This window comes from Sceloporus occidentalis, unplaced genomic scaffold (assembly GCF_023333645.1).
Source record: "Sceloporus occidentalis isolate IW3139 unplaced genomic scaffold, rSceOcc1.0.p SCAF_1, whole genome shotgun sequence".
NCBI classification, from domain to species: Eukaryota; Metazoa; Chordata; class Lepidosauria; order Squamata; family Phrynosomatidae; genus Sceloporus; species Sceloporus occidentalis.
Window position 1 is genome coordinate 91,805,611 of NW_028316981.1, and position 144,179 is coordinate 91,949,789.

The window sequence follows — 144,179 nt, forward strand, 5'->3', positions numbered from 1 at the left end:
GCCGGGGCTCTCCAAGGGGCAGCCCGGGCCACTCGCTGCCCCTCCGCCCGCCGGCTGCCCTTGGGGCTCCCCCCGCTCCCTCGCCCTCCACTTCAGCCCAGGAGGACGTGGGGCTTGCTCTCCTTTCTTGGCCAGCCCCACTCCTCTCTCTTTCTCGCTGCCACGTCCTGCTCTTCCTCCTCCTCCTCCTCCTCCTTTTCCCGCCACGTGGGGATGCTGCTCCTGCCAGGGAAACCCTTGGGCGAGTCACACTCTCTCAGCCTCCCCAACGGAGGGCCAGGGCGGATGATTTCTCCCGTCTGGCTGCAGCCTTGGAGGTCTCCTCACAGCCCCGAAAGAGGAGGCAGCAGCTGCTGGAGGAGGAGGAGGAGGAGGAGGAGGAGGGAGGCCAGCGAGCTTCCTGCATTCTGGGACTCGGAGGAGAGCAGGGCTCGGTGCTTCCCGACTTTGATGGCAGCCCTGAGGCAAACCGACCCTGGGGTCCTCTTGGGACGTTCCTTCCGAGGAGGCTGGCCAGGGCCCCCCTCCGAGGCTGAGAGAGTGTGGCTTGGCCCCAGGGGCTTTCCGTGGCCCAGATGGGCACCGGACCCTGCTCCCCCAGAGGCCAAGGATGCACAAGCCACCAGTGGCTCCCTCCTCCAGCTGCTGCATACACTTTGGGGTGTGTGTGTGTGTGTGAGGAGAACCAGGGCTGCATCTACACTGGAGAAATAACCCGCTTTGGCCCCGCTTTAATTCTGTCTGGCTCAAGGCCATGGAATTCTGGGAGTCGGAGCTCTGGGCCCACAACAAACTCCAGCTCCCAGAATTCCATAGCCTTGAGCCAGACAAAGGGTTAAAGTGGAACCAAACCGGGTTTTTTTCTTGAAGAATAAGGAAAAGAGGAGGAGGAAGAGGCGCTTCAGAGAGAGTTCCCGAGGTACAAGGGCTGAGGCGGGAACCTCCTCACCTGAACTCTCTCTCCTCCTCCTCAGCCTCCAAGGCGCAAAGAAAGAAGACCTTTCGGCCTCTTTTATGGGGAAGCCAAGGAGGGGAAGGAAAGGGCTTGGCAGGGAGTTTGAGGGCACTCTTTTCCACTGGAGCTGCCAGCCCACCAAGTGGCCCCTTGGTTTTGGGGAAAGGAGGACTGCTTCAAGCAAATGGGAGATGAGGGGGAAACCTCCCATCGTCCCCAGCTTCCCCACTTTTAGCAGCCCTAGTGACTTTCAACTTGGTCTGTATTCAGAAACTGGCTGCCTTGAGTATCTATATTGGGAGAAAAGCAGGATGTAAGTAAATAATAATAATAATAATAATAATAATAATAATAGTACCAGGGTGATGCGAAGTTGAAGGCTTTCATGGCCAGCATCCACAGTTTTTTGTGGGTTTTCTGGGCCATGTGGCCATGTTCTAGAAGAGTTTATTCCTGACGTTTTGCCAGGAGTAAACTCTTCTAGAACATGGCCACATGGCCCAGAAAACCCACAAAAACCTGTTCAGGGTGATGCTCCACCATGAAACTCATGTGGTGACCTTGGGCAAGTCACACTCTCTCAGCCTCAGGAGATGGCAGTGGCAAACCTCCGCTGAACAAGCCTTGCCAAGAAAACCCCACAAAGTTTCTCACACGAAGGAGATCGGGAGTTTATCCCATGAATATCCCAGGAAAATCGTGTAATTAGGTGAAACCGTTTCACACAACGTCACACAAAACCCACCATTAAAGTGGTCACAAAGAAGCATTAACCCACATCTTTTTACTTTTGGAATTTCAGTGGCAATGCATGTCTGATATCGCTTTATTTGCGCAATTGCATGTGATTATCATTCACGCATTTACCTGCCATTTTCGCTTTATTGTTGGGATGCTTTAAATGCACTTTATTCTCTCTTTAATGCCAAAATTAGTCCCAGTGTGATAAGTTCCCATGATAGGTTGGCCTTAGGGTTGTCATAAATCTGAAATAAATAAATAAGTAAATTGAGGGCACCCAATAGCAACAACAACAACAACAACAACAGCACTCTTGAAGCATAGTTTTTTGTGGGTTTTTCGGGCGATGAGGCCCTGTTCTAGAAGAATTTTTTCCTGATATTTCGCCAGCATCTTGTGGCTGGCATCTTCAGATCCTCTCTTCAGATGCTCTTGAAGCAGTTCTGCCTTTCTATCACATCTCTCTTCTTGGACATGGGGTGGGGGGCTGGTTCATTGAACCACTGGAAAGGTAAGGGGCCATGTCCCCTGTGTCCCATTTGGCAACATTCCTGGTGCTCATTCTCAACCCCTTGTAGCTGAATAAACTTTTTGGTGTGTGAGAGGTACTGAGGAAAGAAAAGTGGAAGCCAGCATCAGACAAGTGCAGGACGCAAGGCAGGAAGACTCAATGTGACTTTGAAATATTAGCCATGGCTTACTTCTGTGTACTTTCTGTCTTTTTCTAGACCATGTTTTAGGAGATCTAGAAGAATACAGGCTTGTGGTCCCAACTAGCACTGACTCAAAGGGCAGGTTTCTCTCCAATGTGGTGTCAGGTGCTCCAAAGCAACGCTTCCGAAGAGATGTCACTGGGGATCTTCTCCACCAGGCTGCTGGAAGTGAGCAAATTTTCTACAATGTCACAGTATTCGGACGAGAATTTCACTTTCGGCTGAAGCCCAACCACAGGCTGGTAGCTCCTGGAGCCACAGTGGAGTGGCAGGAGGAGGATTCGAACCTGACTTCTGTGGAACCGCTCCGTGGGGATTGCCTCTATGTTGGGGATATCACCGACTTGCCTAACGCCTCTGTTGCCATAAGTAACTGTGATGGGCTGGTAAGACCCTTTTGTTGTTAAGTGGCTGAGAGAATTAATGCCTTTCTCTTCACCCCCCGCCCCCTATCATCGACTCTGGATGTTCAGCTTCAAATACCCCCACCCCAATGTAAAATCAAATAAAGGAAATGCTCCCTTACATGCAATAAGGTGGCAAGGAAGCAGTAAGCTCCTTTTATAGGTAGCAGAGCAGCCAAAATCACTCTGAACTGACACACAACTGCTGTGACAAATCATTAATTATCAAGGTGAACAGCCCTCTTGAAGCTTTTCAGCACATGTAAAACAGTGACCTAATGTTGGCATCGGTACATTTTCCATCTTTGTAATATTTTCTGTCATCCTCAGCCTTAGCAGAGGCTATGAAAGGGTGTGTGTGTGTGTGTGTATTTATTTCTAAAGAGATCATAATACTGAATGCCAAGCTGCATTGTAGATGGACAGTTTTTTGTCTTCAGACATGAAATTTGTTCAGAAGTCCAATCTTTACACTTTTAAAGGGGTCTCCCTTTTTATGTTACATTTTTTCTCACCTGCTTACCAGGCTTTCCCAACCTGGGACCCTCCAGATGCATTGGATTACAACTTCTTATTGCAGCCCCTGGAGAGCCCTGTTGACTGTGGTTTATGGGGATTGTAGTCTAACACATTGGGAGGATGCCAGATTGAGGAATAATTCTGGTCATGTGAATTTCACTGTGTATGTATCTTATGTGGCAACCCTCAATATGTTTGAGGAGCTGTTATACACACACACACACACACACACACACACACACACAGCTGGGAGCTAGTTCCTATTTTCTATTCCAGAACACAAGTGGAGAGGTCAAACTGTGTCTTACACTATATGTTTTAGACTAATTGCTATGCAGAGCAAACTTTGCTTCAGTTTACTTTGTGGAATGAACTTCTGATTACATTCAATATCATCCTGTTTATATGGTTTGAGAGAGAAAGGGGGTTGTTAACATACAGCTGGTACTACTTATATGATAAATGGATTTAAGATCAGATTGTGACCTTCCTGTGCTGTCTGACTTCTTTCCAGAATCTGATTAAAAAGAAAGAGGTGTGGAGGTGGTGATACAGTTGCCAACTTTTTTTTGGCAGGGTTCCTGTGCCCTTTAATAGCAGTCTGGTCCACAGGCATTTAGCAGGTGAAACATCTGATACCATTTCATCTCTTGCGATATTTCTTCACCTTGCACAGCTATTAAAAGCATAGAAACCTGCCAAAAAGTGTTGGTAATTGTAGACAGAGGTCTTCCAATTTGATTTGTGGTGTCCAGGAAAACAGAGTTGTTGAGACATAAACTTATGCTGCCATCCCTTTGCTGTTCTCCATAGTGGACTTAAAAATCAGCTTTATTCTGCAGTGTATGAATGCCTAGTGTTTTGAAAAGCAAAGGCCCTGGCATGGAGAACAACAGAGAAAGGTACAGGTAGGTCCCCTTTTACTCCAACCTGGCACCCTCTACATGAGTTGGACAATGTCTTCCATAATTCTCAACCAATGCCCTTTGGGGCTGGATGGGATGGGAGTTATAGTCCGATCTGAGAGGCACCAGGAAGAGGAAGGGTGTTTTAGGGCAGAGGTTCTCAGCCTTTCAGCCTTGAGATGTTTTGGACTTCAGTTCCCCAGAACCCCAGCCAGCATGAACAGTGGTTAGGGATTCTGGGAAATCAAGTGCAAAACACATGCAGAACCATCGGAGAAGCTATGTTCTAGTGCACAGATGGCCAACTTTTCTATTATATGGGGAGGTCAAAGTGTTTTCAAGATAATGATCTCAGGCAATGCTTCTCAAACTGTCTGATGTGTTAGGATGGCACTGCCCCCCCCCCATGTGCCAGGAACTGGTGCCATGTTTGCACCAGATTATTACTGTATTTGATTAATTTCATAGAAACTTGAAGTGGATTGTCAGCAGATGGGCTGCAGGCCAACCACAATCGGTGGATCACAACTTTGAATGGCACTGGTTTAGGGGCTGGAGATGTATTTTTCCACAAGTGATTGGACTCAGTATTTATTTATTTATTTATTTATTTATTTTATAATCTGCTTCATTCCAGTTTTACAGTTCTATGATTCTGTGTGGAAATGTAAAGGTACTCAGTTGTGTTGCCCACCTGTGCAGGGATACTGTTATATTGACCTGGAACAGACGGGCATTTGCGGCGCCCTTATGATGTGTGAGGGTTGCCTGGTGGGTGGAGCGCCCACACTCCTGGAAACCCTTGCACGTGAAGAGGGCACCACAGCTGCGGCGCACCCACCAGACAGGTCGCATAATGGTGATGTCGCAGCTGCGCCGCTTCCAGACAGGGCAGCGCAGCCACAACATCACTGCGCCGGCTCTGGCGCTTTGCAGTGTCGCAGTGGCACCACAAAAAGGAGTTGCTTCCGGGCATTCCTTTTTTGCTCTGCAGCAGCACCACGCAATTTGGTTGCTGCGGCGCTCCTGTGGAGCAAAGAGAGGCGCTGGGGAGGTGCCTCTTTCTGGCAGTCTGTACCCTGCCATTGTGACATATACATTCACTCTCTCTCTCTCTCTCTCTCTCTCTCTGTGTGTGTGTGTGTGTGTGTGTGAGAGAGAGAGAGAGAGAGAGATTAAACCACTGAAGATTGGTGTTACATACAATATGAATGCACCCTTCTTTTTCTTGTGATTAAGACAAACTTTATTGTAGGCAAAGTTTATGGGCAAACCTTTTCCTCCTTTAAATTTTCACAAACCCACAAGAATTAAAATGGCCTCTTGTACCATATTTGTCCCATCCCAACCACCAGTAGGTCCTCCCAGTTTCAGGGTATCATCTTCATCCAGAGGTGTCCCTCCATGTGTTGGTGGATTACAACTCTGGGAACCCTAGCCAGCATGGGCAATATTCAGATACAGGGAGCTGTAGTCAGGTAAGATCTAAAAGGCTTTATGATTTCTATGTCTGTCCCAAATGATGGATTTAGGTCAATGATGGGTCATTCAAAGTGATCCAGATGTTATTGGATGATAACTTTCCTCATATATGGACTCATTGGCTGAGGCTAATGGAAGATGGAGTTCAGCATCTTCTGGAGTACCACAAGTTCCTCTGACCTCCTTTAGACTAATACAAGAATGGAGCAGATAATTGCAAGAAAACTGTCAGTAATTGTATATTTTGGCAACTGTTGACAAATGTAAACTTATGCTGCCTTGTTATTATTGCTGTGGTCTACTAAGGAAATTTCATGAAATATTATTCCTTTCTGGATGGTACTGGGCTTTTCTCTGTCTGGAAACAATTTCTAGGACTGGACTATTTTGTATTGCAAATGGTCCATTTGGTATATGCATAGCAAAGCCTTCAAATTCTCAGTTAGCTCAAACCCTTCCCTCTCTTTTCATGCAGTTCAGTCCCAATATTTTAAAAAATGATTTGGGGACATTTTGCAGTAGGATGAAAGCAGGAGAAAGTGTGTCTCTGCTAAAGTTCCTGTAGTGTTGAAAGAGCACCAGAGTTTTAAGAATAATCCCTTGGAAATATGTTCCATTGACTTTTCTCTGAGTAAACATGGTTAGCATTGGGCTGATAGTTAATTGGCTGCCTACCTGCTGAGCTTGCGCTTAGTATGAGAGAGTGACAGTCTGGGTGAGTGATTGGCACGCTCCTTTCCAAGATGTTTGCAGTCACTGTGGGGACTCACCAAAACCAATGCCATGAGCAGCAGGATTGAGAGGGGAAGAAGATGGTGGCTAATTAAGTGAGCAGTCCTAAGGGTAAGGACTGGCATATGGAGTCTCAGAAGCTCTGTTCCATTTAAAGCAAAGCTTGGGCAACTTATGGGCAGGGAACAACAGCTCCCAAAATCTTTGAGATAGTGTGGTAGAAGTGACTGGGGGATTCTGGGAGTTGTGGGCAAAAAAGACGTTGCCAGGCTCTGATCCAAAGCCCTACTGGCAGATGCTGTTCAGGTAGAAGCAAACCTCCTCTGAACAAATCTTGTTAAGAAAACCACATGATAGGTCCTCCTTAGCATCACAGACATGACTTGAAGGCAAACAACACACACACAAACCACTAAGGTTACCCAGCCTCCCCCTTGCCTTTCCCCTACTTTTACTAATACCCTTCTCTCATGTTGCAAGCAGTGAGAGGGAAAGAAACTTTATGTACTCTTAGGTGCATCTAGATTTCACATGATGTTGGGAGTGTGGTTGAGATGGAGAGATCTTTGGATCTTGTGGCCCCATTCCCCTTCTCTTCTTACCCACTGTTACATTCCTTTCACATCTCTTTTTGATGCTTTACAAGGGTGGAAGGTCTGACCTCTGATGGAAGCTGGTGGCTGGAGGGGAAGATCAGGTCTTGGAGTGGGAGAGCAGGTGGTAATAACTACCTTGCTGAGGTTTGAGCATTGTCAGTTTGAAGGAGGATCTCCTGTTGATTCTGTGTCCCCTGTCAAAGATGTATTTCTAGGATCATAAGACTTAACCTAAATGTGGCTGAATTTTCACATTTCCTTCACTGTAAATTTCAATTGAAGGTCCTCAGATATGTATTGTTCCTGCTTTCCACCTTAAAGAGAGTGCCGTGGCATTTTAAAGCCTAACAAATGTATTATGGCATGAAGTTTTGTCGACTATAGCTCACCTCATAAGAGGCATGAGTTATCTAGATTTTTTGCTGTATATAGTACACATAGTATACATAGTTGGGTGTGTGTGTGTTTGTTGCTAATGAGATCAGAGGGCAATTAAATGCAGAAGGCTCTTAAGTGAGAATTACATTATTAATACTGGCCATTCATTATCAGCATCCTGGCACTAGTTAAACCTATTAACAGATGTAGGCTGGTATTCTGTTCCTTCTTACCAGAGGGAACGGGAGGAATAGGAAGACGATTGAATATCTGGCTGCTCTGGATTCTTGGGGGAAACAAAATGTGGGTGCATTCAGTTTGAGAGCATACCCCCATTTCTTCTCTCAAGTGAGACCAGATGCTTCTTTGTAATTTGAACCCCCCCCCCCCGAGCTTTCCTGAGGTTTGATAGCTGCCAGGTGGTGGGAGGACACAGAACTGTATGTGCCAGGTAAGGCACACATATAGAATCTTGGTAGTGATGCCATAAGAAACTATTATCCAGATTCAGACATCTAGTGATAGACCTGAACTTCTTAATGCTATTGCATTTCAGTGGTCTCTCTTTCTTTCTCTGATCTCCCTCTCATGTTTCTTTGATCCTTTAAGGTCAGTTAAAAAGAACCTTGCAAAGTTTCCTTAACTTTCTGAAAATTGCATTTTGTGATATCAGATTTGTATCCATTTATTCCAGAGGTGAGTGTCATGCAGGCCTTCAGATGCCAGCAGAGCTATTGATGAGGAATGTTTAGAGATGAGTCTGGAGAGCTGCATGACTCCCACCACTGATATATATATTTTTTGCATAGAGACTGGCTTATTTGTCTCAGATGGAATGCAGAAGGACATTGTTATTGTGTATGGAAGCTCATGCTATGATAAATCTGTTAGTCTTTAAGGTACCATAGGACTCTGTCATTTTTTCTTTTATTTGTTTATTGATTTTTAATACTAACAATCAAATATACAATCAAAATGAAAATACTATACACTCAGAAAATACATATAGACAAACAAAGAAACAGAGAAGGAAAAGAAGGAAAAGAGTAGAGAGAAAAAACCCACAAATAACTTAAACACAGTTGGGCTCTAACCCCCCCCCCCCCCCCCGGTCTTAACTGTAATGAAAAAAATATATATATAAAAGAGCAAACTATTCTACCATTACAGACCCAGCTAAAATGTCACACTAGAATAACCATAACCACAAATTATTACATCATAGATTTCTTATTGCTCAAAAAGTCCACAAACAATTTTCGATATTTTAGTAAAAAAAAGGGAATTGATTTTTTCTTTAGAAGCCACATCAGTTTGGCTATTTGGGCTAACTCAGCAAACATAACAATCCATTTTTCTGTTGCTGGCACTTCAACCTGTTTCCAGGCTTGTGCAAACAATAACATTGCTGCTGTTATCATGTACCAAAGAAGTAGTCCATGCTTATTATCTAGTTCTTTACCCATAATGCCCAACAGATACATCTCTGGTAATATTACGAAATCTATCTTTAACATTTTTTGCATTAATATATAAATCTTAGACCAATGAATTTTCATCTTCTTACAAGTCCACCACATATGAAAGAAAGAGCCTTCCTTATCTTTATATTCCCAATACTGGTTTGAAACATTCTTAGATATTTTCAACAACTTATTTAGGGTCTGATATAATCTATACATCATCTTATATAGGTTTTCTTTTAAATTACTACTCAAAGTAAATTTTATATCTTTGGACCAGATTTCCCCCATTTGAATATTATGCCCAAACGTTTTGGCCCACCTGATCATGTATTCTTTTGCAGGTTCATCTTCTAATTTTAAAAGTCATTTATACATTTTTAAATTACATGTTCATTGCCTTTAAAAAGGTAAGGGTTTCCCCTTTAACAAGTTTGTCTAGTCATAACCAACTATAGGGGGCGGTATTCATCTCCATTACTTAGCTGAGGGAGCCAGCATTGTCAACGATGACTCAGTGGTCAGCATGACTGCACAGAATGCTATTACCTTCACACCAAAGTGGTACCTATTTATCTGCTTGCACTTTTACATGCTTTCAAACTGCTAAGTTGGCAGCAGCTGGGAGTAGTGATGGGAACTCACTCTGTCACATGGCACTTGGGTCTTGAACTGTTGCTCTTGCGATCTTCAGAGTCAGCATTTTAACTCCTGAGCCACCTTGTCTTTACACAGCTCTAAATAAAATTCATTTTCTCCAATCTTTTTTGCTGTATTTCTCTCATCTTGATTAAACCTATCCTTAAGTTTCATATAAGTAAATCAATTAAGATCTTTGCCTTCCACAAAAAGCATCTCTTTTGACTAGACTCCTTATTATTTTTGCTGCAACAAAGTAACACTATACTCTACATTTCTGACAACACTCAATTTTGCTACTTTTGTTTAATAATAACACCCAATCTGAGAATCCTAAAACATTTTCCATTTTGTAACATTTTTTTCATTAATAAAGGGATTATCCTGTCAAAGTCTTAATTATTTTGTTCAAATAGACCAATTTGGGTGTAAATATTAGGCTAATTAAGATTAGCTCTTTTCATTGCAGAATCATGAAATAGTCCTTCACAGTCAATTTCTCTTGCATGTTTACATTCAATAGACAGGATTGTTATGTGGCTTAAATGCTGTTGTCTCAGTGCAGCATGGCTGCAGTTCTCAATAACTGATAGTTTCTTTAGCTTCTGCTACAGTTACTGTGAATGTTCCAATGTTTTCTTAGGACTATGCACACATCACTGAAAACTAGTTGCTGTTGCCTCTTGTAAATCTTACTTAATAATCTAATTGGGTTTACTTTATATTTCATTTTCAAAGTAGACTTGGAAGATTGTTTTTCAGGTACAACATTTCAATGGAAAATTCTTAGAAAGGTTTGTGGGTTCTTTGTGAAGCCGAGATTTAGAAACCTTTTTCCTGTTCTCTGCTCTCTTATGTCATATTCATTATATCAGTTAATTAGGGATGAATGGAATGACTAAATGTTTCTGGTTGCTTTAAATCTATGCTCTAATGTGCCGACAATGGCCAGCATCCTCTTGGTAGCATGTGCAGGTGGACATTCCCCTTTGGAAGTGATTAGGCATTTTTGTCCAATGTGAAACAGCTGTATTCACTTCAAGGCATATGAAACACAGGGAATTGTAACTCTTGATATAATAGGTAAAGGTAAAATACTGGACACCAATTCTGATGATCAGAAGATTGGCAGTTCAAGGCCCAAGTGCTGCATGAAGTGTTTAAAGCTGGTCACTTTCATACCATATGTGTTTGCCGAATAATAGATTCACCCACAGGACGGAAAAGGACCCAAATGTTATGGAGCTTGACTCTTCAAGATTCTTCATGCTAATGTGCATTGTACCTTAAATTAACAAGACCATATGTTAACTTCTCTCCTCTGTTGCAACAAAGTTTTCTCTTATTATATGCTATCAAGTTGACTTTGACTTATGGTGACCCTATGAATGAGAGATCTCCAAAAGACCCTGTTATTAACTGCCCTGATAAGGTCTTGCAAATTCAGGTCTGTGCCTTCCTTGAATGAATTAATAGACCTGTGTTGTGGTATCCCTTCCATATTACTGAGTATTATCATTATTTCCAGTAAGTCATGTCATGTCATATATCCAAAATACAACAGCCTCGCTTTGGTCACTTTGGCTTCTAGAGAGAGTTTAGGCTTGGTTTGCTCTCTGACTCATTTCTTTGTCTTGTTATTTGGCAGCATAGTACTAGGCTCCTAATGCATTTAAAAAATTTCTCTTCCACTCAGGAACATTCTTTCAAATTCTGGAAATGTTTCTTTTTGTACCACAGCTCCCACATCTGAGAGCTATAGTCCCAAACTCTGCATTCCTTTCTCTAGATTACAAATGCAGTTGTATTCACTAGTTGTCTACTATTCAGTGGCCAATTACAAAAATAATTGGCACGTCTTTTGTAAATGGATATAGCACAAAACCTTTTGTGTGCCTGGAGCTGATTTTGATGGTTTGAAGCAAAAAGATTGAATATGACATAGCAGATCATCAACCAGTGGCAGCTGATGGCTATTTTAGTGACAGGGATCAGTACTTTGGATAGCTCCCTTAAAGTTTAGAATAAAACCTGGATTCATTGCACTACTGCCATGGAAGACATCAGCTTCTACTCTCAGTAACCATTAACCATTTCCACTAAGACAGAACAACTTCTATTAAAAGTGACAAGAGGAAGAAGTCTATGTATACTCAACATTAAAATGGGAAAAATAATTCTGAGGTAAGAGAATCCAGATCTGAAAAGATAGATTTATGATCTCTGATGGACATCATGCATGTTTACACATTTGGTTATGGCCTTACTAGTCAGATGTTTAGGAACCACAAGGAACATTCAGATCTGTCTATTGGTAATTTTGTACAGGTCCCACTCTGGTTTCTTCTTTTGCCCACAAATTTTGTATTAAAAATCATTCATAGCATTTCTTTTTCAACAAAAGAAAAAAAAAGGAAGAAAAGACTCAGAGGGTTCTGACCAGCACTTAAAATCACACAACTTATGTAGCATCACAAAATGGACACTGACCTGGTCAAAGCACCCCATGACAGAGCTGTCTAAGGTTCCCTGTCTTGGAATAATTGTTCATCTTGGATATATATATATATGCATGCTTTGTGTACATAGGCCCTAGGGTAGTGGTCTCCAAACATTTTTGGGTTACCATTCCTTTCTCTTGGGTGATAACTCTAGAATCCCCCCAATGCCTATTTCTTGATATTAGGTCTACTGTTTGTGAAACAGCCAGCTGGCCAGTGGCATCTGCCTAAACTGCACTCACTTTTCCATTGCATCTTCCTCCTCCTCAGCCTCTCATATGTGAAAGCAGCTGGTCTGCTCCTCCCTCTCACTCATGTCTGCCTTACAGCAAAAGTAAGTGTAACTGGTTGGTTGCTGCTCCCAGGGTGAACAGGTGCAAAGAGAGCAGTGTCTGAGCAACTAGTGGGGTAGGAGCTGGGCAGTTTGGGAGGAGCAACAAAGCAGCTGGCTGAGCATGGACTGAAAAGCCTTTCAAGTATGCTAGGCTTATGGTAAAAGCCAGTGCAGGTGAGAGGCTTCTCAGTCTGTGGTTGACCAGCTACTCAATTGCTGATCCCAAGCTGACCAGGTGAAAAGGAAGAAGCTTCTCCTTGGTGAGGAAGCACTCCCAATCCTTCTTCACCTGGGTGGAGAGGGGCACACTTCCCACTCTTTTGAAAAATTGACCCCTGATACTCCCCACCATCCTTCCTTAGAGATGTGCCTTCCCCACATAACTTCAGGTTGTCCTCCCCTCCCCCCCCCCCCCCCATACAAACATAGTTTCTTCTGCTACCTCTTTTCTTGGCTGGTCCAACAAAAGACAGGAAGAGCAGCAATAGAGCTCCAACCTGCCAGCCAAGTCCCAGCAAAACTCACAAAGCTTAAGCGCCCTTTTTCCTGCTTTGTCTCCTCCACTGCCACATTTTCTAACTTCTCTTCCCCACCACACTCACAAAGGCCGCGGGTTCCCCTTGTCTATTTGCACACCAACACTTTGACTGAAGGCCCCACCTCCCCTTTCTCTCACTGCCCCCTGGATCTTTCCCCAGGGAGGTGGGTTTGCCACTTTGGGAATCTCTGCCCAAGGGGAAGAATGAACAACATGTGGCTCTCCAAATATTGTTGGACTACAATTTCTGTCAGTTCTAACAAGAAAGGCCAATGGAACTTGCAGTCTGATATCATCTCGAAGTTCCCATGTTGTCCATGCCTGCCCTGGGTGTCATGGTGGCATGACCTGAGTGTTTGTGATTTCTGCTGAATTGATCTAAGTGGAGAACAGAGCTTGGAGAATTTTTTTGTTTTGGACCACAGGTCTTAGAATCACCAAACAGTACTGGAGAAATTGGCTAGGGGATTTTGAGGTTTTAATTCAAAAGGTAACATTTCCAAGCTCTGTTGGGTATGTGGTGGCAAGTGTATTTATTGAACTTTCTCTTTTCCTGCAGAATAGCTTCCACTCTACAATACTTCTCCTTGGTTTCTTGTCTCCCACTAAGCCTTACTTCTGATCTTGGAGTCAGATTGGGAAGAAAGGAAACATGGTGTGTATGAACTGAGGGAAGTTTAGAGGGAAAGGCATGGATGGTGGCTCACACTGACCATTACCTGCAAGAAATCCCACTAGCCATGGACTCTGCATCCCTTTTGTGATGAATGTAGTTTTGAAACAGTTATGCTGCCATCATTTCTACTGAGAATGTAGAGGTGCAAAAAACAAAGTTTATAATTTAGTCTTTGCTTCATGAGTATGTACCCACCTGCTTCCATTAGTGAGAAGTGAAGAACAATACTTTGAAAAACAAATAATTAATGTGATTGTTGGATTAAACATTGAAATGAAATGGAGTTATGCAAAGCTGGCCTGACTCTTTTCTCACTTAAGTCAGTCATTTTTTTCCTATGGTTTTTGGGATTCATTCTTTCTTTCTGGCAGTTCTGAGAGAGACAAGAGTAAAGGATGATTAACATTGTGGGCCGGAAAGCCACTTGCTTGAAGAGATTCCATTGGAATTAAAGGAGCTTCTTGGAGAGGGTTTATGACTTCAAGCCAGGCAATTCTATAGGTTAAATTAATTTAACATGCTTTGTAATTAGTATGTTTCATCATGGTAATCGTTTTTATTCCAGTGATGTTGGTATTCTGAAGGTTTGTGTTCTTCATTCTTTAATGAGGATCTGCTTTTCAAACTGGTGTCAACTAGGTATTTCTAAACACCAAACCTTGGCTATACTTTTCTGTTAGGGCAATCCTGAACATGTTTATTTGGAAGCAAGTTCTGTTGAACACAAAGGACTTGTTTTCTAGGGAAGTCTTTCCCAGCCTAGGTCCACCCAAATACACTGGACTGCAGTTCACCCTTGCCCCCCAGCCATTGCATGCCACTCTAGTCTAGTCCATTTGGATGGCACCAGGTTGGGAAGCTGTCCTAAATATACTTAGGAGTGTGCTATACATACTGTTTGGGATATGCTGAAGCATAATTGATTCTCTCAGCATTTGTCTTGTGTGATTGTTATTCATGAATGCATTTGAATCAAGATGGATTTTGTAGTTTTATAATTTTGTAGTTTTGCCATCAGATATGAAATTGTCTTTGGGTGTTCAGAATGCCCATGGCCTATCAAACTGTCCAGGTATGATGCCAATAGCTGAATCCTGAAAATGGCTAATAGGCAAACTGTGGACCTGAACAGACAGGCCAAAATAAAGCTGCTTTGGGTCACTTTGGAGGTATGCTATTTATATGATGCATGCGTCCTAAGAGGCTGGAAGCTGTACCAAAGCCACACTCCAGTCCTAAGGGCTGGAGCACAGTTTGGCGCAGCTTCTGGCCTCTTAGGATACGTGTGTCATTTTAACAGCATACCTCCAAAGTGACCTGAAGCAGCTTTATCTTGGTCTGTCTGTTCAGGACCTGTGGCATGGCTAAACTAGAAAAAGGAAGAGAGGAAGAAGGGAGAGAGGAATGGCAATACTGTAGTTTCTTGAAAGTTTTAATGACAAATGTAAAATAGATAAGCAAAGAAAACTGCATTGTACCCTTTCTGGCATCACATATCATGTGGAGCATTGGTGAATTTTTTGACTTTTTGGAGACCATCAGGACTGATACCTTATCTGCTCCTCCTGTTATCCATTGTGGGTCTCCTGACAGTGGAGGTAACTGAATAAATCCTCTTGCTCATTGGAGGGAGATAAAACTGGTAGCATTTTTAGGGAGCCTGAGTAGCAGTGGACAAGGGGGCTTCTGAGAACAGTGTCCACAGCTCATACCCACACCCCAAAATCTGGAAGCAGGCCTGCAACCTCTGGTTATTTGTGGGAAATCATGTTTACTATGACTAGTACTGAAACTAGATGTTATGAAGAGTGCCTGGCTATCAACAAAAGCTTGGGGGACAGGAGAGGTGGGCTGCTGGATGCTGTTTGCTTGCTTGCTCTTTTTAAAACATGCATTTATGCATAACATCTGTTTTGGACCTGATAGTCTCTCTGTGGCATAATGCTGATATTTTATCCAGCTCATACTTTACATGGTAACTATGTTTGCCTTTGCTAGATGGCATTTGTCAGTTTCCCTCTGCAGTGTGAAGAGCTGACATGTGCTGGAGATGGCTAACCAATCAGGATTCCCCAGCATGGCTCACCAAATGTTACAGGACATAGCCTTTTCTTTTATAATTTACAGTTTTCAGAAGGGGAAAAACTGATGTAACATTGATGCAGCTGTGGAAAACATGATTGTTGCACAAAAAGATTGCAAGTGAGAGACTATCAAGTTCCACTTAAAAAAAACACCTCCAAAATAATCCCTAAAAGATATTTGAGGAAAGCCATTTTTCTGGCTACTTTCCCAGATGCTAATTTGCCTGGAAATGCCTGGTACAGCAGTAGTGCAATTTTAAACTTCTCTAATAGCAGTGATGACTGCAGTACAAGGCACATCTTGGTGAGTTAATGACAATCACTGCTTCTAGCCACTCATTAATCTCTAGAAAGGAACTTGGGGCTTTGACTGCTATTGCTTTAGGCTTCTGTGTTCAGTGACCTAACAAAGCCCTTTTGGAATGTGGCAAGTTTACATACATTTATGAAGACAATAATACAGATGAATGGTTGAAAGGAAAGGATAGCAGTGGGGGTGGAGGGGATTTATTAGGAATATCAAGTGTGCTAGACTACAAGTTCCATCATTCCTCGCTATTGGATATGTTGGCTATGGCTGGTGGGAATTTTCAAACCAATCACATCTTGAAGGCCATACATTTCCCAACTCTGGTTTGAGGTATCCATTCATCCACCCACCCATCCGAGGCTGCCTTATATTATCAGGTGAGAATATTTAAGTATCTAACCTAGTTTTGTCAACTCTGACAGCAACAGTAATCCATGGTCTCAGGCCACATTACTTTCATCTTGAACCTTTAAAAAGAAAAACTCTGGGGATTGAATGCCAGGGATTAAAACTGGGACATGCAAAGCATGTATTCTACCAAAGATGTTAACATTTGTCATTGCATGATGCTTTCCTGTTTTTTTGTGCTTTTAAACTTTTCTATTTTTTCTTTGGGGCTGGAAATAATATCCTTTGCCAATGGATGTGAGGCTGCTTGGATGAGGATTTCCATATATTCAGACAATCCAGATGCTATCTATTCCAGGAACAGTTGAGTGCTTTCCCTTTCCCCCCTAAAAGCTGCCTCCAGTCTTGCCTGCATGATCCTGGCAGTCCAGTGATGTTCCAGTAGTCATTTAGCTGTGCAGCTGACCATATGGAATGAGCAGAGAATGGTATTTGAGTTTGTAATTCATCCAAAGGCCTACAGACTGCCACTTGCTGAATAGCATGCAACCTGCATGGATTGAAAACTCTGTTAGCTTTATAAGATAAATGACAAAAATGAAAGTAAAAATACAAATAAAAAATAAAAATATGGTAGGATACATTTACTTTGCTGTTCAAGTCTTGCTTTTGACTTTATCAGTTTCATAATTTAGGTGTCCAGATCAAATGTGATGTATTTTATGGAATACATAATGGAAAAGTTAAAAATATATTTACCTAGTTCATATAAGGTAAAGACTGAATCAGGAAAGTAAAGCTAATGAACATTGGATGTGACCACAAGACAGATGTTGCCCATCTGCACTGCATTCCCTTTCAACTTGATGCTTATCTGGGTGCATATCCAAATGTGCATCACCATCTGTATTCTAATACAACCAATCATGGATAATTTATATGACACTAGGGCTGGATTATGGGAGCAAGCATGGTATAGTGACTTTGAATATTGGACTAAGATTTTGGGAGACTACAGTTCAGATCCCTGCTCAGCCATGAAAACCCACAGGGAGACTACAGTTCAAATCACTGCTCAGCCATGGAAACCCACTTGATAACCTTGCACATATCTCACACTCTCAACCTCAGAGGAAGGTAGAGACACCCCCATGGAGCATATATTGCCAAGAAAATCCTATGATAGGTGTGCCTTAAAATTTATAGACATTGGAAATGGGTTCAAGGCATACACCAATGACAAATGGCTGTATTGGAATGTTGCATGGCTAAAGTGAGTCTTTTCATGTAAACATGTTTATGTTCAAAATGCATCCATATACACACATCTGTAAACATTAGTGTTGTTGTTTTATGTCTTCATGTGAATAGAATCTCAGAGTCTTAGTAGTCAGCATTGCGATGCAATGTGATGCAGTAACTAAAAAGCCAATATGTTCCTAGGCTACATTAATAGGAGTATAGTGTCTAGGATCAAGGGAAGTAATAGTGCTGCTCTATTCTGTTTTGGTCAGGCATCACCTGGAATACTGTGTCCAGTTCTGGGCAGCACACTTCAAGAGGGATATTGCCACGCTGGAGCATGTTCAGAGGAAGGCAACCAAAAGGGCGAAAAGTCTGGAAACCATGTTCTATGAGGAGTGGCTTTGGGAAATGGGTATGCTTAGCCTGGAGAAGAGAAGGTTGAGAGGTGACATGATAGTGATCCCTTCAAACTCTATGATTCAAGTGATTCTAGTCATTTCTGACTTATGATGACCCTGTTGTGACGTGTTCTTGGCAAGATTTGTTCAGAGGAGGGTTGCAATTCTTTCTTCTAAGGTTGAAAAAGCATGACTTCCCCAAGATCAACCAGTGGGTTTCCATGACTGAGCACAGATTCAGATTCAAACTTGAGGTCAAGTGGTCGGCAAGCCCTAATATGGTAAATGGGGTGCATGCGCCGAAGGGGCACGTCCCATTCAAATGAATGGAGCTTGATCATAAGCGTAATTTGCCTTACATGAGGGAGGGGTCCCGGAACAGATCCCCCACATAAAGTGAGGGTGGACTGTATATGTATCTACATATATACTTTATATATTAAATCAATAAAAACAAACCCCTGTTTGAAGCGGTTGAGCTGGGCATGGGTTGAAGCTCCCAGAATCCAGCTACTCTGTGAGTAGCTTACAAATATGTGTTAGCTAGAGCGTCTAGGCCTTTTTGCTCTTTTAGCTGGTTTGCTTGAAATGACTGTCTTGTAACTATGCATTCTGTACTTGCAAGGCAGAAAAGCCTTGTATGAAATGATAACCCTTTGCTCTATACTGTCTACTTAGACTAAATACTTTCTTTAAAAGTATTTGCTGTATCTGTACTCTTATCCACATGTCTTGACTCGGCTTGGTTATTACTCGTTTAAGTTTGCAAGCGTAAGAACTACAACTCTCCTAGCAAGTCCTAGTGTGTGTTAAGGAGGTTCTTAATTCACTAAGTGATGGCAGTGTGGTTTAGATGGTATCAGGAGGTATTCTTTAGCTCAGCAGGAGTGGAGGAAGGGTGACCTAGAAGACCAGGGAAATCAGGGATCTGCTGTGGCAGAGGACCAAACCAGGATTGCTGGTTTGGCTGCTTGGACCCAGAGATCATCACAGAACCTTATTTTAATTGCATCTCTTAAAGTTTTTAAAAGGTCAGACAAATGTTTCTATATGTGCTTTCTTCTGCTGAGACAGAGAACAATTTTGATTAGTTTGTTAGTATCTTCTGCAGCTTTTTCAGTCTCACTGCCTTGTGTCGAGCTGAGCAAAATTGTGGTCTGGGTAGTAGAAAATTTCCATAGGCAACTCACGTTCTGATCATTGTAGTTCAATAAAGGTGTACTACAGATTGTTCTATTAGTTTTGTCCTCATCTGTGCATTTTCAGCATCTTCATAGTCAGTGCACACATTTGAGGGGCTTATTATTGCAACCAGACTGTTAATTTTTGCATCAAATTGAAACTTGCCTTGTTCAGCATTATATTATTGTGGCATTTATTCATTGTAAAATGAGGGAGGAGAGAGGGAAGGAATTTTCTTGCACTTCTTGATTGCTGTGAAGAAAGACCACAGCCTCTTTTGATCTTTTGGCAAATTAAGCTAGACAACGGGGAATGTGTAAACCCTGTTTGCAAAACTGCATTACCTAAACTGCCATTTGTCATTCTGAGTGGAGTCCTTTCTGCAATTTTGTATTCACCAGGGGCCAGAATGCCCCTTATGTACCACTAATAAAGGCAGAAATAGACCACTGAAAAAGTAGATGAAGTAAGGTGTTTATTTATATAAAGGACACAATTACAACTACCGTACTAGAAATGCTGTATTTCCCACCAGTCACCACAGGGGGAAATTTGGCCATCTTTTTTGAACTGTCTTTCAAAGAGTAGATGAGGACAGTTTGAACACCATAAGATGAAACTGAAAAGTGCTAGAGAAGGGATTGTGAAGTTGTAAAAGAAGGGACATGGTTACCCTGCTTTAGAAGCTATCCTCTACCTTTCAGAAAGCTATCCCTGCTTTCCTTTAAGGAAGGGATAGACAATGGCCAGAGCTTCAAGGCCCATTTTTCAGCCCATAGAACCCATTGCTTTGTTTCATTATAAATTTTGTTGTTCTGTACTGCTGAAGGGAGAAGAGCAAAGGTGTTCTGTACTGCTGAAGGGAGAAGGAAGGCCTTGCTGGTCATGTAGGCATCTGGGAATAAAAACAGCCATTTCTTTTGCATATTTTGTTTAAAATCAGAGAAGTATTGAAGGACCTGAGAGAAGCCTATGAACTCATGGATTTCTATCCTTTATTTAGGATGAAGAAAAAGTAATAGAAATGGTAGCAGCAATAGTTGTGGCAGCAGCAATAGTAATAACAACAATAATTTGGCCTTATATTTGTGGAGAAAAATCCTGAGAAGGAACAATATTATGTGCCATTTTGTAATAATAATAATAATAATAATAAACTTTTATTTTTATCCCACTTTTCTGTAACTAGACAATCAAATTGGCTCACAACATATTAAAATATCCATATTTACAACATTATATCCCAAATTCCCCCCTTAAAACAGGATTAAACATGTTACAATTAAAATATCTATTAAAAACACAATTAAAAAACATAATAAAAATATAACAAGGACAGAGCGGTGGGCTAATACATAATGGGGGGGGGGGCAATCATTCTGTGGCTGGGCACTTTTATTCAGGAAAGGCCTGCTGGAAGAGATCTGTCTTGACAGCTTTTTTTAAAGCTGTCTAAGCTGGCAATTTGACAGATCTCGTCCGGCAGGCCGTTCCATAGTTTGGGAGCAATTTCAGAGAAGGTCCTCTGGGAGGTAGCAGTTAGTCTGGTTTTTAAAGGCTGCAATAGATTCCTTCCAGAGGACCTGAGTGTGCGGGGCGGATTATGTGGGAGTAGGCGATCCCTCAAATAGGTTGGACCCAAGCCATGTAGGGCTTTAAAGGTTATAACCAACACTTTGTACTGTGCCCGGAAACTAATAGGCAGCCAGTGAAGAGATTTTAGGACAGGTGTTATTCGGTCACTCCTAGTTTTTCCGGCAACCAGTCTGGCTGCCATATTTTGCACTAGTTGAAGTTTCCGGACTAGGCACAAGGGTAGCCCCATGTAGAGCACATTACAGAAATCAAGTTGTGAGGTTACCAGTGAATGTACAACAGTTTCTAGGTCCTTTACTTCCAGGAAAGGGCGCAGCTGGCATATCAGCCAGAGCTGATAGCAGGCGCTCCTGATTGTCGCATTCACCTGGTTCGTCATGTGAAGCGACGGATCTAGGAGCACCCCCAGACTGCGAACACAGTCCTTTGTGGAGAGCGTGAACCCATCTAGGACTGGAGGTTGCAACCCCATACCTGGTTTGGGGGCCCTTACTGTAAGTACCTCCGTTTTGTCTGGATTCAGCTTGAGTTTGTTTTTCCTCACCCAGCCCATTACTGCTTCAAGACACATTTTATATTGGGTACATGCTTGTGTGTGTGCTATGATCTGTCTGTTTCTTGGAAACTGTATCCATGTTAGATAGAAGGGGTTCTGCCAAGCCCACAGATGTATTATCACCTGGGTCAATGTTGCAGAGTTTGTGCAAGTAGTCCATAGTGGGGGTTGGGGGCAGGTTTAGAATATCTGTTACATATGCAGTGTTAACTTTGCCTTGCACATGGTACAATGTTAGAGGAATATTTTTATTTTTAAAAATGCATGAATTAGTTGACATTTCAAATAATAACTGACAAAACCACAGACGTTCTGATTGAATACATCATGTCACATATGTAGCTCCTAGCCTTGGTTTTCCAGATCTTCTTGGATTTATTTCAAGCTGCATCTACACTGTAGAAATAATGTAGTTTGAACCACTTTAACAGCTGTAGTGCCATCCTGTGGAATCCTGGAATTTGTCATTTTACAAGATCTTTAGCCTTTTTTTGCCTAAGAGTGCTGGTGCCTTACAGGACTACAGATCCCAGGATTCTGTAGGATGGAGCCATGGCAGTTACAGTGGTCTAAGACAATGTTATTTCTGATGCACCTTCAGAGGCTCCAGTCAGCACAGCCAGTAGCCAGTGGTCAGGAACTCTGGGTGCTATAGTCCAATAGTCTACAGGGAGCTACTTAGGGCCAGGCTACACATATGTATTGTGTGAATTGTACGAATCTTTTGCATGTTTGCACCAGTGCTTAATTGTCTTCACTTTCCTGTGCAAATTTACATCTAGTCACTCTTACTCTGCCACAAAAGCTCAGTCATGCAAATCCACCTGTTTGATAATGCTCATCCTCACAGATATTCACTGATACCCTGGTAAAAACTGCAAATCCCCTTTCAGCTGAGTTTATGGAGTTTTTCATACAAACACCCAGTCTGAATTCCTCAAATCATATTTGATCAGATCACAGTTTATTCTAATAGAATGGGGAGTATTTAAATTGTGCAGCTAAGCCCTCAGAAGCATTAAAGTGAGATATCAATAGCAATTACTACAGAGCTAGGCTATGTTCTTCTTTGTAGCAGTGGGTGGTCAGGCATGAGGTGATGGAGGGGGAGCAAAGTTAAAAGGCAGGCACAATAGGTTTGAAGGAAGCCAGGTTTGTCTTATAAAAATGAGCAGCAAGTAAAATAGGATGGCAGGATTGTTTAGACATCTGGTACATCTGCCCATGGGACTCCCACTTTATGAACAATGGTGTCACTGGACCAGGGGTGAGGATGGAGATCCATGGTGGAATAAAGACTGGACGCTGGAGTGAAGCTCAACTTTCTTTATTCCACTCTCCAAACCCTTCCTTATCCCAAACTCCAACTGTGTCAAGGGCGAGAGAGGGACTGATTACTTCACAACCTCTCTCTCTCAACTTCCACATGAATTCAGGTTCTGGGGTTGGCACCTTCTTCATCGGACCCCGTCTCACTAACTACTCTAGCACTGGGTCCCCAGTTGGCAAGCCAACACCTTCCCTGTATATCCCAAAACAGTCGTGGGCTGGGGCCCAATACGGGTCTAGCTTGGAAGGGCCCTCCGCTCTCCTTTAGTCCCAAGAGGCGTACTTGCCCAGCAAAGAAGCCTTCCACAGGGCAGTCCCGCTCGCTTCCCCATCTGCTTCATTCACCTCTTCCCCACAGGTGTTGGTGTCCTATCTCTGCCAACCATGCCTCTCGCACCCGGGTCACAATCTCTTGTTCATAACCTGTCTCCAGTCCACCTCCCGGCGTCTTCCTTTGCTCCTCCTCCCCTGGCCCCACCTTTTCTACCATGCAGACCCGATTCCTCCCCAGGTCCCGCCCCGGCCACAGCTGCCTCCCCTAAAACCACTGCCTGCCCTTCCCCTGCCATTCCTCCAGGGTCCTCTTGTCCGCCGTCTTCAGGTGTGGGACCCCAACCCGACTCCTCTGTGTCTTCCACCCTTTGACAAATGGTTATAAAGTCAACTGCTTGAAAATGTCCTGGACTTATTTATGGAATCAGGGTGGGATACAGACTGCCCCTTTGTGCCACATATTGGGGCCAGGGCAGCCACAGCGGCAGGCCAAAGGCCCCAATATGCCGTTTTTCGGGACCAGGGAGAAGCGGCAAAATGCCACTTCTCCCTGGTCCCAAAAAGGGGTGTCCTTGGGGCTTCATGCCCCAGGACATCCCAGGGAGCTGCAGGTAGGAGAGCAAGGGGTTGCTCGGCCCCTTTCCCCCGGTGCCACTCCCACAGCAATCTAGTTGCCGCAGGAACGAGGCGCCTTCTGGGAAGGAGCTCCATTTCGGAGCTCCTCCCTGAGGTGTGGTTAGGCCGCCACAAATGGCCTGACGCGGCGCAAAGATGTCCCACTGTTTGGACGCGATGTGGCCGTCATGTAAAAATGGCGGCACCCATGTGTACAGGGCGCTGCCATTTTTACATATGAAATACATGCTAGGGTTGCAGGCCGTCTATAAGAGACGCCCCGAGGCAACCTTAGCACATATCCCATCTGTGCAGGGCCCAAGATTCAGACTGGCTGGCCTCAACATTTTGATCCACCAGATATACTGAACTTGCTGCCTGCCCAGCATCTTGATTTACATAAGCCTAGGCTGAAAAACAGTGCAGCTATTCAGTTCAGAGTTTTGCTGGCATACATTATCCATTGGAGGGGAAAAAGTACTGTTATTGCTGTCAGATTGTAACTTTTCTTTTCGTGTGCTCTGAATGCATCATATTCCCACAAGCTTATCATCTGAGAAAGGGATGGAATAATTTCCTACATCAAACAGGTGGACACCATCTGGACAGAATGTTCTAAAGCAATCACAGTTGATATCTTAGTGTTATACTGTAAGTCTCCAGATAAAACAGAGGTATTTGCTTCTTCTGTGATTCTCTGTTGTGCTCGATTGCTATGGTACCACAAACCTGTTTGATCCCCAAGGTACATGGGGATACTTTTCTTTCCAACATTTTAAAAAGCTACTGTTTATCTTAAGAGAGGAGTGAGGAAGATGAAGCCTTTAAGATGTTATTGGACTCTAACCCCCATAATCCACACCCAGTATTGCAAATGTGCGAGAATGTTGACATTTGCAGGATGCAGGTTTCCACCCCTGCTTTAAAGCCTCTCTATACTTTCATGCATCGTGTAAAATATGCACAAACCCTCTCTATACTTTAATTCCCTCAAAGTGCCCAGTTTAGTAACGCATTTGACCAAGGTCATAATTACTTCAATGAACAAAATATCTTGTTTGTGAACAGTTGGCGCCAGTCCTCAAATTGCTACCATTCCAAAGTTACTGCAGCATTTATTCTATGTACTGTTTTTTACCCTATGTATGATGCAATGACTTTTCTGTGGTGCTGTAGTTTCCTTAGCTGTTCTCTGCTTTTGAATTCTCCTGATTTATTTCCTGTGTTAAATTCTATTGTCTCTTCACCGTCCCTGAGCAATAACAGGATTATTTTATTTTATCTGTATGCTGCCTTTCTCTCAGAGTGGGACCCAAGGTGACTCCCAAAGGAAGCCAATTAAAAAACAATTAAAAATGTAAAACAATATCCCAGTCAGGAGTTCCTCTGCTTACCCATTACAAGCCTGCTTAAACAAAAAGGCCCTAGCCTGCTGGTGAAATGAAAGCAGTGGGGGGGGGGGGACAGCCTAGCTTCCTACGGAAGGGAGTTCCAAAGAGCAGACTAAGCTGAGCAGGCTCTCTCATATGTCTGCCACCTGTAATGGTGGCATGACTGAGAGAAAGCCTTCCCCTGTAGATGTAAGGACTCTTGCAGCTTCATATGGGGAGATACAGTTTTCCAGATAGTCTGGACCTAATTTATATAGGGCCTTATGGGTCATGACCAGCACTATGAATTGTGCCTGAAATTGAACTGGTAGCTAGTGAAGCTGTTTCAGCAGGAGAGTTATATGCTTCTTATAACTAGCCCCAGTCAGTATTCTGACTCCAGCATTTTGGACTTGCTGAAATTTCTGAATAGTTCCAAAGTCAGCCCCATGTAGATTGTTACAGCAGTCCAAATGGGATGTAATAAGGCATGTGTCACCATAGCCAGATCTGGTGTATCAAGGAATGGGTGCATCTGGCACACTAGTTTTAGTTGTGCAAATGCACTCCTGGCCACTGCGGAGACCTGGGCATTCAGTCTCAGAGCTTCGTCCAGGAGATCACCCAAGCTGCAAGCCTGAGATTTCAGGGGGAGTATAACCCCATCCAGCACAGGCAGATGATCTTAGGGTCAAGACAGATGGGCGGAAAAATACCGCCCCTTTTTGCTATGTAGCATTGCCACAGCAACCAAACGGTGAGGCACTGCTGCTCAGCAAAAAAGGAGTCACCTAGAATGGCTCTTTTTTTGCGACGTCATAAGAGCTGCGTCGCAGCCCTTACAATGCCGCTTCCTGGAAGAGATGTGTGGGTGCTCAGATGCCCACAGATCATCAACATGCCCCCTGTGTGGGTGGTGCCACTCAATAGTGGCTCAGCCCGCATGTAGTAGGGCTCGGGACTGTGTGGTTGGTGCACACTCCTGAGCCCTACTATCACTGCCAGGACACCGCTTCCTGGTGGTCTGTATCGACCCTTAGTCTCATGATCTGCCATTCAAATTACCAGTATCACCCATGTCTTGTCTGGATTAAGGAGTTTATCGCATGGAGAAAAAGACCCAAAATAGATTTGGGATTGCAAATTCAAAAGCTTTTAAATGGTACAAAAATGGCCAAAATAAACCCCCTGCCAGTCATGTGTGAAGTAATGAGTAAATGTTACTTGTCATAACAAAAAATATTTAATCCTTAATATCAGAATATGAAAAAGTAACATTCTTAGCTCTTGTTGTTAATTCACAATCAGTAATGTAATTACTTTTAATGTATCCCTTACAAATGCTGATTTTAGCAGCCAGATTAAGGTTGTGATACAGTGCACTATGTTTAGGGAATAATTTAGTGAGACTTACTTTTGAGTAAAAATGAACATGATTTGATTGCACGTCTTTCCATGTTATATGTTTGTCAGATCACTCCACTTTGGCATGGAAAAAGAGCAAAAGGCCATGCCTTAAACTATTCTTCCTTGCTGTGAATTCCATCCATCATTACTGCATTTACAACTAGCCCAGTGCTGCAAGTCTGCCAGATGATGCTGCAGTCTTCCATCTATCTGTTTTGACATCCTACTTTCCCTATGTGGTTTAAGTTTATGCATTTTAATGATGGAGAAAACCTGAGATTCTTTAGGAAGCAATTACATGGCAAAAACTGAACAACTTCTTAAAGTGCAAAGTTAACAGAAGAAGAAATCACAAGTGAAATTCATGACATCTAGGCCTAGTCATCCAGTTCAACACCTTTAACTCCATATTGTGAAGGCATGTAGTGGTCTGTAAAAAAAACAGCTTGGAAATAACTCTTTACACACAGAAGTATATCGCACAAGCTGGTACACTGCAATTACAGCAAGATAATACCATTTTGGCAGGTACTTATCACTGCTGGCCCTCATCCCCTTCCCCTCCACCACTCCCTTCTCTTTTTGTGCCATGTCTTTTTAGATTGTAAGCCTGAGGGCAGGGAACTGCCTAATTAAAAGATTGTATATACAGCACTGTGTAAATTTACAGCGCTTTATAAATAAAGGTTAATAATAATAATAATAATAATCATGTAGTGTCTTTCCTGTTGCTGATTTGCATTTAAATCATTGGTGGAGCTCATCTTGTCATTGATGGGGAAAATCTATGAATGGCTTCCACTATTGCTACATTTTCCATCTCAGCCTTTGGTGTTATAGGCATAATTCTCCTGTTCCCCTCGCTCTCCCCTTGAGACAAGTAGCTGGTGTGATAAAGCCCGAAGAAAAAACCCTGGGAAAGGGGGAGAGAGGCTTATGAAGGTTAGCTCTGATTTCACTCCTCCCATCCAAGGACGCACCTTTAATCCAACACACCCTCCCTTTAGGCGTGTTGCTTCACACCCCTTCACTTCCCACATCATCAGCAGAATTGTCCCCTCTGACAGGGTGAGCGGTATTTTGTAAACACATGAACAATTTTGAATTTTGGAATAATTCAGAATTCCAGATAAGGGATAATCAACCTGTAATAACTTTGAACCATGAAAACAGTTTTTAAAAAAGCAACTGTAATCAATGGCGTCGCTGCTCCTGGTGTCACCCTGTGTATGTGGAGGTAGGGCTTCCTGGAGTGGCACGCAAGGCAGCAGCACCAAGGTGCAGGGAGTGGAACACACGAAGTCTTCCTCAGTGCCCCCACATTGGACAATCAGTCAACGGCACCAGCTTGAGTGCACCACATCATTCTCCTAATGAGAAGAATGAGGCAGTGACACTGAGGTGGGGGTAGGGTTGATCAGGTATCACTCCACCTCTGGGGTGTCACCCAGTGTGGACCACCTGCCCTGCACCCCCAAATTGATACCACTGACTGTAATTGTTACAGACTACTGGGGGCTGTGACTGTGACTAGTTACTCTACAAATAACTTTCCAAGCTCTGGATAACACAAAGAGTACCTGTCCCATAGATCTAAAATCTAGCAGGGCCAATCCCTCTTAGAAAGCAAAACGCCCTCTGCAATTTTTATTCAATTCTTACAAACAGAAAAGTATTTATGGCCTTTTATTTGATTTCTCATGCAGTTAGACAAAGACATGAAGATTTGGTAGATATAGATTTACTCTCAAGTTGAACCAGGAGGATTTTAAACTGGGCATCTTAGGGCCATTTTCAGAAGGTTGAATCTGAAGGTCAGCAAACACCCCTACTCTCCTGGGTCACAGACAGATGTCTTTCACAGTCATAATCCCTGAGCTGAAGTGGTTGGGGACAGAACCCATCCCCTCTTTTTTGGCAAGAAAAGTTTATGTTCTGCTATCTACTCTGGCCCAAGTATTGTAGAGAAATAGCTAATATCTCAGAGAGAAGGTTGTCTACCATGACTGAACTTCTCATGCAGTATCCAAAATGGATTCCTTAAAAAACACACCCTGAGAGGTTTTGTATTGGAATGAGAAACACAGCCTAGAAAAGTTACTTTTGGGAACTATAATTTCCCTAGCCCCCAGCCAATGTGGCCAGTGGTTGTATTGGCTTTTGGATTCTGGGAACCATGGTCTTAAAATTAATGTTTCTAACCTCTGGTCTCTGGTATTGTTTTTATTCAGAGTCCTATCACTTCCCTGCAAAGCATGTTTTATCTTTGTCCCCACAGCTGCCACTAGGATGCCACATTTTGCAAGTTAGGGAATCCATTCCTGGAAAAGAATGATTACAACTTTGTTTCTATAAGATATATCCCTGCCATGCAACCAGTGGCATAAAAACAAACAAACAAAATAACCCTGCTTCTACCGAAGCACTGACAGTTTGAGACAATTCAGTATAATAAGAATACATTCAAAAATTCTTTTCCTCCTCTCAGAAGGAGGCCATGGATTATTCACAACTGTGCTTGTTTCTTTAAAAGATACATGCCGAAGCTTTAGCAGCTTTTGTCCACTGAGAGCAGCTGTTTATGGCTGCTTTTAATGGTTTTCTTCTTGGTGTTTCCTTGATGTTCTGTTGCAAAACCATATGGAAATACTTCCTACAGTATAAGGATTGTTGAAGCATTATCTGGTTTAGGCTGCCACCTATACATACATACATACATACATACATACATATATACATACAGGCTGAGTAATTACATAGTATTACATTGCAAACTGTTCATAATGTCTGTTCTATCCAGTTCCTTAAGAAGGTAAATAATGTATTAGTACCTCTATAAAAATATTATAGGGCAACACAAAAGTTAGAAATATATGTATATTTACCCTTTTCTACATGTTGCTTTCATTGTATCAGTGAGCAGGTAAATATCATTTACCATAACAATCATATCTGAAATAAGCATCATTCTATTTATATTATAAGGCTGTATAAAAAGATAAACCCATTGAATATCTGGCTGTAAAAAGGCTGTTAAACACATACTACACATGCTTGACTAAGAAGTAGCAAATCTAGGGATGGATCAATCTGCCAGTTTAAATTTCATTCAGTTTCTAATTTTTCCAACCACATACTAATTTGCTCCTATTTTGTATCCGTTTGCAAATATTTTCCAAAAAGGCTGAATTAAAATTCATAGCAATTTTTGTGCTCTTTTCTTCCAATAGACACATTTTTATATGTAATTTGACTTAATCGATTGAATGATTCCATTTTTTTTTTAAAAAAATCTCATTTTCATGAATGTCTGCATTTTCTATGCACACTTTCCCCCTATATACTACACATTTTGTACATGTTTTTGTACTGCGAGAACTGTGTGGCAAAATTCAGAACTGTAAAAAGATCAAACATAACTGCATTTGGTCCTCATATTAATCTTGAAAGTGTGAATTAGACAAACATGCATTATTATGCATTATTATTATTATTATTATTATTATTATTCTCCTTTAATGGAGAAGGAATTTTTCTTCTCCTCTCTAGACCTGGGTACACAACTTATAATTGATCAATATCTGTTTTTATGAAGTTGGAGTGGAGCCCATAAATATGTGTGGGAGATGACATGATTTGTATTGCTTTTAAAAATCCAGCAAAAGCCCTTAGAACAGCTCACAATAAAATGAAAAATTAAAGAAGTTAAAGGGAAGAATACCCCCCCCCCAAAAAAAAAAAATTAACACAAAGAGGAATAAAAACACGTAGCTGGAGCAAGATCACACCAGAGGCAGCTGACATTATAAACAAGATAGGAAAATAAAAGTCTTTTATTGGTGCTGAAATGTCACCAGAGGAGTTACTAGGTGGGCTTATTAAAGGATTCCAGAGTAAGGGTGCTACAGTGGAAAAGGTCCTTTCAGCGATGTCCTCTTGCCTTAGCAGGTGTTTGTGAGGAGGTGTACTCAGTGAAGGACCTCTGTTGAGAATTCTATGAGCAATTGGATGGCAGATCAAGGGTGAAGGATAGTCTGTGCTACATGTGGGTTATAGTCATTTTGAAGATACAGGTTCACAAATTTTATTCTGGGACTCAACCTTGAACCTGGATTCCCAGGTTTCTGGAAAGTTCTGAAATATGTCTCAGGGAGCATCTACACTATAGAAATAATGCAGTTTGACACCACTTTAAGCGCTGTAGCTCTATCCTATGGTACCCTTGGATCTGTAGCTTTACAAAGTCTTTAGCTAGCAGTTGTGACCAGCTATTTTCAGAATCCCACAACTAGATGGTCACTAAATGTATTGGTGGGGGATTCTTAGAACTGTAGTCCAAAAATTGTGTTACCAAGCTCTTGTTATCTCTGTCAAAGATGGTTTGTTGGCTTAACTGGTATCAGTTGATATGTGCGTAGAACCCCCTGGGTCTTTGGTGAAATTATGAAGGATAATAGGTCTGCTGTTTGCTATGATGGGTATGTGGCACGAATGGTGGAACCTTTGGGAACTTCTCTAAATGTTTTGGGTTTCAACTCTCAGATGTCTCAGCTACCAGGGCCAATAGAAAGGCACCTAATTCAACATCTGGAGGGCACCTTGTAGATAGATTCCTCAGGTTTGGAGCCATTATGCCACTAAATCCCAGGTGCTGGGGTCAAGTAGGACAAATGCTTGTAGAAGGTGGTTGTCTTTGTGCTTTGCTTTTGTGCTTCCTAGAGGCCTCTGTTTTGGCCTCTAGGAAGACAAAATGCTGGATGGGATGTATCTTCCCTCAGATCCAGCAGGGCTGTTGTTGCATTTTTTATAGAAGTGGTATTAAATAGTTCTGGAAATATTTTAAAAAGAGAGCCAGCTGTTCTGCTGGTATATAAATAGGTGTGTGTAAGTTACCTTCCATGAGATTTCCTCCACTTGGATGAGCAGGGAGTGTTGGCTGGAATGGGAAGGGGGGGGGGCAAGCACATATGGGCAGCCAGACAGAAAGCTATAATTGAATCCAGCTTTCTGGATCATTTACTGTACAGTTTTAGCTGTGCAGTGTTTAGATTTGGATTGTGCATATTTTAGGTACGTTAAAATTTTGCATATTTTAGGTATGTCAAAAATGAAAGAAGTTAAAAATAATAGAACATAATAGACCTCCTCCCCAAAAACGTCAAGACTCTTACGATGACAATTTGATGTTCAGTTTCAATAAATGGTTATTGTTAGGATGTGTATATCGTGAACAGTGATCTTGACTTTAATAATGACTATGGGATGCCCACCAAATCACACTATGAATAGCAGGCTGTGGTTAATTACATGGGTTGTGCCTTGCCCTCATTTCCCATGTGCCCTACTTTGTGCAGCTTTCCTCTTAGATTTCCTGCTACTTCATCTTTCCCTGCGCTTATGCAAACTGGCCCTGTTCCAACTTTTTCCCCAGTCCTGAAAAGGAAGAGCTTGGAATGTTACTCCTTTCCCATCCTCCACTGCAAAGGAACTGACAGATCCCAAGTCTCCCCCATCCCTCCTAGTTTGGTCCTTAAGACAAGGGAGATAAATATCAGAGCAAGGTTATTTGCCTGGAAGATATGTATACACTTTAGCTGTTGGGAGCCTCAACGTGACACATTGTATTAATGGGATGTATCTATATATTGATTCATGAATCAGTAATCTGTCTGCCTGTCTATCCATTCATCCTGGCCCATCACACTCTGCACTGTTTTTGTTCAAAACATAGCTCAGAAAACATTCTTAACCTGGACTGCATCTCCCATGTGTCATTAAAAACAGTGCTTGCAAAAGTGCTACAGACAGACCTGGGGAAAGTGTTTCCTCCCCATCCCCTTAGATACAAAGCTTGGGAAACTGCATCTTTAGTCCAGGAATCTTTTCTCATTCGACATTAGATGTGGTGTTTATTGTTTGAATGACATATTCTGGATAACCATGGCTGATGTTTCAACTTGATGACATCACCAAGGGATAACCACAGTTCTCAGGTTTTGGCCCTGAAATCTCAGAGCTTGGGATGTTCCTGACTAGAAAGAGCTGGTCATTACTGTTATAGTTCCTGGAACTGAAAATGTAATGGTAGTGTTGAGCATATTTGATTGTTAGCATCTCCATTCTCCTGTCATTTTTGCCATTGGAAAGGCCCTCCCCTAAAGGTGGTCTCCAGATGAAAGGTGTGGCTGTACATTCCCTGTTCCTGAAAATTGACCTTTCTTATTGACATAAGGCTGGTGTCGGTGGGTGGTAGAAGGAACAGATACGTTCTTGGAGGTACAGAAATTATGTCAGGAATCTGTTGCACAGATATACCAGAGGGGTGGTGAATGTACAGACCTCCAGATGTTGTTGGAGCACTGCTCCCATCATCCTAGACAGTGTAGCCAATGGTGAGAGTTCACTGGAAACATGGATACGAGAACAGAATTACAGCAGCTGTGATTTATGACCTACATCCAATTGGTAGTCCAAACTAGAGTGCACCCCTTGAATCAATAAGATTTATGTACGTGTTGACTCTTCAGTGTTGATATAATGTTTCTACTTCTAAATAGCCATTGCTAGATTTGAGGCCATGTGTACATTCATGTATAAATAAGAAATAAAGACTGTTAAAGTAATCTGATAAAATGTCAGTAAAAAATCCACAAGTGCAGCTGATCTTTAAAAAAAGAAGCAAGTCAGGCTATTCTTAAAAGAGACAAACTTTGTAGCTTTCCTTCCATTCACTCCAGACAGTAGTAGGATAGCATCAGATTGGAAAGAGCTTGTGAGTAGGAGAACCAACTCCCGTTGTTGCCTTGCTCACCCATTGCTACTTCCTCTGACACTAGTTTTTTTTATTAAAATTGCTGCTGCTGTTTTAACTGCAGTAATCTCTCAAGATCAGCCTTAGCAGGCTCATCAGTCAACCAGTGAGCCCAAGCCCCAAAGCCCTAAAACAATGCTTCACTCTGACTAAAGAAACCAGTTTTGCATACTATACTACTGACCCAATTTGGTAGGGACCATACTCACTACTCCCTGTTTTTAGCTGCTTCAAAAATGCTCCAGTTTCTCTCCCACCTCTTCTCTTTATCCTCAGCTTATTTCAGTTTCTGTAAACTGAGTTCAAAGTGGAAAAGTAGTTTGCATTCAGTTTACACAGCAAGGAGGAGAGAACAGAAACGGAAGGGATGTATCTTGTTCTCCTCAGGCTGAGGTAAAAGAAAACTGCTGCAGCATTTCTTAGCTTGTCTGTTCTTTGTCATTACTAACTTTTGTCATCTTGCCTACAGGCTGATATTGGCTGGCCTGGCAATATAGGTCTCAGTATCTGTGAAATGTTGGAAGGTATGGTTTTATACAATCCAGGGACCAGCACCTATCCAAGCTTCTTCCCCTGCCTCCTGTCACCTCATAGGCCCCAGTGGGTGTTAAGCCTTACTTGCAACGATGAGAAAGCAAGAGTCTAGAGATGGCAAAAAATAAAGCAGCATTGGAGTTACTGTGGCAAAGTATCTTTAGATATTCTCAAAGGACTTTAAAAAACCCCCAAAACTTTTCCCTTTACTCTCTGAAGACGTAAATTTCAAATGCCGTGCTGTTTTCCCCTGAGACATCTGAGCTTAAGAGACAAAGTTGAAAGGATTGTTATTATTAAAAAAATACTTTGATGATATTTTTCTATAGCTTGGTTTGTAGCATTCAGATTGTGCTCCAATTTGATTATACATGGCATATTATGCAAATTATAGATATTAATTTCATATTATGCCCATGCAGCAGGTTAATAAACGCATGTTGGAAAAGAAGATAGAATAGTAAAGAATGTGCATTTTTCAGATTCACTACTACCTGAACCAAAGGGGTTTTCCAGGCTAAGTTTTCTGGTGGTGGGTAGGATTACTGGAGACTGTGGTGTATACCTGTACCATTTACAAAACCAGATTTATTTTCCTTGTCCATGATATATTTGTCCCAGTGTTTCACCAAGATGGTTTATAAGATTCTTCTCACTCACTGTTGACCCAGTCTCAGATTCAGAAGGAAATGGGTCACAAAAGATGTGTGAATGCAAATAAGTTCTGTCTCAGTGGAGAGATTTGCCTGAATAAAGAAATTTTGAGGCCAGAGAGTTGGTATAGGGCTGGAAAATGAATTCTCGGAATACCTTGTTCCAGAAAGAGGGAAACAGCCCTACTCCAGCTATCTGTTCCTTAATTACATGTTTTGTACCTGAGTTAGTATTTTGGGGTATTTTTATAATGCTTTGTCCTTTTTTGCACAGACATCATGAGGTCATTCCATAGTCTGTAAGACTTTTGTTATTGCTGTTTCTAATAATGTGTTATGCTCTTCACTGAAAGTGAAATAAATCTAAATTATACTATACCTGGCAAAAGCATTTTTATAATGTATACTTATCGTACTTGGGAAAACTTTGGCAGATCAATTTATTGAGGGAAACAGGTTCTGGCAAAATCAAAGTCTTCCCTGGTAAGCAATGCAAATTATATTTGCTGCCAGAAAAGTTGGACAAAATGTTTGTTGCCTGAAACAAGATCTTTACTTTTCATCAGCGCTGTTTACGCACAATTCTAAATATACACTAGACTGACTATGTGACAAATGTTGCTGTCCTTGAGCAAGCAGGGATCACCAGCATTGAGGCCGTGCTATTGAGGACGCAGCTGCGCTGGGCAGGACATGTTTCTAGGATGAAGGACCATCGCCTCCCAAAAATAGTATTCTACGGTGAACTCGCCATGGGTCAGAGTAAGAGGGGTGCCCCAAAGAAGAGATACAAGGACTCCCAGAAACAACATTTCAGGCTTGGCCAAATTGATCACCAACAATGGTCTGCCCTGGCCTCACATCGGGAGGCATGGAGACGCACTATCCACGATGCTGCAGCCTTTTTTGAAAGCTCACGCTGAACAAATCTCAAAGAGAAACAACAACACAGAAAGAACCGCAACCTGGAAACCTCACCCAAGGAGACTTTCCGCTGTGCTTTCTGCAATCGGACCTGTTTGTCCTGGATTGGCCTTTTTAGTCACCAACGCGCTTGTACAAAGTGCGGGATGAGTCCTTCCTGAATCTTTGTTCGCAAAGCAAAGCCAGAGAGAGAACTTTGAATGTTCAGATTTTTGTTTTGTTTTGGCCAGACACTTTAATTTATGTTGGGTTTTAGATCACAGTAGTGCCTTGTGTTAGGCGTGGTGAGTTCTGGTAAGGTTAATGACCTCTGCAGGTCATTATCTGTGGGTTATTATCTGACTTACTCTGCAAATCCTCTAAAGCATAGTGTTTTCAATACCAAAAATCTGTATCTGGAAGAGTTACTTTTTATAATTTAATAACCAGGGTTTTTTTATACCCCTTCCCCAAAAGATAGCAAAGAAGATTATTTTACTTGTAATCTAAAAATGTTATTATCAAAGCTTGAAAAGTTATTTTTTCAGACTGTAAGTCCCAGGTTCTCTAAACATGGATGACACTATGTAAATAAACAACATCAAGAATAAACCAGCATGCTAGCTGGGAGTTCTGGAATTTAGTCCTAAAAAGTATACTGTACTTTCTAAACTCCAGTAAATTATGAACAAATTTTTAAAGTAATTTGTTGCTAGTTATTTTAAAAAAGTAACTCATTGACATTACTTGTTCCTTAAAGCATTATGTGCTGATAGTGCATTACTAACATGATCTTCTTTAGTTACTTTTTAAACTTGTAAAAATAGACATACAGATATTACTAAGTCTAAAAATAATGAATAGAACTGAGATCCTCAGCAAGGGTCCTGACAGTAAGAAGTCCTTGTTTCTGGTGGTCAGCCATCTCACTTCACATATGGGAGCAGCTAGAGCAAGACCTTTGCTGATGATCTTAATATTCTGCCAGTGCTTTTAATACAGTTCTTCAGGTACTCTCACCTCAGTTCAATTGGAATTTTATAGGACAAATCCAGTTTTTTTAATGGTCCCAGAAACAAACTGGTGGACAGTAAAATTCTGTAAACAGTAGCAGATAGATTTGTTCCATTTATTCTAGATAGCAGCTAACACACTGTTTTCTGGCCTAACTGAAGTTTCAGTCTTCCAAGGCAACGCCACATTATCAGGGTATAGGTAGCTAATAAGATCAGAGTTTCTGTGAAGGGAGCTGACTCACTAACCTAAGTTGGTCAAAGTTGCCTTGAACCACAGACATCATCCATGCATCCATCTAACTTCATGGCTGGATGTAATAACATTCCTAAGGCCTGAACCATTCAGGGAGGAATGAATAATCTTGTGTTCTCCCTTGATGTTGCTGAATGTTGGTTGCTATCATCCCTCATTGTTGATTTTATTTTACTATATCTGATGGGAGTTGCATGCCAACATTTGCAGGTCACCAATGTCCCACCCCATCTTTGGTTAACTATTCCCCATCTGGCACAGACCCCTCTGGTGCTGCAGGAAGCAGCTAGGCATCCACATGAAAAAAGCATTTTATGCTGCTGTGCTGGGAATGTAATGGCTTAAAATGGCTTTTAGATGCTGTTCTGCTGAGTGGCAGAATATTACTTGTGGCTACTTCTAATTAGTGGAAGGTGACCTTGCAGTTCTGTCTTGGTAGCAAAGGGAGATGATTGAGTTCAGTGGTCAAGCACCTTATTGAACATCACATCACATAGCTGTCTGCTTCACTTTACTGTTGCCCCTTCCTGACAAGCGGCCTGACCACATCCACTTATATAAACCCTAAATTAACTAAGCATAAAAGCAAGCTTCATATCCTTTCCTAGGATTGTTTGGTACATATAGCCTTTAGCTTTTGTTTGGCACAGAAGACTGAAAATGCATATTCACTAGTGGATATTCAGTTCCCTGCACATTTATTTGAAACATATATATAGTGACAATGAAACAGACTCATCTCTTCAATATTGGTAGCTGATATTTCTATCTTAGGCCTTGTCTGCACTGGCCAGGATACTCTAGATTCAGCCTGGAGTATCCTGGTCCCATAGCTGCCCCAAAGTGCCCCTGTTACTTTGCCTGCTGTTTCCATACCATGCCAGCTGTCTGCAGGTTTCCTGCTGGGCCACATACTGCAACCACCATGGATCATTCACGTCTGTGGCCAGAACAAGGTGCCCAAGAGACCTCATAACAAGTGACTTCCTGGCAGTGGTGGTTGTGCTGGTTGGTCCAATAGGGCAGCTGTGCAAACAGCTGCCCCAGTGCAGAAATGGAGGTCTCTGGATCTTCCTGGAAGATCTGGAGAAACAGGAAAGCTTTTTTAAAAGCTCTGTATTAACCCTGCCATGTCCTGGTTTTGCCATTCTCATTTTTTTGCATGAGATAATTTTCTGGAGTCAACCCTGGGTTGCTTCTGTATTTCGTTCATCACAAACTTCTGTACCATTGATTTTAATGGATCAAGCATACATATGGCTAAGCATGGCTCTAACCCAGGACTGGGAACTGTGTGCACTTCCAGCTGTTGTTGAATTGCAACTTCCCACATTCCTCATCATTGCTGGCTAAAGTTGCTGGGAGTTGCAGTTGAGTAACATGTGAAGGGTAACACAATTTCCACCTTGATCTAACAGATCCACTGCAATTATCTACATTTCTCTCTGTTTGCCTTTTCAGCTAAATTTAAGGAAGGTGGACCCTTATGAAACTAGTGCCAAGGGCAGTGAAGATGCATCCTGACATTTAAAGGTTTTGGATTTCTAGGCTGCCCACTTGGTGATGTCCCCCATCTTCCTTGAGAAGATATATTAGCAACTAAACAAGAGCTTCCTCTTTTTTCACTGTCTGGAAATATTTCTTTCACTGAAAAAGAATGTGCTGTAGTTGCTGAGAAGTGACAAGGAGATCACTTGAGCAGCCAAAACACCGTGTTTGGAGATGGATTGGTTGGGAAGAAGAATAAGAGATGGAGAAGAATTTAAACACATCTGATCAGCATTAGGAACATGAACTATTTGGGCTCATTTGTAATTTGTTACTGTACGGCCTAAAGTGCAAACACTTGGCCTCATGAAAGGTTAACCCTTTCAAGGCCTTTATGTAATTGTTCACATCATTGTTCAAGCTGTTTCTTACAGGTGTAGCTACAGGGGAACAAAATGAAGGCATTGCCCCCAAATAAGATTTCTCCCCTCCTCAAATGCATTTCCCAAATGTCTATCATCGCAGAAACTTAAAACTGCAGTTGAGGATTTAGAAATACAGTTTAGGCATTCAAAGAAAAGAGGTAGGCAAAGTGACCAAGGTGAACACAGCAAATATAAGTGTTCTAAGTAAGAAGCATTTTCAATGTTTCACTCTCTGCATTCTAGAAATTTTAGAAATGTGGGGGCTGAAGGAACAATTCATGGCCTAATGAAAGGTCTGGCCCTAGATCTGGGACCCCCCAAAAAGGTGGTACCAAATTAGAGGGAGAGTTTCCATGGACAGAAGATACTTCAAAACATGTCCTCTGTATGAACAGGCTAGGATTAATATGCATATTCTCATTCCCTGTCTGGATATGCTAATGTTAACCATATTTAGAATTCCTTTGCTCTTCTATCAGGGACTGTTTTATCTCATATTTCTCAGTTAAGGCTCTTAATTAAAGTAAGCTCTTGCTCTTTCAGCCAGGATATATGGTATGCATACCCTCCAACATTTCACAAATTAAAGCAGACATGTGGCCAAACAACATAAGAGTGTGGTCAAAATGGCAAAAGTTATTAATGAGGAAGAACACACAAGCTAGGAGAGACTGTAGCAGTTTCTTTTGCCTGTGCCTACTGGGAAGGGAAAGATTCCACCTCCTCCTATTCTTTCCCCTCTGCTGAGTTAATTGAGTCCAAACTATTGATGTACTTTGAACTCAGTTTGCACTAACGGAACTACGCTAAGAACGAAGAAGTAAAGTGAGAGGAGCGGAGAGAAACTGGACATTTTAAAAGCAGCTGAAAAAGTGATATGGCAGAGGATTATTTGGGACTGTCTCTGTCAAATCAGGACAGTGGAAAGCATGGGACAGGCTTTTTACAGAAGTCTACAAAGAAGCACAGCAGGCTGAGTTCACTGGTTACTTGGACTGAAGAACCAGGTGTACCTGAAAGTTCTTAGAAGGTCTAATAATTCTTTCATGATGCACGCCAAGCTAGTTGATTTTTGGATGGCTCCTGCAGCTTTGACTTGTCTTCCACGAATTTCTGCTTTCACACAAAAATTGATGGTTCTGAAACTGAATTTCTTCTTGTTCTCCGCATGTCCTGTAACCAGAGCCAGAGTGTTCTATTCTGGATTTGTGGTGGGGGCTACTACATTTAAAGTATATGTTACAAGCTGGCAAGTGTTTTGCTATTTGAAACAGGTGCATATTACTTGTAAAACCTGGTATTTTAAATATGAAAATGTTTTAAAAAGAGATGATCCAGCCAAACAATTTCCTATATGTACAGTGAAATGAGCTCTATGAAGAGCTCTGTAGGGGATGATTATGAGACATGAATTGGGTTGCAAAGATGTTCAGATAGTTATATATAGAAAATGTAACACTACTAAAATCTGTGCATCCTGGTGCTTCTCCCATAACCACAACCTTCCTCTTTTCCTCCTCATGAATGACAAAATAAATGTTATAGTTAGTCTGTTGATTAAATGGAAGATTTCCCACTAGAAAAAAATAAAATGAAAGTGAGCCCAAGAAAGCCTGAAGCCTAGGCACGCATCTTATCTTTGCCAATGGAGAACCTTAAACTAAACCCTCCTAAGTTACTTCTCCTCTTCCGCTACTTGGCCATTCTTTTGTTTTTCTTCAAAATAGCCTGGGCCCAGTTCTGAGCAGTACACACATTGGTTTCATTTTAAGAAAATAAAAGAAACATTTGCCAACTCTCTGTTTCTATTCCCACACGATGGTAGAGATGGGCCATGTAATCCCCTTCAAAGTGAGTCAGGCTACAGAAGCTTGATTTGGAGACACATCAGTGATGGAGGGAGTGTCTAGTTAGGGATGTTGCATAAATCATGCCATATCTCTGGGTCCTGGGGCGTTCCTACAAAATAGATTCCAAGGGCTGAAGGTTTAAATCAAGAGTGGGGAATGGCTGGCCCTCCAGATGTTTGGATGACTGAGGCTGAGAGAGTGTGATTTGCCCAAGGTCACCCAGTGAGTTTTCATGGCTGAGCAGGGATTCAAAACCAGAGTCAAACCACCACACCATACTGGTTCTGTATTTCTATTTAGCTTATAATGATTTTTTCTAAGTTTGAGATTATGCATCCCAAATAATTTTTTTAATGCAAACTAACAGAAAAATTGCCTTCTTTTGGAGGGTCACTTTACGCTATAACTAAGGAACTGCATTATCCATTACCAGGGATAGTTTGAGAGCATTATATCTGAGCTTCAGTTTGCACTCATATTTAAAGTTGCCAGCTGTTGTTCTTCTTCTTGTTGTTTTTATTTCTATTTTAGGGGATATTCTTCCTTCCATGAAGGGTCATGGCTCTCCATAACATAATAGATGTTTTTATTTATTTATTTTGGACCATGGTAACTCCAAAGGTATTATGCTTCAGAATACCATGCTCCAAAATACAATCAATAACATGCTAGGGTTCACAGTGTTAATATTTTATTATTACTGGCAGGCTGAACTCATATAACTCTGCGTAGGAAATTAAGGAGCGTTCTGCCCTTGTAACTCCTTGAGTCCCAATAAAAAAAGGAAAGGAAAAAAGAATCACTTTAATGTTTATCTCACACTTAACTCATACCCATTTTATTAGTTTGCAATGAAATTATCATCAGATTTCTAGATGGACTGACTATATGTTTACAAAGTCATGTTCCAGATTTCAGCTGCGGTCAGTACTCAATGGAAGGTTCATGTGAAGAGACTATAATGCACATATTTTAGTACTGTGGTGTATTTTTGGAATTCAGGATGATGCTAGTTGCCAAGGACAGCAGAAATGTTTTCTCTAAACTATCAACACCATGAGTAAAAAGGAGAAAAACAATTTAAGCTTTTCTGGCTTTGGAAGAGCAGTGTAATTATTGTCTGTATAATGTGCAAAGGGCTTTTACACCATAATCCTCAGTTTGCTGTTGTTTTGATATGCTGAATCTGATTTTCTGTAACCTAGTATCTCATATTAACATTCATGGAAAGAAGAACTTTCCTAAGTAACTCAGAATGGAAATTTCTGCTCCTGCTTTCTTGTGTGTAATATAGAAGCTGAAACATTAATGCTAGTATGATGCTGGATTAAAGCAAGTTACTGAAAACTTGTAGACTGTGGACTACAACACATCCTTTAACCCTCTGTGAAATATGGTATCCATTCTTAATGATAGTTGGAATAGGCAAGGAATCTGGATATAGAGAGGAGACCTCTGGTCAGGCACTTAAAGAAGATATGTATGCTGAGAGCAGAGGAGGAGAAAGTAGCTTTGTAAATCAATATAAAAGAACAAAAGCTTAAATGTGCTCAACACAGTGTTTACAATGTTTTAATTTATTCATTCAAATAGAATTAAATATTAAGCGCTGAAGTACTTATTTTTTTCCATAGCTAGGAGAAGCTGGGACAGTTTGCTTTTGCCTGAGCCTACTGGAAGGGAAAGATTCTGCCTCGTCCAACCCCCTCTGTTGAATGAGTACAAACTATTTTTGCACTTCTAGCTGAGTTAATTGAGTGCAGCAATTAAAGTAAGTCTAGGGGGAAAAAGGGAAAGTGGGAAGAGAGAGAAACCAGGACATTTTAAACCCTCTGAAAAAGTGGGACAGTAGAAGACAATTTAGTATTGTCTGTACTGAACTGGGAGAAATGGAGGGTATGAAATTGCAGAGTACCTAAGAACTGAGATTCCATTAAAAAGAGTAAAATTTTGAATCCTTTTTGCACAGTTTCCTTTTGCTCTTTACTCAAATGCATCTGAGGGACTAGACTTCAGTCTACAAAAACTCATGCGGCGAAGTTCTTTTTCAGTTAGTTTCAAAGATGCTACAAGATGTCTCTACATACCTTTGTTCTTTGTTAGGAATAGGTCTATTAGCTTTCTTTATTAGAACAAGAAAAACCTGACAATTTAGAGGGTGTGAGTGGGAAAATTTTTCTCAGTGAGCCATGTATTCCACTGTCTCCTGTCTAGCAAGAATCCTGCAGTGAATTTCCAGCTGTCTTGGAGGAACGTGAAGTGCTGTTTTCTTCACATCCCAAACCATAAACATTTCCCCTGGAATAACATAAGACAATTGGTGAGACAGATCCTTTCTGTATAGTTTGATTGCTCTGTATTGCACATCATTTATGAAAATGTGATGATGGAGTTAATTGGACTCTATTACAGCTTTCCCTCTAGGATTTCTGTGGCCAATTTTTCAGTCATATGAACTAAATCTAAGGAATTGTTCAGACATTAGATGATATCCAGGAGTGAGCATTAGGCCTGTACATTCCTCCTTTGCACTTCACCACCCCTTCTATCCTTCCCTTCCATCTTAGGCACTGGAATCCTGTTTTTGTTTAAACAAGTAATGGGGAATCTACAGTCTGCAGGCCATATGTGGCCCACAGGTAGGAATGTGAAAAGACAGAATAATTCTCATTCCTGAAGTATGGTGGGCAATAAAATTACAGTTCTCCCGACATGATAACTGTGAGATAATTACAATGTCTCCTCCCTCACAAGGGGCAGCGAGCACCTATTCCAATCAGGGGCAGGAAATTCCTTTTGAAATTAGTTGTTCTAAAAAAAAATCCCCTTAATCAATGCAATAAAACACCAGGGTTGCAAGAGTGTGCATTTCCACACTGGAAAGGTCTAGCAAGTGACATAGAAAGCTGCCTTGTCAATGGGGTGCTGAAATTGTGTGTAGTTGTGTTTGCAATGATGGGATTCAAATTTGTCAAAGCTAAAACAGAAAGGTCACACAAAGGAGGGAGAGGGAGAGGGAGAGGGAGAGGGGGAGTGTTGGGATGTATAGCAACTTTGCATGCTACGACTTTCCGGGAATATAAATGCACGTCTATGGTAGTTTTATTGCTTAATAACAGCCCTTCCTCATTTCCTTACTAAGAGCACACCTCACCTTTTGTCCCTTGAAAGAATCGCCATTATCTCTCTTTGTCTTATGCCTTCCCTTGCATGCTAAAGGAAACTTTCTTAAGAAGCATGCAGTCTACCTTTCTATGGCACGGTACAGACCTCCCAAAAAGGGAGGCCTGCTGGTGCCTCCCCTCCCCCCCTGCAGGGAAGCTGCAGCCACCAAACCGTGCAGCTTCCCTATGCAGGAAAAAGAACCTGCAAAAAACGGGTTCTTTTTGCACTGCCATTGTGACATCTGAGTGAGCCAATGGCACACTTGTGACGTCACAAGCAGGGCACGACATTGGGATGCTGTGCGTCCGTCACATAACAATGGTGGTGCCGTATACATGGGGTGCTGCCATTGTTATGGTGCTGCACCATACTAGGGTTAGGGACCGTGTGGTTGCCGCATGGTCCCTTAAACCTAGTACGCTGCTGGCTCGGCGCTTTAGCACCCTGTGTACCGGGCCTACCTCATCTTCTTTGCAACGTGAAATTAGACCTGTGTATACACATGGAATTGTAAGTAAACTTGTTATTTTCACTCAAACTAAAAGGACTGTTTTAATTTGGGGACACATGGGCTGGGAGATAAGTGGACCTAGTTTTCCTTGCTCACCTATATTCCACTGTGTTTGTTCTGCTGGAGAGATTAAAGAATCTCTCCTACTTTCCTGAGTTTTCTAACAAATCTCAAGAAAGAAAATTCCAGCAGGGAGGGGGAGGTAGTTTATGATGAACATACAGTGAAGAAGACAAGCTGGGATCACTTTTGACTACAAGTCCTATAGTTGGAAAAGGGAATTTGGGAGCTGTAGTACAAAACTTTTCCAAGCTCTCATTCCATCTCTTTCTCTACCCTTCTCTCTTCAGCACATACTATAATGCACTGAACTCAGTGGAGTTACAAAGAATTTCAAAAGGGATTTCCTGCCCATTTACTTCATTTGCAAATGAACCATCTGAAAATTGACAAATGATCATCCCATCCCTACCCACAGCTGTATTTCATGAAGCTTCCAGTGCCTCATCCCCCTCTGTGCCTGAGCATGCACGTGGACACTTTTCAGAAGTGTGAACTGACTGCTTGCTTCTGTGTTTTTAAAAATCATCTATATCCAGGGTGCTTGAACATTTGAGTAAAATGGTTTGAAAGGGTGGATCCACTCAATATTTATGTTATATAGCAATCCCTGCCCCAGCAAGACAGGGCAGGGTACGAGCAGGAAGAGCAAAGTCCTTGAAAAGTGCAGATCTGGCACTGGCTGTGGGAAGAAGAGACAAAATTGGATAATGAGAAAAGATGAGAAACTAATTGGGTGACAGAAAGAATGAGAGAGATTGAGAGAGATCGTGTGTGTGTGTGTGTGTGCGTGTGTGTGCACGTGTGTGTGTGTGTGTGTGTGTGTGAGAGAGAGAGAGAGACTAGCAATTTGGGGTTATGTGGGTTAGCAATACAGTTGTTTCCCTCTATCTGACATGGTGTGTCATACCAAGAACCACAGGTCCAAAAGTTCCTTGTGCATAAGCTGGCAGGAGGAACACTTGGTAGGAAGGGAGAAGCAATGTACTCTAAGACTGTGGCTACTTCTGGTAGGATTTGCAGGCCCTAAGTAAATGTGTGATTTATCTACAGTCACAAGGCACAGATTCAAAACAGATGTTTTTGTTTCACGTTCTTTTCAACCCTAATATATGACACTAGATGTTGGAGATCAGAAGGATATTTTATTAAAAAAATCTACTTCACAGGTATCCCACAAATCATTCTGAGAATTTTCATTGTGAAATGTTATACCTGAAAAATGTCTCAAAGTCCTCTTTAGAAAATACTATGAATTACTCAATTCACATATTGTTTAACAACATTTACAAGGAATGATTGCAATTTCCATTTATATTCTATTCTCATTTTATACCCATTACATATTGACTTCTCTAAAGAACTGCAAAAAATGTTATTAATGTGAGTATTTTATCTGATTAGTTTCAAAAGTGCAGCAATTTTGTAATCTAGGAATGACTTTAAACATTAAATCATGAAAACCTCAAGCAATTTTTGTTGAATGTTCTATGGGAAAAGATGCAGAGCCAGTATATGCAGTGTAGGTAGTCATGTGCACATTTCCATAGAAACCACTCATCCTCATGTTTCAAATGTGTCAATATTAAGCACTTTTGCAACTATAAATCTTTGAGACATATGCTTAATTATCAAAATACAAAAATGGGAGGAATAGAAATTATGTTATGTCAGAGAGCAGCTGAAGTATGTTTCTTCCCTACTCTTAGCCCCGCCAGATGTTAACCAGAAGAAAAATAACAACTCTGCAACCCAGCAGGGACCTGAAGATGCATAGTGGGTGCAAAATGCATATTGGCCAAGACTCTAGTCTAGATGATGAACACTTCATACTGCAAAACTTTGTTTTGGGTCCCATTCAGAGACTGGAAAGTTGCTTTTAAAATTAATTTAGTCCTGTTACATCTTATGGAGTTTAAGAAGTAATTTCATAGAATCACAGAGTTGGAAGAGACTACAAGGGCCATTCAGTCCAACCCCCTGCCATGCAGGAACTCTCAGTCAAAGCATCCCTGACAGATGGCCATCCAGATAAAATCCTCCAAGGAAGGAGACTCCACTACACTCCATTTGTTGTTGTTACTTATTATTGTGTGTTAAAAGTGGCTAATTGGATTTGTTGTGTGCACTTAAATAATTTCTGACTTATAGTTACATTAGTTTTGATAGTTCTTTGCTTTTAAATTCTTTTTTCCGTTTGGTGGAGGTACAGCTAAAATTTGGAAAAAAAAAAACCCCAAGAAAGATTTCAAACATTATTAATTCCTTGGAAAACAGTATTGGTATTATAGTTGTTACTGGGAAAGAGCATGTTGTTTTGCTTTAATTTCTTTCCAAAGCAACAAGGTACAAGTCATGATTTTACTTGTAACACTTTAAACTGAAGGTAGGGTTAGGGGTGCCAGAATGAAAACTGGAGGGGGCTCCTGTCCTGTACCTTGAATGGTTGTATAGAAGATGGAATTTCAGGAAGTATTGCTTGTTACCTGCTTCCATGGCAAGTCACACATGCTACAGTTCTCTCTTCTGCAGAATTATTAAAGATAGAGGAACCATCTCCAGTTTGTAGTCTGGCAACTCTAGGGAATGGGTTGTCTACTGCTGACTAGAGCATGAGAGGTTGTTGTTGGAAGCCTAGGAGAAATGCAACCTGAACCTTAGAGGATGTATCCTGGAATATCAGTCTGTCAGCAGTCTGATGGTATTACAAAGGAATGATAAAATCACCCATTAGAAGCAGTAAGCTTCCAAATGCCAGTTGATAATAGAAAAACCATGAGCCTTTATGCCCTGTTTGTGTTAATCTCTTGTTATTTGTCTGAGTTTTCAGCTAGCCATTTCTCAGAGTGAGAAGGCTGTTTATTTCAAGCAGGAAAGCACACTGACTTGTACAGCATCATAGAGTTTACAGAACTTCATACTTTGAGGCTGTCAGCAAGCATTTTAATTCACCATTGAGAAGGGCAACATGGGAGGAAACTGCTTTAAATGGGCAGAAATCCATTGTGACCCATAAAGAGCAATTACAGTTGTAAATTTCAACAGTGAAGCCATATTGCATATAAAATCCTGCCATGATTTGTTGGACTGAGGAGGATAACCACAGAAAACTACTTCAAGTGTCATTACAGACAGATGGCATCTGTATGTGAGGTGTTCCCACCCCACTCCAAGAATGAAAGTAAATTGCAGATGGTAACAATTTGTAATACTGCCATATAATTTAAATGTTCAGTCCAGCTTGCTGTCCTGTTGAGCTATTTTGCATTTTTTTAAAAAATGAACATATATACTACGATACGGTTTGCTGAGAAAAAACTGGAGATAGGGATTATTCCTGCCACCCACAGCCTCAGAGCAACTTCAGCCACCTTTTCCTGGGAATGTTTTGTTTCTTGCTGTCAGTATGCTGTGTGTGGAATTCCTGCTTTGCCCTCTGCTCCAGCTCGGGTCTTAGCAACTTTTGAGGCTACAGCAGCCAGTTTTGTCCTCCCTGGAACTTTGTAGGTGGCACCTTTCGGCATTGCTATGGTCGCCCAATGAAAAGACAGGGTTTCACTTTCTGGCGAAACTGTAATAGTTGTTTAGAAGAGTTAATTTTAGCAGTTTTACTGGCCACACCAGCTACATTGACTAAAATCCCTTCTTTGTCACAAGTTGAACGTGCTGGAGCCCTCCTGAGTGGTCACTCTAGTTGCCATTAATCTCTGGCTATGAGGAATGTTTGTTGTTGTTTTTGCCATGGGTCTTCAAATTGTTTAACTTATGGTGACCCTAAGGCAACCTTATCATGGGGTTTTCTTTGCAAGGTTTGACCAGAGGAAGTTTGTCATTGTCTTCATCTGAAGCTAAGACAATATGTCTTGCCCAAGGTCACTCAATACATTCCCATGAATGAGCAGGGTTTTGAACCCTGGCCTTAGGCAGGCCTAGTCCAACATTCAGACTACTGCATCACACTGGCTCCAGTGAGGATGGCAGAAGAGGTTAATTTTGATGATTGCTATATGTATTAGCTTTATGTTTATGATCATTTGAATGAAAAGTTTGTTAAGCTCATCTCTCGTGCACCACCAAGTTTTAGTTCTTCTATCTATGTGAGTGCACTACAGTTTTCATTACAGAGGCTGATGGAAGTTTCCCAATCCAAAAGTGTTCACAAAATACAGGTGGTATGGGAGTAGTAATGCAAACACAACCCATTGCCAAATGGCATGCTGCAGAGCTGGCATCTTGTCCTGTATAACGCAGGGGCAGAGTACCTTTGCATTCCAGATGTTTGGGATAGCCCCACCCAGTGTGTCCCATAATAAGGAACTGTGAGTGTTACAGTACAAAACATCTGGAGGGCAAAAGGTTTCCCACCCTTGAAATAAGATGTCTGCAATTACCACATATCTAGTAGAGTTATAAGAACTGCTTTGATTTACTCATCTGGAACTACAGACATGACAAGTAAACAAAAAGCAGCACTGATGATAATTATTTATAACTGCTGTTAGTTTGGCCTATGCATAAATAAACACTTCCTGTTTTAAGCAATGTTCTCCTGAGAATAATCTCTCTGGTTGCATTTTGTAAATGAACGGATTGAAAAATGATGAAGAACAGTATGTATATGGCTAGTAATGTATGTAAATTAAAATAAACTATCTAAATACATTTGGGACTGATTTTAATATTGATTATAGACATAAACTATAAGCAATATATAGAGAAATGGGTATCTCCCCATATTTCTTACATTCAGCTTATTTGCAGACCCTTGAGAGAGGACAGTTGCTCTAGTAGCTACTCAGATTCAGAAATAAACATTCAGTGTAGATTTTAGCTGCAGGATATCTATGAGCTGAATTATTTTTCATTTTAAAATGCAAACTAAGGAGCTACAGTGGTCCTTTGCCTTACATGGGGGATCCATTCCGGACCCCACCATGTAAGGCAAGTTCCGCCTATGCTTGAGCCCCATTGAAAATAATGGGGCTCGTGCATGTGGTGTGTTGGGGTGTGTGTGCCATACGGGAAAAGACACTCGCGTATAACGTGGACACACTGTAATAGCATGTTTTTGTTTGAGAAAACATTTAGCTGAAGCAGCAGAATCATCTTGGAATTTTTATTTTTTGGGTTATAGAGTGCATCTGTGTCACATCATTCTTATTATGGCTTGATGAACTCATAGCTGTAGTTTACCAAATGTGACTTTGTTTTGCAAAATGTGCAAAGTTCAGAAGTAACTGAAATTTTCATGTAATAATAAAAGCTTCACAAACAGACAACATCAGTAGGAGTGTCATTTCATGAGAACTGATGTCATAAATAATAACAAAAAGAGTGACTGGAAGCTTATGCAGCTTATTCACAGTAGAAATTAGTAAAAAAATTGGCTTATCATTATATGCAAATGTTGACATTGCTCAGGTTGAGTTTCAAAATTCATTCTGGTTTCCATAATAATAATAATAATAATAATAATAATAATAATAAAATATTTATTTATATCCCGCCTCTCCCTTCCAAGATCTAGGCGGGTAACAACATTCCGATAAAACAGATATACAGACAATAATAAAATTTCCCTAATTCCCTTAACCATCCCTCCTTCTGCTAAAATTACACATAAACATCAAGACACAATGGACTTATGTTTTTACTTTGTGTGGTTTATTATGATTTCTCCCCTAAACATTACATTCTTCCCTTGCCGTTAGATTTTAAAACTACAGACATGACAAATGGGATTGAATGGTTGACTTTATCAATTAAATGGTTAATTAATCTTCTGAAATGTAAATAAAGTCAGGGGAGTTTAACAATTCAGGTTCAATTTATTTGGGAAAAAATTTCAGGAACCCATGTTTTCATTTCATTTATTTATTTCCTCCCTAGACTGGTTCTCAAGACAAGTTCAGCTTGAGTAAAGCCTTGAGGATAACAGCCTCAAATTCAGGTTAATATTGCATCAACAAAGTGCTGTTTCTGAACCCATTTCAACCAGAACAAACACTGTTGTGCCATAGTAAAATCAATTGTCAGTAGTTATACTGGGTTGTTGATAAAAGAGATGAACTATGGTGTAAGTGGGCTGTAGATCTGCCTCCCAACTAATATTTTTCCTATGTTTCTCAGTTTAGCAGTCAATGGAAACAATAGTTAGAAATCAAATAAGGAATGATACCTTGGTTATTCAAATTTGAGAGGGATGGTGCATACCGTTTACTTAGAAATAAGCCTGACTGAGTTCTATTAAGCTTGCTCCAGGTAAGTGAGAATAGGAATGACCTTTGAAGATTTTTTAATTACAAATTATCAATAGTTATCTAAAGGATTGCCTGTCAGTATCTTGGTGACTGTTGTGAAAACTGCCAAAGTATCTTGACTGGAGAGAGTACGCATTTTTTTGTTTTGTTTTGTTCTACTGCAGTGTTAATTTTTTTAAAAAATGACACATTCCTCTTTTTAAAAATAAAATAAAAATAAAAGTGGTGCCTGTTAAAGACTGTAACTTCTTCTGCAGCAGGCGCTTTACTTTGTGTTTCCCAGTCCAAGCTGCCTGTGCTTATCTCATTCTTGGCATCATCCCATTTTCAACTAAGACGTGGCAGTAAAGTATTCTGAGGCTGTGCCAGAGAGAGATTGTTGTAGGAAAAAATGTTTCTTGCATGTTAAGCTGAATGCTATAAGCTGCTAAAGAATTAGGGTAACACGTTTGTGCTGGAGATTTGAGGAGGATAGGTAGCGCAAGTGAGCTGGTTGCAGGGCTCATAAAGAGCAGTGAATGAATAGCCAAGAAAAAGCAAGTTTTGTTGTTGCTGTTGTGTTCCTTCAAGTCATTTCCAAATAATCGTGACCCTAAGGTGATCCTATTATGGGGTTTTCTTGGCAAGATTTGTTCAGAGGAGGCTTGCCATTGCCTTCCCCTGAGGCTGAAAGCATGCGACTTGCCCAAAGTAACTCTGTGGGTTTCCATAACCGAGTGGGGATTTGAACCCTGTTACTTCCATAATATGAATATACTGTACTATCATCCAGTCAGCTACAGTGTCATGTTGGGATCTCGTCTAATGAGGGTAAATCATAAGAGATGCAATTTTCTAGTTCAGGAGATCAAAATAATCAATTAAATTCATAATTTTGTGAGAGAAAAAACCCCTCAGATGAAGTCAGCATTATGCATGGTCAGACACTAGCTTTAGGGCTGAAAGCATTATTTGATTGTCATAATTAGTGAATCAATCTCTGATTAAAGAGGTATAATTTTAAATTATAGTCATATCAAAGCAGTTTCCTATGAGATGGTATTCAGCTTCATAGATGAATGTACAGTACATGCAGCTTTTGTTTGTTATAATTAACAGTTCTGAGACTTGTATTTAGCAAAATTAATTGTTGATTTCATTTAGTCCTCAAACATTATCCTGTTTACTGAGATTAAGTAGCATTTGTCCTCCTTAGTTAATTATTCAGTTAAAAGGAAGTCTGTTAAGTAAACATGTAGTGGCTTGGCAGCGTTAATTTTAACTTTTTGTTAGGAACTTTTCTAGTGGTTTGGCCCCTCTCTGTTTTACCACAAGAACACATTGTTGAATCTTGGTTTTTTTTTAATTGTCCTGTATCTGCTTTGCATGTTAAATTGTAGAAGTAACTGCACGCTTTACATGAATTCTAACTACAGGATGAGATAACAGATGTGCTGGTATCAGGACAGAAACTGAGAAAAGAAACACATTGGGCGAAATTCTAATGGCAGCTGTCAAGCCCTGGAAGGGGCCTTGCTGCTCTTACTTGACAATAGGGAAAGAAGGGATGGGGGAGGCAACTGATCTCAGCTCAGTTGTAAGGGAAATAAATGAAGATATACTCTCAAATAGAATGCTCTCTCTTTTTCCTTCCCCATGGAGCTCAGAGGAGCCAAATCTTCAAGGACTCCCTCCACCATGCCCCTAGTAAGTGAAAGTGGCAGGGACAGCTGCTAGGCAGAGGGAAGCTTTTGGGCAGAGTGCAAGAGCAAGAGAATATCCCTCTGTGCCCCATTCAAAATGGAACAGATGCGCACACAGTACATTTAGGCAGGCTTGGGTTTTGCACTGGCCAGGATACTTCAGAGGCTGCTCAGACTATCCTGACCCTGTTTCCATTGCACAGTGGCTGTCTGCCCAGCACCCTGCTGTGCCATCCAATGTGTCCACTGCCACTGCAGGTTGCTCACTTTTGAGGTCAGAATGAGGGGTCCAATGACAATAACATGCTGGGTGCCACATTCTGATATCAAAACAAGTGACCTGCCATGGAAGCAGATGCGCTTGGCAGCCCAGCGGGATGCTTGTGAAGACAGCTACTGCACCTTAGAAACTTGACCTCTGGATCTTTCTGGAAGATATGGAGCAAGAGTTAAGATTTTAAAATGCATTTTAACCTTGTTTTGCCCAGTACAAGTGTGGGGTGTGTTGGATGCTATCCAGATGCCCACACCAAAACAAATGTTTGGGGCATGTGTTGTCCAAACAGGATGACACCAGAATGGGAGAGCAGATTGGGCCTTTTGACCCATGCCGATAAGGCCTTGAGTCACTAACAGAATTCTGATCCAGTTTCAAAACTGAGCTGAAGACTATATTGTTCAGGGAAGCGTTCCCAGGCATTGTGTGACTGTTTATCTGATTGTTATATGATATTTTATTTTATTTGATCTCTGATGTTCTCAATCTGTTGCCTTCTTATTTTATCTAATTGTATCTTATATTATTTTCTATTGTTTTATATGCATTTTGTAGAATGTACGCCATTGGCAGGTTTCATTTTTATCGATTTTATTGTCTGTATGTACAGCGCTGTGTAAATCTACAGCGCTGTATAAATAAAGTATAATAATAATAATAATAATAATAATATGGTGCTGTTCATAAATAGACTGAAGTATATTATATTACATATCATTTATTACTCTGTGTAAGGTAAAATACTCATCTCTGATCACCTCCTTGGACATCAACTTTAAATAAAATAAGGTGCAAATAGAAGAAATGTTTGAAATCTCCATGACAGCATCACCACTGTCTTTTTTAGTGGACAGCACTGGATTGGTACAGGACTAGTTAGGTGGAGGCTTTCTCTTCTTCCCAGCAATATTTTAATTGTGAAAATTCCCTCTCCTCAACTGAAGGTAAAAAACAAGCCCTAATAGGGCTAACCCCAGTTACTAGTGTCAGTTAGAGCAGACACATTGACACAACTGGAGTTAGATAAATATTCAATTAATGATTCCTATTTATTCGGTGGGTCTGATCTAGATGGGACTAAACATTGGCTTTCCTGTGTTTGAGCACTTGGGTTAGAATTAAGTTTTCTGGTTGACTAGGCAACTTCCCCAGAGTATTATATTTTCGCTACCTGACAATTCTGCTTTGTGTTTTAAGTATTGTTTTTATAACAGTTGCTATAAATATAGTAATTTCTTGTAGTAAAGTTATTTGCTCAGCAGACTTTACAACAGTGCACAGCTTTTAGTGACAAAATAAACCATTCACTCATAAAAGGAACAAGGAGAACTCCTTTGAAATAAGTCTGTACTGTAGCAAATAGAAAGAAAATAATTCCAGTTCCAAAGGGAGGATGCTGCACTTATATTTGTACAAACAATCCACTATGTTGGAAGGATGGAACAGCTTCCAAATGATACAGAGGACTGGTGTGTGTGTGTGTGTGTGTGTGTGTGTGTGTGTTAGGATACTTCAAAGTGTTATAATCTCCACTCCTGAAACCATATGTGTTTCATTCCATTTATTTGGTCAAAGAACTACATGGAGTGCAGTGGGGAAAACATATTCCTCTCTATGAGAATAGTTTTACTTGTTAAATCTAGTTGGTTCAAATGTGAAAATAATATTGTTCCCATAGCCTCCAACTGGCATTTCAATTAGTCCTTTGCAATTCTGCATTTTCAGGTGCTTGTCAAATGTCCCACTTTCTCTCTCCTCCTCCCACTTTTCCCATTCATTCTTAGCTTACTGCACTTGCTGTAAACTAAGTTCAAAATGCCTCATGGCCAGTAAGAAGTGTGGCCTTTATCTGAATCAAACCTCCTTTCATCATCATGTTAAATTCAGCTCTAACATCTTCAGAAAGATGTAACTCTGTGATCCTCCTCTGACATGTTTCTTTCCCTAAAATAACATCGGTGCCTGAAGAAGTAGTCTGTGGACTTTGGCCGCTTGCTTAATATATCATGCACCTTTTGGTAGGTTTAATAAAGGTATCACTGTAGTGTGTGTGTGTGTGTGTGTGTGTGTCTGTGTTATACTGTGCCACATGATCAACACGTCTATCCATATATATATGATTTAAAATACTGTTTGGTCCAGCAAAGGGCCAGGCAAAGTTACCAAGGGGATGTGAACAGAGCAAATAGAGTTATAGGTGTCAATGACTTTCAGTGCTATGCTTTCTGCTATGCTGTAAATTTGGGAACTAAAGGTCTAATTCCCACTATGGTTTAAACCGGTTCGTGATTCCAAATGATTTGGTTTAAACCACCATGGTTCCCACTTAATTCAAATCACTGAAGCGATTCAGAAAGGGGGGAGCAAGGTTTTTACCCATTTAACCCGCGTTTTATCCATTTAGCCCACGTCAAAAAGACGCTGGTAAAATGGGGTGTTTTTTGGGTGAATCGATATATTTAGAAATAAATAGATTCAGCCCAAGTGGGAACCAGCCGGATTCGAATCGGATTTGAATATGCCCTGGTTCCCACTGGCAGCAGCTTTTCCCTGGCCTCTCTGCCCCAGCCATGCCTCCCTCTCTCCCCAGCCTTCTCCCATCACTGGCCTCTCTTGCCTGCTCCATCCCCAGCTTCTCTGTCCCTGGCCCCTTGCCTTCTGGTCCCCATGGCCTCCTTACTGGCCTTCTGGGCTTCTGTATGACCTCCTTACTGGCCTTCCCTTGCGGCTGTCCTGAACTGATTCCTGAAACCGCCGCTAACACAATGGGAACCACTGTGTTTGCTGAACCGGTTTCAGAAAGCGGTTCAGAAATTGGATCCAAAGGTAAGTGGGAATTAGGCCAAAGAAAACTTTATTATGGAGGCAGAATTATATGGGAGACGGCAATTTAGCACCTGTACCTACATCCCTGTCCCTAGTTCTCACATTTTGGCACTGAAATCTCAGGGCCTGGGGTGCTCCTGAACTCGCAACTCTAATTATGGTACTTTTCTACAGAGTCAGAGTAAATATCTTGGAATGTCTTTAGTGGTTGTTGTTTTCCACAATCAGAATTGTCTTCTTTTGTCTCACTCTGGGGAAAAAAATATACATGTATAGCTGGAACACGGAACAGCCAGGTTCAAATGACATGTGAATCATAATTTAAGAGATGACAGAAACTGATATGAATAGGTCACAAACAAAGTAAGAAAGGTTGTATATAATACTTTGTCAGCCTTACTTTTGAGGTGGGTTTTTGATACAAAATCAAATATCGACATAGAGGTTAATTTTATCATGAAAGACCCCCCAAAAGCATTTGTTACTATTAGCCACATGCCAGTGGAAAGTGAAATATCTTACTAAAAGAAACAGTAAAAATTGGTATTTTGCTTGTTAACAAGATCAACAGAGGAAAAAGGAGGGGTAGGAGCTTAACTTACCATATTCTTAACTGCCTTTCCTCTTTTGCAACTCCCTTTATAGTAACCAATCTTCTTAATGAGCAAGTTGGAATACTGTTCTTGAGCGCAAAAGGAGCAGCAACACAACAAAAGGGCTAACAGGACTTGTGACTCAACTTCTATTTAAAGTAGGAGATACATAATGTTTGAATCAACTTTTTTTAACCCTAAGTAATAGGGATAAAAATCAGTTAGCTTGTTTCTCATTAGTAATGGCTTGAATTCTTCATCATTTAAGACAAAAGTTATTTTGCTTCTGTGGATGTTTTCAGGCAATAAAATGTCCATTATAGCAGACTGCAATTGGTAGTCAGTAACCATTTTGGTTATTGACGCTTAAAGTTTAGGAATGACAATTTGAAAAACTTGGTTTTTTTGTTTTTATTTTATTTACACCTCCCAGAAACTTCCACACTGATTTGGGATTTCTGGGAATTTTAGTCCTACTAAATAACTATTCTAAGCTCTAATAGGAAATTTATTTTACTTTATTTATTTCATTTCTATGCTGCCTTTCTCCCAGGAGAAAGGCAAGATAAAAACATCTCAAAAACATCACAATAAAATTAAAAAAAAAAACAATTAAAATAATTTACTTAAAAAAGTATAAAGTTAACATAAAAACATAAAAATTAAAAACATACCCCCCCATATAAGCCACCATGATTTTTTTACAAAGCTTGTCTGAATAAAAACATTTTTACTTGTTGATGAAAGGACAGCAGGGAGGGGGCCAGCCTAGTCTCCCATGAAAAGGAGATCCAGAGGGTGGGAGCAACCATCAAGAAGGCTCCCTCTCGTGTCCTCACCAAATGAGTCTGCGATGGTGGCAGGACCAAGAGAAATCCTCCCATTGAAGATTTTAGGGCTCTGGTGTTCATGTGGGGCGATATAGTTTCCCAAATAGTCAGGACCTAAGCCATGTAGGGGCTTTATAGGTCATAACTAGCACTTTGAATTGTACCTGGAAATGAATCGGTAGCCAGTGAAACTGTTTCAAAAAATGAGTTATATGTTCCCTATAACTGAGCCCAGTCAGCATTCTAGCTGTGGCATTGTGAACCCTCTGAAGTTTCCAAACAGTTTCCAAAGGCAGCCCCACGTAGAGTGTGTTACAGTAGTCCAAATAGGATGTAATCAAGGCATGTGTCACCATAGCCAGATCTGATGTGTTAAGGAACAAGTGCAGCTGGTGCACTAGTTTCAGTTGTGCAAATGCACTCCTGGCCACTGCTGAGACTTGGGCATCCGGTTTGAGAATGGAGTCCAGGAAAACACTCAAGCTGTGAGCCTGAGATTTCAGGTGGAGTGTAACCCTGTCCAGCATAGGCAAAGTCCCTAGTTCCTGATCTGCCTTACGACTTCTAATGCTAATAATATTTATTCTTATGTTTCCTGCATTATGGCTCACAATATAATTTAAAATCAGATACAGCTAGAACACATTAAGTTATACTATTAAAAACTCAACCACACAAATTATCCTATATAAAAACCAGTGAGTTAAAACAATTTAAAAAGAATTGAAAGAGCTGTGTTTTTTTTTAAAAAAAGGAGTAATGTACAACACTTATTAATGTACAACCATTAATAAGCAGCATGAGCTTTCATAGACTTCAGTCTACTTCCTCAGTTGCATTTGGTTGAGTGGAAGCCAGGCACAGACATATGTATGCCATTGGTATGTGAGGATGTCAATTCAAATTACAAATCCTTTGTGTATGGAAATGAAGTTGCAGGTTCAGTTTTAATGATAGTCAGTGCACAAAGGCATAAGAAATTGATCTTTGTGCATGGAGATGAACTGGCAGATCTAGCTTTGCAATGGGAGTAGTCTGTGGTGAGGGGAGATGAATGTAGGGCACCCCCATAAGGATGGGGTCAGATAGTGTTGAAGTGTGTGTTGTGTGTCAGGAAACCATTGTCTTTGTTCAATCCATTGCTGAAGGACTGTAGTTTGTGGATGAATTCCAGTTTTGCTGTTTCTCTTTCCAATATACCTTTGTAGTTCTTTTGTTCACTGACTGCTGTTCTGAGGTCTCAGGTAGAATGCCCAGGGAAATTGAAATGTTCTGCCACCAGTTTTTATGTATTTCCATTCCTAATGTCTGATTTTTGTCCATTTATCCTCTGGTACAAAGACTGGCCTGTTTGCCTGCTCTACATTGGGCTTTGTTCACCTCTGGATTAAAACATATTTGTGCACATTTTCAAAATGTGTGTTTCAATCTATATTTTCCAATTGTAGCATAGTTGAATGTATTTTTGTTGTCTGAATTGCACTAGAAAATTGCAAATGTATAGCTTGCCAGCAGGAACATCATGTAACTCTGAGGACTGCAGATAGGGTAGGCTTGTATGAATATGTGAACCCAACCTATTTCGTACTTATTTGTAACCACTACACATCTCATGATGGACACATCTAAAGAACGGCTGCTCTTCACACTGTAAATGAGCTATGGAATTTTGTAGCCCATGATGAAATGATGGCTACCAAGTTGGATAACATTAATGGTAGGTAAGGCTAGCAAGAGCTAGTAATCATGATGATTATGTTACCTCTACACAGAAGCATCCCTAGAGTGGTGCAGAGGGTATGGACTGTACTTGGTGAGACCCTAAAGGTGCGTGTGTGGGCAAAATTGGGCTGTGGCATTCACCGGCATCCCTTCAAAATGCTGGAGGGGGTTGAGGCACAGTGGGAGGAGAATGGAGAGGCGCCAGGTTTTAAATTTAAATTTAAATTTTTAAAAAAAGATTTTAAAAAATTCTTTTAAAAAATCACATCTTACCACATTTTCACTTTAATCACATGAAACTATGTGAATAATAATAGGCCATTGCTTATGATTTTGTAATTTAAAGGTATGATTTTGATTTTGCTAGATTTTTATGTCACAGTTACTGTCATTACATTCAATGATACACAGGAAATATGATTATTTATGGGTAACATTAGTAAAAAGACATTACAGTCAGCCCTCCATATCAACGGGCTAGCTAGCCATTGATTGGAGTATTCACAAACGGTCTCACCCCATTATCATCAGTGGCAGTATGTGCAAGCAGTCACACTGATGTGGCCATGCATATGTTGGCATCCAGTGATGGTAATGGGATTTGAGGTCCCATGTATTTTGGTATATGTGGAGGTGGGTGGGGGGTTCTGGAACTGAACCCCTGCCGATACGGAGGGCTGTCTGTACGAAGGATTGTGTATGGTGTGGTATGGGAGGAGGTCAGTTGGGAGGAGGGGATTATATCACGAGTTACTGCAGTGGGTGACACCAAGCCTAGTGATGCCATTACCTCTTTCAGTGCTATTTTCTGGGGAATGTGAGTGAGAGGATATTACTGCACTCAGGTTTTGTATGCCTTTTGTATGCCTCTTATAGGTGGGTAACTATGAGAGGTTGAAAAAATAATTAGCTTACAGAAAAACAAAAAAGATAAATGCATCCCTTATATCTCTCTCTGGCTTTTCTTCACAAACAAAGATTCAGGAAGGACTCATACTGCGCTTTCTACAAGCGCGTTGATGACTAAAAAGGCCAATCCAAGATAAACAAGTCCGGTTGCAGAAGGCACAGCAGAAAGTCTCCTTGGGTGATGTTTCTGGGTTGTGGTTCTTTCTGTGTTGTTGTTTCTCTTCGAGATTTGTTCAGCGTGGGCTTTCAAAAAAGGCTGCAGCATCGTGGATAGTGTGTCTCCGTGCCTCCCAATGTGAGGCCAGGGCAGACCATTGTTGGTGATCAATTTGGCTAAGCCTGAGATGTTGTTTCTGGGAGTCCTTGTATCTCTTCTTTGGAGTGTCCCTCTTATGCTGACCCATGGCAAGTTCACTGTAGAATACTATTTTTGGGAGGCGATGGTCCTTCATCCTAGAAACATGTCCTGGCCAGCGCTGCTGCGTTCTCAATAGCATGGCCTCAATGCTAGTGATCCCTGCTTGCTCAAGGACAGCAACATTTGTCACATAGTCAGTCCAGTGTATATTTAGAATTGTGCATAAACAGCGCTGATGAAAGCGTAGGTGTTGGCGATAGGTGACCGATGTTTCAGACCCATAAAGGAGAATAGACAGTACAATGGCTCTATACACACTGATTTTTGTGCTTTGCCTCAGGTGTTTGTTACTCCAGACTCTTTTGTGAAGCCTTCCAAATGCACTATATGCCTTTGCTAATCTGTGTTGGATCTCTTTATCAATCTTGGTGTCTGAGGAGATGATGCTTCCCAGGTAGGTGAAATGCTGGACGGACTTAAGCACAGATTTGCCTACAGTGATGTGGGGATAGTAGTGTTCTTCCTGTGGTGCCAGCTGGTAGAGAACGTCCATTTTCTTCAGGCTGACTTCCAGCATAAAGAGCTCTGCAGCTGTAGCAAATCAAGATGTTAGGCGCTGAAGAGCTGCTTCCATATGGGCAATGAGGGCAGCATCATTAGTGAAAAGCAACTCATGGACTAGATAGTTTAGAGTCTTGGTGCGGGCCCTCAGGTGGTTTAAGTTAAACTGGCTACTGTCAGTATGGTAGCATATATAAATGCCATCTTCTTCTTTGAGATCTACCATAGCCCTTTGGAGCATCATGCTGAAGAAGATTGTGAATAGAATTGGAGCGAGAACACAACCTTGTTTCACACCATTAGTTATTAGAAAGGGCTCCGAGAGAGCGTTGCCATATCTGACTTGACCTCGCTGGCCTTCATGTAGCAGGGTAATCATTTTGAGGAATTTGGGAGGGCATCCTAGTCGTTCCAGGATCTGCCACAGACCTTTTCTACTCACAGTGTCAAAGGCTTTGGTGAGGTCGACAAATGTTACATAGAGTCCTTTGTTCTGCTCTCTACATTTCTCTTGCAGTTGTCTAAGGGCAAATACCATATCTGTAGTGCTCCTATTAGCTCTAAAGCCACATTGGCTTTCAGGAAGTTCTTCTGCAATAGCGAGAACTAATCTGTTCAGGAGTATCCTTGCAAGGATTTTTCCAGCGATGGAGAGCAGCATTATACCTCAATAGTTTGAGCAATCGGATTTTGCTCCTTTTTTCTTATACAGGGTGATGATGACTGCATCTTGGGGATCTGATGGTGGTACATTTTTTTCCCAGCAACTCATAAGGAGCTTGTGGAATTTAGCATGGAGTACATAACCTCCATGTTTCCAAGCTTCAGGTGGAATTCCATCAATCCCGGCTGCCTTACCTTTTTTCATCTGCTGTATGGCCTTAAGGGTTTCTTCCAAAGTGGGAGCTATGTCCAATTCCTTTTTCATCGGTTGTTGTGTCATATGTTGAATAGCTGAGTCTTGGACTACTCAGTTGGCATTAAAAAGGCTTTGGAAATGTTCAGCCCATCAGTTCAGAATGGAAGCTTTATCTGTAATTAGTATTTGACCATCTGTACTGTATAGGGAGCTTTGGACCTGATATGTAGGTCCAAACACTGTTTTAAGAGCTTTGTAAAATCCTCTGGAATCACCCAGATCTGCTCAACGTTGTGTCTTTTCTGCTAAATTGATCCACCACTTGTTCTGAATGTCATGGAGTTTTTGTTGGAGTTCACTACATGCAAGGCGAAAGGCTGCTTTTTTTACATGGCAAGACGGCTGGGCAAGGTGTGCCTGGTGAGCAGTTCTCTTCTTTGCCAACAGCTCCTGGATCTCTTGGTTGTTTTCATCAAACCAGTCTTGGTTTTTCTTGAGGGAGAACCCTAAGGATTCCTCCGCAGATTGCAGGATGCTGTTTTTGATTTGTTGCCAAAGCACTGTAGGAGAAGAGTCTACAGGAAGGTCTTCAAGTTTTGTTTGCATATTTGCCTGGAAGTTGTCTCTTATGGCAGCTTGTTGAAGATTGTTGACTTGGAGTCTCCTCTTTAGGATGCCACCCCTCTTAGGTTTCAACTGAAAATGAAGATTTAGTTTGCATCTTAAGAGGCGATGATCTGTTTGACATTCTGCACTGGGCAACACTTGGGTATGACGGACATCGAGAATATTTCTCTGGCACACTAGGATATAGTCAATGAACTGCCAGTGTTTGGATTGGGGATGCATCCAGGTTGTCTTCAAGCTATCTTTCTGCTGAAAGATAGTGTTTGTAATAGTTAGCTGCTGTTCTGCACAAAACTCTAGCAGGAGGCGTCCGTTATCATTACAGTTTCCAACACCATGCTTGCCTAAAACACCTTTCCAGGCTTCAAAGTTCTTTCCTACTCTGGCATTGAAGTCACCAAGGATAATGATTTTGTCTTCTGCAGGGACTTTTTGTATAAGGTGGCGTAGGTCTGAGTAGAATTTGTCTTTCTCCACAGGGACAGTTTGCATAGTTGGGGCATATATACTGAAGAGAACAGCATGTGGGAGGCGTAAGGAGATAATGCGATCAGAGTGTCCTGTTGGCAAGGTTTCGAGTTTGGAGGCAATGGAGTTTTTGATCATAAAGCCTACACCTGAAAGGTGTTTTTCAGTTTTGGGTTTGCCAGACCAGTAGAGTGTGTAGCCAGCACTGTGTCCTTTAAGGCTGCCTTCCTCATGGAGACGAACTTCACTAAGAGCAGCGATGTCAATGTTAAATTGTGACAGTTCATGTGCTATTAGAGCAGAATGACAGTCAGGATGTCCACTATCTGCAGAATCTTGCATGGTTCTGATGTTCCAGCATGCAAGCGTTAGTCTATGTGCACCTTTGGAGGCTGGTCTGTGCCTTTGTTTCTTTGTCTTTGTTTGACCTCATCAGAAGATGCCCGTTAGCTGCGGCTAGCCAACCGGGTAGATGGGGATGAGCTTTCTTTTGGCCACCTTTTCTAGGCCCCTCTCCATATGGAGCAAGCTGTGCTCTCCTTAAAAAAGACTGCATGGTCATTCAGGATGCTGCCGAACAAGACTGTCACCCCCCAGGTCAGTCTCAAGCAACCAAAGTCCTGAACTGCCTGCATTCTGCAGCTTCCAGTGCATCCGCCGTTTCATCCCTCACATATCGCTACAGGGCTTTTTTGGAAGTTGGATGTATCCTTCAAGCCTATGCAATGGATTTTTCTGGTGGAGCACAGCGTGCACAGAACTGGCCTCACCCTTTAAACCAGAGGTTCGACTGCTGAGGCCTTGACAAGCATGGACGGTGGCAGCGAGGTCCTTGGGTCGTAGGTTTGATTAGAGTTTCCTTCTCTTAGATGGTTGACTTTACAGTGTTAGACGAGCACCATCTGCCTGGGTTTGGGATTAGAGTTTTCCTTCTCTTAGGATGGTTGCCATAAGGCTAGAGAGCCCATCCTGCCCTTTGGCACTCTTGGTCAGACCCTTCGGTTGTGACCTGTCTGGCATGGGAGGCCCTACCGGTGGCTATTATACCACTGCCAGCATAGCTCACAACTTCATTAGGGTACACAAGCTTCTCCCCCACGACAAGGGGACGTCAATGGAGAGGATCCCTTATATTAGATACCCTTTAAAAGAATATGAGATGGGGCAATGGATAGATAAATACATAGGTACATTGGTAGACAATAGACAGACAAATCGATTTTAAAAATTACTTATATCATAGTACTTCAAGTCCACACTGAAGGAGTTTTGTGAAAGGTGGCCCAAAGGAGATATTCATAAAAACTCAAAGGCACCAGCTTTTTCATACCTAGCTTTTTATTTGTATCTTATAGAATTTTTAGTAGTTATTAGAATTTTAGTAATAAAAAGCTAGGTATGAAAAAGCTGGTTGAATGTGGAAAAGAGAAAATTCTTTTTAATTTTTTTGGGTATTTAATAATTACTACATAAAATATGAAAGTGAGAATTTGTCCCAAGAAACAGCAGGACCTACCTGTACATATGTGCATTTGAGTTTTTATGAATGTGAAAAGTCTGCCTCCGTTGGGCCACCTTTCAGAAAACTCCTTCAGTGTGGACTTGAAGTACTATGATATAAGTAATTTTTAAAATCGATTTATCTGTCTATTGTCTACCAATCTACCTACGTATTTATCTATCCATTGCCCCATCTCATATCCTTTTAAAGGGTCCCAGGGAAGCTATCAGAAAGTTAAAATTAAAAGGATTCTTTTTAAAACCAAAACATTTTTAAAAATAGCTTTAGATCACCACAGGATAAACATGTATAAAAGAAATAAGTGGAACTAAACACAAAGCCATATAAATACAATGTACAAAGGATGATAAAGCCTGGCAAAATGCAAAGTCTTTGCACAGTGATGCAGTGATACCAAGACACCAGGAGATTCTTCCAGTGGAATGTTCTGTGAGGTATCACTGCTGAATATGCCATATTCCTCCCTTTTGGGTGGACGTGCCCTCCATGTCTCTAGCTCTTGCAGATGCTTGATAGTTTTGTTTGGTCCACATTATGAACTAATTATGACCTTCTGGCTGTCAGAGTGCCTGGTTTTCAGCCATGTTTTTTTCCTTTTGGGGGCTGTGAGTGGGGTTTGGGGAAGCAAAGTACTGCATTTTCTGGGCTTTTTCTGTGACATCAGGAGTTGCACTTTTGGGATCTCCTCCAAGGGCTGCACAGCCTACTTTTTGTGACCCATAGCCTACTCTTCACCCATACCTGGATCCACTCTGGCTGGAACCTTTATGATTGCCCAGATGCCAAGTGTCTTTGGATGTCAGCCTTCCTTCCCTTGGCATAGTGAAATCTCACAGTCTTTCCTTCCAGCTGGTGTTTTTGACCTTTTCAGTTGGAATGTGAAATGCACAATCTTGTCAACACTAAGCCTTACATGGATGGCAGTCAATAATTTGCTGAACCTCTTCGTGTGTCTCCTGATCACCTTTCTTTCTTTTGTAATAATAAAGATAAATGAAGAGATGGATTTAAAAGTCATATTTTCCTTCAATGTGAATGAAAAGAGCCTGATCCCTTTTCTTTTTTTAAAAGCAATGATTGTGAAATTTTTCAAAGCTTTATTTTGAATTGAGAGAAAAAATGCAAGCCAAATGTGGGGGAAATCCATAAAATATAGATTAAACCCATGAAAATAATAGAGTAAATAGGCTCTCTTCTCTAGTAAGGCACCTATTTGTAGAGAACATAATTTGATTTTGAACAAACATATTTGTTTTTAATCCTTTCACACACAAACTTAGGCAGTGGAGTTTTTCATAGCCTTCTGTGGAGGGCTTTGCAGTCTGTTCTGATTTTCCCAAATAGCATATGCATATACAGATTTTTTTAAAATATAAAAAACAACACAAAAACATCCACAAAGATTTGTATGTCTATGCTTGAAATACATTTTTATTTCTGAAATAATGATTGTAGAATACACAGCTTAACAGAAGAGTAAACCAGTACAGTAAAGAAGGATGTCATTAATTTTTATAAGACTGGAGATGTAGTGAGGGATTTAAGCCCAGTTTTCATTTCCCAAACTAGATTTAACTAATGTAACATGACCATCCTTATTGCAGGCCCAAGAGAAGATTCTGCTTTTTAATCCTACTATCAAAGTGTGGTTGGTAATTTCTCTTGTTCTTCCGAGCTATTTTGTGCCTTTAAAAAAATCAAATAGTTCCCCAGTAAATGAAGGGGGGAGCTTTCTTCATATCTGGTTCAGATTTCTTTTGACACCACCTTTTATTTGGGGCTGTTCGAAATGATTATCTGAATTTTCCCACATATTTTAACCATTCCTTTTATGGGGTGTCTGTCAGGGAAATACCGTAAAGGTATTTCTGTTTGATCTTTGAAACTTAGCCTGGTCAGCCCTGGTTAGTACTTGGATGGGAGACCACCAATGAATGCCTACTGACTTGTAGGCTATATTTCAGAGAAAAGAATGGGCAAAACCACATCTCAATATTTCTTGCCATAGGTTGCCATAAGTCAGTGGGCAGTTTGAAGATGTGCACACATGCACAAACATAGGTCACTTCTAACAGGAATCCATTTGGCAAAATGGTAGTCCACATGACTCATGTGATTTGGCTTTGAAAAATTCTCAATATTTTGCTTGTATTAGAGACTAGGTTGCCACTCTCCTTCCTTACAATTGCTGTTGGTTTTCTCTTCACTTTTCATATGCTTCTTCTAGTGGTGATTCTCTCTTTAAAATCTACCATTTACTCTGAGGTGCAAAGATGATAAGGAAGATGCAATGGTCTCAAGAGTGAATGGATTATGTAAAAAATGTAACAGATAATGTTTCAAGAAAAGTAAAGTACAAACTCATATCTCTGACCTAGGGTTTCCAAGTGAAATAAGGAGCAGGACTCCTGTTCCTTTTATGTCTGGGAAATTCACTGCTGAAATTCACTCTTCTACACACCATTAAAGGGATAGAAGCTATCCATCTGGAAAGGAGATCTTCCTCTTTTCCAACTTCTATGTTGCCAAAAATTATTGTCTTTTCCAGTGAGTCATGTCTTCTCATGATATTGTCAAAGTACAGCAGTTTTAATTTAGTGGTCTAGGCTTTTAGAAAGAGTTCAGACTTGTTTTGCTGTAGGATCCATTTATTTGTCTTTGTAACAGTCCATGGTATCTGTAGAACTCTTTTCCAGCACCACAAATTAGTTGATTTTCTTCCTTTCAGTTTTCTTCACTATGTAGCTTTCACAACCATACATAGAAAACTCGAAGTACGATGGTATGGACAATCCTAACTTTAGCATTCAATGATATATCTTTACACTTCCGGATCTTGTTTAGTTTCTTCACAGTTGCATTTCCAAGTCCTAATTTTTCTTTATTTCTTTACTGCAGTCTCCATTCTGATTAATGACTACATTTAATAACAGGTTTAGCTAGATGACCTTTCGGGTACATTCCAGTTCTACAGTTCTATGTTTTTATACACAGCATATGTGTATATCACAATGTACAGATGTGAGAGCTGGGCAGTGAAGAAAATGGATAAAAAGAAAACTAATTTGAGATGTGGTGCTGGAGAAGAGTGCTGAGAAAACTGTGGGTAGTAAAAAAAGACACACAAATGGGTCCTGAACTCTTCCTGTATGCAAAGATGACTAAAATGTGGCTGTTGTACTTTGGTCACATCATGAAAAGGCATGCTTCATGAGAAAAGATAATAATGCTAGGAAAGGTAGAGGGCAGCAGAAAAAGAGGAAGATTGAATGCCAGACGGACTGACTCAATCAGGGTCATGGGCCTGAATCTACAAGACCTACACAGCAATGGAAGATAGAGGGGCTTGGAGATGTCTCATCCACAGGGTCGCCATGAGTCAAGGTCAACTCAAGGGAAGCTAACAACAACAACAAAAAAACCCGATATATACAGAATGGCTCTTTCAGGAATAAACTTTTCTAGAACATGGCCCATTGCCTGAAAAACCCACAAAAAACTATGGATGCTGGTTGTGAAAGCCTTTGACGTCACAGAATACATAGAGTCTCCCAATGTTCCATGCACCCCACAAAGCAATATTGTAAGATGTGCTTTCAGAATCTTGTTTCTGTTAATTCCTGAACCCAAATGTTAAAATCATGTTACCCAATTCAAGGTGATAAGGGCCCACACATTATCCCTGGTAAATACAGTCCATTTCTTCTCCTCTCCAGCTTTCTACACAAACTGAACTGATTGCACAGACCTTTCCTTAGAATACTTCTCAGCACGTCCCCTTCCTTAAAAAAGTTATTCCTCAGTTTCCATGTACCAGAATCTCCTAGCCAGCTAGACTAGCTAGTGTTTCAGGAATTGTAGTCTAAGAATGCAGCTTTTTCAAACTCTTTCTATGCATTCATATTTCCCATATCATCTTCCACTGTTTTATATAGCTTTCAGTATAGTTTTCCTGCAGGCATGAACACTTCAATTTTTCTTGTGAACATGTCAAGGCCATTAAAATACAATTCCCTTATTTCATAATACAATTGGCCCTCCTTATAGGCAGGTTTGCCTTATGTGGCTTTGAGCTCACACGAAAGGCAAGCCCAGGCAGAAATAATGGGGCACGTACCTGTGCCATGCACCCTATGCACCACATGAGCAAGCATCCCATTATTTCCTATGGGGCTTGAGCATATGCTCTTTTCCCCATATGCAGGGGGGGGGGGGGTCTGGAACAGACAGACTGTATTGAGGCCTGAATTTTTAAATGTTGGGTGGGCCAGTTTAAATCTGCTTGAGTGGTTGTGCTCTTAGGAGGCAAAGGTTGAACAAGGAAACAGAAAACTAACTGGAAAAGATAAAGAGGAGAACACTTAGCTTATTCTTGGAGGAAGGCCTGGCACTTTTCTGTTCTAGGCTTTTAGTATTTCTGATAGTTTTCTGGTTTTGGTTTTGCTTGTTTTTTGTTTTTTGTTTTTTTTTGGATTTTCAGTGAAAAACAGCAGTTGTATTCCCTTTCCTAACGTAAACCTTCTCAGCCTTTCTACTTAGTTGCTTTGAGCTTCTATGGTCAATAGCAAAAAGTGGCGGAAATGGCAAGACACCCTTATTTATGCTGGCTTTGTTCAGTGGAATCCACTTCTTAGTTATCCCCCAAACATCTTGAACTATTTCAAGCCTACTGAATTTACTACAGGCAATGGCTGAAATCTCCATTGCCAGACAAAGGGTTTTTTTAAACGACACCTGCCAATTCTTTCATTCTTTACTTTGACGAGAGGGAAATATTCCTCATTTTTGTTAGTATAGTTTCTAGTCTGTTTTACTATTTCTTCCCCTGGGGGGGTCCCCTCCCCACTCCACCACCACCTCAGGAAAATGAGCTTGTGTGTTTTGGAATAGTCTGTTGGCAAAAGAGATGGAATAAAATGCCAAGATTTCTTTTGTGACATGCAACCATGTGTCCATGAAAAGATGAAGGGCGTAATGGGAAAACCTGGAACGACAATGACGATGAGGAGAGTGTTTTCATCTCCTTTGATCCTGAGGAAGCAGACAAAGTATCCTTTATTTATTAGTTATCCTGGCTCAGTCATGAAATTAGGGATAAAGAAGACTTTCAGATAGACAGGCAAGAGAGAACACTAACAGTTCCATGCCTAAGCATGTTTATTTAGATGTAAGTCCCACTGAGCTCCGTGAAGCTTTCTTCCTAGAAAGTGTGTTTAGGATCAGAGCCCTGGGCTAGTGGCCATGCTGATTGGGGGATTCTGAAGTTATCATTCAACCCCCCCCCCCCCCCCGCCAGGCTTAGACTACGACTTCTGTGGTTGACTAAAGTTGTGCTGCAGTACCACTAGTATTTTATGGATAAAAATGTCCTTGTATCAGGACTTGCTTGAGACATTTTGTTGCATGAGGCAGAGCAGTGAGCATCACCCCAGCTTCCAAAGTAAAGTGGCAGTATGCTAGACAACACAAATGATTTGGGCAGCTGAGTCAGATATCCTCATAAATTGCATGCAGTCATAATAATCTAAATAAATAACATATTGCTACCTGGTTTTGACAGACACAGAATCTGCTGGTTGAGACACCTGGATTACTCTGCCTGATGATGGGACAGCTCCATCTGGTATTCTCAGTCCAAGTTGTTGAAAACAGTCATTCCTTTCAGGAGTTCACTGTTTTTTTTGCTTTCTGACGGCCAAGTTCTATATTCACTTCCTTTCATGTAAAGTAGCACCACATTGTTGTTTATAATGCAAACATCACTGCACGTGCCTTTGTTATTTAGGGCAGGAACAACAGAAAGATCAAAGTTGTTAGAATACTTATGAATATATTCCTCCATACAGCTGTCAACCTGGTACTCATGAGAAATCATTCCCAAGGGCTGTCACAGATGGTCATTTTGCTTTGTCAGTCTCTGAGTGTCACTCATGCTCTGTTTCTGTTTGTGGTGAATCATTAATCTGTTTGTTGCAGGTGGAGTTATGCATACTTTCCAGGCTGCTTGCCTGAACTCTGTAAGCTAAGCTGTTGCCTCCAGGTGTGGTAGAAGATGCTCTCCCATTATCTGTGTTAAAGAAAAATTCACCTGTTAGTCTCATTGAAATGGAAAAGGAGCCTCATTTTATGCTTCCTTTCAGATAGCAGAATGTTTTGGGCTGACCTTGTTTTGTTGAGTTCACTATTAAGATTTTATATAATGGGACTTGAGCATCCACAGATGTTAGAATTCACAGCGGGTGGTGGTGGTGATCCTGGAACAAAACCCTAGCAAGTATTAAGGTCCCACTGTATGAAGAAAAGTGAAACTTCTAAAAGCAGATTGTAGAGGAAACCACATTGGCTTAGTACTCCTCCATGCTACCAATAAAAGGGCACATGCTGTTGTAAACAGAGAAAGAAAGGAAAAAGGGCAGTGATCAAGCTATTGGATTGGCCTAGCTCAGCTATGTTCCTTCCAAAATGCTTAGGCCAAGCATGGCAAAGCTTTTGCCCAAAGGGACTGCAGTGGGCTATAAGCAGTAGGAGTAGGGGCTTATATACTGGCAGCCATAACTGAAGCCAGAAATGGGCAGGATCTGTTGTGTTAGTGGGGAAGACCAGGGCTGGCATTCCTTTGCCTTTCCTCTCCTTCCCTCCCTATATCATACACACACATAAAATAGAAAAATGTTTGGTATTGGCCTGATATAAAAATACCTGTTCCCTAGTTTTTAGGAAGAAGTAGTATGAGCATTTTGGGATTTAGGAAAAATAGCAATAGATATTGTGAGGGTAAGAGTCAGAGTGGTGTGGTGGTTTATGTCATTATGACCTTGGGGTTCGAATCCCCTCTCGGCCATGGAAACCCACTGGGTGTCTTTGGGTGAGTGATGGAGTCTCAGTCCTAGAAAACCCTTTGAAATGGCAACCTTAACCTAAGTTGGAAATAACTTGAAGGCACGCAATAACAACAAATACTTTTCTTCTCAGAGGAGTTAATGAGTAATTTAAACAATTTTCAATGCTTTGAGAAAATCTTTGACAACTGAGGTGTTTCCAAAAATTATTCTCTGTTCAGTAATTACACTATACAAAACTTGCATGTGGTATTTTTGGTGCAGAAAAACAGCATTTCCTTTGTAATAGTAATAGTTCACAGTTTTCTATTTTCAGAAGGATGAATCTTGGTGTGGAGTAAGTCCCCAACTACAGCATTTTTTGCTCATGAAACACAGAAAATGTTTGCCTCACAAATCAGCCACATGAACATGTCATGTAGAATAATTCCTGAATCATGAAGACTCTTGTCAGTCCAGGATTCTTCTCACCATGGATTCCTAATTCTTAAGAAAGCCATCTTTAACCACTTTTTGGAATATTTTCAATTCTTTCCATCCAAAGGCTGAGTTTTACTTGACAAATACTCACGACTTTAGAAAAGTGACATTGGTTTATCCAGCCCTTTTCAATTTGTCTGCCTACTACATTGTATGCTATATCACTTCCTGTCGCCATTTTGAGAGCAAAGGGAAATGGAGGTAGATGGGATTAGGCCAGAGTTCTGGGGTACTTTGGGGGTGGTTGGAGGCATTTTCATGTGTTTTCATGCATGGTGGCTGCACTTTGCCCACCAATGGCCTACAATGAATATGGATGAGAAGAAAGACTGTGCTTGCTGTTCCCACTTCTGACCTTTCCCCATATATCAACTCTTATGGGTTTCAGAGCACACAGCCATACATGCTGTAAATGTGCAGGCGATGGTTGCTTGGTTGGGGATCTTGGATTTTTCAGCCCCTCTTCTCCTGTATGCATTCATTGTACTGAGTGGGAAGACTGTATGAAATGGGCTTATGATCCTGGTGAATGAAAAATGACCTCATACTTAACTAGCTTAAATAGCTTTGTAGACCATGTGGAATCCATAGGCAGTTGTAATAAATGCCTGTCTGTGGAAATGAATATGAATATGCAAATTTTACCTGAGACAGAAGAGAAAAGGGGGGGGGGATAGGCAGTGACAATTGCTTGCTAGTATCCTTTCAAGCCAGTTGATATATTTCTTAATTAGGATGTTGCCTCTCAGCTTAGGGAATAATTAAGTAATTTAAGTGAGAAACCTAGAGAGAGAGGAGTTGGGAATAAGGCATTGTATTTTTAAAAGATTGTTTGCTCATTATCAGGCACTGCAGAAAACCACTGAATATTGCATACTTTCATATATTTGCATTATCATGAAAATTATTACTCAGATAATCCCTTCCCCACATTTACCTTCTTCACCATATATTTTCAGTTAGCCACAAGGAAAGTGAAAGCTGGTTGCTGCTGGGGAAATTGCTGAAGGCTTACCGTTCCACTTAGAAAAATTAAAGAGGTGGTGGGTTTACAGCACAAACTCATGAAGATGAAATATGCCCAAGAATGAAATACTTTCCCAGATTGCAAGTGTTGGATTATTTTTCCATGATTTTTTTGATCATATTGTACCTTTCTCTCACACTATCCTAATAAATACCATTAATTGGTCTTCTGACTGGGAATGAGGCTTGCCATATATTTGATTTACGTAGGGACACATGAACTGCATTTTGATTGAAACAGGTTTCAGTTAGTGTTCTTTTCAGATGGACTGTTCATACAGCTGATCATCAAAAAACATTATACAGTAATTCTACCTTTTCCTCTTCAACAGATTTTCTGTGGTAACAAAAAAAGATGTGGAAGAAACAGTGGAGACCCTGGGAGGATTACACATAATGTTCTAAAACATCTCACCAATCCCCATTCTGCAAATGGGGTTTTGCAGTTACAAAATTTGGGGCAATTATGAAATCAAAACCTCAAAATTTCCAGATGAGATTATTTTCATGGCATATATCTCTAACTTTTTGGGGATCTTGAAATCTCTGCTGTGATTCTAATTCCTGAGTCACTAACTTCAGTGAGTATTAAGAGCACTTAACTATCTCTGGAGTGTGCTCAGAATTATAGACTTTTGGCCTTACTGAAAACACAAGGGACTTTTGACCAGCTAGGATGATCTGTTCAATCCATTTATCTGTTTATGTTCAACAGGGTTGTAAAATTAAATTGCCAATTATATAACAAGGAGCACATGACAGAATTAGGGCTAAATTCACACCTGTAAAATAATTCATACTTACCGGGATCCTAATGCTTTTTGAACATACAACGTTCTTCAGGATTCAAAGTGAAAACACTTCTTTTTGTTGGCTGAGGGCTTTAAAGCTATGAAAAACCCTAACACCAACCCTTTTTACTCTGCAGTTTTTGGAAAAAACATTTTTTTAAAAATGCGTCCTGTGCTCCAAATTGGGATTGGAATGGAATCAAGGAATGAAGTGGTTTGAAGGTGGGACAGCTTATTGGGAGATTACTTTGGCATCCTCACAAACATGGTGTCGCCATTTTTTTATTATTGATATGCAGCAGCTTCACCATCAGTAGCCCCAGGAAAGCCCATGAAGGACAAAAGAAAAGAGGAGGAAGAAGAGGACAGAGTGGTGGGGTGGGAGACAAGAAAAAAGAGGAACAGTGGTTTTGGCTAGGGAAGAATGGGTGAAATAGTGCAGGGAGATCAGAAGGTATAAGTGAAGGCACTGTCTGGTCTCCTTTCACTCCTGTTCTCCCCTTCCAAGCACTGCCTCAACATAAACAATATTCAAATGATCACATATTCATATGTTTGAAGGTATGCAGGGTTTCTGAGTGTGCCTGCAGACATTTGTGGATATGATCTCTGACTGGTGTCCAGGCTGTTGCAATGCCTGGTGGTGGGAAAGGGCTGAAGGGAGACCAGACAAGGCCCCCCACCTTCTGATCTCACTCTCACGTCACCCATTCCACCCTGGTCAATGCCACTGTTTCTTTTTTTTTCTTGTCTCACTATCCAACACTCTGTCCTCCATCCCCCTTTTATCTTCTGTTCTTCATGGGCTTTCCTGGGGCTGGTGAAGCAGCTGCACATTAACAATAAAACAGTCAACATTCTGCTTGGCAGGTGTGGATGACAAGTTAAACCCCTTTGTGACCCTTCCCACTGAACTTTGCCCACCTCCCATCAGGCTGAAGCTGTGGACAATTAGGGATCAATACCTTACCCCACCTGAAGGACCCCCAAGAAGCCCCAACAATGTTTCTGGCTGCTGTTGATATACAGTGTGGTTTTATATGTTCCTATATGGAAGTAAGTCCAACTGAGTTCAGTAGGACTTACTCTTGGGTAAGAGGGGAGAGGATTACAGCCTTATTGGAGACTATATATATTCCCTTGGACTTAGCAGGAATTGATTCAAAGAAACATGGTGAAGATCAGGCTGAAATTTTTGATGGATTGGGAATGATATATTAACATACTAATTGTTCTGTTCTGTAGGGTTGTTTTTAAAAATCCTGTTCATTTTGAGGGCAGATCACATGCATAACTTTAAATGTTGTGCCCTAGACTGAATGAAGAGATGTTTAATTGCCCCAGGGTGAGGGAATTTGGCAAGGAAGACATCCAATGGGAATACAGATGGTCAGTAAAATTGACAGGAAAACAAGAAAGCCTATTGGTTGATATAGATATGCTAATATAAGTATATCTGTGTACATGCTGGGGATATTTTTTTTAAAAAACCCACAGCCGCCCACTGCAGTTGTGTGACCCAAAATAATCTGATTCATTAAACATGTGGACATGGTAGAAACTCCCTTTTGTACTGATGTGACTTTGGGTGGGGGAAACGCATGGCTTTCAAGACCAATTTGAGTTTAGATTAAAACTGCTGAATGTGGTATTAATAGGGTCAAACCAGGGCAGGATACTCCACACTGGAGCTGAATTGTTTTGCAGGTGTAGATTCATCCTAGATCTGGTTGTAAAAGAGCTACAAATACTACAGATGATAGTCAGAGCCTCACTGACTAAACCAAAGATGCTCCTTTATCACTTTTTCCTCTTCAAAGAATTGACACAGTATAAAAAAATACATTAAAAATGAGAGGGATGGTGCCGGTGAGATGACAGTATCTGATACAAAGCTTCTGGCTTCGTATAACTTTTTCCCAAGAAGTCAGTCAGTAAATATTTTAGTGTCAGTATATTCTCCCCAATGAATGCTACTGATCCAATGTGCGTTTTCACTGTGTGAGGATATTAATAAGAGCTTGAGAAAGTTACTTTTGCTGGGTTATACCTCCCAGAAATCACTACCCCGTTGATTTGCTGGTGGGGGATTCTAGGAGTTGTCGTCCAAATAAATAACTTTTCCAAGGTCTGGGATCAACAATAATATTTTTCTCAGAATCCAATACATTGAGATACCTGGCATTCAATCAATAGGATCAAGATGCTAGCTCCTTGTGTGCATTAATTACATGAAGAAGATTTCACATCATCAACAATTTTAGCAAACTGCAGTAGATCATACTGATGGCCCTGCTCCCAAGTGTATACAGTTTCCTTTTTTTGTACCATCCCCTAACATCCACACAGCAAGCATGGATGTTTGCATAGGAAAGCCTGTATGGGTAGACCTCTATGCATTCTGGAACACTGCTCATACAAGGTTGCAGAAAATGTGCATAGAAGCCTAACATATGGATGTAGTGTGAGAAAAGAGTATGCTCACTTTGGAACATACGACTGGAGAACTAGGAACAACATCTACATATAGCCTTCTACTGTTGTCTGAATCAGGACAGCCACTATAGTATATGAAGTCATAGTAGAGGTTACCTTAAGTACATAAAAACCTAAGAAGGTATCCTAAGTGAAGGAGTGTTCCTTGGGCCTTTCCAGACAGATCTTTGAGATGGGCAGAAGAAGCCTATCTCTCAGTCCCACCATCTTCACAAGTATGATTTGATGGAGCCCAAGAGAAGGCCTTATCAGAAGCTGCTCTTAGACTGTGGAACTCTATCCCTAAGGTCCTCTTCCTTGATGACCTTTTGCAAGAAGGGAAATATTTTTTAAAAAATAAATCAGACAGGCTTTTAGAAATGAAACCTTTTAAGGAAAGGGCTGTAAGAGCTGTATCATTTTAAATGTTACTGTTTCACTTTTTATCTTTTTAAAGTGTATTTTTAAATGGTCGAGTAAGATTAATAGCTGGATGTGGTTTTAATGTTGACTGATTTGTATGTTTTTAATTATACTGTGATCATTTAAATTTGTAAGCTGCCTTGAGTTCAAGACTTGGGGAAAAGGAAGGCTATAAGTGATGATGGTGTCATTATCCAAGAACTGGGTATTCATGTAAAATATGTTTTGTATTGCATATAAATATGAGTAATAAACAGTATGATATCCTAATTCTCTTTCCATAATCAGAAGAGGCTCCACTCCCAGGAGGTCTCGCCAATGGATTTTCAGGAATCCCTCTTTCCATTTCTTTCACCACAACTTCTCCCATTCATTTGGCTCCGGCAATGACAACACTCTCTGTGCTGTTCTCTAGGGCCTGGAGGGGCTACTGTAGGAGGAGGGGGGAGAAAGTGTTCTTCTACCAGCTCAGTTGTAGGAACAGTAATTTAAATCCAGCCTTATATATCTCATTGTAAGAAATAATCTGCCACTTGGGATGTCTGTTTATACATCATTGTGTATTGCTGCTGGGACTGCAAGAACATTGTGCAGTGTGGGAAACACCTCTTACAGGTTCCAGCCAGGAAGGCTTGCCAATTTTCTCAGATACTCCATTACATTTCCCCTCTTTTCTGTGTTTCATTGCATTCAGTGGCCATGAAGTAAACCCAGTCCCTCATGTGTATGTCTGTACATTGTATTTTTGTGATGGTGGGGCTCTCCTTAGGGTTTCCCCCAGCTTGCGAATGTCACCCCTTGCTTGTGAATGCCCCCCTTTCATTTTTGGATGGGACTGTTATGTCTACCTAAGGGGCTACAGTTAGAGAATAAGGTCAAGTTAGTATATAGCATATAACAAGTAATGTTTAGCATATGGAATATTAATATTCTATATATTGGGACACATGCTCTGAATTATCTTGCAGACCCAAATAATGTTCCATCATAATGCTCCTTTTCTTTTGACTTTTCTTAATGCTTAAGAATAAATCTGCACTGTGGTGTACTGAGATTTATTCCTAAATCCCCTTACTGACAATTGACCCCTTGCAGCTGAAAGCTTAGATTTAATTTAAGCTGCTATTGCAAAACCCACATCTTATTTCTAGACAAACATCCCACTTGTATGTGGAAGGAAGCGGGAAAGACATAACAATTCTAGCCTGTCATGTTAGGATCATTAACTTCCACCTCGGGCTCAGGTTCATACAATTTCTTGAACAGGTTCTGTTTCATTTTCTTTCTTATCCAAAATTTGTGTGGGCATTTCCAGTTTCCAGCACTCCCTATATTAATAGATGGGTTCCAGATCAACTCAAAACTGAGGGAACAGAATGGCACCCCCTCCATATATATGTGCCTTGTACATCTTTAATAAGGTATATACTTGTGCGCGTGCGCGTGCGCGCACACACACACACACACACACACACACACACACACTCAATACCGAAAATGAAATATGAGAAGGGACCAAAAACTGGTCTAGAGTGGATCGCCTTAGCACAAGGGCATCTGCAGTTCTTAATGTATTTCTTCTTAATAACAGCCCCTAGGCAGGATTGCGATCATGGTACATGGGAAAAGAGGTTCTGCTTTGGACCACCATTGTAGAGGAAATTGCCCCCCCCCCCCCAACTGCTGTTAGCTCTAGAAGGGACATTTCTATTGGTGTATCTTATTTTCCAAGGGCTGGTCAAAACATTCACTATATTTATGTGGGTAACTGTAGGGAGCTAAGAGTTCATACTGGCCACGCAAGGGTGACATCCCCCACCCCCCCTGTTGATTCCTCCCCCCTCCCGCAATGTCCGCCAGTTTGCTCTGGGGTGGCATTGGAAGCATTTTTGCCATGTTTCTGGCCTTTCCTGGGGCTTTTTAGGGTTTTTAAGAAGGCCTCTTTAAAACAGACCATTTAGAAAAAGTATTTAGAAAACGAAACTGGGATCAAAGGAACTGTGTTGCTGAATTTTGGACTTCAGCAGAAGAGAAACAAAGATGCAGTCGTGAGGAGTAAGAGAGGAAGATTGTTAAACACTGCAGAAAGGAAACTGAGCAGCAAACACACTCACCAGAACATTCCCTATTGCCAAGTTGCTGTTTACATCATCAGATTAAACAGATTTTTTAGGACCACTATAAAAATAAACAATAAAAGAGAGGACATAGCATGATCACTGCAAAGAAGCAAAGCCCCTGCTTTGTGGAATATGTTATGAGGATATTCTCCAGAGGCATCAGCCTAGACCTGGGGTGAAGACCCTTTTGTGGCCTTGGGAATGAATTCTAATTTGGGGGAGGGCTAAAGGCCTACATTCTAGCAGAGAGTGAGACAAAGGGTGTAAAATGGAGCCAAGGTCAGAATAGTCTGGGCCAAAGCAAAGTTGGCACATCAGGAATAGTTCTGGACCGTTTAGACCTTTCTTTACTAAGAACAAAATGCACAGCTCAATTCTGTGCAAGACTACTCAGGAGTAAGCCCAAGTGCATAAAGTCTCCTGCCTCAAAGGCAGTGGTTCCCAACCTGTGGGTCGGGACCCCTTTGGGGGTCGCATAACCCTTTCATGGGGGTTGCCTAAGACCATTAGAAAACACCTATTTAATTACAGTTATGAAGTAGCAACGAAAATATATTCCCCTATTGATGTATAGTATTTATGATTTTTGATTTTAACAATGTCATTGGATGTTTTAAAATTTTGCTTGCATTTAATCTATTTTAATTATCTACTTTTAAGATGTGGTTTTTACTGTTCTTATTGTCTGTTTTTAACAATTTCTGTACACCGCTTTGATCGTTGGAAAAGCGGTTAATAAATTAACAATTTTATTTTATTAAATAATTTCATGGGTTTGGGTCACCACAACATGAGGAACTGTATTAAAGGGTCGCGGCATTAGGAAGGTTGGGAACCACTGTTTTAAGGGGTAATTCAGATGTTGCTTTTTTAGTGCAACAATGTGAATCATCTCATTCAGCCATTCCACGTTTGTTATTCACACTATGGAACTGCATTGATGTATCAAATTCTGTTGCTCACACATGCACACATTCAAATAAAGATGGAGTTGTCAATGCAAATGCATTCAGAACATATTCAAGGCAGGCAGTGTTTTACCCCAGGTCTATTTCCATTGGTTATTCACACTATCAATGATGTGGATCTTTCTAAAAAAAACATTCTTTTTTAAAAACTCGGGGGGGGGGGATGGTATTGATTATCCTGGATTAAGTGGGTTTTTTGGCAGCCCCCCCCCCCCAAAAAAAAAAATTAATTGGGTGCATTTGGAATGCATGTGAATAACAGAGATTAAACTTGGATTCTTTCTGGATTATTTTCATAGTGCTAATAACCCCATAATACTCAGCTCAGTTCTACATAACAGCTTTCTTACCTAAAAAGCCCCGTTCAGTTTCATGGAAAACCTGGCCTATTTGAAAAACACACCCAGTTCCATACTACAGCTTCCATACCTACAAAGTAAAGCTCAATATCATGCCACAGCTAATCTGTAGAGCAAAGCTCCATGCCATGCAACAGCTTGCCTGCCTGCAAACCTCAGCTCACTTCAGTGCAAAGTACTTAAACCCTGAGAACCTTTAAAGGCTACCTCATCCCCTCTCACTGATCAGAAATGCAGCAGCAAATGCATATATTTCCGAAGACAGCATCCGGTCTGGAACTTCTAGTTCTTCATTCACACAAGACATTTCTACTAAAATTGGGATATTGGAACTAGGTTCCGAATTTAAAAATGATAACTTAAACAAAAATGTGAGGAAAGGGAATTCAAGAAATAGTAGGGTTTTTTTTGGAGCGTATGAGGAAATCAAAATAATAATTTAGAGCATATATATCGATGTATAGCAAGAAAGAAGTAACTTTTGCTTAAATATGGAATCTTGTTGAACTATGGGTCATTTATGTTTAAAATGATATGGTGTTGACTATAATGTAATTTGAGATAATTTTAATAATAAAAAGAAAAAAGTCATTTCTACTAAATTAATCCAATTGATTTCTCAATCAGAAGTAGCTGGCAGTTTGAGGAACATGGAACTATAGAAGAATACAATCTGATTTGGTATAACTGCCATCAAACTAGCAAACAATCTTCTGAGCAGGGAAAATCTTATTTCTATATAAAGTCAAGCACATAGTGTAGTGATTTGAGTATTGAACTACGACTCTGGAGACCAGGGTTCAAATCCCTAATTGGCCATAGAAACCTTCTGGGTGACCTTGGACACGTCACTCTCTCTCAGCCTTTTATGTGACAAAGTACTACATTTCATCCCCATTGCATTTCTTCCTTTACAACAAATACAATATTCATTTTCGCTTACATTGAATTCCTGTTTTCAGCTCAATATTTTGGGACAGATAGACCCAGTACAGATTTTTTTTACTCTCGAAAAAATAGATTACAGGGAATTACTTATAGTCTCATGGAGACCTTGAACAAAAATGGCCAGACCTGTCTCTCATTTGATAACAGACATTTGGCACCTGCCAATTATTCTAGTGAAACTCTGTAAAAAAATGAGAAGCTTTATTGACTGAACTAAAGGCTTGAGGAGGGAATGAGGGAAGGTTAAAATGTGGAGCAGAGGAGAAGTGAGAGGAGGCAGATATTAACCCTTTCTCTTTTCTTATCCCCGCTATGCATCTCATTGAAGCTATTTGCCTCTAAACTCTGAAAAGGAAATAGTTAAATAGAATTGCAGTACAGCTTCCAGAATTCCTCAGCAAGAACAGTCAGGGACCTGGTGGTTATTGGGAGTATGAAAAACCAGCTTTTCTAAGTGCTTATATAAATACATGATGAATAACATAGCAACACTTTTGGAACCCATGGGAGGAACAGTTGAGGAGTTTGGTTTCGACTAAGGCAAATGGCCTGCCACTTTTCTGCTCAAAATGGGTATTTCCTTAAGTTTTAAAAAATGGCCCTCAGTATTCACATAATAAACCTCTGCTCAACAGATGTCACCCCTTTGGGATCTCCAAATGCTTTTTCATAGAATAGCATGAACATTTGAATCCTCAGATTTATAAGACTCTTTTGCCTTATCTGTTATCAAACTTTCCCAAGTGTGAAATAAAGCTTTTTCATGCTGGATTTCCAGTAAGTATTTGCTCTGGCCTTATGAGCTTTCATGCAACCCCTTTAATTGTTTTAAAGAGGTTAGCACAGGTTAGAATATAATTCTATACAGCGTTTCCTAGCTGTAAATATCATGGGATTCAAGGAAAGTTACAAGTAGACATGCCTCACATTATGTTATTGATACCTGGCAACTCACTGTTATTTAGCAATGGCAATGTCTTTTTCTAGCCTGCTTAGTCCCCTCCAAGATGGCTCAAGACATTTTGCTGCCTGAACATGTTAGGAAGACTAGTAAAAGACATAAAAAGGTGAATAAGTCAAACCTGATAAAAGAGTTTTTATGATTGGTAAGCAAGTCAGCAAATGTCTGAACATAAGGCAGTAGGTAAGTGGATACTTGTTCTCATATAATGTAATATAATATAATATAAACACATAAGGCAGAAAATCCCATGTCTCTATCTTCTTCCCTCTCTCTTCATAAAGTAAAAATACTGTCTTCGTAAAGTAAAAATACATTAGTAACAATGTAAGTTATTAAAACACAACATTAGTCTAACTAATGGTGGCCCCTGACCCTTCCAATATTATGTGAGGGATGACAGAAGAGGTTAAGAAGAAGAGAAGGTTAAGAAGTGACATGATAACCATATTTAAATATTTGAATGTATGTCCTATTGAGGATAGAGCAAGCTTGTTTTTTGCAACTCCAGAGATCAGGACACAGAGAAATGAATTCGAGCTACAGGAAAAGAGATTCCACCTCAACATTAGGAAAAACTTCCCAACCATAAGAGCTGTTTGACAGTGAAACACACTCCCTCCCTCCCTCCCAGTGAAGTTTTCCTTCAGCCCTCAAGCTTCTAGCATTGCAATAACTTAAAGTGTCAGGTGAGCATTTAGAGATACACTTTAGGCATCCAAAGAAGAGGGTCAGGAAAAGTTACTATGAGAATGTGAACACAGTAAATGCATGCATTCTAGATGTGAATGGTTATCAATCTCTCACTCTCTGTACAACACTTGCACATTTTTTTAAAAAAAAACTTGTTAGAGTACAGTATTTGTTTCCTATGTCTGGACAGAATGATGAACACTGCTGGTTGACTACCAAAATACAAATGTGCCCTCCAGAGCAGGAGTGGACAAATTCCAGGATGCCAGCCCCCATTTTTGTGCCCCCCCAAGTATTCTTTCACTTCCTTCTGGATTTTAAAGAAAAGGCTGTCAGAGACTTAGAGCTGTCTTGGAGGCAAAGACCTGGATTCCCCCCCCCCCCCCCAGTTAATTTAAAAAATACATGGGAGCTAGAGAGCCTGGGGTTAAGTATGGCTCTTCTAGTCCCCATATCTTGGGAAGGTGTCCAAGCCTGCTCTAGCAACTTTTCTTTCTCCTTTAAATGACTGATTGGCCCTAGAATCCTACTTTTTGGGTATTTGCCATCCTGCTCATATTAACAAGGCTATAATAAAGCACTAATGATGCAACTTTATAATTGGCTGTGAAGCTGCATTATTTCTTCTCTCTAGAGAAAGTTCTTGGACTGTGATAATTAAAGTTAAAGTGGCTTATGATAACCAGTAGCTGTGAACTGACAGGGCTTTTCAGAATTCTTGATAGGAATGAGAATGCCTGAATGATCAATGTTAGTAATCCAGTAGGTACAAATTTGGGAATTTCTACCTGTCTTCCTCCCAGAGGCATACCTCATTTATTTTAATTTTAGAAGGCTTATGTCTGCTTCTGGGACTCGTTTGGCAACCACGCACTCGGTTTTTGAAATTGCCTACTAATGTTTACTCTGCAAAGACTAAATAATGCTGTTTCTTAGAAAATACCAGACAGATTAGCTGCAAATTGCTTTTGAATTGATATAGCCTCATTCAGGTCAATGGGACTGTCCCTATATAATTGCTTCTTCCCATCTCATTATGTTAGACAAGTTTTATGAGGTCTCTCATTACTGGTGTTGATAGGGCTTATTTGAATTTTTTTTTGACACACAATTGCATTGACATTTGCTCCATTTCTCTGTATGTTTACCTTCACTCTGATGTCATAGTGTCAAAGAGACCTATAACTAATCAGGGTGTTGTTTTTAAACATGAATGAAAAGTTAAATGAAAAAGCCACATTGGCGGTATCCAGACCGGTGCAAAGCGCTGGCCTGAACACATACTAGGGTTGCCTCTGGGCGTCCTTTACAGATGCCCCACAATCCTAGGATGTACTCTGTACGTCAAAATGGCGGCGCCCTGTCTACATGTGCGCCACCATTTTGATGTGACGGCCGTGCCACATACAAATGGTGAGGCGCGGCACGGGCGTCACATCATGGCGCCGCTGCAGGGCGCTTGTGGTGCCCTTTCAGTGGCATTGAAAGGTGCTCCATTTCAGAGCTCCTTCCGCTGTGCGTATCGCTGGTGTGGCCTTTAAATGGTTGCACCAGCGATACAGAGAGCGGCCCCTTTCTCCCATTCCCCACTTCTGTCGGGGTGTCCTTGGGGCATGAAGCCCCAAGGACACCCCTTTCCAGGCCGCGGGGAAATGGCGTTTTTCCGCTTCCCAGAGGCCTGGAAAAGCGGTGGATCGGGGCCTCTGGGGCTTCCACTGGGACAGGTTAGGCCCTGATCCATCGAGGAAAGGGGCGGGTGCAGGTTGCCCCAAAGGGGCGGTCTGTATCCCACCATTACTTCCATTCTTTAGTCTGAAACACACTGCAGAAATAATCCAGTCTGAGACCGCTTTAACTGTCCTGGCCCAGTGCTAGGGAATCCTGGGAACTGTAGTTTTGTGAGGCATTTAGCTTTCTCTGTCAGAGAGCTCTGGTGCCACAATAAACTACAATTCCCAGCATTCCCTAGCACTGGGCCAAGGCAGTGAAAGTGGTCTCAAACTGGATTATTTCTGCAGTGTGTTTTGGACCTTTGTTATTAGAGCTTGTGAAAACTGGTTTTTTGTAACTAAAGCAAGAGCTTAGAGAAAATACCCTTTGGATTACTACTTCCAGAATCCCCCAGGCTGCATAGTCACTAGGGGCTTGTGGTATGAAAAAGTGACTGTGCTGCCTGGCAGATTTTGGATGTTGTAATCCAGAGAGTATCTTCTCTAAAGTATTGTTTAAGTTACAAAAAAAATCAAAACAAAACCTTAGAATGATAGTGTAAACATACGAGTTCTAAAAGAAACACACACAGGAACAGAAACACTTTTCCCCAGTGTATTTTGACACCATGGAAGAGTACGAGGAAGAGGAACAGGAGGATGAGGAGGAAAATGCCTGAAAACTTATTGCCCTTTGTAAGCAGCAGAAGCTGGCTGAAACAACTGGGAAATAAAAATGAACCGTAACAGCAACAACAAATGAACAAGTTCGGAAACAGTTATCAAAACAGTGCAAATATATAAATAAGAGAAAGACACTTTAAAGAGCCAGCATGGTGTAGTGACTTGCACATTGGCATAGGACTCTGGAGACCAGGGTTTGAATCCTGGCTCGGCTATGTAAACCCACTGGACTTTTGACAAGTCACACTCTCTCAGCCTCAGAAAATAATAGAATCCTAGAATCCTAGAGTTGGAAGAGGGCCATTCAGTCCAACCCCATCCTGCTATGCAGGAAATCTCAATCAAAGCATCCCTGACAGATGGCCATCCAACCTCTGTTTAAAAACCTCCAAGGAAGGAGACTCCACTACATTCCGAGGGAGTTTGTTCCACTGTCGAACAGCCCTTACTGTCAGGAAGTTCCTCCTAATGTTGAGGTGGAATCTCTTTTCCTGTAGCTTGCATCCATTGTTCCGGGTCTGTTTTCTGGAGCATCAGAAAACAAGCTTGTTCCCTCCTCAATATGACATCCCTTCAAGTATTTAAACAGGGCTATCATATCACCTCTTAACCTTCTCTTCTCCAGGCTAAACATCCCCAGCTCGCTAAGTCATTCCTCATAGGACATGGTTTCCAGACCCTTCACCATTTTAATCACCCTCCTTTGGACACGCTCCATTTTCTCCACATCCTTTTTGAATTGTGGCACCCAGAACTGGACACAATATTCCAGGTGGGGCCTGACCAGAGCAGAATAGAGTGGCACTATTACTTCCCTTGATCTAGACACTATACTTCTATTGATGCAGCCTAAAATCGCATTGGCCTTGTTAGCTGCCGCATCTCATTGCTGACTCATGTTCAACTTGTGGTCTACTTGGACTCCTAGATCCCTTTCACATGTAGTCTCGTTCAGCCAGGTGTCACCCATCCTATATCTGTGCATTTCATTTTTCCGCCCTAAGTGCAGTACCTTACATTTCTCCGTGTTGAATTTCATTTTGTTAGCTTTGGCCCAGCTTTCTAATCTATTAAGGTCATTTTGAATTTTCATCCTGTCCTCTGGGATATTAGCTACTCCTAAATAAAGGTTAATAATAATAATGATAATAATCCTCCTAATTTGGTGTCATTTGCAAATTTGATAAGTATGCTCCCAATTCTGTCATCCAAGTCATTGACAAAGATGTTGAATAGCACTGGGCCCAGGACAGAGCCCTGTGGGACCCCACTGGTCACTTCTCTCCAGGATGAAAATGAATCATTGTTGGGCACCCTTTGGGTTTGGTCAGTCAACCAATTACAAATCCATGTAATGGTTACCTTGTTTAGCCCACATTTCACTAGCTTGTTTGCAAGAATGTCATGGGAAACCCTGTCAAAGGCCTTACTGAAATCAAGATATACTATATCCACAGCATTCCTTTCATCTACCAAGCTGGTAATTTTATCAAAGAAAGAGATAAGATTTGTCTGGCAATAGCAAATCCCCTCTGAAGAAACTTGCCATGAAACCCCTGTGATAGGTTTGCCTTAGGGTCACTATAAGTCAACAAAATGACTTGAAGGCAAACACTACCACCAATTGTGTCCTATTCTATTTTAAATTATTATTATTATTATTATTATTATTATTATTATTAACCTTTATTTATAAAGCGCTGTAAATTTACACAGCGCTGTACATAAATTTTTTAGTCAGATGGTTCCCTAGAATCTAATGATCAGGTCATAGTTGCCCTTGGTTCTTTTGGGTATTATAGGATGGATTCAGTTGGAGCAATTATACACTGATTTAATTGTGTTTATCCATTTGATCCTTTGGTTAGGACAGGAACTGTGCCTCAGTTATCAAGGAGAGTCTGCGGGGTGGTTTAACAAAAACCAAAGCCCTCATCCTCAACCTCCCCAGTTTTAACTCAAATCATTGTTCCTCTGTGGCCCCCTGAAACAATAGCCAGTATGAGTTAAGGAGGGTAAACAGGTCTGGACTTTTATCTTTTGTGATCCATTCCAGACACCTTTGCCTCACCTCCATAATTTAAGTAACAGAGTGGAGTCAAAATTCTCAAAGGAGCTCACTAATGTTGCAGTGCTGATGCCACAGTATATGATAAGTGAGCCTACATATCATAGGGAAAATAGAGGAAGCCGAATGTGAGAGTCTCTATTTGGACAGGATCTCTGTGCTGAACATAACATGTAGTCTTGCCTCCTGTGTTTTGCTAGTCTGAAGAGGATATTTGGTGGAAGATTTAGAAATGTAGTTTTAATTAATATCTATAACTAGAACACTCTTTTTCTCCCCTGTGGATCCCATTTCCATGGTTGAAATGGCAAACAGCAATGAAGACTTCTTTACCCTTATTTATTTATTTATTTATTTATTGTGTTGTGTTTCTCTCTTTCCTCTAAAATGAAAAAATAGTGTTCAAGATGGGTAACAACATGAGTGCCAACCAAAGTCAGCAAGAAAATAATGAAAATTGTCATGAAAAGCAAATTAAACCAGTGGAAATCAATTAAACTGCAGTCAGGGAAACAATGTGAAAGGCCAGTTTGAAGGAAGATGCCTTCCTGTCTTTTCTAAAAGCAGAAGGAGTGGGAACTGACTGCAAACTTGGAGGGGAGTGTGTGCATTCCACTCTGCAGAAATACCAACTACAATAAGCTAGGCTCCCAGGCCCTCCACCCATCCAGGGTTTCATTTTTATACCTGCCGAGATTCTTTTTGTCTGCAAATTTATTCTGTTGTTAACTTTCCTGTTATTTATTTCTGAATTTGAAAAATCAAGTCCATCTGTAGAAATAGAATGTAGTGTGTGGCACTGGTGTACGCTCCTGTTCTCTGGAATGGTTTATTAATGAACATCCATGGTACATTTTGTGCATATCAAAAGTATAAGACTATGGAAATGTTACAACTTAAATGTGCTCTGACAAAAGGTTGGCTTTTTAAAAACAACAACAACAGTGAAGTTTATTTCAGCTGGAGATTGTTCTGCAGCTGTGATGACAGCAATTCAGACAGGATGCGGGGTTATTCTGCTTGTGTTTGAATTGTCCCTCCAGCAGCCTTAGAGTGAAATATTTTATTGAGATTTAATTCAGGTTCTTTTGACGTGAATGAATGTCGGTCCACCAACTTCAATGGGAATTGGACAAAATGACAGATTTCAGAATACAGTAATATAGAGATCCAAGGGTAACTGTTTTGAATATCTGTTCACTTGCAGTTTGTCATCACCAGCCTGATATCTTTATACTTTAATAAAGGTTTAATTGAAAAAATATTTCAAGGATATCTTATCAGTGGAATTTTCAAAGTCGACCCGATTAACCCAAAGCTATGATATTACTTTTGAAAACACAAAATAGGGTGTTAAAATAAGTATAAATGAAATACCAAGTATGGAATGCTTTGTTGCCTTTGACCTTTTAGATTTAACTCCACAATTCTGAGAACTAGAGCCTGTTTGAAAACAAGAAGGCTTAAATAACTAGATTCTACAATTTGTTTGTTTGGCAGCATCTGTGCAGATGACACTTTAAGAGTATTCCCCAGATTTGGTTGGAAAAAAATTCCCATTAACTAAGATTTTTTAAATGAATATAACCAATTTGCCACCTGCAAGACTATTAATGAAGGAGCACACATGCATTTCTTTGGCTTCCCTTCATTGGGAAGAAACTGTAAGCAGCCAATTGTCTTTTCTTTGTTTGACTTTTCAAGTAAATATGACTGAGCATATATCTGAAATATGCACACAAACCTTCTTTGGTCAATGGGAAAAGTACATTGAATTGTGTACATTAGAAACATTGTACACTCGTCCGTCCACATTTGCTGGGCTTAGGGGCATAGGAACCCCGTGAATGTGGAAAAACTGCAAATAACACTATGTTTTTACCTGAGATAATACCTCTCTAGGTCCTCCAGTGCAACTCTGGGGTTAACATTTGCCAGAGGTTGACGACAGAATTGCGCTGGAGGAGCTACAAATGCCTAGTGGAGTGTTCTCTCTAAAAATCTTTAGGTCTTTCAGTGTGACTTTTGGTTAAAGTTGACCATAGAGCTGCGCTGGAGAACCTAGATATTCCTAGAAAGAACATATTAATAATATACATGAATAATCAAATCTGCAAAAGTCAAAGCTGCAAATGTGGAGGGATGAGTGTATATTAAAATATGCTCAAATTTCTATGTTAAAAGGAACACGTTACAGAACTTGGATAGAACAGGAATGCTGGGTGGGATACAGAGAAATGCAATTAAAATGAAGCTGACAAGATTCAATATCCCAGTCCCTAAAGAGCTTTCAGATTTCAGGATGTACAAAGTCTTGGGAGTTATAAGGCTACTGGTTATATATTGCTTACCCTTTTTTGGGGGAAGGTAGACAGAAGATCTCAAGATATTATCTTCAAATAGTCTGTTCTTAGGGGAATGGCACACCAGCTCTATTGAACTGGATAAGGCACTTCGCTTGAAAGAATAGTTGTAGGTCTTCTACAGCATTAATGTCTATAGCTGTGTGTGTTTTTTTAAAAATAGATTTGTACATTTCAAGTGTTCTGTGCCTCTGGAAAACTGCTATTAAAAATGTTCTATCTCAGGTACTGTAGTTGCTAGAATTTCTGCTTTTAAAAAGAAGGTAATTCCTAATGCTTATTTATACAGAGACCATTTTCTGCATGGCAAAATGATATTTTCCTGAAAAATAATGGTGCAGAAGGCATTGTATTGTGTTAGTTGTGTCTTCTGGGTTTATACCAAAGGGAGAGTACCTGTACTGTAGAAAAGCAAAGACAAGGACCTTGATGCTGTCCAAACTCCTGCTCTCTGTGTGTGTATACATTGTCATCTGGAACTATTGAGATGAAGAGCACAATAAGAAAGGATTGAGTTACCCTAGAGACAATGAGGCAACTGCTCCAGGAGGGAAATCCTGGAGGATGGGAAGTGGTGGTGAGATGTTGGAGGAGAGAACCGTGTGTATCGTCTGAACAGTCTGCCATGTGGCCTCTAGGCATATTGATTCCCAATGCAATCAGCCAGTCTAGGCACCATCTTGTCTTCACATCAGGCAGCAAAACAGGTTTTGCTAATAAGGGGCAAAGTATTTGATCAAAATAAATGCAAGAATGTCAGGTGAAGAATAAGTAAGTGATTGAATACAGGAGTCTGGGCACAAATCAGCAAGACCAAAGAATATTGACCAGTGAAACAGCAAAGAGTGGATTTTGTTGGATTATTCTTGGAAAATGGGATGCCCACTAGAGTAAATCAGGAGGTGGGCAGGTGGGAACTCTTAAAACACAGGAATAATCTTTTGTTCTGCAGGGTTTTTTTTACTAGAAAATGAATAAGGTTAGCTATTGAGGCTTTCCCACAAAGGGAGATTTATACAATAACTTCCTCCCCCTCAAAACAAAAGACCTTTCTCTTTCTCTCTTTTCTGGTTTTTGATTTGGCTATTGAGACATTCCTAAAGATGGCATTTGTAATGATTTTGAAAAGTGTATGTCTTTGATTTCCTACTTATGAGTTGTCAATTGGTGGACTCCAAGGATGTGCTTGATAAGGCATATCTGGGAGAGGAACACATCTAGTGGAAAATGAAAACTCAGCAAAACTGGCAGCTATTAATTATGAATGGCTCATCAGTTAGCATCCAATGGATCCTGTAGGTGTGCCTCAGACATCAGGTTAAAGGTATATTCACGTCAACTACAGTTGTCTCTGGAATCCAGTTTACTTTTAGATGAATGACAAATTGTTTAAAGTTGTCTAATCAGTTATGTATCCAACTTAAACATTCATTTTCAAGCTTTTAAGTGGTATTCATTTTGGCAGTTCTTTATGACACCATCAAGAGAAACCTCATTAGTCGTGATCCCTGCTGCTCAGTAGGGTGTATGATAACAGTGTTAGGAATGTTCTCTGGATTTCTGGCATTAGAAATGCATCTTTGGCATTATATTACTTTATACTTAGTGATCCCCATTTATATTTGAGAATATTTTGACCCTGCAAAAAAGCTGGTAAAATGATTTAAAGTGGCATGCATTAAAGAAGTCTTTCCCATTGACTTCAGCAGGAGTTGTACTGGACCACATTAGATGTTTTGATGACTGCTTCTTGTTACTGTTCAATAATTACATCCCAAGGATAGAAAGGCACACTGGTAAACTGTATTCCATAAGTAGAGAGTATGCAAAGTATGCAAAGGGATCTTGTAGCACCTTTGAGACTGAGAGAAAAAAGTTGATAGTCTAAGCTTTCATAGATGTAATTCTGTTTCATCAGATGTGAAGGAAAGATAAACTTATAGATGACACTGACATCTATGAGTTTTCATTAGAATGAATGAAGATCCATTTCACATGCAAAGGAAGAGAGGTCTGATTTCTTTTATCCTTGTATAAACCATAGGATGTAGCAAATCCATTCTAAATTGATATGGACTAATCTAATGACCACCCCAAGTTCTTCTGTTTCTTATCTCTGATTGTTTTAAGTGATTTGAATTGCATTTTATTATATTGTTGATTTTTTGTGTTGTTTTATTTTAATGGGGAGGGGATAGTAAGATTTATTTTAATGTATTATATGGCTTTTTATTGTTGTAATGCTGCCTCGATCTCATAGGAGAGGCAAGATAATAATAATAATAATAATAATAATAGTTATTGCTACCTTTGTACCAAGTCCGTAAGCTTCAATTTGTTCAAAACGCGGCAGCCAGACTGGTCACTGGAACACCTAGATCAGACCACATAACACCAGTGTTAAAATCCCTTCATTGGTTGCTGATTAGCTTCTGGGTGCAATACAAAGTGTTGGTTATTACCTTTAAAGCCCTTCATGGCATGGGCCCAAGTTACTTGAGGGAACACCTCTCCCTACATAATCCGCCTCGCACTCTCAGAACATCTGGAAAGAACCTATTGGAATATTAAAAAACCAGACTAACAACAACTTCTTACAGAACATTCACCGCTGCGGCCCCCAGAGGAGATCCATCTTATCACCACTTTAGATGCCTTCCAGAAGGCACTAAAGACGGATCTGTTCTGGTGGGCCTACCCACCTGATCTTTTATAAGAGATCTTAAATACTCCACTTCTGATCTGACTGTATGAATGTTAATGTGAATGTTAGTTGATGATCTGTTATTTTAGTGAATTAATAGTACTTTTATTGTTTTAACGACTGATACAGTGACTAAGGATGACACCTCCCCTCTAGACCCCTGCCTGGAGTCAGTAATGGGCTGGATGAGGAAAAACAGACTCAAGCTGAATCCAGAGAAAACAGAGGTACTCATGATAGGCACCCCGAATCCAGATAGAGAAATTTGTCACCCTATCCTTGACGGGGTTAAGCTCCCCCTAAAGGATAAAGTTCGCAGTTTGGGAGTACTCCTGGACTCATCTCTACAATTATCATCTCAAGTAGATGCGATGGCCAGGAGTGCTTGGTACCAGCTTCGGCTGATACGCCAACTGCGGCCCTGTCTGGATCGAAAGGACCTTGAAACTGTAGTACACGCACTGGTAACCTCTCGTTTGGATTTCTGTAATGCGCTCTACATGGGGCTACCTTTGTACCAGGTTCAGAAGCTTCAGTTAGTTCAGAACGCCGCAGCCAGATTGGTCACAGGTACCCGTAGATCGGACTGTATAACACCTATATTAAAATCTCTCCACTGGCTGCCTATTAGCTTCTGGGCGCAATACAAAGTGTTAGTCATTACCTTTAAAGCCCTACATGGCTTGGGCCCGAGTTACTTGAGGGAGCGCCTCTCCCTACATAATCCCCCCCGCACCCTCAGAACATCTGGGACATATTTACTTGAATACCCCAGGGTAAAATTAGTAAAAACTTATCAGAGAGCCTACACGGCGACAGCTCCTGCTCATTGGAATGCTCTCCCTGAAAAGATTCGGCTATGTTCCACGCTGGAAGCCTTCAAGAAGGCTTTGAAAACGCATCTTTTTCAAATAGCATATCCCCCTGATTCTCTTTAGAGATAGAATACCCTAACTAAGATCTAGATACCCAACCACAACCGATTGTTTTTAAATGGACTTGTATTTGTTAGGAGATTTTTACTGTACTGTGTAATATTGCTGATGTAATGGATATTTTCTTTTGTATTGCTTGAGTATTGTATTGTTTTGTATTATATTGTATGCTACTGTGAACCGCTTTGATCAGACGGAAAAGTGGTATACAAATAAATTTTTTTATTATTTTTTTATTTATTTTATATGGAATTGTTTTATTGCTGTAATCCCACTTCAATCTGCAGGGAGAGGCTGGGAATAATAATAATAATAATAATAATAATAACGCTATATGATCATACCATCATATCATCATGACAGAACCATGCATATGGGTCTGACACTCCTTTTCAAATAAGACTGGACTGGCTCCCACCCTGTTGTCTTTATGCATGCAGAAAAAGCCTTTTTATTCAGGTGTCGTTTTGACAACTGGGCCTTTGGCAGCCAGCCTTACTTGCCATGGAAAAGGCTTTTAGCTGGCTGTATGTACTGTATCTTCTTGAACAGGCACATTTTAAAATTATATTTCAATTTATTTAATAATAATAATAATAATAATAATAATAATAATAATAATAATAATTTATTTATAGCCCGCCCAATCACAAGGAATCCAGGCGGGTTACAACAGTAAAAATAAAGATAATAAAATAAAATACAATAAATAAATAAAATACAATAAAATTAAAGAGAGTGAAGTGAGTACATTCACAGTTAGGCCTGATGGAAGTTGGGCCTCTCTTTTTAATTTCCTCCCAGGTCTGATGATGATGTCATGGAGGGAGGGCTCTTCTTCTTGAGGCAAGGATTTTATTTTAATTAATTTTAATTTAATTCTTCTCATTAAATTTAAGAGAAGAATTGGTGGACAGAGTGACATAAGTCACAGTAAATGGGGAGTAGAACTAGGTAGGGAAGGCTTGCCGGAAGAGATCCGTTTTAAGAGCCTTCTTAAAGGCTGTAAGAGTAGAAATGTCACGGATCTCCTTCGGCAGGTCATTCCATAGCTTCGGAGCTGCGATGGAAAAGGCCCTCTGGGTGACTGAAGTTAGCCTAGATTTTATTGGCTGAAGTAGATTCTTCCCCGAGGACCTTAGAGTGCAGGACGGACAGTATGGAAGTAGGCGGTCTCTTAAGTATTCTGGACCCAAGCCATGTAGGGCTTTGAAGGTAATCACCAACACCTTGTACCTTGCCCGGAAACTAATTGGCAGCCAGTGAAGGGATTTCAAAACCGGTGTTATGTGGTCGGTACGACGAGTACCTGTAATTAACCTGGCTGCCATATTTTGTACAAATTGAAGTTTCTGAACTTGGCACAAGGGTAGCCCCATATACAGCGCATTACAGAAGTCCAATCGAGAGGTGACCAGTGCATGTATAACTGTTTCAAGGTCTCCCTGCTCCAGGAAGGGGCGCAGCTGGCGTATCAGCCGAAGCTGATATCAAGTGCTCCTGACTGTCGCATCTACCTGAGCTGTCAGGTGAAGCGACGAGTCAAGGAGCACCCCTAAGCTGCGGACAGAGTCTTTCAGGGGAAGTGTGACCCCATCCAGAACTGGCTGACATAATTCCATAGCTGGGCTTGGGTTTCCTATAACAAGTACCTCCGTCTTACCTGGATTCAGCTTGAGTCGGTTTTCCCTCATCCAGTCCATTACCGCCCCAAGACAGGCATTCAGAGGAGAGATGCCATCCATAGACACTGCATCAGTTTGAGACATAGAGAAATATATTTGGGTGTCATCAGCGTACTGATAACATCCTGCCCCATGTCTCCGGATGATTTTTCCCAGCGGCTTCATGTAAATGTTAAACAGCATAGGAGACAATATTGCGCCCTGGGGTACACCAAATTTTATCTCTCTTTTAGAAGAGCAACTGTCTCCTAGCGCCACCATCTGGAATCTGCCTGAGAGGTAGGACCGGAACCACTGTAGAACAGTGCCTCCGATACCTAACTCTCTCAGGCGTTCTAGAAGGATACCATGGTCGATGGTATCGAAGGCCGCTGAGAGGTCTAAGAGCACCAGCAGGGTCACACTTCCCCTGTCGATGCCTAGACGGAGATCATCAACTAAGGCGACCAAGGCCGTCTCAACTCCGTATCCTGCCCTGAATCCGGTTTGAAATGGGTCCAGATAATCAGCTTCATCCAAGACTGCCTGTAGTGGATTGGCGACCGCCCTCTCGATCACCTTGCTCAAGAATGGCAACAACGAGACTGGCCTATAGTTATTTCTATCCAGAGGGTCCAGGGAGGGCTTTTTAAAGAGTGGTCTGACCACTGCCTCCTTAAGACAAGAAGGCAGGGTACCCTCCCTGAAGGATGCATTGATTATATTTTTCAGCATCAGCTTGACTATATCACCCCCCTGGACAGCCAGCCAGGATGGGCAAGGGTCAAGAGGGCAAGTCGTTTTTTTCAGACTACTAAGGAGCTTGTCCACGTCCTCAGTACTTATTTATGCATTTATTCATATTATGTTTGTTTCATGTAATTCTTCTGGGGATTTTTGTACGTAAATGTAGGCTGCTTTGAGCCCCCTTCTTGGAAAAAAGTGGTATATAAATTGAAAAACAAACAAGTAGGCTTACTCACTGTTATGAGCCCTCCACCACCTCTCAATTCCTTGCTGCGTTCTTAGGCAGCACTCCAAGGTCTTCCTAATTAAGATCAGCTTTCATGTGCTGGCAAACTTTTCACAGTGTCTTTGGGATGATCTGGAAGCAGTATAAATTAAAGTTAGTATGCACAGAGGAAAGCCACCTGTACCAGTTTATTCACAAAACATGACCTGTGGAGTAATTTTTTTTTTTTTTAAAAAGGTGACATAATATGCAGTCAGTTTCCCGAGGAAGGCAAATAGGCTGCTTTTGTGAAGACTGTGAATTTGCAGTTCCAGCGTATAAGCTACGGACAATGTGGCACTGGCTTTCATAGATGGAAAGCCTACAGCACGCGCTTGAAGTCAGATGTCTGCTTCCTTCCAAAATTATTTTAGAGGCCTTGAATATAACAAAGATTTTCATAGAGAAAAACTTCTCCAAGTGGCTAGATAATGTATCCAAAAGATCAGAGTAACAAGTGTTTGTTTATTGAAAAGAAAAGGAGCCATTTCTCCGTTCTGCAACAGACACTGCCAAATGGCTGTGTTGTCTTGTCGAAGCAATTTATTTTGGTGCCATTAAATTTCAGTCTGCAAACACATTTCCCCAGTAAAAGGCCCAGAAGGCGTAACACATCTCTGCTACCTATTTGTTCCCACATGTCTGCATGAGTCTTGAAGCACCAAGTGTCTCTTGCACATATGATATGTATCAGCAGCTGTATTAAAAGTATTTGACCATCCTTGTGGGTCTGTGGCCCCATTTAGATTTTTGAAAAGGGATCCCAGGCACCACTACCATAGCCAACTATGGTGCATGACCAGTCCCAAACATGTTGGGGATATCCTTTTCTCTGGGCTCCCTGGGTGTGTGTTTATGCATTCGTACCCATGTATACAATCTCTCTTGTTTTGGTTCCACCCTCCTCCTTTTCTTTCTTCTTTCTTCTTCTCTCTCTCTCTGATTTCTCTCCTCTTTCCTCATTATTGCAGCTCAGTGGATTAATTTGCCTGTTTGTTTCAATGATGAGAAGAGAAAGTGAATTATGAGAAGGGGGAGCGGGGAAGGCCACCACTGCCATGGACTCTGCTCCTCAGGCCTTTTTTTCTCCTAGTAGGACACTCTCTTCTTGATAACCACAATAGTGTAGTGGTTTGAGTGTTGGATTGGGACTATGAGAGATAAGGGTTCAGATCCCTACTCAGCCAGGGAAACTGATTAGGTGACCTTGAGCAAGTCACACTCTCTCAGCCTCAAAGGAAGGCAGTGGCAAACCTCTTTCTAAATCTTGCCAAACACACACACACATACACACACACACACACACGCTCACATGGATGTGCAAACCACCACCAACAAATTCCATGTTAGGTTTGCTTTAGAGTTGCCTTAGGTTTGTAGACAGCATGAAGAGACACCACTACCACCACCACCACCACCCTTTTAATCATTGTTCAGTTCACTGGATTAAAGAGGGAAAGATGCTTTGTAACAAAAACAGAGATGAGAGGTTAAAGACAGAGAGACTGGTGTGCATGTGTCGTGTGCCTTTCAGTCATTTCTGATTTATGGTGAACCTAAGGCTAACCTATCTGGTGGTTTCTTGGCAAGATTTGTTCAGAGGAGTTTTGCCTTTGCCTTCCTCTGAGGCTTTGAGAGTTTGACTTACTCAAGGTCAAATAGTACTAAAAATATAATCAATTAATCAAATAATGAGTTTTCCCTGTATAAAATGTACACAGTTCAAACTATGACATTTTAATTTTAATTTATTTTGGGTATTTATACCTTGTTCTTTAGCCAAAACAGCTCCCAGAGCGCATTACAAATTGTTAATTTGACAGTGAGGAGTAAGAGTGAAAGCATAAATCTGTAGTTGAACGAAGGAAGATGGAGAAAGGTCTTGCCAAGTCTTTAACAAAGCACACTCATTTCAGCCAATGGTCTTCCTCAGTGGCCAATAAAAAGTTCTTGTATTATTTCAGTTCTTTCCTCCAGTGTGAGCTCAACACACCAGTATAAAATCTTAACAGAGTAAAAATAAACATGTCTCTTCTCCTTTACTACTTGCCACAACTCACCACCGCTATTCTTATTTATCTCCTGATTTTGCTTTTCATTGTTTTTGCAAGTAAGGTCCTTTTCTTCTCTTGTGCTTTCCCTTAGAAAGCTGTTCTGCCAAAAAAAAATGGCTGGAGTGAAGCACAAACCCACCCCACTAAGATTTTCCCCAAATGAGTTGATGTTCTTCCTATTCACTTTTTTCACTTCCCAGTTTTCACAACCATACATAGAAATGAGGAGACTTAGGGGTCATAAAAAAGAGACAATCTTATAAATAAATGCCTTTGTTTGGTAAGGCTTATGATAGAATCTAGGCATTTTTGCTGCTTTTAAAACATCACAGAATCATTTCTGCCTTACATTTTACACTTCTGTCAGAGAGAAAGCCCCCTTTTACTCTTTTAGACAAAAGAATCCCTGCATTCTGTAGACTGGCAAGCTTGTACTTTCCTTCCATTTTTTCTGTCTTTTTTGTAATGTTACACTTGCTAGGAGAAATGCTGTAGACTGCACATGTTCTGACTATATATCTTTTGGAATATAAAACCTCTCTCTCTCCCATGTTGTGACATGCTTTGCTTGTGGGCTTTTCTTGGTGATGTTTCGGGGTTACTCTCTGCCATGCAAGCTAATACATGAAATTAATCTTGAAGAACATCCCATCTTGGGGTGTTTTAAAAATTTTTTAAAACTCCTTTAAGTGTCTACTTTATTCTTTCTGTAAGAGATGATGTTATAGCAGGCTTCTTCATCCCAGCACCTTTCAGATATGCTGGACTTCAACGTCATCACCTCTCCCAACATGGCCAATGGGGGATTGGTTTAGTGAGACTTGTAGTCCAATACATCTGGAGGGTATCAGTTTGTAGAATGCCTTTACACCCTTATTACCAGTCTGAACTACCATTGTTAATTTCCACGTAAGTACAATGAAGGGATCCAACTATTGTTTGTAACCTTTAGAAAGAAATTTACATTTCCCCATTGTTTTGTGGGATTTGGATTTTGTTTTATTTTGCTGCATGGCAATACAGCTATCTCAAATAAGTTTTCTACATTTATGTACATTTCTCATGGCACCTTTGCATACCTGCCAACATTTCACATGTGAAAGCCAGGACACATGTGGGCAAGCAACATCAGAATGTGGTCAATGTGGCAAAACATGTCAGTAAGGGAGAACACAGAAGCTAGAGGAGGCTGCGGCAGTTTGCTTTTACCTGAGTTTGTAGGAAAGGGAAAGATTCCACTCCTTTTCCTCTTCTGCTCCTAAGTTTATTGAGCACAACCTATTTTTGTACTTTAAACTCAGTTTGCATGAACTGAAAGAAGCTAAAGACAAAGAGGAAAAGTGGGAGGAGGAGAGAAAAATCAGGACATTTTTTAAGCAGCTGAAAAACTGGGATGAGAGAAAATTGATCTGGGCTGTCCTTGTCAAATTGGAACATTTGGAGGATATACTTTTGCTGGGGTCAAACAGGTATTGCTTGCAATCAATGGAAAAAAAAAACATGAAAATAAATCAGATTAGTCCATTCCTAACTTGTACTCTAGGTTCTGTATTTACATTCTTTAGAGGGGGCTTGTGCTGTAAGTAAAGATATGGCTGACAAGAGACCAATGTTTATGCTAATTATGCTTTTTTGTCAATCACACCTAAACTTCTCCTCCTACACTATCAAAAAGGCAGAGTTGGTATATCAGGGTACTCTTACAAAGATTGTAGCCCCAGGCACTCTTACTCAGTATCAAGTCTTATTAATCTGGGTAGGATTTACATCTGAGTAAAAATACAGAGGATTGCAATGCACATTATATGATACCCCTATGAAAGGGAACCTTTGAAAGGGTGAACAATGCATTTTTTTGACGATGGATCGTATCCAAAAATGTGTCTTACTATGATGTACTGGTAAGACTAAAGACCAGTATTCATGAAGGAATTGACTCTGATGTGATAAAGATGGTATTCTCAAATCACCCATTTCTTAATTAGTTTTGAACTTTATATAGGGACTTGGGGGAGGGAGTAAAATAGAATATGAGAGAGAGAGAGAGAGAGAGAGTGCTCTGTGATTTTGTTCTGCAAGAATCTGACATTTGGAAATCATTTTCCCATACGCTGAATGGAAATGAAAAGCCGAAATGTCAAAATATTTCATAAATCAAGTACTTCTAAAATGTCTTCATTTGGAAGTGTCAACATGAAAAATGTCAGTATTTTCAATCAATATTCCAATTTTTGGTGTGTTTCTAAAAGTTTTTGAGGAAATCTTGGTGAGCTAGAATGGTTTGTTTTAATTTTGTTTTTCTTTTTTCAAGAATTATCAACCGGAAATATGTTCACATCTTTGAGGTTTATATGTTCCAGATGATAAATGTGGTTTTGATTAAAGTATGTGTTAAATTAAAAGGCTTCAGGTTTTTTTAAAGAGAAGATTAAATATTTCTCATGTGTTCTAAAAATCTTCCTTCCTTCAAGTTTATTTCTGTAGAGAAAGATGTGGAGATTAGATACTGGAAAACCAATCTACTATGCAGGTTGAGTTTCCCTTACCCAAAATGCTTGGGACTAGAAATGTTTTGGATTTCATTTTTTTTTTTGGGGGGGGGGGATATTTCAGAATACCTGTATTTTAACACATAACACATAATTCATAATATATCTTTAAAATGGGACCCAAGTCTAAACACAAAATGTGTTTATGTTTCATATACACTATATACACATCCTCTGAAGGTAATTTTGTACAATAATTTAAATAATTTTGTGCATGAAACAAAGTTTGTGTACATTGAACTATCAGTGAACAAAGATTTCACTATTTTAGCAAACTGTGAAGAGGTTTTGGGGGTTGTTTTTGGAGTATTTCAGATTTTGGAACTCTGGATAAAGGAGACTCAGCCTGTATTGTGTTCTTTTTTGGAAAGGGCTGGAACATGGAACCATCAGGCAGAGTGGAGGTAAGAGGGTCTTGGGGAATGTTTATTGCCCAAAACCTTTTATTACATTTTCCCCAAAATACTTTTTACTGCATTATTTCTTTATCAAAACTTGCTTGCATTTTTAGCAAAATCTTTTACGACATTCCCCATCATTTCAAAACTTGCCAATTCAATTTCAATTTTTTTTTCTGCCATGTTTTAAGCTTGCCTTGAAGTATGGGGTTTTTTTTTATTACTTCAAGCTGAAAATAAACTAGAAAGTTATTCCTGGTCCATTGTATGGTAGAAGAAGGGTTTCTCCTGGCAGGGACGTAGCCAGGATTTTAGGAAGGGGGGGTCCAGACTAAGTGCCACCATTATAATGGGGCTTGAGTGCAGCGGCGCAGCAGCACGCACCATTCATTTTTCTAATGGAAGGGGGGTCCGGACCCCAAGAACCCCCCCCCTTGGCTACGTCCCTGCTCCTGGACCTAGAACAGCCCAGAGAGGCCTCCAAGCATATACAGACCTTAGGAGGCACATGCAGGAGGAGAGCAGCAGGACTCCACCTGTTGAAGGACAGAGCTTTGTATGCCACCCTACCTGTCCTGCAGCCACTCAACTAGCTGGCTGTCTTCATGTGCAGCTAAGAAAACGGACTTGCTGTCTGCACTGAATGAAAACTCTACTTTCAGCTTGATCCACTTCTGCACATGGAATTGGGGTGGATAGAAAACATCTTGTCTGCTGGGAAAACGCTGGTGTGGCAGGGACGTAGCCAGGATTTTAGGAAGGGGGGGTCCAGACTAAGTGCCACCATTATAATGGGGCTTGGGTGCGGCAGCGCAGCAGCATGCACCATTCATTTTTCTAATGGAAGGGGGGGTCCGGACCCCAAGAACCCCCCCCCCCCCTTGGCTATGTCCTTGGGTAGAAATACCATTTTGACCCATGCAAAACTCACAGCGGCTCCAAGATATGGAATATATAGCCTCAAGGATAGGAACCACATCCCTCAGCTTCCTATTGTTGCTTCATGTGTAAACTACTGGTGGCCACGTGAAACTCCAGGGCTATCCACCTTTACACTATCACGTATTGTTTAGTTAGTTCAAGAGAAAGAGAAGAACTGGGGTGAAGGGGTGGGGAGTATATAGGTTAATTGTCCAATGGAATAATTAAGACAGGTTCAGTAGCTTGCATAGTGAATTATCTACCATCCAACCAACTATGAAAGAAAATGAATACAAAATACATTAGCATTTGCATTTCAGCTGAACAAAATAACAAAACAGCATGATCACAGTGTTTGTCTTATTAATAATGTTGCCAATTTCCATACCCTCCAATTGTCCTGATTTGAAAGGGACAGTCCTGATTAATCGTTACCCTGCTTTTTCAGCTGTTTTTTAAATGTTCCAGTTTCTCTCGTCTCCTCTCACTTTCTTCCTTTATCCTCAGCTTCCATTGGTGAAAACTGAGTTCACACTACAAAATTACTTTATACTCAGGAATAGGAGAAGAGGAAGTCATATTTTGTCCTTACCAATATGGTTAGGCAATATCAAACTGCTGCATATATATTTAATCTTTGAGATATTCATGTTCATATTCTGCCTTTGATACATGTGGCATTTTACAGAGTAACATAGTACCTCCCCCCCCCCCAAAAAAAAAAAAAAAAAAACACAAAACCTTGCTATCCCAAGAAACGTGCAATTGAAACTTCAGTCTATCCATGCATTTTCTACAGGTGGGCTGAAATGTGTGTAGCTTTGTATTTTGTCTTAAATTTCCTTTCCCTTCATTTTTTTAAAAAAGGAAAACCAGTGCTTAATCATTGTTAAGGTTAATGGCATCTCAACTTTGCATTTGATTCTAAATACCTGAAACAAATTATGTCTCGTCTGTTGGAGAATAATAGAACAGATTAATTGTTTAACCTGAGAGTCCCCAGGAGATGGGGAAATCTAGTGCCCTCTAGGGATAAAATATCCTTTAAAATTGTTTTGATCATCATTTTCCATCAGAGTCACATCTTAGCAAACAGGAAAGGAAGTCTTAATAAAAAAGATTGCATTATTAACAAATAGCAGCTTTCATTCAAGTCCCACAGTCTTAGCTATGAAATGTTCTTGGACTCAAAAGAAATGCTCCAGTGAGATCAGTGGAGGGTAAAAGTAAGCTCTTCAGCCAAATTAACTAAACAAACATTTCTTTTTTGTATGCGATCTGACATGCCAGTAGGTGTCTGTAGCTTTAGGGAACCTGCCTTTTAAAACACATACTTTTGTGCAATCTTTTACCTAAATGTATGCCCTGTGAATAACAAAGTAAATTGGTCTTATGTGATTCCATGTCAACTAATAAGGAAATTATTAACTCCATTGCAACCAAAGCAAGTTAGATTTGCTTCACATTAAAGATCCTGAGTTCATTAATAATGTGTGTGTGTGTGTGTGTGTGTGTGTGTGTGTGTGTTCACGTGTGTTCACGTGTGTTCACCTTCAGGTTGCCTGTCAACTTATGGGTCAACATACTCATGCATTTCATAGGGTTTACTTAGGAAAGGAATACTCCCAGAAAGTTTGTGAGTTCCTTCTTCTGAAATGTAGCCTACAGCACCTGGTATTTGTTGGAACCAACCAAATACCAACCAGAGCTGAGCCTGCTGAGCTTCCAGGATCAGACAGGATCTGGTAACCATTAATTATACTATGATAAAAATGTAATTCTCCCTTCACAACTTTAAGACAGCCAGTGATTCTGTGCTCTCCTCTGCCTCTCCAGATACACATCACTCTGCCTGATATGGAGTGAGGGTGTTACATTTCCTGCTGTGAACTAGTGAAAATATGTACATCAGAGACCAGAGTCAAGAAAACAAACCTTAACCATTATGAAGCTCTTTAAAATAAGAAAAAGTCCAGAGATATGGCTTGCTTTCTCTCAGTAACATATCTTCCAAAATTCCTTCTGTTACAGCATTTGGCTTCTTCTACAGTTTCACTGTCACTGCAGTGGATCTTGTAGGTAGTTGTTTGACTGGGGTACAGCAGTTGCTGTGGGAATGGGATCCATGGTTAGGGGAGCTGAATGAGCCATATTGGTTGCTTATTTGTTCTCAGGGACCATACAGTTATGCACCCCCCATTTTCCAGATTGTTGACCCCCTCCCCCAGGAAATCTGCTGAAGGGTTTATAGCTTCATGTAGGATGAGAGAGCACTGATGGCACAGTACATTTTGTTTTATTTTTTTTAAATATACAGTTATACAAGCGCAACATGGTGTAGTGGTTTGAGCATTGAATTTTGACTTTGGAGACCAGGGTTTGCATCCCATCTCAACCATCTAAACCCCACTGAATGACCTCGGGCAAATCACATTCTCTCAGCCTCAGAGGATGGTAAAGGCAAACCCTCTCCAAAGAAACTTGCCAAGAAAGCTCTGTGATAGGGTCTCCATAAGTCAGAAACAACTTGAAGGCACACAACAACAACAACAACACAATCACAGCCTTTTGACAGTGTAATAATAGTGCTATAACAGTGTAGTGTGATAGTTAAACACATACAGAAAACAAGATTAAAATAATATCAAACTGCCCATAGAATTTAAACAATATAAAATATTAATTTAAAACTGTAGATTGTTATAGTAGTAAAACAGAAAACCCATAATATAAAACAACTTGTTCCTAAATGCCTGCTGGAATGGAAAAGTTTCACTCCATGGCAAAAAGACAGCAAGGAAGAAGCCAGCTTATGATCCCTAGGAAAGGAGTGCCAGAACCTAGGAGCAGTCAAAGAGAAGGCCTTCTTCCAAGTTCCAAACATGCCCATGAAGGTGGTGGGATTGAGAGAAGATCTTAGATCTTCCATATGATCTTAGAATTTGGACAGGCTCATGTGGGAGGATGTGCTTCTTCAGGTAGTCTGGATCTGAGATGTATAGGGCTTTGTAGGTCATAACCAGCACTTTGAATTATGCCCAGAAACAGACAGACAGGCATTTGAGATGTTGCAAAAGGGTCTGGAAGCTAGCCCTGGTTAACAATCCACACCAGTTTCCAAACATTCTTCAAAAGCAGCCTCACATATAACATATGACAGCAATCCAAATATTAACTTACTGTATTTTATGTATTTGTGCACCTTGCTTCCCTAAATATGGAAAAGCTGGTTGATCATTTTTGATGCAACATTCATCCCATGGGAGTGGGGTTTCTGTGATGTTGCAAGAGGAAGGCAGAAGTAAGAGGACGAGAAGTAGGAGAGGAAGGGTGGCACTATGCACGAAAACATCCAGACAATATTGTGTGAGAAGAATGAAAGCAGCAAATCAGATGTACAGTTTTTTATAATGAGATAAATGCTATTAATCAGATGTGGGGGGTTTCTAGTAAAATAAATGCTATTAACTGCATGCTCTCAATTGAATATAGCATTGTGATGAGTGGCAGGCATAAGAGAATCCTTGACTGGAATAATCCATACTCATTTTTTCATAGGAATGCAAGGCTAAAAGTCATGGTGACTTTTTCTACAGGGTGTGTCCACATACCATATAAAGTCTGACTCCATATCTGTGAGATCAGTAACTGATTACACTTGCCCATGTCTGGAAAAAAAGGGCATCTGGATGTCTTTCAGCACAACTCTCTGGGTCAACCTCCAGCAGAAATATAGCATTTGCCATTATCCATGGTTCTTGCTAAGTCTGGAAATGTATCCTCCAAGAAACAAGGGTCGGACTGTGGAGATTATCGCACTGCGTTCTGAGAACGTTCCTATCATCACGTGATGAGAACTTTCCTGGAACAGATATTACTGCATTAGTAAACTAGAACGTGATCAGACCGTGATCAGAACTGCATTTTACCGCACAGCGATTCCTGAAACCGTTCCGAGAACATATTCCACCAAGGCCGCCTCCGTCTCCTGATTGGCTGAAAGAATGACAGGCAGGGAGGCAGGAAAGCAAGCAGGCGAGCGACTGCAGTGAGGGAAGGGGGGTGTGTGAGAGAGAGAGGGGGGAAAGGAGGAGGGAGGGAAGGGAGGGAAGAAGGAGGGATCGGGAGGAAGGCAGGGAGAAAGAGAAATGAGGAGAGATGAGCCTTGCAAGTTACATCCCAAACCTTTGCAAGGCTGGGAAGAAGGAGGAGCTCCATGCAGGTCTCTTCAAGCCGAAGAAAAGCAAGTTGCCAGGGAGGGACTGGGCCAATGGCAGAGCCCCGGCAGCCATAGCAGCTCTTTAAACCGGTTAGAAAAGAAGCTCTTTAAACCGGTTAGAAAAGAAGAGTCCTCTGCTGTCATCCCAATTCCCCATTTTGGCTGCTTGTCAGCCTTTTGCCTCCTGTGTGTGTGCGCATGTAATGTGTGCCTTCATAGAATCATAGAAACATAGAGTTGGAAGAGACCACAAGGGCCATCCAGTCCAACCCCATTCTGCCATGCAGGAAATCACAATCAAAGCATCCCCAACAGATGGCCATCCAGCCTCTGCTTAAAGACCTCCAAGGAAGGAGACTCCACTACACTCTGAGGAAAGAGTGTGTTCCACTGTCAAACAGCCCTTACTCTCAGGAAGTTCCTCCTAATATTGAAGTGGGATCTCTTTTCCTGGAGCTTGCATCCATTGCTCCGGGTCCTAGTCTCTGGAGCAGCAGAAAACAAGCTTGCTCCCTCATCAATGTGACATCCCTTCAAATATTTAAACAGGGCTATCATATCACCTCTTAGCCTTCTCTTCTCCAGGCTAAACATCCCCAGCTCCCTAAGTCGTTCCTTGTAGGGCATGGTTTCCAGACCTTTCACCATTTTAGTCGCCCTCCTTTGGACACGCTCCTTTTTGAATTGTGGTGCCCAGAACTGGACACAATATTCCAGGTGGGGCCTGTGAGCTTCCCTCCCCGCTTTAATTCTTGTCTGGCTCTTTGCTATGGAATTCTGGGAGTTGTTTGCTTGCTTTTGTGTGTTGCTCCAAACAGAGGAGCTTTTGTGGGTTCCTTCCTGGAGGGAAGGAGGAGAAGGTCCTGGGCATTCCTGCCATCCTTGCCTCCTGCAGGCTGCCAGCACAGGAGCCCCGCTGGACATGACACTAGAGGCCCCCCGCAGAAGCAGCCAGACCCTCTCCCTCTTGATCTCTGCTCTGGCCCCCCTGTTTCCCTCTCTCTTTCTCTCTCTTTCCCTTCTTTCCTCTTCTCTCACTTGTCCCAACTTTCCTCCCTTCCCTCCCTCCTTCTTTCCCCCCTCACACACACACAGCTTCCCTCACTGCAGTCGCTCGCCTGCCTGCCTCCCTCCCTGCCTGTCATTCTTTCAGCCAATCAGGAGACGGAGGAATGCGAGAACGGATTTGAGAACACATAAGAATACCGCACACACCTCTGTTGGAACGTTCTCATCCCGTTCCAGCTCTCTGGGAACACATTCATATCTGTACCCTCCTGGAACACATTTGGAACGCATTTAAGCGTTCTGAGAACCCGATTGGAACACATACTGTGCGGTATACTCAAATGCGTTCCGTTCTCATCACGTGATGAGAACGGTCTCAGAACGCAGTGCGATAAACTCCTGTATGTTGTTTCCCATCTGTGAAAAGGATGGGCAGCTGAGGAGGAGGCCTTGGGGGCCATACCCATTAGTTCCCTAAGGGCTGCACTTTTAGTTTTGAGTGAAACCAGAAGTGACCACAAGGTGCTTAATGTGCTTTGGGGAATAGAATAAGGTACTGGGGCTGCACACTGTTTTAGCAGAGAATCACACATCTCTAGAAGTTTCCAGAGATGTCTTTCTCCATTTTACTGCAAATAAAGTTTTTTCCCAGAGGGCAGTTGATGGAGTCTGGCGGGTGGGCTGCTGGCCTAAAGGAAGGGTATGTGATAATATGGGGGGCTTTGGATATTATGCAGTGGAGTATTCTAATGGCATTTTAATAATTTCCCCATGATTATTTTAAGCACTGTATGACCCTTATGTGCCAAATACTTTGTCAAACAAAGTCAAGTTTACACTGGCTTTAGTGCAATATACGACTTTACTGTAAATGTGTTTTTCTATGGTTTGCTTCCATGAGTCACTACTAAAATTGGAAGCATTCATTTCTGCACATCTGTCAGTTGCACCAGGTGCTTGGATTGCTTTGGAAACACATGTGAGCTCTCTGTGGTAGAAGGAGCATCATTGGGTGGTCTAAGTTCCTTAGCTTACAACATGCACCTCTTGCTGTGTGTTATGCTTTATTTAAATGTGGAAGCTGAAACCAATTTACAATGATCATGACATATTGTATGTGTTGTCTTTTTCTGAAAAAGAACAGTTAAACATACTTTACATCAGTTGTGCTCAGGATAATCCTGCTCAGGATAATTTTAGTTCATGCAGGAAGATGAGTGTCATATATCTCCTCCAGGTGATACACACTATGAGAATCAAAGGTGTTTTTAAATGTCACATAAATAGACTCATAGTGGGTCACTAAGAATTTGAGCTAATACAACTGCATCTTTGTGAACATTTTAATGTTTATTCCTTGCATACAAACTTTGCAACATTCTTTTTCCTCAAGAGATTCAAGACAATCCACAGATCAGAAGAATTTGGCAGTGAGACCTTGAAAAGATCATTACTTTTTGGACTACAACGCCTAGAATCCCCAGCCATCCCAACTAGTCATTATCTGGGAGATTCTGGAAGTTTTAGTCCAAAAAACTAGTGTGGCCATATTTTGGCATCCCATAATTTTGTACTATTATTCCACAATTCTATTGGGTATATCTTATTCTTTTTTAAAGTTTTATTTTTTAAAGCTCTTCATAGTTATTTACCCCGAGCTTTGCAGAAATGAAAATAATACATTGAATTTAAAAATAAGCTTATCTCATCTATCTCCACCACAAGAACATAAGAAGAGCTGTGCTAGATCAGATCCTGTCTAGTCCAGCATTTTGTTTGCATTGTGGCCAACTTGATGACTTTGGGAAGCCTGAAATCAGGACATGACAGCAGTAGCAGCATCCTCACATACTGCCTAGCAAATGGTTTACAGCAGCTTACTGCCTCTGGTACTGGAAGTGAAATAACACTGTCATTTAGGGATATAATCCTCAACTATTTTCTCCTCACATGCAAGGATGAATAATTAAAATAGTTTTCTCCCTACTGTGGGAGAAAATGATTATTCTTCCACAGTATTTTCTCATGGTTCTATTATTCTTCCCAATAGGGGTTTCTCGACTGTTGGGAAGCCCATTTTTTGACCTGGCAGTGAATAATAGTGAGTATTATTTCCATCTCTACCATCACCACTAGTGGCCTCGAAAAAAAAATTGAGGGAAACCAGCCTGAGTGTAAACGTAAGGCATTGTGTGTTTGTTAAGCATCAGGGTGAGCAAGGAAGCCAGGACAACCAGCTCTCCCCCTTTCTTGATCCGTTATGCATATGGAAGAGAAACATTTGATTATTTCACCCTCCAGGCAGAACAGACAAGATATAATGACAGTCCCCAACCTAGTGTCTTTGCTTTGGGCTCCTCCATATATCATTAGTTGAAAGTTGGGGTGAAGATCTTTTAAATAATTCAGCCCTATCATCTCTATTTCCATCTCAAGCTTTCTTGAGCCCCTGCAGTTGTAGCCCAAACAACATCCTTCCTGCATAAGATTGAGGCATATCAGCAGGCAAAAAAGTAAAAAAATGCCTCAGATATCTTGGGGCAGGGGCAGCCCCATAAGGTCCCACAGGCTTCAAATGTTTGATTGAGTAAATGGAGGGGGAATTGCCAATAGTGTGGAAATGAAGATGGAACAAAAGGCTGAAAAGGGGAGAGAGTGGAAAAGAGAGGAAGTGACGTATAGGTTTTAAAAAGGGGGTAGTCATGCATATCATTGTCTCACTGGACAAAACTGAATTGGGGCCTAAGTGCAGTAGAAAAACCAGGGCCCCTTTGTAGACCTCCCCTCCTCTCCACCTTCCCAATTTCTCAGGGCTCTACCTCTCTGTCACACAACCAGTGTTGCCTCTCTCACATATGAGGGTTCCCCCTCCCACCACTCTTCGCAGTTTCAAGGAGGCTCTCCCTCATGCTTCATGGAGTTCTTTTTATTCTTAAATTCCCCAATCTCATCAAAACCTTGACTTTGTCTCTTCCCTTGCATTGCAGCCCCAATGCCACCACTGTTAATCGTGCTAGCTTCTTTACTGTAATAGGTGTTGCCACTCAGCCATTTTGGACAGGCTGTGTTATCAAGACAGTGTGCACCTCTGGCTCCACCACTTCTATCCTTCTGTCCTTGTGTTCCCTGGCTTGCAATGTGAAATGTGGTGCATGCAAAACCAGGGTGGTACACATATATACAGATGGGCTGTTGACTTGCACATGAGGCACAAGGGCACAGAGTACCTTGGAAGGACTGATGTGGGATTGCCAACACTCAAAAGGCAACCAGGTTAGACCCAGAAAGAAACAGCAAATGCTCCAAGGCTGAAGAGAGAGCCCTGACCACACTTGGGCCTGGCACATATGCTTTGCCTGCACCATGGATAATCCAGCCTTGCTCAACTGATATAGAGAAGTGCCAAAGGAAGTAAGGACAAGTTGCCCATAAATATTAATGGAGAAGTAAAAGACACCATGTACCTGTGACTGGACACTAGTGTGCCTACCCCAGGTATATTTCTCTCTGAAACAACCAGGAGGAATAAAAGACAGCCGGGTACATCAGCTATGGATTGCTAACCGCTATGGATTGCTTGGTGGTGATGGCAGGGAAATGGAAATCTGCTGGGAATAGTTGGGAATATCTACACAGAACCATTGCTGATGTTCCACTCCCACTTGTAAATATAGAAATTCCTTTAAGAGGTTGTGAATTTCTGCAGGGTGTAGGTCCTGGTGGGGGGGGGGAACTGGATAGTCTTTTCCCCCCCAAGCTTGAGTTCTGCAGAACTCAGATCTTGGATTTGATTTATTTTAATGTATATATGAATGTATGCATGTATGTATTTTTGGCTTTATACCACATTTCTCTCAGAATGAGATCCGAGGTAGTATATTCTTGTTGTTGATGTTGTTGTGTGCCTTCAAGTCATTTTCTACTTATGGCGACCCTAAGGAAAACATATGGAGTTTTCTAGGTACGTTTTTTTCAGAAGGAGTTTGCTATTGCTATCCTCTGAGACTGAAAGCATGTGACTTGCCCAAGGTCACCCTGGCTGCATCTGCACTGTAAAAATAACCCAATTTAGTGCTATGGAATTTTGTGAGACAATTCCCAAAATTCAGTAGCATTGAGCCATGACAGTTAAAATCGTGTCAGACTGGATTATTTCTGCTGTGTGGATTCAGCCCCAGTGGGTTTTCATGGCCAAGGCAGAATTCAAACCCTGGTTTCCAGAATCATAGTCCAGTGCTCAAACCACTATACCACACTGGCTGTCTCAGGTGTATACAAAAATTTAAAAACATAATACAGTTTAAAAACCTCAAAATACAAAAGTTAAAACACAATTGGACTATTTTTTTTAAAAAAAATCCAAAACAAGAGGGAAGAAAGTTAAAACATAATAAAATAAAAACACTGCACTCCCATTTATCTGCTACAATACACTAAAGCCTCAAAGCTTTATTGAATACAATGGCCTTTACCTGCCAGCAGAAAGACAGCAGGGAGGGGGGCAAATGGACTTCCTGGGAAAGGTACTTCCATAACATGGGAGCAGCCACCAAGAAGGCTCTCCTTCTCATGTCATCACCAGATGTGCCTGGGATGGTGATGGGACTAGGAGAATGAATTCCTCTGAAGATCTTAGATCATGGGCAGGCTCATATAGGAAGATAGATTTCCCCCCAAATAGTTTGGACCCAAGCTATGTTGGGCTTTAAAGGTCATAGTTATATTTCACTTTGAATTCTGGTCAGAAATGGATTGGGAGCCAGTGGAGTTGTTTCAGCAAGAGGGTTATATGATGCCTATAACCTGCCACAGTCAGCAACCTGACTTGTAGAAATGTTCAGCTGTGGTGTTGACACTGGAACACATGTGCCATTAGGATTTGTTGTGTTGGCTTTCTCTGCTGAAGATAAAAGACATCCCAAAGACTTTTCCTGAGGAGATGGTGTTTATTTTGAAGAGGAATACCTGAACACACCTACCTGTTCTGCAGGTCAGTCCTGTGACACAGGCTACATAAGGAGAAAATGAAAACTGTTCTGTATGTGTTGTTAGAAACATCAGAAAATAAAGCCACAATCAGAATGAACTGGGGAAAAATAAAAAATAGATGAAAGAAAGAAAACCTGATTAAGATCAAGCAGATCAGAAATAACAAGACTAATAAGTCAGACTGTTGAAATTAAAATAAAATATAAAATGGAAAGGTTTACCATGCCATTGGGATTTCTTTCAATTCCTTTCCCCAGGCTATATTTATTTGATTCATTAAAAATAAAATAAAATAATGACATAACTAGTTTGGACTTTACTCCAGAAAGAGGGAGGTGAGAGGAGATATGTCTTGGCATACAATGACTCAGAAAGAGTGTTTGAGGCTAGCATATGCTCTGTCCTATGGGCTTGCTGAACAAATACTTGCTCCAGTCTGAAAGTTATCAAGAGGCTGATAATAGGCAGAGTATCTCAGAATGAACTTGTGTCTTCTTCTTTCAACCTTTGCTAAAAGGTTTGAGTGTAATCCAGCATGGAACTGGATGTCCTTGATCCAAGGGAGAGAACGAGAAACATGTGCTTAGCTATTTAAGAAAATGCCAAAACTAACTAATGCTATCTGTTTTTGTTTGTTTCTTTTGGAAGGCCAGCTAATTTCAGGGTTTCCATCCACTAATTTATCCTTCTAACCTTTGCCAATGCCTGCTTCTCTTGTCTTCCTCTCATTCAGAATTCTGTTTAATTATTAATTCAATTTATTAAACAAACCCACCTGGGGCAATGCCTAATCAAAATCTGATCAAAGTGTCTAATCAAACCAAGAAACACTAGGAGTTTCTTTTTCTCTTTTGCAAGCTGTAGTTGGCTAATACAGTTGGTCCTCCATATCCATGGACTTGCATCCACAGATTCAACCATCCACAGCTTGAAAATATTCAAAAGAAAATTCCAAATAGCAAACATTGATTTTTCCATTTTATATAAGGAACATTATTTTACATTATGCCATTGTACATAATGAGACTTGAACATCTACAGATTTTGGTATCTAGACATGGGTTGGTCCTGGAACCAAACCCCAGCAGATATCAAAGGACTGCTGCATTTGTTTAGAATCATAAAACTCATGTATCTGAGGATCAATTCCCCAAGAATATCTGAAATAATATCCAGAAGGATTGCCATGTTAATCTGTTGCCCAATTGAGGCTGGGGGCTTCAATGCCAGAGGACCAGTCGATCCTCTCTGAGAAATCCAAGGTGCTGGACTTATTTTGTGGCTAAGTTTCAGCATCTTGGATAGCTCCTTTACAGTTCAGAACAGGCTTGTATAGAGTTTTTAATGTATTTTAAATTTTAAAGTGTAATGGTTTTAACTTTTTAAAATTGCTTTAACCATTTTTTAAACTGTGTATTTATCTACATTTTAATGCTTTTCTATTCTAACTTGCACTGTTTTAAATGTGTTGTTCATTGCCTTGAGTCTCTATATGGGGAGAAAAGTGGGAATAATAATAATAATAATAATAATAATAATAATAATAATAATAGATTAGCCCACTGACACCAGTGCTTTCATTGCTGTTGTGGTAGATTAAAAACTAATATAATACACACACACACACGTGTATGTGTATATTACTTTTTAAAAGTATTACAGGATATATACACACACATCACCATACACACACACACAAAATCATCATCATCATGATCATCATCATCATCATCATGGCATCATCTTCATGGCTTCCAAGAGAGCCATTATGCTTTATTGGTTTGAGTGCTGGACTAGACCAGGACTCTGGGATACCAGGTTTGATTCTCTGCTCACCTGTAGAAATCCACTGGATCACCTTGGGCAAATCACACTCTTTCAGTCTTAGAGGAAAGTAGTGGCAAACCTCCTTAGAATAACTCTTGCCAAGAAAATCTAGAATAGATTGAAACCAACTTGAAGACACAGAACAGAAACGGTATTTTCATGGACTGCAGTACAGTAGAAGTTTAAACCACAATTAATGGTAGTCTTGAAGGTGACATCAGTCTTCCTGTTTTTGAAAAAAAAAAGCCTATTCATTTTTTATATATAATACTACACCAGTTGGGAGCAATAACAATACATGACAAAACATCCATTTGATTCATGTGAACCTGTTCAGTACTGTGTATAATTCATATAGATATTTTGGGTTAAGTTCTATTGGTTAGTTCAAACTATACTAGACACACTGAAAACAGCATTTACCTGTGTCTTGGCTTGCCAGTAAGCAATGAATTCAGTAGGTCAATAATTGAGATGTGGACTTTCATTTCCAATGTATGTGCATGAATACATCTGTTTTATTTGAAAATGTCTACAAATCAAAATTGTTTAAGTTGCCCTGCTCTGTCTGTTGTCTGTCTGTCTGTCTGTCTATCTCACCCTATATCAAAAGATGTCAAGGTGGCATACACTAAAATCAGTTTAAACAATGAAAATTTAAAATCACAAAGTGTATTTTTAAAATGATTTTATGAACTATGGACATATCATTATGTTTCATATGTAAGTCACAGTGTAGTCTACTATGCTTCAACAGTTGGTTGTGTGCACATGCATAGGTGCTATATCATATGCTCCTTTATCTGAGAATGGCCACTATGTTTTGATTCACAGACAATACAGTGGACCCTTGTTATACGCTGAGGTTTGGTTCCAAGATCCCCCGTGGATAACAAAATCCATGTATGCTCAAGTCCCATTGAATGTAATGACATAGCAAAATGGTGTCCCTTATAAAAAAAATGGAAAATCAAGGTTTGATATTTGAAATTTATACTTTTTTGGAACATTTTCAAACCGTGGATGCTTGAATCTGTGTATAAAACATCTGTGCATAAGAAAGGCCAACTGTATAAATCTGAATAGGATATGGGCAGGTTACAATTTGCATCCTCATTGGTTCCTTTTCCCCTCCTGATATGTTCTCTGGACATGTAGAACATTATGTATCATGGATATAATTGTCTTTCACCCACTTACCTTCCCATTTTCTCTCTTGCACTCTCTTTCATGCTCTCTCTCTCACTCAAAGAGGCCTTCCTGATCCTGCTTACAGTCAGCTCTCTTTTGTTTCATCATTAGGTAGGGCTGGTCATTCTAGGAAAGGGAACACCAATTGTCTTCAACCAGAATGTTTTCTTTTTTAAATAAAAAAAAAATTCTCTGCACATGTCCTGTGTATGTCCTGCACCCCTTGAAATCTAAGACTACAATGGAGACTGCCTTCAAGGTAGAGTCCCATATTCTCCAAGGATGTGATCTGGGCTGTGGACCCTACTGTATGTCAGGAATGCTATGTTAACTTGAATGTACCTGTCCTATCTTTGCTAATAAATCAAAAAGTTCAGCGCCACAGGGCTAAGTGATGGCTGTGCTGGCAAAAAGCCAAATCCAGGTAAAACAGGGAGCTTGTATAACAATACATGCTGGGCTGCCTTCCAGAAATAACTTTGTTAATCCTTTCTGCTTTTATAGATGGTGGCACCTCTGTCTTTCTAAAAGAGTTGCCATCTGAGGCCATATCCACACACTCTACCTTAATGTGTAAGAACCCCCCCACACACACACACACATTGTAACCAGCTGTCTCCTGCCAATATGCTCTCAAGAAGGCCAGCTATTTAGCAGTTGTGTCATAGTATTTCCTTAGGGACATTTTCTTTCTTGTACTTCTCCCCCTATCCTTGCAATGACGTCAGGGTTAATGGGCCTCATTTCAGCAAGCTGTTGGACAGATGTTTGCATAGCCTCTGGAAATGCATACTTTCTTGGAGTGCCTCAAACCACATTATTGAAAATACTGAAGTATATGAGGCTACTTTGGGATAAACATAATCTGGAACAAATGTGCACGCAGTCAATATGGTTCAAATATTTACAGCTTTCTTTAAAACTCATTGGGGCCTGGTGTCTTTATGGCATATTCAGAATTATTGAATTAGTGAAAGGACATCCACTTTGGCCACATAATAATAATAATAATAATAATAATAATAATAATAATAATAATAATTTATATTCCGCTTAATCTCAAGGAATCCAAGTAGATTATAACCGTAAAAATTGCAAAATACGGTTAAAAGAAAGGTGCTTAAAAATACAAAACCCTATTCCTCATCCCAGTCTTAGGATATAAAAGATGGACTTATGTATGTTAGCTGGAAACTGACTGATATAAGCAAGAAGCTGGCATAGATTCTTCTAGCAATATATAGTTTCTTTATTGCACATCTGGGCAACTGCTAGGGGATAGGAATCTTGGTGGACCTCTTTTCAATAAGGGATTTTTAAAAAATTAAAAATGTCCCCCTAGAAGGTGTGAGAGCAAGTTTGTTGATTTGGCCCTGCTACTGGGCAGTTTTAGGCCCTGGAGTTAAGAATCCTGGAGCTGTTTTGAAACTCTCTCTGTGTGTGTGGTTAGGTAAATATTGGCAGGGAAGATGTTCTTGCTTTTCATATTTGCAGGTGTGATTATCTATTTTAATTTAAGCATGCTTAGATGTGAAGATTCATGCAAGCACAGTGTATACATACAAGTGTCCTTAGGGCAGGGAACTGTCTAATTAAAAAGATTGTATGTACAGCGCTGTGTAAATTTACAGCACTTTATAGATGATGATGATGATGATGATGATGATGATGATGATGATGATAATAATAATAATAATAATGTGTTCAGTATAGCTTACTCTCAAGTTATTCTTGGAAGCAAAGAGGCACCAATGCTTCTATAAATTATTACAAACAGAATTATTACAAATCATTGATCTCTGCCAATGAGAGGCGCCCGCAGCGCTTGTTCTCCACCTTCAACTCTTTGCTTAAACCTCCCTTTCCTCCTGTCTCTTCATCATTCTCTCCTAATGACTTTGCTAATTATTTCATCTCAAAGATTACCACTATTTGCTCTGAGATAGTCCCTCCCGATTCTTCTTCTGCTCATAATCTTCTATCACCCTCACCTAAAAAACTTTCTGTGTTTCCTCCTGCTTCTCTGGATGAACTCTCTACACTTCTGAACTCTTGCAATCCTGCAGCCTGTTCTCTTGATCCAATTCCTACTCATCTTCTAATTTCTATAGCTCCCTCTTTTCTGCCCTCGCTTCACCATATCTTCAATTTCTCTCTCTCTTACAGGCTCCTTCCCTTCGGACTTTAAACATGCTCTCCTTTCCCCAATTCTGAAAAAACCTTCTCTCGACCCCTCCTCTCTGTCTAGCTATCGTCTGATTTCTCTTCTTCCTTTCTTTCTAAAGTTTTGGAACGGGTTGTTTATTCTTGCTGTCTTGAGTTTCTTGAAGCCAACTCCATTCCCGATCCCTTTCAGTCTGGTTTCCGCCCAAGGCATTCTACAGAGACAGCTCTCACTAAGATCTCGAATGACCTTTTACAGGCCAAGGCTAATGGCCTTCACTCTGTTCTCATCCTTCTTGATTTGTCTGCAGCCTTTGACACCATTGATCGCTGCCATCTAGTTGATATACTTTCTGACCTTGGGTTCTCAGACTCTGTTCTTGACTGGTTTAGATCTTATTTGTCAGACCGATCTTTTGCAGTGGTCACTGGTGGTCAGACTTTGTCCTCCGTTCCCTTATCTGTTGGAGTTCCCCAGGGCTCTGTTCTGGGTCCCCTTCTGTTTTCTCTCTACACACTGTCCTTAGGTTAACTCATTAGCTCTTTTGGTTTTTCCTACCATCTGTATGCCAACGACACCCAGTTGTATCTTTCCACCCCTGACCTTTCTCCAGGGCTTGAACAGCGAGTTTCGTCTTGTCTCACAGCTGTCTCGCAGTGGATACGCCATCGGCGTTTGAAGCTCAACATGTCCAAGATGGAGCTTCTTGTCTTTCCTCCTAAGTCCACCCTTCAACACTCCTTTTCTGTCTTTGTGGACAACATTTCTATTCAACCAGTCCAGCAAGCCCACAGTCTTGGTTTTATCTTTGACTCTTCTCTGTCGTGTATCCTTTCAGATCCAGACCACAGCCAAGGCTTGTATATTCTTTCTATACAATATTGCCAAAATCCGACCATATCTCTCCGCCTCTACTGCTAAGATCCTGGTTCATGCCCTAGTGGTCTCATGACTCGATTACTGTAACGTCCTCCTGGCTGGGCTTCCTCTTTCTCACCTCCATCCTTTAATTTCTGTCCAGCATTCAGCTGCACGCATTATCACTTCCGCCCACCGCTCTGACCACATCTCTCCTGTGTTGGCATCCCTTCACTGGCTCCCTCTCCCTTTCTGCATTCAGTATAAGCTCTTGCTGTTGACGTTTAAAGCCCTCCATGGGCTGGCCCCTCCTTACTTATCAGACCTTATTTCTCCTCACCTTCCCACTAGGGCCCTCCATTCTGGTAGTCAAGGTCTGCTGTCCCAGCCCAGGATTTTGTCTGCCCCATCTCAGATTTGCCCCTTTTCACTCGCTGCCCCTCACTCCTGGAACCTTCTTCCCCCGCAAGCAAGAGCCATCACTTCTTTAACCAGCTTCAAAACGGAGCTGAAGACCATCTTGTTCAGAGAAGCGTTCCTAGGCATTGCATAATTGTCACTTGCGATTTGATGTTCTTTTGTTGCCTGTTTTATTGAAATTTCCTATATTGCTATGTATTTTATATGTATTATCCTACTAAAGAAGCAGGCTAGCTCCAACAGGCCACCCATCCATTAAGAAGCCAAGCCCTCCCTCCAGTCCATCTCCCCTGATCCAAGCCTCGGAGGCAGAGAAGAACTGCTGGCCCTCATCCCCTTCCCCACCACCACTCCCTTCTCCTTTTGTCTCGTGTCTTTTTAGATTGTAAGCCTGAGGGCAGGGAACCGTCCAATTAAAAATATTGTATGTACAGCGCTGTGTAAATTTACAGTGATTTATAAATAAAGGGTAATAATAATAATAATAATAATAATAATAATAATAATAATAATAATAATATAAAGTGATTAGTGAGAGAAGAGAGTCTAGGTAATGCCTGCACTTTGGTCTTACCTCTCCGTATCTTTCTTTGCTCTGTGTATGCAAGCCTTTTGCTTCCTGCTTACCTGCAGAGTAAGGCAAGAAGTCAGTCTCATGGTTTTTCTTTGTCAGGAAGGAGCACCCATGAGGCTCCAACCTGGCAGACATCTTTTAGGGGCTATTGTAACCATGTTCATGTCAACTTCCTTCACCTATCTCCATTATTATCATAGGAAAATAAATGTAAGTTTCTTCCTCCTCCTCCTCCTCCTTCTGTACAGGAGCTTCCAGAGTAATTCTTCCTGTAATGGCCTTTAATAGGGAGCAAAATTGTTTCCCTGAACCTCAGCAGTTGGGTGTAATCCCCCCTAATATTTCTTGGCTTTTCCATGATGCCTTGTTTTTGCACTCGAGTAGAACCAGAGCTTGGAAGAATAATATTTTTGGATTGCAAAACACAGAATCACCCAGCCACTGGCCAGAAAGCAGCTTTCACCCCATTTGTCCTTGAAGCAATCAATCTTCCTTCTTTCCTTCTTTCTTTCTGACCATGTTTTCATTGATGCTGACCCAGGGATGGGAATTATCTATTACTGGACTGTAACTCCCAGCATTCCTTAGCATTGACTGTGCTGTCCCATCAGGTAGGATTGATGGGGACTGCAGTTCTGAAGGGCCTCATGATTCCTTCCCACCTATGTGCTAATTCCTGTTTGGGTGGACCATACTTACTTTCTGCCATCTGTGTTGTCCTTAGTCATGAGACAACTCACTGACATAAGCCATGGACAGAGGCTTTCTAGAGGTTTTGTGCTTTTAATTTTTTACATGCAAATATTTATGTAATTTTAGTGTTTGGGGGACATTCCTAAGTGCTGTAATTCTAAGAGAAGTTAGCCCTTATGAATAGGAAAGACAGATGAAGGTAAATGGTAGCAGTGAAAAACAAAATAAAAATGAATGGGGACAAGATTGCTATTCTGTATGCAGTCTAGTCACTGTTCCAATTTTGCATCTTACTGCAAGCAACAAACATAGCTATTGCTCTCCATGCTATATTGCTGTTATTACTACTCCCCCCGCCAGACAACATACACTTTTCAGTTCATCCCCTTCTCTATAGTATCTTATAGTACAATCCTATAAATATCTACTTAGAAGTAAGTTCCACTAAACTCAATAGGACTTATTCCCCACTTAGTAGGTACAAAATTGCAGACTATGTGCACTTTGGGTTGTCCTTGTCTCTTCTCCAGCTCACATTTCATTTTCCTGCTCCTGATGTCCAGAGTCTTCCTTGGTATAATTCTGTTTTGTTAGTTCTGCCTGAAGCGTCAAAAACTTCTCATTACCGTTGCCATACCACAGATGGCATGCAGAAGAAAAAATGTAAAAATGTTAAGCCCTTGTTCCTAAATTAAAGGGCTGGTTTTTTAAAAAGTTTCATATCAGTAGCTGCAGTTTTAAAACAGTTGTGAAGACACTGATGTAGACGAGAGCAAGCAATGAGAAATCACAGGAAACCAAGAGATTTGAAACAAAATTTTGCAGTATGCTGTATCTCTGTTGGCAAGATACTTCATTTCATTCTACACCCCAATCAAGTTTTCAGTCCCAATTCCCTGCAACAGTCAGCTAATATTCTATGATCACTGAGTTGCATAGACCTTTTAATCAACTTTTTCATAAAGTTTTTTTAAAGACTTTTTTAAAAAAAGATCTTGCATTCCCCCACATCAAATAGTTCCTTCTTATAAATGGAGGTATGTACAAAGTTATCTTCCAAACCAAGAAGGACTATACATATTTTCAGACTCTGTGAGTGCACTTCTGCACATGATATTAGAAATTCTGCAGCTGAGAATTAAACCAGCATTTCTTTGTGAAGTATATTTCACAATTCTATATCCCTGTATGTTCTGTCGGCTCTAGCCCAGTGCCATTATTCATTTTTGAAATTATTACCTACATTGAAATTGGATGAATTCAGCACCTTTGCATCTTAATAAAAATACATATGTAAACTCCATGAAAAAAATTGTGTTGCTTTTCCAAAAAAGGCAGGATCCAGGAGAAAATTTAGATGGCAAATACTGCAATTATTGTGCCCAGCTTGCAGCAATAGTAATCAAGCTGTGGTCCTTTGAGTACACAGGCTCTATCACATTTATCTTTTTCATTCCCAACAGTTCTTTAATAATTATTTTTCCCTTTTACATCCAGTACTGATATGTTTCTGGGTTGCCAAACTATGTTCTTGCCAAACCTCCTTTATTTCACTTTTTTAAAAAATGAATTGTGAAATTATTCTATTAACTATTGATAGATCTGACTCTATAGCCAGTCGACCAAGGTGACTGAAGTTGTGCATGAATGAGGTGAGAGTGTAGGGCCAATAAAAAACATGGGAATCAGCGGCCAGTCTACACATAAGTGTGCATAATAATAATGCACATCCATGTCAGCCATCAATTGTCTTCACTTTCCTGTGCAAATTCATATGTATTCACATCTATTCACCCTTCATCTTCCAAAAATGTGCAGCCATCCAAATTCATGCAAGGCAGGCAGATGGCCACATGTGCGACAATGCACATTATGTTGATTTCCACAGCTATTCTGGTGAAAACTGTGAAGCTTTTTTCTGTGGTGTTTAAGGAGTTTTCAGTCCGCCTCCCAGCCCAAACTCCTGTGAATCACATGTGGCTGGATCACATTCTATTCTACTGGAATGAGGAAATTTTCATTGTGTAAACTAGCCCAAGGACTGATGCTGATTTGTCTTTCCATTTGTTGTCAGTGGAAACTGCCAGGGCAAATCCATTCCTGTGGTAAGGCAAGACCTGAAATGGAATTCCCGTCATACTTGAAGAAATTACTCCAAAACTCCATTGGTCTGAATCTTTACGTTGGTTCCTTACATTGGTGCAATAGTGCAATGTGGAGCAGCAAGCTGAGGGGAAACAGCAGACAAAGCCATCTCTGCCAGAAAGCCATCCTGCCAGCTCCTGGCCAGTTCAACTTTTATCTGTTGAGAGAGATGGTTTTCACTCCCATTCTTCTGTGACTGTCATGGCTATAGCCATTTGACCTGTTGTCCACCTGTGACTTCCGTGCCACCATATTTATATTTGGCAGTAGAATTGCACCCTTTATGTCTGTTAGAAGTGCAAACATCACTCCATATCCACAGATTCTTTATCCATGGATTCATCCATCCACAGTTTGAAAAATATATTCTTTTAAAAATCCAAAAAGCAAATGCTGATTTTGCCATTTTGTTTGAGGGATACAATTTTACTATGCCATTGTATATAATGGGACTTGAGCATCCATGGATTTTGTTATCCATGGGGGTCCTGGAACCAAACCCCAGCAGATACCAAGGGACCACTGTATTTAGTTTAATAGGAGCTCAGAAAGTTGCCTTCATGCCTGGGAATGGACCATAGTGTGATTGGAAGGGTAGTTCTTAATGATCACCCTGGAGCTCAGCCTTTAGCCACCTTATGTTATAGAAGACAACTGCTCTGCCAACAATAAAAGTAAAAGTAAAACCTAATATAAATAAAATAAATAAAAAAATATTACCTGTAATAACCGCATATGCTGTTATTATCAGTAAGTTCCATTATGGATGTAACACTGCAGACTCCAGTCCATTAACCTTCTCTGAAGTGATTTAAGTTGTTGGGAAGAATTTACTGTAGTATAAATATAGTGGGAGGGGGAGAGAGGTGCCACACACAAATAAAGAATACTGTATGCATCTTGTACTGTATTTACCTAGGAGTCCATCTGTTGTATATAACTTGTAAGCCAAGGCCTTGTAGAGGAGACTAAGGGCTAGAATTGTATGGTGGGGGCAGAAAATGTTTCTTGGTCTCTGCATAATTTATTTATTTTGGGTTTTTTCCCCATGTAATTGAGGGCCATGAGGTCAGGCAAAAAAAGAAGAAGGGGGTGGGTCCACTCTGCTGAATGCAGTTTTATCTCTGCAATGATCAGTCATTCCATGATCCATCAACGCTAGATAGTGTACTTATTTGCTATTATTTATTAAGATGTTATCAAACTCTCCAGAAGTCCTGATTTGGCAGGAACAGTCTCAGTTAATCCTCTGCAGTTGCACTTTTTCAGCTGCTTTAAAAATAGCCCAGTTTCTGTTTCCTCCTCCCACATTGTCCTTAACTTACTTCAGTTGCTGCAATCTGAGTTCAAGTTGCAGAAATAGTTTGCACTGAATTACTGTAACTCAGCATGGGGGGGGGGAGGTGGAATCTTGCTCTTTCCAGTAGTCTTAGGCAAAAACATATTGCTACAACCTTTCTTAGTTTTTTTGTTCTTCCTCATTAATCACTTTTGTCATCATGGCCACACTTGATGTTGCTTGGTCACAAGCATCCCGATTTTCATCTGTGAAATGCTGGAAGGGTGTGCTTTAGGATTTGAGTTTTTTCAAGACAGGGTTTAGAGACCTTGGGCACCAGATAAGCACATCTTTAAGTCCATGGGCTACAAAGAGGTATGAGCCATGTTCATTTGGAACATTAAGCCCTGCTTTCGTTTGCATTTACTGAACCTGAGTTGTTATCCAGTGACTGAACCATGAGGCTAGTGCTGGCAGAGCACTCTGAGGGTCAGGTTACAAGCTACTGGGCTATTCACTTGGAAGTATATTAGGGATGGGGGAGAAGTACATTTTCATAAGCAGCAAAGATGAAGCCTAACATAAATCATTCTACTTCATTTGCTCGGGGTTGCCCTGTGTTTAATGCAAAAAGCAGACTAATAGATCAATGGCATGTTACCCAGGGAAATATGTTTATAATATTTAAACATTTTCTTTCCCAGCCCTAATGGAATTGTACAAGTGTAAACATGACTTTTTTTTTTTTTTAGAAAGCTTGCAAATAGCCAGCTTTTAGAATCTTAAATAAAAGGAAGAAAATGCATGGCTGAGTTTAAAACTTCCTTTCTGCTTGATTCCTGATTGAAAACTGTATAAATTATTATAGCTTTAGGGTAGTTGTAACTTACAGTAAGAATGCGGTGGAAAGTTGTAATGCTTTATGGTTCTCTTATGGTACTCCAGTTACATTTTTTAAAAAATTGATTTACCATTCACCCAATTTATTCTGTTTCTTTCTGCTTTCAGGGGAAAAAAACCCTAGATAGCGGGTATACTATCCTGCTCAATGTTTTTAAGCATCATATCGAGGGTGGATGTAAGTGTACTCTTATAAGAGGTGAAGTTGTAATCCTATCTATACTTACTTTGGAATAAGTTTTTTAACAAATATAGGGCTTACTTCAAGTTAAACAATCACAGGATCAGGTTTCCACATTTACCAAGTAGTGTAAAAGCTGTAACCCCAGTTTCTGGAGAAAAGCTCCTTTGAATTCAGTGAAATCTAATATTCTGATTTCAGCTGGACAAGTCTCAGTAGTAAAGTTCAGTGGTCCATACTCTCCAACATTTCACAGATAAAAAGTGGGACACATTTGGTAAAGCAACATCAAGAGAGCAAAACGTATGAATGAGGAAGAACAGAAGAGCTAGGAAAGGGTGCAACAGTTTGGTTTTGCTTAAACCCAATTTGAAGCAACAGAAGTAAGCCAAAGACAAAGTGGGAAAGTAGGAGGAAGAGAAACTGGGACATTAAAGATATACAGCTGAAAAAGTGGAATAGTAGATGGTTTTTTGTGGGTTTTTTGGGCTATGTGGCCATGTTCTAGAACATTTTTCTTCCTGACGTTTCGCCAGCACTTTTGCCAGTCAGGAAGAAAAATCTTCTAGAACATGGCTGCATAGCCCGAAAAACCCACAAAAAACCATGGATGCCGGCCATGAAAGCCTTCGACTTCACATTGGAACAGTAGATGTTTAATCAGGATTGTCTCTGCCAAACTGTGACAGTTGGATGGTGTGACAGTCCACAGTCAGCACTGGTAAAGCCTCATAAAGACAGCAAGAGATTAGGAAAAATAAATCCAAACTCAACAAATGCAAAACAGCACCATGCTCAAAACAATGTCCAGAGAATCAGACAAGTCAAATGTTGGGGATTCTATGTTTGTTTCTACTCCAGGGTCAGATGATGGCAAGGCAAGACATGATAGGCTCCAGATATTCCAGAAATGCAAAGCAGCAGATAAGATCTAGTTGAGGAATGCACCCCTTCACCCAAAAGAGAAGTGTTCACTTGTTTCTTTTTCTCATTACTCTTGTTTTCAAAAAAATAGGCCATTTTCTTACTTTATATGGCTATTCTAGCCACTTCTTGACACTGGGCTTGGCTGGGGATGGTAGAATTACAGTCAAATACATTTGGAAGATCCTGGGTGGTAGAAGGCTGGGGTACAGTTATGCCAACACAGATCAGAAGCCACCTTTGATACACTGGCAAAGGTTTGAAAAGGTTTGTATATATAATATTACCATATATTGTTTTACATTCTTGTATAAGTATTTGAAGGGGTGTCATATTGAGGATGGAACAACCTTGTTTTCTGTTGCTCCAGAGAATAGGACACAGAACAATGGATTCAAGCTACAGGATAAGAGATTCTCCTTCAACATTAGGAGGAACATCTGACTGTAAGAGCTGTTCAGCAGTGGAACACAGAGAGTGGTGGAGTCTCCTTCTTTGGAGGTCTTTAAACAGAGGCTGGATGGCCATCTGTCAGGGGTGCTTTGCGAGTTCCTACATGGCAGGGGGTTGGACTGGATGGCCCTTGGGAACTCTTCCAGCTCTGTGATTCTATTATTCTTCTTCCTTATACTTGGCTGAATCCTTTTTGCTGGGGTGGGGCCCTCCACCCACTTGAAATTAAATTCAGGGAGAAAACATGTTGTTCCAAGCTGTGCCACAAACTTTGGAAAGGAGAAATAAACCTCTGCTTGTGTGGCAAGAAAGAAATATACATACACTTATACTAATGAGGAGGAAAATGACTGTTAATTAAAGCCGGAGCTAGAAGATGGATCTGAACTCCAGAGCCTTTGAGAAGCAGTTGTAGAAGCTGTGCTTCATTATGGGTCTAGAACATGATGTGAATGTGAATGAGGAGACAATTAAGGCACTTGCTGAGTGTTCCACCGGAGGAGACATTTAATTAGCGGTAGGACCTCAAGCTGTAAAACCTGTAGATTGCTGTCAATTCTGAGTATGGTGGCAAATTAAACTTATAATGAAAGGAAAGTGAAATTGAGAGATGCTGGTAGCATTTGAAGGGACTGGGACGATGGACGGTTGCCTCACCATATTCTTTAATGTGGCACATCAGGGCAGAGCCCCTTGTAAGGGAAAATGAACATGGAAAAAAGAGGGGGGCTGTTAAAAGTCAAAAGAAGGAACTTGCTTGTCAGAAAATGGGAAGAAGCACTTGCCCTTTGCTAAGGGCTGCACACTGAGGAAATATATTTACAGATTTGGACTATTTGGCTTAGAGTGGTCATCAGCCAATCTGCAATCTTGGGGGAACTTTTACACTTCACAAGTGGAATGTGTGCGTAACGTAAACAGTCCTGCAACTTGATGTCAAAGTAACTATTTGTGCATTGAGTTGGGGTTGATGGAAGCTGCTTGCATACAGTTTCTTTAAATATGTTACTTTACACCATTCACTAAATGCTAAACATTTATCAATCTTTTATCTTACTTGCATGAATTTCTGAGCTTGCATAGTCAGTGACCATGCTGGCTTGTATACTGTGTGGAACTGTAGTCCAACCTAATAGTTTTTCTGACCTCTATCTGCTTTTCTTTGATCAAGATAGTAAATTGACAAAAGCAAACTTTTGCAAATAAAGGTTAATTGACTGGAGTATTTGAAGGGGTCAAGACTATGAAGTTCTTAATTTTATGTGGATCCAGGAGACATATTCCTGACTGAAAATCTAGGTTGGTTCATTTAAATGAAGAGTTCATAATATTTAATTTAATGTTTATGAGCAATAAAGACTGAAAATGAAACTGAGCCAATTTTGTCTGGGAGATCTTGTGTTTAGGATTGGAAACCTGAACAGAAAAATGGAATTCCTCCAGCACACTTTGTGCATTCTTACCTTTCTATTTTGATGATTACCAACTAATTTAGTGGTATCATTTCTCATAATATTTTAATTTCAGCAGCTGGAATTTTAATAAACCAAGACCTGAGTCCTATAGAGTTATTCCAGAAAAAGTCTAAAAGATTTGGTGAATCAGTTGCTGAGTTTTACCTTTCTAGAAATGAAAATGGAATGTGGCCTCTCTGTTATAGTCATCTAGAAATCATCATAAGGAAATTGCTATAACATTATAATGGGCAGTAGTGATATTTAATCTAGGCACTTTTTAGACATTATTCTTGGTCCAAACAGCACCGTGACAAGTATGGAAGCAGTAAAGGAAAGAATTTATCATGGACAAAGCATTCCTGAAACAACTAACACCTTCTCTGCTGTGCAATAGGGATATAATCCTTTACTAATTTTGTTCTCAGAGGAAGCAACAAGTTGATCCCACTGTGAGTAAGTTGTTGAAAACTGCACACAGTCTGCTTACAGTTCAGGACTTATTCTGTGCAAAATTTGCACATAGTATGTGCAGAAAACAACATTATTTCTGCATAGATTATTTTCTGTGCGGAAAATGCTATTATCTGCACAGAAAATGTAATAGTTCAAGATGTGGTGGTGGTGGTATGTGCCTTCAAGTCATTTCTGACTTATGGCGAGCCTCAGCTAAACCTATTAAGGGTTTTTTTTTGGGACAAGATTTGTTCATAGGAAGTTTGCTATTGCCTTCCCCTGAGGTTGAGAGCATGTGACTTGCTCAAGGTCACCCAGTGGGTTTCATGGGTGAGCTGGGAATTGAATTCTAGCTTTCAGAATCATAATTCAACACTCAAACCATGCGCTACACAAAAGATGCATGTGGTGTTTTTGCAAAGAATGTATCGTTTTCAGTACAGGCAATACCATTTTTTATTTCTGTGCAGAAATATATTTTCTGTGCAGAAAATGAAAGTTTTGCGGAGAATAAGTCCTAAATTGCAAAGATTCTTGTCCGTCCAGGATTCTTCTCATCGGGGTTTCCTGAAATGCAAGAAACATGTTTTTTAACCATTTTTGAAATATTTTCTAATATTCTTTCCATCCCTTCTGCAAATAGCACCTTGTCTACATCCTTGTGCCATTTTTGTTGCATCATAAAAACTGGATATACAATGAGAGGGTTTTTGTTTCTGTTGTTTTGCAAAAATATTCAAGTAAAAGAATTCAAGAAGTTCAGAATTTGAAAAGTTTAAAACAAACAAAAACTTCCACTCCTCATCCCTGAGCTAGTGTGAGTAGGCAAGATGTGAGCAACATATAGGGGTGGGTGGGGAACTCCCTATTTATAAAGACCAAGATTTCTTATTGAAGGCCAGTCATGGGGAAATGAAGCAATAAAAACGTCTGGCATCAACAGCCACAAACCAGCATGATGTAGTTGGCTAAAAAAGCAAAAGCAAATGTAATTTTAGGTTGTATTCACAGAAGCATATTATCCAAATCATGACATGTAACAATTCCTTCTCAGCCATCATACCAGAAGGGGGGAAAGCCAGAGTTTAGAAAAAAGCCCCCCCTTTACTACAACTCAGAGAATGTTGAACGTCTTAGTTCAAAAAAGTAACTTTACCAATATTAACTTGTGTAAAAAGATTCATAACTTTTATGTTGCTTCTGCCTCTACCATCCCAATCTTCTCTGTCCCTAAACCTCTCTCAATGAGCATGAAGTTTTACAGAGTGCTTGTGGGCTTCACCATGAGTAGAACCTGTGTGATCAGGACATCTGCTTTGTCAGGGTTCTCCATCCTCTTGAGGTTTTGTTCATGTTTGAATGACCATTTGAAGCAGGCAACATCATACATGGAACAGCAACTCCCACAATCTGCAAATTGTGCTGGCTGGAGGATTCTGAGATTTGGCCAGAGTACAGTGGTTTGCAAAATCCAGAAGAGTTGGCCTTCAACTTCCAGAATTCCTGATCACTAGCCTTTCTGCTTGGGACTTCTAGGAATTGAAGTCCAAACCATCTGGAAGACCAAAAGTTGAATACCACTGCTACTCTGGAAGCTAAATTCAGTGTCAATTGGACCTACAAAGGGAGGGTGTTTCACAGGTAGGGAGCCACAGGTGAGAAGGCCCTTTTCCATGTCCTCATGCAGTGTATTGACTCCACTGATGGGACACAGAAGCAGGCCCCTCCAACAGATGTTAATCCTCAGGCCAGTTGAGTACCACAGATACTCAGCGCTTTATAATGCAGTACTGTACTGTGTGTGTTTAACTTATGTTACCATGATAATAGGAAAGTGGAGAGCCAGCATGGTGTAGTAGTTTGAGTGCTGGACTACAACTCTGGATACCAGGGTGTGGATCTCTGCTTGGCAATGGAAACCAACTGGGTGATATTGGGCAAGTCACACACTCTGCCTCAGGCAACCCCTCTCCCCAAAACAAATGTTGCCAAGAGAACCTTGTGATTCCACCATTGTTTTAGGGTTACCAGAAGTCAGAAATGACTTGAAGGCACACAACAATAACAATAGAAAACTAAACAGGAATAATATATGGCATTCAGCAGCTCAGCACATACAAACAAAAAGAAAGCCAGAGCTTCTCACTTGTATTGTCCAAGTGCTGTCTTAACATCCTTTTGCAAATTGCTGACATAATGATCATTGGCAACCTTCCTCTCATCCATGTGAATAAATGCTGGGCTTCAGAGATTCTTTCCGTTCAAGATGAAAATTAAAAACAACTGCCACCATAGCCAGCCAAGCTTGAAGGTTGATCTTTGTGCTTCAACTCTGATAAGATGAAAGATCTGTGGAAGGATGAGACTGATTTGTGGAAATACAATATTTACTGAACTGTAGAGCAGAGGACAGCACTAACAAGGTTTGTGAACTTGATCTGTCTACTGTTGCTCTGTCTCTCCTTCCTTAATTTTCAGTCTTTCCAGCTGTCTCCATTGCTACTTGCAATTGCTAATTTAATTTTTTTGTATATGTGACTGCAGTCTTTTTGGAGTTTAAATGGCTGGGGTGCTCAGTGAGGAACATTAAGACAAGATGCAAGACCAAAGTAACAACTGGAGATAGGAGACCCAATCTTGCAACATGTCCGCACTTCTCTGCCAATGATGGGGAATATTTGGCCCTTCATGTTTAGTTGGGACTGCAGCTCCCATTGACTGCAACTAGCATAACCAATATTGATGAGAGTGGGAGTTCTACAACATTTGGAGGTTTACATGTTCTTATTCCTTGTTCTTTACAAGCCAAGCACCTGCATCAATTCATAATCCTACAAACGGCAAAAGAAAAAAGATATTATTCATTAGGTAGTGTACACCAGGGATTTTTTAAAATTGCATATATGAGGATTATCCTATAATTATTTCATTTAGTGTGCAGAAGTTCACATTTTCTCATTTCCATTCTTCAGTCACCATTGGCTTAATCTGTAACAAACTACATTTTGTTTTTCACTGTGTAACATATGCTCTGAGAGGAAAGGATGATCAGTCAAATGTGATTTCTTGATCCCTCTTCAAAAGACAGGCCCAACTCCATCAGGCCTGAAGAAGAAGAGTCCTCCCTCCTGGCCAACTGTCATCTTCCGGCCTGGGAGGGAGTGAAAAGACAGGCCCAACACCATCGGACCTGGCCTCTTTTAAGAAGCAGAGCCATCCCTCCAGTTCATCTGCCTTGGTCCAGGCCTCAGAAGGAGAGAACTGCTGGACCTGATCCCCTTTCCCACCACCATTCCCTTCTCCTTTTGTGTTATGTCTTTATAGATTGTAAGCCTGAGGGCAGGGAACTGTCCAATTAAAAATAATAATAATTGTAAGCCGCTCTGAGAGCTTTTAGGGTTGAAGGGCGGGGTATAAATAACGTAAATAAATAAATAACAAAGTTGACAGACCTTTCTGTTTTATGTTTGTGTCTTTAAACCTATGGGAATACTGTGTTCTGTTTTTCTGCCTAAAACTAACATTGAACAGAGAATGTATAAGTTCCTATCCCACAAATGGGAAGAAAGAAGGATAATTGATTTGGATCCTGCTGATGTCATGATCAGTATACCTTGGTATAATAGGACAACTGCTGTAGGGTTGAGCATGACATCAGACACTTATGGTTTGAATAGAGGACTATGGGGACATTTGAACTTGGCAAAACTATGTGAATATGGAAAAGAGTCAAAATTGGCACTGTTGTTTTGCCTTAGTACTGACTGTGCCATGATAAATTGGGATAGTGGTACATTTAGAGATGCATATGTTCATCAGTTCTCTATTGTGCCTCTCATGTTTTCCTTGTCTCACCTCTGTGCCCGATCTAGAACTCTGAGAGGGCAGGGTTCAGGTCCTTGCTCTGCCATGGAAACCTATTGGGTGACCTTAGGCAAGTCATACTCTCTTAGCCTCAGAGAATGGCAATGGCAAACCCCCTCTGAATAAACTTGCCAAGAAACCCCTTTGTTAGGCTAGCCTTAGGGTTGCCAGTCCAAGCCCTCATTAATTAGATTCCAGAGGAAATCCTGATTCCCTCTACTTATGTGTCCCAATCCAAGCCCTCGTTAATTAGATTCCAGAAGTAATCCTGATTCCCTCTCCTTATGTGTCCCAATCTGAGTCCTCATTAATTAGATTCCACAATAAATTCTTTTAGTCCAATGTTTTACTTTGCCCTTCCTTGTCAAGCTGAGACACTGATGTTGTATTTTCCTGCTGTAATAAAGAATTCACCTTGCTTACTCTCTGCATCCTAACTGCTCTCTGGAGAGTACTAAAGTGTGCTTAAGCATATTGCAAAGGTTTATTCAAAATGTCTGTGGCTCAGGCAGTCATTTGAAATATTCCATCTTTGCCCTGTCACTTTAGGCTGGCATGATTCGCACCGACAAGGACGAGTATTTCATTGAACCTCTGCAGAAGGGGAAGCATGAGGAGGAGGAAGGTAGGACACATGTGGTATACCGCAGGGCAGCTGCCAAGAAAACACTTCCCAGTGAGCACCCAGATATCCAGCATAGAGGTAAGGCTGCGATGTTAATGACAAATGTTGTTAAAACCTTGGCTAAAAGCATGTACCCAATAACTCATATAATTGTTAAGTTACCATTACCTTTATGACCTTGCTGAGGGATGTTCCTCTTGTTTTCTTACTGTTTTTTGGCTTTTACTGGTAAAGTGAAAGAAATAATTGTTTTAAATGGCTCATGGTTACACAGGTTTTGAGGCAACTTCTTGAAGAGATTTTTTTATTCTGCCAGTGCTGAAATGAAAATGTTGGACAATGGTGGTCTGCTGGGCCCTAGCAGAGTTTCCAGGAAAGAAACAGTCAATGGGAACAGATATGAGAATGGTCCCTGTGCAGATCTGCATGGTGTAGTAATTTGAGTGTTGGACTATGACTCTGAGAATCCCCCTGGATGACCTTGGGCAAGTCATATTATTTCAGCCTCAGAGGGTAGCAATGGCAACCTCTTCTTGAATCATTCTTGTCAAGAAAACCATATGATTGGGTTGTTACAAGTTGGAGTCTCAAACTGAAGGCATATAACAACTACTCTTGCTTACTGGTTGCTGGTCCCACCACATCAGAGAGCTTAAGAAGCCCTGGCATAGTGAATGCAATGTTATAATATCCATTGTATTAAGAGTAGGCAAAGGATGAACCTAAAGCTGTGCATGGCCCCCTTCATAAGTCTGCTTTTGCTGCCCTTGATCCCTCCAGATTCCCTGGATTGTTCTTTTTTGGCCCTCAAAAGGGTGAGCTGTCTCTTCTGGAAATCTGCAGCAGTGGAAGTTTACCTTTCAGTAGGTTAGAAAGCCACATTGGACTGTTTAACATCAAAACCAACCTGTTTTGAAAAGCAGACATGGGCTTTTGGCACTTCCAGTTTTGTTTCTTTTTTCCATTTTGGGGGATTCTTTTAGCTGTCCATGGGACCCCTTGACCTCACTTGAATTGTTCACCTTTCCCTAAGACAGTGGGTCAGTCACTCTCTGTGTTTCATTCTGACCTGCCTAAGAAGCCTGTTGTGACAGGAAAAGCAGTGAGAACCACTTTGAGGTAGCCTGTTCTACTGGCAAAGAACTCTTGCCATTAGTGAGTTCTTCCTAAAGTTTAGTCATAATCTCTTTTCTTGCAGCCATTTCTGATATTCTGGCCAAATTGTTTTCCCCCCTTAATCTTCTTTCTTTCTTTGCTTATTAGATTAGAAATTTTTGATTAAAGAGTTTCTTCCCAACAGTTTAACTTGCTTTTGACAGAAGGTCCCAACCGGTGTTTCCCAAGACTTCCAGTTATAAGCATCAATCAGCAAGGGATGGCAATGACATCTCAGCTCAGATTTGGAGAACTGCTGCTAAGCATGGACAACTTCCAGGGTTAGAGGGCTATATTGTTCCCTTGAACCCAAAAGAGTGCCACACTCCCATTTTCCCCTTGTATGCTTCACCCACTCCAATTTCTTTTCACTATTTTTTTTTAAAAAAAGAGGAAAAATGGCCAGTAGTGTCTGTCCGAAGAAAACAATTGGCTATCCTGCCCTGTTGTTGGGCTCTCCTTACTTGCTTTAGGCCTATGTGGGCTTAATATTGGCCTGGATCTGCAGCAGAGTGAGCAGCAATTTTCCTGTTTTGTCCTTGGGATGCAAACCAGACTCTCAGCCCAAAATCACAACTTCCCATGGAGTTACCAGGAGAGAGCCAGAGCTCACCAAGATGTTGACTGAAAAGCAGAGGTAGTCCACTATGGTCTGAGTCATCTATGGTTCATTACAGAGTCCAAGCAGGGAGTCCAAAGGATAGTTGAGCAGAGTAGTCAAGACTACAAGCAAAGTTCAAGGCAAATGGGCAAACCATCACAGAACATGGGACCAGTGCTATTTTGACCAAGAAAGGTTGGTTGTTAACAACATTCATCTGTGGGAGGTGCTGGTTCATTTACACCTTGTCCAGGTCTCATGGGTGCACTCAAATTTCAGGGTGTTTCCTGTACAGTGGACTCTATATCTGTGTACTTGCCATCCGTGGATTTCAGCATCAGCATATGACAAGCACCCATTGTCCCTCTTTCCAGAGAGGCAACTGGAGACCAGGGAGGGTCAGGAAGGAGGGGGGAAAGGGCACGCCTCTTTCTCTTCCTCCCCTGGTTCTGTCCCTGGCCTTCAGCTGCCTCCAAAGAGACAGCTGGAGACTGGGAAGGGTCAGGAAGGAGGAGGAAGAGGCATCTGCCTGTTCCCCCTCTTTCCCAACCCTTTCTAGTCTCCAGCTGCCTCTCTGGAGGTTGGGGACGGCACAGGGTGAAGAGGCGAAAGAGGTGCATGCCTCTTCCTCCACTTTCCTGACCCTTCCCGGACTCCTGCTGTCTCTTTGGAGGCAGCTGAAGGCCAAGGACAGCATGGGGGAAGGAGGAGAAAGATGTGTGCACCTCTACCTCATCCTTCCCAATGCTCTTCGCCCTCCAGTTGCCTCTCTGGAGGCAGCTGAAGGCTGGACACAGCACAGGAGGGGAGGAGGTAGAGGTGCATGCCTGTTCCTCCTCCTTCCCAACCTTCCTTGGCCTACAGTTGCCTCTCCGGAGGCAGTTTAAGGCTGGGGACAGCACGGGGAAAGGAAGAAGAAGAGGTGCACGCCTGTTCCTTCTTCTTCCCAATCCTCCCCTAGTCTCCAGCTGCCGGGGACAGCATAGGGGGAAGGGGAGGAAGGGGTGTGTGCCTCTTCCTTCCCGACCCTCCCTAGTCTGCAGCTGCCTGTCCAGAGGTAGCTAATGGTCATGCCAGAATAACCATCACTACTATATCTCTCCTTTCTGATTGTGTGGTTGTATGTTCTAGAAAAACATTATCCAATTCCTCAGTCTGACTTGGGGGTCTGTAGTAGACTCCCACAATAGCATCCCTGTTGTTTCCCTTCCCTTTCATTTTTACCCATATGCTCTCCACCTGACTGCCAGATTTAAGTCCTGGATCTCTTCACAGGTGTAAATATCCCTGACATATAATGCTATTCCTCTTCCTCTCCTATTTGGTCTATTTCTCTTAAAAAGCTTATACCCCTCTATTACTACATTGCAATCGTGAGACTCATCCCACTAGGTTTAGTGAGGCCTATTATATCTTATTTCCTTTGTTGTGCTAGGATTTCAAGTTCATCTTAGTTCCCTTGCTCTGTGCGTTTGTGTAGAGACATCGAAGACCATGAGTCCTCCCCACTAGCATCCTGTGTAAAGTTTTTTCCCTTCCACTGTTGGGTCCTTGCACTATTTGCCTTTTCCCGTATATAACAATTTGATTATTATCTCCAGCCCTTGATGAACTGCTGCCTTCCAAAATACTTTCTCCCTCTCCCACATAACTCAGTTTAAAGCCCTCCTTATCAAATTTTTGAGAGTATTGAGAAAAACATTTCTGCCAACTGGTGTGAGGTGCAACCCATCCCTTACCAGAATTCCCCCCTTATGAAACCACAGATCATGATCCAAGAATCCAAATCGTTGTTGGCAGCACCATCTGCAGAGTCAGTTGTTCATATCCATTATTTTCCTCTCCCTTCCTGGACTATGCCCTTCAATTGGGAGAAGTGATGAGATGACAATCTGTGCATCCAACTTTTTCAGTTTCCTACCCAGAGCCTCATAATCCCTTCTGTTATTCTGACCCAGGGAGACAATACACTTCCAGAGACATCTTGTCAGGCCCACAAACCACTGCTTCTGTACCCCTCAGCAAGGAGTCCACCACCACCACACGCCTCCTCTGAGGCTTAACAGCAGCTTTTCCCTGAGGTAATACTCCAAGGGTCCCTTGCATTTTCCCTGAGCACTGCCCTTGCTGTTTTTCCTCATCATCTCTGATGAGGAACAGAGCTTCAAATCAATTCTTCAGCTGCAAGCTTCAAGAATGATCACTGGCTTTCCTACTTCTGTGTGTCAATTGTGTATTTCCTTTTTATATGAAGTGACTTCCTCCCTAGGAAGTTCCTCTGTGTTCCTTATCCAGGACTGTCCATTCCATTCTATCCAGGAAAACCTCTTGCTCCCTGATATGCTGACATGTACATACCGAGCCTCCAGCTCTTGGACTTTCTCTTCCAGCATGGCTACCAACTTGCACTTAGTGCAGGTGAAGTTAACCACATCCATAGGCAAGAAGATAAACACCCCATCTCTGTTGCAAGTGACTGCAGCAGCTCCCTCACTGTCCATATTCATAAGTCTTAAGTAGTCACTGAAACAGGGCTGTGGGCTTTTCCCTCAAAAAGTCCCCCCCTTCAACACCCAAGTAAAACACCCCATTGGCCTAGCCTGTTTCCCAAAGTCTGTCACCAAGCTCAATAGACTGGGGCTATAGCTATATAGAGAGCTCTTGGCTGCTAGCTCCTTTCCCAGGCTCTGACTCACTTCCTCTGAGAAAAAGTCCCCCACAAGTCCCTTAAAAGAGAACCCTTCAAACACAGCTCCCAGGTCACCTTCTGCTCTGTGCTGCTCCTTGACTATTTGCGAAACTTCAGTGCACGCCTCTGGAAGCAGTTATAAAGAGCTAAGCTGCTAGCTCTACCTCACAGAAGCCCCACTCCCCCAGGAACAAACCCAAGTTTGAAAAAACTCACCCAGTTAAAATGGCCTCCTGGAAAAAGCTCTTCTTTTTCTCCCTGTTCAGGGACTGGGCTTGAAAGCCTCTGGTAGCAATTATAAAGAGTTTAGGCTGCTAGCTACACCCCCAGTGACTCACAGAAGCCACACCCCTCAGGAATAAACATACTCACCCAAATTAAAAAAAAACTCACCTAGTCAAAATGGCCTCCCAGAAACAGCTCTTCTTCTTTTCCTTGTGCAGTATAGTTTTGCTGCTAGTAACTATAGGACATGGAGTGGCTTCCATTTGTGCAAAGAACAGTGAACTGGGGGGCTAGGTGGTTTGATTGTCTATGTTGGAAAAGCACATCTGTGTAGTTGTCATTCTTTCTGATACAGTTTTCTGAGTTAATCACATGTTTATGCAGAGTATGGCAGTGTTGGGGAAATATTTAGCTATCACATTTTTTCTTTCAAACAAAAGAGCTTGAACATGATCTACACCTTATGCTACTACTTTTAAACATCTTAGATGTTAAAATAAATATTTCTGAACAAATAGTACTTTGTTCAATCATTAATTCCATGTGTTCACTTGAGAGAATGCCACTTTGTGGCAACAATACTTCAGAAACAACTGGATGAAATACATGGCATAGTGTGTGGACCTGGAATGGGGTGAGGGACAGGGAGGGGTCAGGCCCACCCCAAGACTAGACTCAGAGTGCTCTACCCTACCAAAAGGATTTGGCAAAACTGGAAAACCAAGACTCTAAATAATTGCACCTCCCCAGGAAATATACATAAAAACTGTCCCAAATGATAAAGTGCTAAGAAATATTGAGAGAACTCTTGTTGTTGAGCCCACCCAGGAATACTAAAGGTTGCCTGCAATTATCCTTATGCTCACTTACTTAGGAGTGAGCTACACTGAACACATGGAGAGCATTTTCTAAGTACTGTACACATTGTGCTTCTAAGAGTCTTCATATTTAGAAATGTTTGAATAATAAAGGAAGAGAAAAGTAACCCCCCCCCCCCCGTCAGTACTGGCAGGTGAGCAGGTATAACAATCTGTTATAAAACTGGTATAAAAACTTGCATGGCAATGTTAAGGCCCTCACCTTAAAAACAATTCTGAGGTCTTGGGCACATATTACTCTTGTTTGGAATTATTTTAAAAATTTTTCCCATTTACAAACCTACTTTTGACCAAGGCTACCTCTTCCATGGGCTTGCCATCTATGGATGGCCCTACTCTGTCTTTCCCAATGACAACATGCACACATGGCCATGCCAGTACAGTTGTGCACATGTCACACCATCATTGGAAATAATGTGACAAGTTCCTGTGGATTTTCCATCCTTGGGGGTTAGGGGTTGGTCCAAAACAGAATCCACCCTAGATATGAAGAGATGACTGTATAAGGGGTTCAATCAAACCTCCACAATTAAGATAAACAGATCACAAAAGTGTTACTTTTCTGTTACATTATTATTGGTGTTGTTTTTGTTACTATTTACCAAAATAACCTAAAAGCAGGAAAAAGACAAAATGATCCCTCCAAAGCAATGCTTCATAAATAATGAATAAATGTCAGCAGGGACGTAGCTAGGATTTTGGGAAGGGGGGGGTCCAGACTAAGTGCCACCATTATAATGGGGCTTGGGTGCAGCAGTGCAGCAGCACACACCATTCATTTTTCTAATGGAAGGGGGGGTCTGGACCCCAAGAACCCCCCCCCCCTTGGCTATGTCCCTGATGTCAGTCAATACATTTCAAGAGTAGCAAGTTGTTACAATATTTTGCAATAATGGCATGATTAGACCTTCCTTAGTCTAATAGTCAACATGTCAGTCGTTGTCACTTGCATCTCTTGACTTGTTGCTTCCAAGCTCTGCATCTTTATATAGGTGAAATTAAAGTTATCAATCCAGTGTTTTTTCAAAGTTTGATCCTTCAGGTCTTTGGGACTTCACGTCTTGGCCAGTGGTCAGGAATTCTGGGAGATGAAGTCTGCAACATCTGGGGGCCTAAAGTCCTCAGATTATTTATTTATTTATTTCAGACATTTCAGACATGGTGATCTTTGCTGAGCTGTATTCTTTGGAGACTGCCAGGGAAATGAATAAGTTAAATATCTGCAAACCCAAACTCTATGGGTTGAAAGGAGTCACAAAGGCATGTCAAAAAAATCTTGCTTTTCATTGTAATGGAAGGCAAGACTATCCTATTCTTTCTATGCATCTGAGGCATAACATTTCTCTCTTATGCACACTTTAGCATTCTTCTATAATGTAAAGGGGTGAGGGGTTAATGTAAACAAGCTTATAAAAATGAGTTTGAAATCCATATTAGGGCTAATATAATTATTAGGCCAATAACAGGCACAATAGGATAAAAATGTGAAGATTTTAACATCCCTAGAACTCTGCATGAGCCAAGGTGTTACCGAACACAGATTGTGGGGGTTAATGAGGATTAAAGCCAACTAGATGTTATGTTGCGATATTTAAATGTTCAGAATCTTGAACAGGAATGTTGGATGAGGAGTCTAGAGATGTTCTAGGCATGCTCAAGCAAGTAATGCAGTAGTTTCAGATGTGATCCTGAGCTGCCCATCAGACTGCTGAGAGTAAGAGAAGAAAAAGTGAGGTCTCCATTGCTGAAAATATAAAATCCAGCTGTTACTCAAGACTGTGGCCCTGTATGCATAGGTCAAATAAACCAGCCTTCCTATGTCCTCTCAGTGGGGAGTCTGGATGATGCAGGGCCCAATCCCTGAGTTTGTGGCAAACAGTTTGGACAATAGGCCATTCAGCACCAAAACTGGGGTATACCCCTCTTAAGACAGATTTAAATAACTCCCTGTTTGCTCTGGATCTTTCTCCATTCCAGTACGTGTCAGCAGTGGCATGTCACTCACTTTGAGGTCAAAATGAGTCATGACTGATATGGGGGTGCCTCATTATGATCTCAAAATGAGTGACATGCCACTGTTATGCTAGGTGTCACAGCTGCTTTACACTGGAATGGAGACTGAGGACTGCTCCCTTTGCACCCTGTCATCTTGGGAGCAGCAACTGAGCAGCTAGCTAAGCAGTGACCAAGAAATCTCTCACCCATGCCAGCCTTGCAGCAAAGACCAATGTGAAGAAGAGACCTCTTGGTTGCTGCTCAGCCAGCTGGTTAGTTGCTGCTCCTAGCATGACCAAGTTTAAGGGAGAAGCTTCTCCCCAGAGAGGAGGGACTCTCAATCATTCATCAGGTCAGAGAAAGGCACAAATTGGGCCACATGCTCTGAACTGGAGACAGGTGTGGACCGGAAAAGGGACAGATTTTAACTACAGGAGCTTCTCCAAGACAAAGGACTCTTTCCAGTAATTGAGCACAGTTACTTCTTCCCCAAAGATGACATCATCATCATCATCATCATCATCATCATCATCATCATCATCATCTGTACATATAACCTGCTCTTTAGAAATGCTCTAAATATCTTCCCCACACAGCTTCAAGTGTTTACTCTCCCACAAAAAATGGTTTCTTCTGCTACCTCTTCTATCAGCCTGTCTGATGAAAGAAAGCAGGAGCAACAGTGCAACTGCAACCTGTCAGCCAAGTCCCAGCAAAGCTCACTCCTTTTTGCTACCACTTCTCCCCTATTACCAAGCACTCTAACTCTTTGCTCCAGTCCCAAAATGGTGCTGCTCTGAGCCACAGAACTGATGCCCTGTGCCCACAACCCATGAGAATTCCCAATTGCCATACTAGCAAAAGATGCTGGTGAGCTTACATGGTGAGCAAAGAGTGGGAGATAGCACCACACAAAATGAGCAGCAAGGCTGTGTGGTGTTTTTTCAAGGACCCTGAAAAGAGGTTTCAAGCATCCACACTATGGTCTTAAAAGCTACTGGTTGCCCTTGTCTTTCTTGCATACCAATACTTTGACTGAACCCCCCTCCCCACCGCCCCCTATATACTTCATCACCCTCCTAGATCTTTCCATTGCCCCGGGGGGGTGTACCACCCCCTTTGGGAATCACTGTGCTAGGTGAACAAATAAATAACAATGAAGGCTGCATTGTTTAGTTTGATCTAGCAGCTAGAAAGGTGGTCTAATCTTAATATACTGCACTTTAAAACATCTTCTTTCTGATCTCTTCAGAGCTCCAATTTTATATTAGCTCACTGCTCTCTTCTTGAGTGTGGTTAAAGAAATGGAGACATAGAGGCTGTGCAGACTGCCCCTAATGGGTGACCTGCAGCCGCTTCCAGCTGTGCCAGATTGGGACTGTGGCAACCGCATGTTGCAGCCTCGGACTTTCCTTTCCAGGGCACAAAAAGGACCCGCAAACAACAGCTCCTTTTTGCAGCCTGGATAGGGTGAGATATTCACAGTGCCATAGCTTTAAGGTGCTCTTTTGGTGCTGTGTCATGTAAATGTAGCACCAGAGGAGCACTGTGACACTACGCATCACGTGGAGTGGCGTGCGACATCATGCCATCATGGGGATGGAGTTGGGGCATGCATTGTGTGGATGCCATGCCCTGACTGTGCCCCTAGGCTGGTCTTAATGGGTGGTCTGCACAGCCCCTTTATCACATTACCAGAGCAATCTTCCCTTTAGCTTTGGTCTTTTCCAGCCTTTTACCAGTGAGGCATTTGTTACTGTGCTTTGTCCTATTCATGTACCAGGGCTTGTAAGCATTATTTTTGCACTACATCCTTCAGAATCCCCCATGGCGCTTATGTTGGCTTGGGGATTCTGGGAATTATTATTCAAAATAACTTTCCTAAACTCTGATTTGGACTGTGGTTTTGAAGGAAAGCCAGCTGACTAGTAACATTAAACAGAAGAAGGCATCAGACACTTTGCTCGGGAAAACCATGGTAAAGAATGAGTGTGATGTTGGCAGAAATCTCCAGAAGTGTCCTCCCTTGACCCATACTTTCTCATCAGGTTTATGCCTTTCACAGTTTACAAAGCTATGCTGCATCTTTTCCACAGAAATTGGACTCCTTCAGCATGTTAGGCCTACCCAGAGAACCTTTCACATCGATGCCTTGCAGACGTTTTGCCTTTTAAAGAAATGGAATGTACTAGAAGATAACATATGTTAATAGAATAGCACAAGATTGTGTCAAGCTAGAGATAATTTCAGCTTTAATCAAAATGATTTATGAGTTTTAAAAGAAAAGGAAATGTGTCTTGGCAGGGCAATATGGATTTTGGATGGGATCTAATGATAGCAAGAGGCTAAAGGAGATAAAATTTCTAGCATTTCTCACATAGAAACACTACATGAACTGGGGAACTTAGAGTGTCTTCAAAAAGCACCGTTATTAACAATTCAAGCACAAGAGTATTAATATGTGAAAGGATTAAGTGGAAGATTCTCATTTTTATTGATATGTAGCCGCAAGATAGTAAGGAGAGTTTTAATTATTTTACATTTTTTTCTTTGCAGCCAGAAAAAAATGTTCATTATTTTATTTTCTATTTTGTAATTGCAACTGTACCACTGCAGTCATAACATCAGAGGTAATTAACTTGCAATCTTACATACTATGATAATGGACTCTCCCATTATCTGAGCAACGCAGGTGAAGGTTATAGTCTCTTTTCACCTCAGGTAAACAAAGGTTTAATAATGTTATGGTTTGGGGTTGCATTTATTGGGAGTCAGCATAGGAACAAAGATTACATGAGACAATTGCCCAATGAGGATTACCAGTTTGGGGGAAACATAGAATCTTTGGGATGCTTCCAAGATGAGAGGTATAAAAGCATGGTGCTACAAGTCACAGGAAAGACTTGAAACTGGAGACAGAAAATTTATAGAAAACTTCTACTCTGCATATCCCTCCAAGAAGCTTTTTTTGGAAGATGGGAAGATACTGGGAGCATATGGCTGAAATATAAAGATATATTAAATAAAGATAGTTAGGAAATCAAATCAAGAGAAGAATTAGAAATAGCAGGAATAACATGTAATTGGTTCACCCTTAAGCAATTGAAAGAGAGATACAAAATGGGTCAAAACCTAGAAGGATTTGAAAAGGAAGAAAAAATATACAAAAAATAACGGAGAAAAGATGCGAACACAAGACAGCTAGAGTCTATTACAACCAGAGCTAGATCAATGTTAAAATGGGCAAGGAATGTAGGACACTCAATTGAATTAGAAAGATAGGAAAAACCATGGTATAAAACAAATAAATTCACATATTGTCAAGATTTAAAAGAAAACTATTTCAAAATGCTGCATACATGGTATATGATACCACAGAAATTGGACAGAATGTATAAAACAAATGTTGAAAGTGTAATGAGAATGTGGGAACCTTCTACCACATGTGATGGACGTGCCCAAAAGCAAAGAAATATTGGAAAGAAGTGCATAATTTGATTACAAGGAAACTCCACTACAACCTGAATTAAATATTTTAAACATGACTGATAAAATTGGGGGGAAAAAACCTGGGAAAAAGAATGTGGATAATATTATATGTAATCACAGCTGCCAGAATTTCATACGCTCGAAAATGGAAGCTACAAGAACTACCTCTGAATGGCTGATAAAGTTAAGAGACACAATGGAAATGGACAGGCTAATTCATTGGCTAAAAGAGAAGTCAACTGAAAAAAACTGATAGCGAATGGAATCCTGTTATAAAACTCTGGAGAGAAAAATGGTCATGTCTAGAAGGAATAATATAACAGAAAGATTAAGGCGGGTTATAGACCGCTGAAAAGCGGCGGTCTGGCTCTGCCGCTGCTTGCAGCGTCCGGGAGCTGCAGCCTTTAAACGGCGCGGCTCCCGGACGCTGCAGAGAAGGAGCATGGAAATCGCGCTCCTTCTCAGGCCCCGGAAGAGGTGCCGCGAGTGCCAAAGGGCGCACTCGCGGCGTCACTTCCGGTGCGCCACGTGTGGACGCAGAGTGTCTGTTACGTCAAAATGGTGGCACATGTATGAACAGGGCGCCGCCATTTTGTATGGACTGAGTCCGTGATAGGGCAAGGGGTGTCTAGAAGAGACGCCCCTTTTCCAAACTGGGACGTCCTCAGGAGTCCCTAATGGTGGTTTGTAACCCGCCTAAGAGACTTACTATAATGTCAAAAGTGAAGAAAAATGACAAGGAGTTTTGAGTGGGGAAATAACGGATTACAACAGATATGTAATATAAGTTAACACATAAAATGGCTAAAATAATGGAAAGATTATATGTATAGTTAGAACAATGAGACAAAGGGGGAAGGATGGAAGAACAAATGATTAAAGAAAAACACTGATAAAACTCAATGGGAAATAATAGTAAGTGACAAAAAAGATGAAATATAAAAGAATTGTTCTGGTTTATTTTATGTTTGAGATTGTATTTATTATTGCGTTTATTGATGTGTACGTTAGAGTGTTGTGTTGTGACATTATTATGTGTGAATAAAAAGTTTTTTAAAAAAGAAACTGGAGAGATCTGAGTGGCTTTGGGACTGATAGATAGGGAGGGGTGCTGCCTGCCCCACCACTCCTAGGGAAGCTTGATCAAAGAGGTCCAGACTCCCAGCTTTCCATGAACACCCAAAGAGTCAGAACACAATATTATTATTATTGTATTTATTTATATCTCGCCTTCCTCCCAGTACAGGGACTCAGTGTGGCTAACAAAATTTAAGACTATCCAAGTAAAAACAATACAAAGCATTAAAATACAAAGTTTTAAAAAAACAATTAAACATTTTCAAAAATTTAAAATATTACATTTCTGAGATAAGGCATTGAAATTTATATCGTGTTTTCTATGTACTTTACTCCATTTATATTAACTCTATTAATCTTGCGTTTGTTTGTAATTCCAGTTTTAATTTATTCTTTACTTCATTTAATTTCTGCTAATTCTTAAAGTTGCTATGCCCAGGCTTGTACCCACCTTGGGGGTGAAAGGCAGAGAGAGAGAGAGAGAGAGAGAGAGATGTTTATGGTAAAAGGAAGAGAGAGAACGAGAGCAGAGGTTTGCTTCCCCTTTTTCCATGGCCCCAGTGTTTGACCCTTGACTTATCCATGACCCTTGATTTTGACATATCAAAATCCATGATTTTGGCTCCAAACACTGCCCTTGACTTATGCATGAGGCCGACTTATACACGAATATATGGTAAATTAAAAACAGAATGGCTTATGTTTAACTCCAAAATGATAATTGTTTATTTCTTAAACTACTAATATCCCCTATTCATGTACAGTAGTCCCTTTCCTTACACGGGAGAACCGTTCTAGACCACCCCATGGAAGGGAAATTCAGCAGATGCTCAAGCCCCATTAAGGATAGTGGGGCTCATGCCCGCGGTGGTGTATGGCACAGGCACGTGCGCCATTACTTTTACCAGCATGTGGCGTCACTTCTTCTGGCGCATGACGCGGGCGCACTATATATGTTTCTCTTTTTTTTTAATATAATTTTTGTTTTGTGTTGTGCTGTCCTGTATATTCTATGTTTTTGTATATTGTTGTATAAATTTTCAAATTTCCAATTAAAAAAATAAAATATTACATAATCAAATTTAAAAACTCTTTATAATAGTCTTACAACACCCGTGTCAGTGTGAGAAAGCTTGGCAACATAAAAATATTTTATCTGCCACCAAAAGGAAAGCAGGGATGGAGCCAGCCTGGCCACTCTAGGGAATATCACAAGTAGAATAGGTATTGCAAGTAGAATACGAATGTTC